The 144,179-nt window shown below is 43.7% G+C and overlaps 1 protein-coding gene across 3 annotated transcripts; it reads right to left on the bottom strand.

Moving 5' to 3' along the window:
• Nucleotides 1-57,771: 57,771 nt before the first annotated feature.
• On the bottom strand, nucleotides 57,772-120,438 carry LOC137520629 (retinol dehydrogenase 12-like). 3 transcript variants are annotated; one of them, XM_068238771.1, is made up of 6 exons: nucleotides 120,300-120,438; nucleotides 107,419-107,548; nucleotides 93,755-93,997; nucleotides 69,223-69,342; nucleotides 61,470-61,772; nucleotides 57,772-58,458 (listed from the first exon to the last, which is right to left on the bottom strand). In XM_068238771.1, exons 2-6 carry the CDS (start codon nucleotides 107,537-107,539, stop codon nucleotides 58,163-58,165), a joined length of 1,083 nt encoding a protein of 360 aa, XP_068094872.1. In that variant the 5' UTR covers nucleotides 107,540-107,548; nucleotides 120,300-120,438; the 3' UTR covers nucleotides 57,772-58,162. The 3 variants fall into 3 exon arrangements, with proteins under 3 accessions (XP_068094872.1, XP_068094883.1, XP_068094892.1); XM_068238782.1 differs by lacking the exon at nucleotides 69,223-69,342; XM_068238791.1 differs by lacking the exon at nucleotides 107,419-107,548.
• Nucleotides 120,439-144,179: the final 23,741 nt, after the last annotated feature.

The following is a 144,179-nucleotide window of genomic DNA, read 5'->3' as shown; positions in this document are numbered from 1 at the left end:
TGATTATCATGAAGTAACTGACCCAGATTGGGCAAAGGGAAAGTTTTATAGTAGCCAACAGAGGTTTTATATTGAGGCTTTTATATTTAACTAACTAATCTCTTATCATCACACACTGAAGCAATGCCGTTTGCATGCCAATATAACAACAATAGTGATTGACTCACAGCTGGCTTCCATTTTCCATGTACTGCAATAATGAAGCAATACTGCACGAATCCTTAAAATAAGGAACTAAATACCTCATGAGTTCTCAAAATAATGAATTAAATACCACATGAATCCTTTAAATAAGAAATCCATCTTTAAAATAAAGGGCAAGGTGAAAACCTTTGTGAATTTACAAAAGAATGTGTTATATGACTGTCAGTAAAATACTTCAGTGAGAAAATACAGCTTACCTGATCATTCATTTTTTTCTGAATAGAGCTACTGTATCTCTCCAGGTTTACTATCCAATCATGGCTATTCCTCCATCCATATCTCTGCTATTTCCACAGTATCATAGTCTTTACCTCTCATAAGCAATTGTATTGCTAACTATGCATTTTATGTTTTACTACATTTTACCTTTTTAGTTACACTTGCTGGAACACATGACTTTTCCTTCTTTAACATTACGCTAGCTCTGACCTATCTAACTCTTATAATCCCAGACACTATCTACTTTATCTTGACCATATATTTTATCTGTAACCTTCCTCCTCTCCCAGGTTCTAGTTTATAATCTCCAACCTTCTAATCATATTCTTCCTCAGAACAACCTCTCTGTTTAATTGCAGGCTGTCCATTCAGCTTATAGTCCAATGAAAAATCGGCCCAACTCCAAGCCTTTCTTGCTACATCAACATTCCTTGTTGAGTTTATCTCCTAATTCTCTGATATCATTTTTATGCCACCCAACTTCCATTAACATTTCCTGACACCTGGGTCCCTCCCATCCCCAACCATCAATATGTCCCTGCCATATGCCAGACCTTAGCCAGAACACAACATACTGTATGACATGCATGGCCCTTTTGACAGGCTACCATGTCTTCCCATCCATTCATAAAGACCACTTGTCTGACCGTTGCTGCACTACTATATATATTATCTGGGCAGTAGTCATTTGCCTGGTTGCTAAAGGCCATATCCTTGTAACGATCGGTGTAACACAGAGAGGGTCTGATTATTGGTGATCTGCAGTATCACCAAAAATACAGATATATACCTGATTATTGATGATCTGCAGTATCACCGATAATCAGATATATTACTAAACTCTGGACACCTGAGTAATATGAGTGTTTGGTGCAACAGTAATACTTTGAGAACAATAACAGGAGGACAGGTACGAAGGCAGTAAGGAATACTGCACTAGAGAATGAGTACCTTTCAGCAGCCTGAGAATCTCCTGCAGGGAGGAGTCAGACTGGGGGAGGAAAGGACCAGAACGTGAGTGACACCAATAGGAGGATGTCACTGACAGATCTGTGAACTATCTGTTAACTGAGGAGATAGTTCTCAAGGTCGGGCAAGCCAGGTCGGCAACACACGGACATACAAAGTACAAAGACAGGAGGCTGATTCGGTAATCCTAAGGCACGCAGGGTTTGGCAACAGAGTATCAGATATAGCGAAGTACCGAATCAGTGAACAGAAGAGTGGTCAGGAAAGCAGTAAGTCATAACAGATAATAAACAATGCCTAGTCTTGGGTGTGAGCTCCGTGATCATCAACACCCTGGAACTAGTCTGACATATAACAGAATGATAACACAAGTCCCTAATCTTGGGTGTGAGGTCCTTGATCATCAACACCCTGGAACTAGTCTGAAGTATAACAGAATGGTAACACAAGTCCCTAATCTTGGGTGCGAGGTCCGTGATCATCAACACCCTGGAACTAGTCTGAAGTATAACAGAATGATAACACAGATTCTGACAATAAGGTCTGAGTGCTTCCACGTAGTGATCGCAACGGCAGACAACCAGCGAATGACCAGCACCCGGTATATATAGCACAGCGCTCTCCAGCGCCTCCCCTAAGTGCTGGACCAATGGGAACTGGTTGAATCGTCAGCTGACCGGCTTGGTCAGCTGACTCCCTTCTGGCTGTCATAAAAGTTCTGCCTCTCAGTGCGCGCGCGCATCCTTCTGAACCTGTGTGGACTATCAGTCCCAGCCACACCAGACATGTGTAGCGTACCACCCGCCGCGCTGGATGCGGAACCAGCCGCACCGCTATCAGGGCATGCGGCGGTTTCTCCGCGTTCAACCATACTGGCAGATGTAGGCCTACGCATGCATACCGCCGCTTTGGATGCGGAATCAGCCGCCTTGTTCTGAGCACACGCGGCGGCTTTTCCGCGTTTTCTCACAATCCTGCTGCAGGGCCATTACCACAGAATCAGCATCCTTAACATAATGCAAAAGTGTTAGGATATGTAACTCAGGACTAGACTCCTTTACATTTTCTTCTACCCCTCTGTCTAACTGTGAACCAGCTAGTAACCTCTGTATCCTTGCAAGGTTGTACTCCAGCCTCATTTTTACTGATCCCAGTTGATGCATGTTTGGTCTGCACCGAGCTCTATGTCTATGTATCTCAGCACTGCAAGCTGTTCACTTAGCTCAATTACCTTGGTTTTTGATGTAGTACAATGCACATATCCAATGCAACAGTACACAACCTCAAATGGCTGCTCCAGACACACACACACACACATACACTCAGCCAGTGCAATGGTACACATCCTCATGGCTGCTCTATGAATACACATATCAAGTGCAATAGTGCATATTATCCAGTGGCTTCTCCAGGCATGCACCACATTGATCTAATTAAGAATCTGTAATAAAATATGGCTGTACATAAAACGGGTTAAAAATGTATTACATCTATTGCAGTTCTTTCTACTGCCTATGTTCTAATGCTTTGTCATTAATGTTTTCTTCATACTTATCTCAAGCCACTTAAAAGTCAATACACTAGAGATGGTCAGTGAGATACTAATATTTTTAATTGATGCTGGTGATTGGACCTATCAAAATCATCATCAGCTAATGCACTGGATTCCAATTCCAAGGTATATCCATTTGTATAAAATAAAAAAAAGCTAACAAAATATTTGCATCAACTTGAAATTGTTAGCATCTCATTGACCACCTCCACATGACACAGACTGAGTGAGCTCTGACTGAACCTTGAAACTGAAATGCTACCTGTTCCTAAAAGGTAGTACCTCCCACTAATTAGTTCCAGCTTGCGCATGAAAAAAATAAAAAAATACAGTAAGCAGGTTGCTGCCTTAAAAGGAAAAAAAAACTATATTAAATAAAAAGGCAAAAATAATCTTTTACCAATTTACAATGAGGAAGTATGCTGCTGATTTTGTTTGTTTGCCCTTTGACCAAAAAATGACTAGTCTATAATTGTAATAGGTTTATTGTAGCTGTGAGACACAGACTATTAACAAAAGAACCATCAAAAATGCAGTGTGAAATACGGTATTTGTTGGCAATCACAGAGGTCAGACGTTTCTTGTAGTTGGCACACATCTCAGGAGGGATTTTGGCCCTCTCCTCTTTGCAGATCCCCTCAGTCAGTAAGCAGTAAGGTTTAGAAGCTGATGTTTGGCAACTCGAACCTTCAGCTCCCTCAACAGATTTTCTATTGGATTAAGGTCTGAAGACTGGGTAGGCCATTCCAGGACTTTTATGTGCTTCTTCTTGAGCCACTCCTTTGTTGCCTTTTAAACTGTTTTGTGATTCTCTGACTTATTTTATTAGTCAAGTATGAAGGGATCATAATTCTGATGTGGATAAACCACAGGACTGGCAGCAGTGTTATACATAAGTCAGCTGATCATATCCAAGACACCTAGCCTTAGGGGCATAACCACAGATCATGGAATTCCAATGAGAATTTGATGGGTCCCCACTCCATATCATCAACTACCTTGACCCCCACCTTTTCTACCCCTAAAAGTGTAGAGACCATTCCTGTTATAGCTGGTGCCACCACTTGAACCTCACTGTTTCTACCCATAACAAGTCCAGCTACCGTACTTCCTTTCTTCCTGTGGCCACTATTCCCCCCTTCCCATAACAATGGTGACAACACCCATAACAAGTGCGGCCACTATTTCCCACTCCAAAATAAGTGCGGTCAAAATAATAGTACTTCCTTCATCATCACTACAAAAAAAGTGCTGCTACTCTTCCCCAGTGCATTGTAGTGCAGCAAAGGGGTTTACTTGCTGCGTCTACTTCTCCTTAAAGCCCCCGCTTACACCTCAATAACAAACTCCTGAGACTTTATGCAGACACGAAGGATGGTGAGTGCTAAAGTGGGGCCTCTCTGGCTATCTAGGTCTCAGTGGCTATCTAGGTCTCATTGGCTACCAGGTCTGCTCAAGTTGTGAATTCCCTGCCTATCCTGATGGTGCATTCCTCCATGTCTTCCTGCCGTTATATTATGTGCACTTTCACATTACACATTTTGTTAAGATAACCACTTTCACTTTTGTCGTAAACTTAATAGAGATTGTTTATTAACTTTGCTAAACCAAGGATGGGCTTTTTGTAAATATTACCTTATTGAGAGCTGTCCTTTAAAACCCAGAGTACTATTGCCATAGTTTCAAAGAAGTTCAATTTAAGCTTACTGTCAGTAAAAAATACTTGCAGCACCTACCTAGATCATTGGGAGTACATTAGTGATGCTGAAAACCTGGCCTGAATTTGTTAAATGAGCTGTTATTAGGTGCATCTTTCATAATAGTAATAACAAGTGTTTGCAGAGTTAATGATCCATTGGCGATATTTACTAGCTGGTAAACTGGAGACTAAAATAACTTGAATTATATACACTAGCCAACCACCCAGCCACCACATCAAAACCACTGATGGGTGAATTGAATATAACCAATTTCTTTAAATTTAAAATGACACCTATTAAGGTGGCCACTAACGGTCCAATTTCTAGCGAAAAATCGTTAGAGTGATCAGAAATTCTGATTGGATTGCTTGTAAATAATCTCTGTTAATGGGCAAAATCGATTATGAACGATTATAAAAATAGTTGTCCGATTGGATTTTCGTCAAACCAAAATTTGCATTTTCTTGTTGGTTGTGATAGATAGGAAGCAAAGATTGGTTCGTTGATGGTGTAGTGAATGATTTTACTTCCGATCAGAATTATCTGATCGCTCAAACGATTTTTAGCTAGAAATTGGACCGTTATTGGCCACCTTTAAACTGTGGGGTATGTTAAGTTGGCCACTAATGACCAATCTTTTTCATCCAGTTTTACCAAATCTATGCAGTATAAAGGTGGCCACTAACGGTACAATTTCTAGCGAAAAATTGTTAGAGCGATCAGAAATTCTGATCAGATTGGTTGTAAATAATCTCCATTGATGGGCACAATCAATTACAACAATTATAAAAATAGTCGTCCAATTCGATTTTAGTCAAACCATAATTTGGATATTCTTGTAGGTTGTAGTAGTTAGGAAGCAAAGCTTGGTTCATTGATGGTGTAATGAACGATTTTTCTTCTGATCAGAATTATCTGATCGCTCAAATGATTTTTCACTAGAAATTGGATCGTTAGTGGCCACCTTAAGGGTAAGTTGAGTGAATACATTGAATGGATAATTTAGGCAGCTCTCTTATATTACATATAAATGGTAAGATTGAATGAAAAAGATTAGATCATTAGTGGCCACCTTTACTGTATATTACATAGAAATGGTAAGATTGGATAAAAAAAGATTGGGTCATTAATGGCCACCAAAAGACAGCAAGCAAACCGTCAGTTCTTGAAGATGATATGTTGGAAGCAGGCACATGGGCAAACGTCAGGAGTCAGCCAGAGTCTCTGAGGGTCCAGCTAAAAAAAGTCGGATCCAGGGAGGCCCCTCCTTCAATCTGCAGTTACAGAATAAACCACAAACACAGATTGAAATCTATGCGTCAAGGAGAAAAAGACATCCGGGCACCGTCAGGTGTTGCAAAGCATTCCACCAATTTTATTGCTTCCCCATCACCAACAGATACATGCAAGATATAATGGCCTAACAGCCGTTTCGCAAACAAGTTGCTTCCTCAGAGGAAGCAACTTGTTTGCGAAACGGCTGTTAGGCCATTATATCTTGCATGTATCTGTTGGTGATGGGGAAGCAATAAAATTGGTGGAATGCTTTGCAACACCTGACGGTGCCCGGATGTCTTTTTCTCCTTGACGCATATACTATAGAATCTGGTCTGGAGGCACATCAGGTTTCCACACATACCCCCATCTGGTTTGTCAGTATAGCATCTAGTGCCGATCTGGAATCTTTTTCTCCCTGCTTGGATTATTGACAGATTGAAATCTGTTTTGGTGACACAAAAAACTCAGTATTAAGGTGGCCACACATGATACAATAAAATTATCCGATTTTACAGCAATTTGATAAAAACAATTGGTTGTACAGAAAAAAAATCGAATTTCTTTTTTTTTTTATTATAGTGAAAAATCAGATTGGATTTCCTGTTTTTTTTTTTTTTTTGACGTAAATTGATCGGGAGTGGTGGATTGTTTACATCGATTTTTATGAAATTTGAATGGTGTAGGATTGTCAATTTCTTAATGTATAGACCCAATACATTTTTTCAGCTTTTCAATCATTTTTTTCATAATTGGGGAAAAATTTAACACACCCGTGTGGTACATTGGTCATATTTTTCAAATGTTACAACCAATCAGAAAAATAGATTGTAATTCTTGAATTGAATAGAAATTTTTAAAATTGTATAGTGTGTGGCCATCTTTAAGCAGACGGATGTAAATGTTTTGGCTGATCCATGTATAGTTCTGTATCTCATTCAGCCTTGCATTGTCTAGGGTTTAAACGCTGCTTTTATTAACAGCAGCATGAGCTTTCATGACTTTTATACAGTATTTCATGCAGTGCTATTAAGGATATTATTTTAGAACACAGATCAGGGGAGATGCATGCTTTGAGGAAGATGTAATCTGCATTATTTTCTTTTATTGTATGTAAAACTGCAATGATCTACAGCTGGCTCATGATGGCAGTACTGCACCATTCACCCTCCCCTCACTGGTTTCCTTCTGAAAGTATCTTTTATGTCAGATGACATTGCTGATTGAAGTCTGACCCTTTACTGCACACTGTATTTGTACTGACAATGCATACTAAGGAACAACATCAAAGGAGATTTCTAGGCTAATAACTAAGTGCTCAGTTGAAATACATACAGTATGCATAGCTGTTTTATCTCCCAAACACCTGAAGGGACAGCTATAGTTAGGATGCAATCACTATATCCCTTTTAACAATGCTGATTGCCTTGTCAGCATGCTCACATCTTGGCTTCAGTAGTACAAAGCAGATCCGGATCATCCACAAGGCAAACCTAGGAAGTTGCCTAGGGCATGGAGAGAGCCTAGGGACCTGCTGGATGCAAGCCCCCACCATATCTTATTAAAGCAGGAGGATTAGCCATACTATGCCAGGAAAAAAAACACATATATAAGTAGATACAGGGGCGTTGCTAGTCCCAAAGATCAGTGGAACGTGCCCCCGATCTATTCTGGGGTGCCCCAGATGTCCCCCAGGCAGAGTAGAGCTACCACAGCACTCGGCATAGCACCACACAGTACCCAGCATGCCCCATAGAGGCACCGCAGCACACAGCAATGGGGAGTATGCTGGGTGACATGGTGCCTCTATGTGGGCCTATTGGGTGCTGTAATGCCTTTATGGAGGCATGCAGGGAGCTGTGGTTCTTCTATGGTAACATGCTGGGAGTTGTGGTGCCTCAATGGGAGGCCCGTGGGAGCATGGGAGGGGGTCCACTAGAAGGTCAGGGAATGCTATGGGGGAACTGCCAGACAACCTGGCAGCAGGCCAGCCCGTCCAGCAGAAAGCCAGACCAGCCAGCACAGAAGCCAGGTAACTCCGCCTAGTTATGGTTATGTGACACTGCCTATTTATGTGATATGCTGCATTTTTGTTTTGCATTAATGGAGGTGGGGCTTCATCCAACATTTTGCTGGGCAGGCCTACTTAGACCGCTATTAAGTTCATGTAATTTGTCTCCACTCATGGCCACACCCACATTTTGGAGCATGGCCACACCCATCTTTCAGTTGGAGTGACCAAATGTGCCCCGGATCTCTTAGGATCCTAGGAACGCCCCTGAGTAGGTAAATACTTGATCTACTTTACATAACACATGTATTGTACTGTCCACATTTTGATTTCAGTGAATCTTATATAGTAAATGAACAGAATTCTGTTCCTGGTGGGAACCATGTCTTTTGCCCACAGTTCGAGCCTAAATACTGATGTCATTTCTTCCCTTAACTTTTTTTTATTTTCTCCTCCACCACAGTCTCCTGAGTCACCTCAGCCTTGCTTGTAAACACAAGTGAGCAGAGGATCATGTTTCAGCTAGACAGCTAGGCAGGGAAATAAAGGGAAGAGGAGGACTATATTATAGATGAAAAGAACCCCAGCATGCAACTACTTGGCAATGGCTATTAAAAGGCCAGTGCTCCTAAGGTATGTGATAACTCCAAACCATAAAAGCAGAAAAAGTTGTATAAGTTTTGAATGCAGGATTAGCATCTTTATCACTTAATACACTCAGACCAGTTGCTGTTGAAATTTTATGGTGACAATCCCACTTTAACCTTCTTGCCGGTTATCTCGAGCTGAGCTCGGGGTAACCTGCGCAGGAGGCTTGCTCAGGCCCCGCTGGACCGATTTTCACAATTTTTTTTTATTGCACGCAGCTAGCACTAGACTAGCTACATGATTTTAAAAAAAGAAAAGAAAAAAAAAGTGCTGCGCTGCCCCCTTGCCGCAAAAATTGGAACGGCAAGGGGGTTAAAGAAAACCAGGTGATTATCAGCGGTGGGCAAAAATTGTTATCTTGCCTAGGACCTTATTTAATCTCTAATCCGTTTCTGGTGCAGAGGCGCTAGTTTTGGTGCTTTTCGTGTGGCCATGAAGCCAATGCTATTTATCAACACAGTAGTATACTGTAATTTGGTCTCAAGTTAGAGTTGCTCTCTGACTTCCTGCATTGACTGCAGGATTCACTACAGGTGCACAGGCTATAGCTGGGTACCAGCTATCAGCTATATTGACACTGGACCAACAACATTGGCATAACACGGGTGCAGCATCAGCTATATGCTTGAAGGGTTTTAGTACTGAATAGTGATAAGCTTCAATTTCACATAGTGGTAATTTTGCAGCCAAATTCTCAGTTACGGTGCAAAATCATAATGAGAAATTTCAAGTTACTGCAAAATAAATTACGAATGATCATATTTATGATGCATAATTTTGCAATGACTTGTAATTTTGTGAAAATATAACTTTCTCATAACCATAGTCTTCAATGCACGTGTTGAAAGCGCGTTTTCTCATGCCTACAGGTTAGTGGATTCCTTGAACGCAATTTTGAGGAAATTATAATCAAGGGGAAAGGCACTATTATAACAAAGAACAAAATAAGTAGTAGGATACTGATATAAAGGAGGCACTAAGAAAGTGTGCGTGCGTGCGTGCGTGCGTGCGTGCGTGCGTGCGTGCGTGCGTGTGTGTGTGTGTGTCTATAGCAGTATTTTTTAGGTATTAGATTTTTGGTCTAAGTGTTACAAAACTGTATATTATTGGTATATAATGTGTATGGTTTCTCCCACACACCACCTATTCTTTGCCCATTTGACCATTCATACCTTGTGTTTCAGTCAGTATACTATTAGCTTTTCTTACTCTTAAAGAGAAACTCCGACCAAGAATTGAACTTTATCTCAATCAGTAGCTGATACCCCCTTTTACATGAGAAATCTATTCCTTTTCACAAACAGACCATCAGGGGGCGCTGTATGACTGATATTGTGGTGAAACCCCTCCCACAAAGGAACTCTTGAGTACGTACTCTTGGCAGTTTCCTGTCTGTGAACCTTGCTGCATTGTGGGAAATAGCTGTTTACAGTTGTTTCCAACTGCCAAAACAGCAAGCAGCAGCTACGGTACATCACTTGCCAGCAGTAAAAATGTCACCATGCGATAAATGTCAGCATATAAATCAGGGATTTAAAATATTTTACAATGAGCAAACACTGACTAAATCATTTATAGATAATTATTGTAAAAATGAAGCACTTTTTTATTACATTATTTTCACTGGTGTTCCTCTTTAAGGTGGCCATACATCAGATGACTTGGCAGATTATTATAATCAAATCAGATGAAAATCAGTGCTGCCAAGAGCATGCCCAATGGACAATACAACCAATTGGTTGTATGTATCGATTGGTGCTGCAAGATGTAGGGTTGACATGCTCAAACGGGTGTGTGGCAGTAACGGTGTGAAATATCGGGACCAGTGATGATCACAAAAGAAATCCCCGGTGCTGTCCCAGGTGCTGTGGCGTCACAAGGCCGATTTCTGAGATACTTGATGCTGCATCTGTTCTTGGTTGATCTGCCCATACATCGTGTGATGTATGGGCACCTTTAGCTTTGCAGTTTACTTTCTCATCTAGAAATGTTGTAGGTTATGGTGGTTGGTAGGCTACTTTCACACTAGGTTAGGGGTGCGATGTGACACATACAGCTCATCAAAAGTTTTCTTCACCGTTACTGTAAATGTGTATGTTGTTCACTAAATTATCAGCATGCTGCACATATTCCAACGTAAAATACTGCTCCTCTTATGTGCCAATGTGAATGTACTATAGAAATAATTGCATCAGGTTTTTTCCATTGTGATGGGACGAATGCAAGCAGTGTGAAAGAAGACATTCACTTAGCTTTAATCCACTTCTTTCCTGACTTTGTTTAGGTCAGTTTTGACATGCAGATAACTGGTCACAGACTCAGATAGTACATAAGTAGGTACCGTATGTACTCGCATATAAGCTGAACCCTGTATAAGCCGAGGTACCCACTTTTCCCTCAGTGACCAGGAAAAATTGATTTCGCTCATGTATAAGCCCCCTCCCCAGTTTAGCCCCCTCTACAGTAGCCAGATGTGCCCCCAGTACAAGTCAGCCCCCCCACCCCATAGCCAGACGTGCCCCAAGGATGATACAGACAGCGATTGCCACACAGGAATAATCCCTGATTATTGCACAGCTGACACGTTGCTTGCACCCTCCTCTCCACAAGCCTTGAGCAGTGCACTCTGCCCACCATGTTGTGGGGGATGGGGGGCACAGACACAGCAGGGAGCCAGCTAGTAAGAGCAGGATCACTAGTGCACAATCCTTATGCTTCTCTGCCAGTAACAAAACCTTCTCCACCATGTGTTTTGCTCCACTGACCCGCATATAAGCCAAGGGGGTAACTTTTCAGCACGTTTTTTGTTAAAAATTAGGCTTATATGTGAGTATATAAGGTAACTCCTGGAAACTGGGTCATTTATAAAAAAGGTAAAAGAACAAAATACATTTTTTCTTTTCCACTTTCTAAAATATGATCCCCACTTCCATAATGTAATTTTGGCAAACTGGTGATTATATTTGGCCATAGGTGATCAGTACTTGATTGCCAGTACCACGGTTCTTTGTATCTCCCTGGCCATCTTTACTGATATGTCCTCAGTGATTTTTACCATTGGATCTGTAAAGCGATGTACACACGCTAGATAGTCACTAGCAATCAATGATCCAAAACCAGACCTCAGTTATTCTCAACACACTGAATTATCTATACTGGCAGATCCATTTGGGTGAATATAGTTCATGTGAGACCATGTGAACAAATATTGTTAAATCGTGAACAACTTTTGATACAAGTACACATGTACTTTGTACATACTACAATATGATCAAGTATTCAACAGTTTTGTTGTAATCACCCAACAACTGGGAGCCATTTGTACATAAAGCTGCTGGCATCCATTGTCTTCCGTAATTAGGGTAATTACATTTTCCGAGTCTCACAGGTGCATTGAGGGATTGATCTGATGTGATTAATAAAATTGATAGATTACTGTTGTCTAGCAGTTGCACGGGCCATTATTAGCTGTTAGATGTTGGTCATAAACAATAGTGTAGTATTGCTCAATGTAATAAAGGGCTTTATATTACAGTAAGCTCAGAAGAGAAATTGTAACAATGCATTCACAGTGAGTTGTGGAACTGCTGGTGATATGTGGTCAGAAAACATACAGGGGAATAATAAAGACACATAGTAGGGAAAACAAAGCACAGTGTGCTGTCGATATCTCAGCTGAATTGCCTCAGCAGACTATCACAGGAAAAGCCTCACAAACATTTTGCTGCTAGTGCTACCTTTGTTTACTTTAGTCACACTGTGCTCCACATTAAAAACTTCATAACCAGAGGGATGTTTACCATGACCACAGCAATTTTGCTTCACGGATGCTTAGCTGCTATAATATTTGATTTCTGAGGTGCCTGCTTAGGTACGGTCAACTTCAGTCTTCAATAGTTTTCTTTTTCATTTATTGCGAATACACGCTGGGCCTTATTTCACACAAAACATTATATTAACCACTTCGGGACCACAGTCTTTTCGCCCCTTAAGGACCAGAGCCTTTTTCTCCATTCAGACCACTGCAGCTTTCACGGTTTATTGCTCGGTCATACAACCTACCACCTAAATGAATTTTACCTCCTTTTCTTGTCACTAATACAGCTTTCTTTTGATGCTATTTGATTGCTGCTGCGAGTTTTACTTTTTATTATATTCATCAAAAAAGACATGAATTTTGTCAAAAAAATGACTTTTTTAACTTTCTGTGCTGACATTTTTCAAATAAAGTAAAATTTCCTATACATTTGAGCGCGAAAGTTATTCTGCTACATGTCTTTGATAAAAAAAAAAACATTCAGTGTATATTTATTGGATTGGGTAAAAGTTATAGCGTTTACAAACTATGGTGCCAAAAGTGAATTTTCCCATTTTCAAGCATCTCTGACTTTTCTGCGCACCTGTCATGTTTCATGAGGGGCTAAAATTCCAGGATAGTACAAATACCCCCCAAATGACCCCATTTTGGAAAGAAGACATCCCAAAGTATTCAGTGAGAGGCATGGTGAGTTCATAGAAGATTTTATTTTTTGTCACAAGTTAGCGGAAAATGACAGTTTGTGACAAAAAAAAAAAAAAAAAAAAGTTTCCATTTCTTCTAACTTGCGACAAAAAAAAATGAAATCTGCCACGGACTCACTATGCTCCTCTCTGAATACCTTGAAGTGTCTACTTTCCAGAATGGGGTCATTTGTGGGGTGTGTTTACTGTCCTGGCATTTGGGGGGTGCCTAATTGTAAGCACCCCTGTAAAGCCTAAAGATGCTCATTGGACTTTGGGCCCCTTAGCGCAGTTAGGCCGCAAAAAAGTGCCACACATGTGGTATTGCCGTACTCAGGAAAAGTAGTATAATGTGTTTTGGGGTGTATTTTTACACATACACATGCTGGGTGGGAGAAATATCTCCGTAAATGACAATTTTTTTATTTTTTTTACACACAATTGTCTATTTATAGAGATATTTCTCCCACTCAGCATGGGTATGTGGAAAAATACACCCCAAAACACATTATACTACTTCTCCTGAGTACGGCGATACCACATGTGTGGCACTTTTTTGCACCCTAACTGCGCTAAGGGGCCCAAAGTCCAATGAGTACCTTTAGGATTTCACAGGTCATTTTGAGAAATTTCGTTTCAAGACTACTCCTCACGGTTTAGGGCCCCTAAAATGCCAGGACAGTATAGGAACCCCACAAATTACCCCATTTTAGAAAGAAGACACCCCAAGGTATTCCGTTAGATGTATGGTGAGTTCATAGAAGATTTTTTTTTTTGTCACAAGTTAGCGGAAATTGATTGTAATTGTTTTTTTTCACAAAGTGTCATTTTCCGCTAACTTGTGACAAAAAATAAAATCTTCTATGAACTCGCCATTCTCCTAACGGAATACCTTGGGGTGTCTTCTTTCTAAAATGGAGTCATTTGTGGGGTTCCTATACTGCCCTGGCATTTTAGGGGCCCTAAACCGTGAGGAGTAGTCTTGAAACCAAATGTGGCAAAATGCCCTGTGAAATCCTAAAGGTACTCATTGGACTTTGGGCCCCTTAGCGCACTTAGGGTGCAAAAAAGTGCCACACATGTGGTACCGCCGTACTCAGGAGAAGTAGTATAATGTGTTTTGGGGTGTATTTTTACACATACCCATGCTGGGTGGGAGAAATATCTCTGTAAATGACAATTATTTGATTTTTTTTACACACAATTGTCCATTTACAGAGAGATTTCTCCCACCCAGCATGGGTATGTATAAAAATACACCCCAAAACACATTATACTACTTCTTCTGAGTACGGCGATACCACATGTGTGACACTTTTTTGCAACCTAGGTGCGCTAAGGGGCCTAACGTCCTATTCACAGGTCATTTTGAGGCATTTGGATTCTAGACTACTCCTCACGGTTTAGGGCCCCTAAAATGCCAGGGCAGTATAGGAACCCCACAAGTGACCCCATTTTAGAAAGAAGACACCCCAAGGTATTCTGTTAGGAGTATGGTGAGTTCATAGAAGATTTTTTTTTTGTCACAAGTTAGCGGAAAATGACACTTTGTGAAAAAAAAAACAATACATATCAATTTCCGCTAACTTGTGACAAAAAATAAAATCTTCTATGAACTCATCATACACCTAAAAGAATACCTTGGGGTGTCTTCTTTCTAAAATGGGGTCACTTGTGGGGTTCCTATACTGCCCTGGCATTTTAGGGGCCCTAAACCGTGAGGAGTAGTCTTGAACCCAAATGTCTCAAAATGACCTGTGAAATCCTAAAGGTACTCATTGGACTTTGGGCCCCTTAGCACAGTTAGGCTGCAAAAAAGTGTCACACATGTGGTATCGCCGTACTCAGAAGAAGTAGTATAATGTGTTTTGTGGTGTATTTTTACATATAACCATGCTGGGTGGGAGAAATATCTCTGTAAATGACACATTTTTGATTTTTTTTACACACAATTGTCCATTTACAGAGAGATTTCTCCCACCCAGCATGGGTATGTGTAAAAATACACCACAAAACACATTATACTACTTCTCCTGAGTATGGCGATACCACATGTGTGACACTTTTTTGCAGCCTAGGTGCGCTAAGGGGCCCAACGTCCTATTCACAGGTCATTTTGAGGCATTTGTTTTCTAGACTACTCCTCACGGTTTAGGGCCCCTAAAATGCCAGGGCAGTATAGGAACCCCACAAGTGACCCCATTTTAGAAAGAAGACACCCCAAGGTATTCCGTTAGGGGTATGGTGAGTTCATAGAAGATTTTATTTTTTCTCACAAGTTAGTGAAAAATGACACTTTGTGAAAAAAACAATAACAATCCAATTTCCGCTAACTTTTGACAAAAAATAAAATATTCTATGAACTCATCATACACCTAACAGAATACCTTGGGGTGTCTTCTTTCTAAAATGGGGTCACTTGTGGGGTTCCTATACTGCCCTGGCATTTTACGGGCCCAAAACTGTGAGTAGTCTGGAAACCAAATTTCTCAAAATGACTGTTCAGGGGTATAAGCATCTGCAAATTTTGATGACAGGTGGTCTATGAGGGGGCAAATTTTGTGGAATCGGTCATAAGCAGGGTGGCCTCTTAGATGACAGGATGTATTGGGCCTGATCTGATGGATAGGAGTGCTAGGGGGGTGACAGGAGGTGATTGATGGGTGTCTCAGGGGGCGGTTAGAGGGGAAAATAGATGCAATCAATGCACTGGGGAGGTGATCGGAAGGGGGTCTGAGGGGGATCTGAGGGTTTGGCCGAGTGATCAGGAGCCCACACGGGGCAAATTAGGGCCTGATCTGATGGGTAGGTGTGCTAGGGGGTGACAGGAGGTGATTGATGGGTGTCTCAAGGTGTGATTAGAGGGGGGAAATAGATGCAAGCAATGCACTGGCGAGGTGATCAGGGCTGGGGTCTGAGGGCGTTCTGAGGTGTGGGCGGGTGATTGGGTGCCCGCAAGGGGCAGATTAGGGTCTAATCTGATGGGTAACAGTGACAGGTGGTGATAGGGGGTGATTGATGGGTAATTAGTGGGTGTTTAGAGGAGAGAATAGATGTAAACAATGGATTTGGGAGGTGATCTGATGTCGGATCTGCGGGCGATCTATTGGTGTGGGTGGGTGATCAGATTGCCCGCAAGGGGCAGGTTAGGGGCTGATTGATGGGTGGCAGTGACAGGGGGTGATTGATGGGTGGCAGTGACAGGGGGTGATTGATGGGTGATTGACAGGTAATCAGTGGGTTATTACAGGGGAGAACAGATGTAAATATTGCACGGGCGAATTGATAAGGGGGGGGTCTGAGGGCAATCTGAGCGTGTGGGCAGGTGATTGGGTGCCCGCAAGGGGCAGATTAGGGTCTAATCTGATGGGTAACAGTGACAGGTGGTGATAGGGGGTGATTGATGGGTAATTAGTGGGTGTTTAGAGGAGAGAATAGATGTAAACAATGGATTTGGGAGGTGATCTGATGTCGGATCTGCGGGCGATCTATTGGTGTGGGTGGGTGATCAGATTGCCCGCAAGGGGCAGGTTAGGGGCTGATTGATGGGTGGCAGTGACAGGGGGTGATTGATGGGTGGCAGTGACAGGGGGTGATTGATGGGTGATTGACAGGTAATCAGTGGGTTATTACAGGGGAGAACAGATGTAAATATTGCACGGGCGAATTGATAAGGGGGGGGTCTGAGGGCAATCTGAGCGTGTGGGCAGGTGATTGGGTGCCCGCAAGGGGCAGATTAGGGTCTAATCTGATGGGTAACAGTGACAGGTGGTGATAGGGGGTGATTGATGGGTAATTAGTGGGTGTTTAGAGGAGAGAATAGATGTAAACAATGGATTTGGGAGGTGATCTGATGTCGGATCTGCGGGCGATCTATTGGTGTGGGGGGGTGATCAGATTGCCCGCAAGGGGCAGATCAGGGGCTGATTGATGGGTGGCAGTGACAGGGGGTGATTGACGGGTGATTGACAGGTGATTGACAGGTGATTGACAGGTGATCAGGGGGGATAGATGCATACAGTACACGGGGGGGGGGGTCTGGGGGGGGTCTGGGGAGAATCTGAGGGGTGGGGGGGTGATCAGGAGGGAGTAGGGGGCAGATTAGGGACTTAAAAAAAAAATAGCGTTGACAGATAGTGACAGGGAGTGATTGATGGGTGATTAGGAGGGTGACTGGGTGCAAACAGTGGTCTGGGGGGTGGGCAGGGGGGGGTCTGAGGGGTGCTGTGGGCGATCAGGGGGCAGGGGGGGGGGAAATCAGTGTGCTTGGGTGCAGACTAGGGTGGCTGCAGCCTGCCCTGGTGGTCCCTCGGACACTGGGACCACCAGGGCAGGAGGCAGCCAGTATAATAGGCTTTGTATACATTACAAAGCCTATTATACACTGTTGCAGCGGCGATCCGGATGCCAGTAACCCGCCGGCGCTTCCGAACGGCCGGCGGGTTACGGCGAACGGGGGGCGGAGCCAGTCCCCGGCGGCTGATCGCGTCACGAATGACGCGATCGCCGCATAGCCACTCCCGCAGCCGCCCCCGCCGATGGGCGTATTGCGGTCGTTTGGGCCCAGACTTTGCCGCCGCCCATCGGCTGGGGGCGGTCGTTATGTGGTTAAACATGTTATCTACGAAAGAGATTTTGCTATAAATGCATGGTTTCACGCTAATTATTAACAATAGTGTCCATTAATTGTGGAGGCTGAATGTCCATTTGTATAGGAATATACAGTAAATGCCATGCAATGAGATAGATGTTATAAAGCAATTGTTAGGCTTGGAGGTGTATTCTCCACAGTCAACATGCAACGCATGAGCTGACGTGAAGGAGGTACACACACTAGCACAAGGAAACAGGCTATCCCTAGTATAGTGGAGGGGAGGACTGACTCCAATAGGAGATTGTGGCGCACAGAGCCGGTGCAGATCCGAACAGCCACAAACAATGCTTTCGTGATAATGTCTCAGCGCAAAGTAGCGAATGCAGAGCATTATGTTTAGGAAGAGCTTTTCAAATCACAAGCGCTTAGAAAAGCTCTGCTGGTGGGTCCCAGGCCTTAAAGGGAACCAGAGATGAACGATTCAAACAAAATAAACATATCAATCAATAGCTTGTAAAGAATAAATGCTCTACCTGATCATTTCGCCACTCTGGTGTGCCTTTTTAGGTGTTTTTTATCCATTATTGCTCCAGGAAAAATCCAATATGGCCGCCGCCTCATATCCCTTCTTCTTCCAGGTTATGAGCTGTTCTGGATGTGCTGTCTAGGGCTCTATAAAACTATAGTCAAGCAGGGCAGCTGCTGCAGGCTTTCATCTGTGTGCTTTCAACTTTATTATTCTGGCATGCTGTCTCTCATAGGAATGAAACTGCATGCAGTAGATAATAATGATGACGGGCTGCACAGTGCCCACAGATCACACAGCCACACTTGTCTATTTCAGAGCTTCTTTCTGCAGGAGCAGCCCCTCCCATGTCATCAGCTCTGAGTATGCAAAGCAGGAAAGCTGAGCCAGGAGGGGGCAGGCTTGGGCTTGAAAAGACTCCACAGAAGACTGACTCAGCTATCATGATTCCAGGTCAAACCTAGACTGAATGCTCAGTCGGGGATTCTTATCACAGCTGATGTCATACAGATTAAGCAGAGAAGAATTAAACTAAAAGCATGGTAGGTGTTTACTGTCATGTTTCCACTGATAAATGTAATAAAATACATGCGGGTGCTTTGTCTCTGGTTTTCTTTAAGCCATTTGAATCAATTTGTTCTTCTTTCTGCTGAGTTGACTGGATGATTGTAACGATCGGTGTAACACAGAGAGGGTCTGATTACCGGTGATCTGCAGTATCACCGAGAATACAGATATATACCCAATTATTGATGATCTGCAGTATCACCGATAATCAGATATATCTCTAACCTCTGGACACCTGGGTAATAAGAGTGTTTGGTGCAACAGCAATACTTTGAGGACTGCACTTGAGGAGCAGGTGCCCAGCAGTAAGGAGCACTGCACAGTAACACATTCCTTCCGCAAGCCTGAGACTCTCCCGAGGGAGGGGTCAGGCTAGGAGTAGGAAGGACAGAATGTGAGTGACACCAGGGAAGGGTGTCACCGCCAGGTCTGTGAGCTATCTCTTGACTGAGGAGATAGCTCTCGAGGTCGGGCAAGCCGGGTCGGCAACAGACAGACAGATCAGGGACAGAGACAGGAGACAGATGCAGAATCCTAAGACAAGCAGAGTTCGGCAACAGAGTATCAGATATAGCGAAGTACCTAATCAGAGATCAGAAGAGTAGTCAGGAAGGCAGAAGGTCATAACAAATAATCAACAAGGCCTAGTCTGGGGTGTGAGCTCCTTGATCATCAACACCCAGGAACTGGTCTAGATAATAACACAGATAATATACAGTTTTCCCTAGACTAAGGTGTGAGGTCCTTGATCATCAACACCCAGGAACTGGTCTAGATAATAACACAGATAATATCACAGATACTGACAAGGTCTGAGTGCTACCACGTAGTGATCGCAACGCCAGACACCAGAGAAATGACCAGCACCCAGTATATATACACCAGCGCTCTCCAGCGCCTCCCCTAAGTGCTGGACCAATGAAACCTGATAGAATTGTCAGCTGATCGGCTAGATCAGCTGACACCCTTCTGACTGCCATAAAGGCTCTGCCTCTCAGCGCGCGCACGTCCTTCTGAACCTGTGTGGACTATCAGTCCCAGCCACACCAGACATGTGTTGTAATGCATCTGTTGGTTTGAACGCGGGGCCAGCCGCACCGCTGTCAGAGCATGCGGCGGTTTCCCCGCCCTCAGCCATACTGCTAGTGGTAAGCCCATGCGTGCAAACCGCAGCGTCAGACACGGAATCCGCCGCCTTGTTCACTGGGCATGCGGCGGTTTCTCCGCGCTCCGTCAGGCTAGTGGATGCAGGCCCATGCGCGCAAGCTGCCATGTTGAACGCGGAATCAGCCGCCTTACTCTGAATACTCGCGGCGGCTTTTCCGCGTTTTCTCACAGTACCCCCCCTCCTCCCTGAGGAGTGGACTCCGGACAGCTCCTACCCGGTTTCTCAGGATATAAAGCGTGGAACTCCCTCCTTAATTTATCCGCATGCATGCGACACTCAGGTACACATGTTCTCTCCTCAATACCATACCCTTTCCAGTGGAATAGATACTGCACTGAGTTCTGTACAACACGTGAGTCTAAAATCTTTTCTACTTCGTACTCAGGTTGGTCATCTACCATCACAGGAGGAGGAGGAGTGGAACCTACATGAACTGCTGGCTTAAGCAGGGACACATGAAAGGATCTTACACCACGCATGCTGGCAGGGAGATCAATGGCATAAGTAACATTGTTGATTTTCCTGGTCACTGGAAAAGGGCCCACAAATCTGGGTCCTAACTTGGGCGAGGGCTGTTTCAGAGTCAAATGACGTGTGGACACCCAGACCAAGTCTCCTGGCCGGAACTTCCACTCAAAGGAGCGTTTCTTGTCAGCTTGACCTTTCTGACTTTGAAAAGCCTTCTCCAAATTATTTTTCACGATCCCCCAAATGTTCTTAAATGACTTTTGCCAAGCCTCCAAAGCTGGAAACGGAGTGGAAGCTACTGGCAGTGGGGAGAACTTACGCAACTTTCTAGTTACCACCTGAAACGGAGAAAATCCAGAGGAAGAGCTTTTCAAATTATTGTGCGCAAATTCTGCAAACGGCAAGAACTTGACCCAATCATTTTGCGCATCCGCAACATAACACCTTAGAAACTGTTCCAATGACTGATTAATTCTCTCAGTCTGACCATTGGTCTGTGGGTGGTAGCCAGACGAAAATGACAGTTCCATGCCCATCTGATGACAAAATGCCCTCCAAAATTTAGAAACAAATTGGACTCCCTGATCTGACACAACGTTTTCCGGAATGCCATGTAGCCGGAAAATGTGGATGATGAAAAGATCGGCCTACTCCTGGGCCGAGGGGAGTCCTTTCAGGGGCACAAAATGGACATTTTACTGAAACGGTCGACTACCACCCAAGTGGTCAACATGCCCTCAGACCTCGGAAGCTCACCCACAAAATCCATGGTTCACTCGGGGTGGGCAAAGGCTGCAACGTTCCCACAGGTGCCAGACGGGAGGGTTTGCTTTTTGCACATACTGCACACTCTCTAACATACTCTTTGCAGTCAGTTGCCAATGAAGGCCACCAAGCACACCTAGCAACAAGGTCCTGTGATCTGGTGGCCCCAGGATGTCCAGCATTTTTGTGGGAGTGGAACATCTGCAATATCTGGAGATAAAATGGCAGTGGTACAAACATCACCCCTTCAGGCTTTCCTTCAGGGACATCCTGCTGGAAGGGACTTAAAGTCTCCATCCAGTTTTTCCAGGTCTCTGTGGCTGCCAACACCACTCTCTGTGGGATAATAGTCTCTGGGTCTAAGGGCTGTGCTGTCTCTGGCTCAAAGCATCTGGACAAAGCATCCGCTTTAACGTTTTTACTACCCGGAATGTACGTAATTACAAATCTGAATCTTGAGAAAAACAGTGACCACCGAGCCTGACGGTGACTCAATCTCTTAGCCCCCTCAATGTATTCCAAATTTTTGTGATCAGTGTAAACGGTAATCGTATGTTCTGCTCCTTCTAGCCAATGACGCCATTCTTCGAAGGCCAATTTAATGGCTAGGAGCTCCCTGTTGCCTATATCGTAGTTTTTCTCTGCTGGTGAAAACCTACGAGAGAAATAGGCACACGGGTGTAATCTTCCCTGCAACCCAGAACGCTGAGACAGCACAGCCCCTACCCCGACCTCCGAGGCGTCCACCTCCACAATAAAGGGATAGGAGGTGTCGACGTGTCTCAAAATGGGTGCAGAGCAAAACAATTCTTTCAAAGTGGAGAAAGCAGCCAGAGCTTCGGGTGACCAGTGGTTGGTATCTGCCCCTTTCTTTGTAAGACTGGTGAAGGGTGCTATGACTGTGGAGTACCCCTTTATGAACCTTCTATAGTAATTAGCGAATCCTAAAAATCTCTAGAGAGATTTTAGTCCCACTGGCTGAGGCCATTCCAGGACAGCAGAGACTTTGGCAGGATCCATAGAAAGGCCCGAGGTGGAAATTATGTACCCCAGAAAAGTGACAGATGTTACCTCAAAAATGCATTTCTCCAATTTAGCATAAAGCATGTTCTGTCTTAACTTGTGCAGCACAAATTTGACATGAGCCCTGTGCTCAGAGAGGTTATCTGAGAAGATTAGTATATCATCCAGATATACCAGAACAAATTTACCCAACACCTCCCTGAATACTTCATTAATGAGTTCCTGAAAGACGGCCGGGGCGTTACACAACCCGAAGGGCATCACCAGGTACTCGTAATGCCCATCGGGTGTGTTAACCACTTGCCGACCGCACGCTTATACCGTGCGTCGGCAAAGTGGCAGCTGCAGGACCAGCGACGCAGTACTGCGTCGCCAGCTGCAAGCTGATTAATCAGGAAGCAGCCGCTCGCGTGAGCGGCTGCTTCCTGTCAAATCACGGCGGGGGGCTCCGTGAATACTCTGCGGGCCGCCGATGGCGGCTCGCAGGCTAAATGTAAACACAAGCGGAAATAATCCGCTTTGTTTACATTGTACGGCGCTGCTGCGCAGCAGCGCCGTAAGGCAGATCGGCGATCCCCGGCCAATCAGCGGCCGGGGATCGCCTCCATGTGACAGGGGACGTCCTGTCACTGGCTGCACAGGACGGATAGCGTCCTGTGCAGCCCGGATCACCGGGAGGGAGAGGTAGGAGAGGGAGGGGGGTGAATGTTGCCGCGGAGGGGGGCTTTGAGGTGCCCCCCCCTGCAACTAGCCTGCACGCAGGAGCGATCAGACCCCCCCTGCACATCATCCCCATAGGGGGGAAAAAAGGGGGGCGATCTGATCGCTCTGCGTGCACCCTGATCTGTGCTGGGGGCTGCAGAGCCCACCCAGCACAGATCACAACAAACAGCGCTGGTCCTTAAGGGGGGGTAAAGGGTGGGTCCTCAAGTGGAGTAAAGGCCGTCTTCCACTCATCGCCCTCTCTGATCCGCACCAGGTTGTATGCACCCCGCAAATCCAATTTCGAGAAAATCTTAGCATTGGTGACCTGAGTGAATAAATCGTCTATCAAAGGCAATGGATAGCGATTTTTTACTGTGATTTTATTCAGGCCCCGGTAATCAATGCATGGCCGAAGGCCTCCGTCTTTTTTCTTTACAAAAAAGAAACCTGCTCCGGCAGACGACCGGGAAGGACGAATTAAACCCTTAGCTAAGTTTTCACGGATGTACGCTCGCATGGCCACTTTTTCTGGCCCAGACAAATTGTAGAGATGACCTCTAGGGGGCATACAACCAGATCGGAGATCGATGGGGCAATCAAAAGGGCGATGTGGAGGTAGTTTCTCTGCAGCTTTGGGACAAAACACATCTGAAAATTCAGAATATTGTTCCGGCACTCCCTCCACATGAATCCTGGTCTGACCCAAGGTTACCCTCACTAAACAATGATGAAAGCAATAGGACGACCAGCTCGTTAGCTGACCAGTGGCCCAATTAATCTGAGGGGAGTGAAGTTGTAACCAAGGCATGCCAAGAATGATTGTGGAGGTCGTCATGTGTAACAGAAAAAAATGCAAATTCTCCCTATGCAGCACCCCTATAGTGACTTCCACCTCTGGAGTCTGTGACAGAGGACTGTTACCCTGCAGAGGGGAATCATCCACTGCCGTAACTTGAATCGGTGGTTTTACTGGGGTGAGCGGAATACCCAATCTGTTTGCAAATTCGTAATCCATAAAATTAGCTGCTGAGCCTGAGTCAATGAAGGCTTCAGTGACCTCAGACTTATCCTCCCATGAAATAGTACAAGGAAGAAGCAAACGTCTCTCATCTAGGGGTAAAAATTGCCCGCCTAGGGTACTACCCCCAACTACACCTAAGGCAGCAGCGTTTCCCGATTTCTTAGGGCAATTCTGTATTCCATGACCCCCCTCCGCACAATAAAGACAAAGCTGCTCTAATATCCTGCGTCTCCGCTCCACCTGAGACAACTTTGACCGACCAATCTGCATTGGCTCAGGCGGAGGCGAGACGGGCGGAAGTGGAGTCACAGGGGGCGCATCGTGGGATACCATTCTCACATGGCTACTACCCCGGGTCTGCCTCTGATAGCGCAGCCGGCGATCTATCCTGATGGCCGATGAAATGGCCTCATCGATGGACTCAGGTTCAGGCTGACTTAACATAAGATCAGAAACCTCGTCTGACAACCCTGATAAGAAACAATCTAAAAGGGCAAAGGTGTCCCACCTGGCTGATACTGACCACTTCCTAAATTCAGCAGCATAATCTCCCACTGGACTCTTGCCTTGACGTAACCGTTTGAGCTTCCGCTCAGAAGTCGAGGCAATGTCTGGATCATCGTAAATTATAGCCATGGCTTTAAAAAATTCCTCTACAGAGGTTAGAGCCAAGTCTCCGTCAGGCAGACTGTACGCCCAGGTCTGAGAATCACCTGATAACAAAGTTTTAATAAATGTAACCCTTTGGGCCATAGTTCCTGAAGAATTAGGTCTCAACTCAAAGTATGATAACACTCTACTCCTAAAATTTCGGAAATCAGATCTGTGACCGGAAAATTTTTCAGGTACAGGCATATGTATGTTTGTGCTAGGAGGAGATCGCACTGATTGAAGTTCCTGAATAGCTCCAAATATCTGACATATCTGGGTTTGTTGGTTCAAAACTGCCGCGGAAAGTTGGTTTACTGCGGTGGTCAGGACTTCAACATGGCTATACAGTGCGTCCATTTGGGTTTGGTGTGGCGTTCTGTAACGATCGGTGTAACACAGAGAGGGTCTGATTACCGGTCATCTGCAGTATCACCAAGAATACAGATATATACCCGATTATTGATGATCTGCAGTATCACCGATAATCAGATATATCTCTAACCTCTGGACACCTGGGTAAAAAGAGTGTTTGGTGCAACAGAAATACTTTGAGGACTGCACCTGAGGAGCAGGTGCCCAGCAGTAAGGAGTACTGCACAGTAACACGTTACTTCCGCAAGCCTGAGACTCTCCCGAGGGAGGGGTCAGGCTAGGAGTAGGAAGGACAGAGTGTGAGTGACACCAAGGAAGGGTGTCACCCCCAGGTCTGTGAGCTATCTCTTGACTGAGGAGATAGCTCTCGAGGTCGGGCAAGCCGGGTCGGCAACAGGCAGACAGATCAGGGACAGAGACAGGAGACAGATGCAGAATCCTAAGACAAGCAGAGTTCGGCAACACAGTATCAGATATAGCGAAGTACCTAATCAGAGATCAGAAGAGTAGTCAGGAAGGCAGAAGGTCATAACAAATAATCAACAATGCCTAGTCTGGGGTGTGAGCTCCTTGATCATCAACACCCAGGAACTGGTCTAGATAATAACACAGATAATATACAGTTTTCCCTAGACTGAGGTGTGAGGTCCTTGATCATCAACACCCAGGAACTGGTCTAGATAATAACACAGATAATATCACAGATACTGACAAGGTCTGAGTGCTACCACGTAGTGATCGCAACACCAGACACCAGAGAAATGACCAGCACCCAGTATATATACACCAGTGCTCTCCAGCGCCTCACCTAAGTGCTGGACCAATGAAACCTGATAGAATTGTCAGCTGATCGGCTAGATCAGCTGACACCCTTCTGACTGCCATAAAGGCTCTGCCTCTCAGCGCGCGCGCACGTCCTTCTGAACCTGTGTGGACTATCAGTCCCAGCCACACCAGACATGTGTTGTAATGCATCTGTTGGTTTGAACGCGGGGCCAGCCGCACCGCTGTTAGAGCATGCGGCGGTTTCTCCGCGCTCAGCCATACTGCTAGTGGTAAGCCCATGCGTGCAAACCGCCGCGTCGGACACGGAATCCGCCGCCTTGTTCACTGGGCATGCGGCGGTTTCTCCGCGCTCCGTCAGGCTAGTGGATGCAGGCCCATGCGCGCAAGCTGCCATGTTGAACGCGGAATCAGCCTCCTTACTCTGAATACTCGCGGCGGCTTTTCCGCGTTTTCTCACAATGATGTGTGAACAGCAATAATGTTCACTGAAGGCCTCTTTTAAATGTCTGCAGCCTCTAGAGTGGCCTGTAGACCATAGAACTACTGCTATAAATACTTAATAGTAATATTGACTGTACTCTTGCCTTTCCAGCAATATGCTCAGCATTGGTCTTGAATTTTTTAACCTACTCATGAAATTAAAAATAACATTATCCGATTGTGTAGTATATGCTAATCTGGAATTGCAATACTCTGAACTACTGCTGTCACAGCTACAGGTATAAAGTGTTCTACCATACTTTACATACATCAGTATAACTGTTCACCTCAACTATGGCAACCAATCTGTGTGGTTGAAGTCTCTAACACTGAACTGCGCATGCGCAGGACTCTTACGCCAGCCGGAGTGATCATGCGCAGAAGGGGTGTGCAAGGACAACTTTAGCTGAAGTCGCCGGATTACCAGAGCTGGGACCAGGACCACAGACAAGACCAAGAGCACGCTGGGGGACCTCGGGGACCAAGGGCTGATGGAAGCCCTAGGTAAGTCCAAATTTCATTTTTATTCACAGCTCAGGGTCCCTTTAAGCCACCAGGCACCCCTCTGTGCCTCTTGCTGCCACCACTGAGATCAGCTTTAACTTTTACAAAGAACCTTGTACTGTCCTCAAAATGATTCATAGGAACGATTTTAGCTGATACATTGAGTGAAATTTAAATAGAGCACCATAACTACAACTAGAGAGACAGGTATTTCCTTCTGCGCTTTGCATTAATAGTTTTATTATTTTCTTGTTAGAGTACAATTACATTTATAAAACACTGAGAGCGGATTATTAGCATAACAGCTGCTGTCAAACCCCTGGTAGATTTTCTATAACAGGGCGGCATGTGATATCTATAGCTCTGGTAGATTTGTGTACAGCATCTAGCTCACTGCAGTAATATTCCACGCTGCAGAGCCTGGGGAATACAATGCTCAGCAGGACATATCTCTATAATGGAGGTTTGTGTTACAAAGAAAAACAGGTACTGTAACATCAGTTCATTAAGTGCATGCTAAACAGAAGCCTAGATATTTAATGAATGTAGGTGTGTTGGAATCCTTCCAGTCCGCTCATTAATGCTGCCTGAAATTCCCATATGCCTCATTTTATTAGTGGGCTTAATTGAGCATTGAAAGTTGAGGGTAAACTGAAAAAATACAAGATCAGAAGTAATTTAGGCATGAAATAGTTACTGAAGCTGACAAAATAAAGTTGGTAACACAACATTCCTCAAAAAACACATCTTTAGGAAATGAAAGTTCACATTCTAACAGCATATGCATTGCCCAGACATCTTTCTTAAGCTACATAGAGACTTGATATCACTATTGATTAAAATGGTTTTTAAAGATTGGTCTGCACAGCAATTTAAGAATGAATGCACAGACATGCAGCTTAGAGGGGAGGGGCAGTATGAGTGAGAGACACCGCACTGCGTAAACTTCTTCTTGAAGTGTAGCTGAGGCTGAATTTAGTCAGTAAATGGGGCACAGAGGCATTATACCCATAACAATCACCTTATCTCCTCTTGGCATCGCTGAATATACCCCCAGGTGGGCGCAGTACAAGCACCATGTCAGAGATCTCAAACAGGAAGGGGCATCCTTTGCAGGAATGGCACTCATGTAACACACCTACAGTATTTCATCATTAGGTATGCCCCTCCCCCGCCTGTTTCAGCTCGCGCCCAAGGCACAGAGCTCAGGTCGTCTTGTGAACTGCACTCAACTCTCAACTCACGGACGTGCCGTGGAAGTATTTCTGGGGATGCAACCATTTTGATTTGTAAAATAGCGATTTTCAAACTGATGTAGAAGATGAAAGGAGCAACGGAGAGCGGTGCATTATCATACAGGAGGTGACCTGGTGCTGGTAGTATTTTCATTTATGCTATTGTTCCGCATCAGATTAAATATCAGCAGTTACAAGAGACAAAGCCTCGTACGTACTTTTGACAACTGTTACCTGGCCGGGATTGGGACACAATGTCTTGGGTGACAATTTGGGGCCAAGGTTGTACAGATACGATCCTAGTCTGCAAGCTAGAGACATGTTCTGTCACTATGGAGGCCAGTGGACAGACGGTGGGCTGTGCATGATGCAAGGGGGCAGAGATGGGAGAGAATGATGAAGTCGGGTTGCATTTGGGTGAGATAATCTGGCTGTCTGGATCTTATGCCGTGTTGGTGCTGCCATACACACACTAGATTCTCACCCAAGGCAGCCTTTATCAACCGCCTTAGCTGAGTTTAATCAGACTGTGTATGGACCTCTAGTCTGAGAGGCCCGTCCTGCCAGATTACCTGAGGAAAGGTCAGAGACTTTTAGGGTACAAGCGTACTTTTTCATCACAATTTATCATTTCAGCTGGAAAAAAAAAAAATCGATGGTAAGTAAGAAGCTTAAGAATAAAATAATTACTTGTGTGATGTGCTGGGCAAATGTTGCAGATCTATCCACTGTATGATAAATATGCTGTCGGCTATCGATCAGCTGCAAATATCACTATGGGCCTGATGTGCTATACTGCGGTAAAGTTGCCTTGTGCAGCTTTACTGATACTAATGCCGGGCCGCACGTTAACCCTTTAGCACCACAGGCAGTATCTTGATAATGTGCATGATGCTATGCTAACAGCCGTTTCACCACGCATAGCTTGAGTAACGCCCATGGTGCTAAAGGGTTAATGTGCGGTGCTCTCCCAGCGCTACGAATTGTAAAATTGCTGTGTGCTCCATGCGGTAGAAACCCTGGATTAGAGGATGGTGGAAGGCTAGGACTAAGGAAGTGGGAATATGGGTAGGGGTGGGGCGGAGGATGAGAAAAGAAAGGGAGAGTGAAAGAGGATAATTAATAGGAGTCAAATGGAAGGAAATGGGAAAGGGCAGAGAAAGGATGAGAGTGGGAAAGGAGGAAGAGAGGAAGAGAGAGGGCAAAGGGGGGAATTAATGGAGCAGAAGGGAAGCAGGAGAAAAGAGAGGGAGAATAGAGTAGAAAGTGATGGAAGAGAAGAAAACAGGAATGGAAAGTGGTGTGTGTGTGTGTTTCTAGGAAAAAGAGGAATATTATTGTTATTTATTTCTATAATAGAAGCATTCCTTTATCAATAATTTATTACATGTTTATTAACACAGATGCCAAAGGACTGTTTTCTCCCCACTGCAGAGTGCTGACGAAAGAACATTTTCTATTCTCTCTCTGCATGTGAAAATGATACACTAGTAAAGTGGTTCAGGTAATGCTTTGACTTCAACAAAATAAAGACAGGTCTGCTCTACACAGAGGGTAACATAAGCATACTATAAATATACAGTATTTCTTATTTTCATGGCAGCACCCAGTGCCCAGATAGGTGTAGTTTAAGCAAATCTGAAGTAAAAATATCCTAATAATATAAATCTAAACAGTACAGCCCCACCACAGTTAGCACCTCTCTTTTGCTTATGGTGAGAAGGTCACCTACTTAAGGTATTTATCTGAGTTTGTGCCATAAGGTAGGGACTCCTGGATAACAAAGGGAAGAATGAATGACATGCATAGATGTGGAGGGTATAAGGTATGATCAGTTTTTCCAGAACATAAAGCATAAGAGCTCTTTGAGTTTGGGGTCTATATAAACTATATCAACCGTAGAATCCTGGGTGTGTACAAAACAACAGAATGGCCATGTGTGAAAGACCAAGCATTAGATGAAAACATGCATACTTATGCATATGCAATGTGAACCAAGAAATAAATTTGAGAGCACAGAAAAAATAGCGGTTACAGCAGTGGCTGTAATAGTTAGAACAATAAATAGCAGATACAGCACATTTGGCATTGGGAAATATGCAGCAATAAATAGCAGCCGAAACACATCTGGTACCAGGAAAGCAACTCTTGGGTACATCAAATAATTGAGGTATGCAATGCCCCCTCCTGTATTGGCTCCCATACCTCTGTGCAGGAACTAATCTTTTGCAGATGCTGATCTGTTGCATGTGTACAGCATCTTTGTGTGCAGCATCTTGCAAAGATTTTTATCTGATGGGGAGTTCAGCTCCATAGAATAGACTGTGTAGGTGTGGCTCTCATACTACATGGAAGGGGGTAAAATTGGTCTGTGATCTTTCATTTTCCAAAGACTTTTATCTGACGTGTGTACCCACATTTAGGTTCCCTTTAAGGGTGCATACACACATCAGACCATAGTCTTTGGAAAATGAAAGATCACAGACCAATTTTACCCCCTTCCATGTAGTATGAGAGCCATACCTACACAGTCTATTCTATTGAGCTGAACTCCCCATCAGATAAAAATCTTTGCAAGATGCTGCACACAAAGATGCTGTACACATTCAAAATATCAGTATCTGCAAAAGATCTGTTCCTGCAAAAGAACTATTCCTGCAAAATGCATTCATAGTCTATGATATCTTCAGATCCTCATACACACTTTGTTTAACAGACATTCATCTGCAGATCAGATCCACCAGGATGGATCTTCAGATCTGCAGATGATTGTCTGATCTGCAGATGAATGTCTGTTAAACAAGGTGTGTATGGGGATCTGCAGATATCATAGACTATGAATGCATTTTGCAGGAACAGATCTTTTGCATGTGTACAGCATCTTTGTGTTACGCATCTTGCAAATATTTCTATCTGATGGGGAGTTTAGCTCAATAGAATAGACTGTGTAGGTATGGCACTCATACTACACGGAAGGGGCAGATTGGTCTGTGATCTTTCATTTTCCAAAGACTATGGTCTGATGTGTGTATGCACCTTGAGGGCCCATTTCCACTATCGCGAATTCGCATGCGTTTTTCGCATGCAAATTTGCATAGCAATACAAGTGAATGGGACGGTTTCCACTTGTCAGGATTCCTTTGCGTTTTTCTGTACAGAAAAAATTCGCATGGCAGAGCCATCAGAATTCGCATACCGCATAGCGAATCGCATACAATGCATTTAATAGGAAATTCGCATGCGGTTTGGGTATGCGAATTTTCATGCGAATTCGCATAGAAACAATGGAAAATCACACCAGCACTGCCATGGTTAAATTCGCATACATCATCCATGCGAATTCGCATGAAAATTCGCATAGACCCGCAAGCAAAATTCGTATCCGCATGCGAATTTTTCCCGCGACGATTCCCACCGCACAAGTGGAAATGCAGCCTTAGGGGTTGGCTCTGTGGTGGCTCTCACTTTATAGCTAGAGATTGGCTTCTAGAGCCTTGCTTTGCAGTGATGTATTTTTTGGCAGAAGGACAAATTTGTGTAATCGCAAGGAGCTGTCAGAAACAATTTAAACACCATTGGATCTCTAAACAAACTACAGTGATGTGAAAAACTATTTGCCCCCTTCCTGATTTCTTATTCTTTTGCATGTTTGTCACGCTTAAATGTTTCTGCTCATCAAAAACCGTTAACTATTAGTCAAAGATAACATAATTGAACACAAAATGCAGTTTTAAATGATGGTTTTTATTATTTAGTGAGAAAAAAAAACTCCAAATCTACATGGCCCTGTGTGAAAAAGTGATTGCCCCCCTTGTTAAAAAAAAATAACTTAACTGTGGTTTATCACACCTGAGTTAAATTTCTGTAGTCACCACCAGGCCTGATTACTGCCACACCTGTTTCAATCAAGAAATCACTGAAATAGGAGCTATTTGACACAGAGAAGTAGACCAAAAGCACATCAAAAGCTAGACATCATGCCAAGATCCAAAGAAATTCAGGAACAAATGAGAACAAAAGTAATTGAGATCTATCAGTCTGGTAAAGGTTATAAAGCCATTTCTAAAGCTTTGGGACTCCAGCGAACCACAGTGAGAGCCATTATCCACAAATGGCAAAACATGGAACAGTGATGAACCTTTCCAGGAGTGGCCGGCCGACCAAAATTACCCCAAGAGCGCAGAGAAAACTCATCCGAGAGGCCACAAAAGACCCCAGGACAACATCTAAAGAACTGCAGGCCTCACTTGCCTCAATTAAGGTCAGTGTTCACGACGCCACCATAAGAAAGAGATTGGGCAAAAACGGCCTGCATGCCAGATATCCCAGGCGCAAACCACTTTTAAGCAAAAAGAACATTAAGGCTCATCTCAATTTTGCTAAAAAACATCTCAATGACTGCCAAGACTTTTGGGAAAATACCTTGTGGACCAATGAGACAAAAGTTGAACTTTTTGGAAGGTGCGTGTCCCGTTACGTGTGGCGTAGAAGTAACACAGCATTTCAGCAAAAGAACATCATAGCAACAGTAAAATATGGTGGTGGTAGTGTGATGGTCTGGGGTTGTTTTGCTGCTTCAGGACCTGGAAGGCTTGCTGTGATAGATGGAACCATGAATTCTACTGTCTACCAAAAACTCCTGAAGGAGAATGTCCGGCCATCTGTTCGTCAACTCAAGCTGAAGCGATCTTGGGTGCTGCAGCAGGACAATGACCCAAAACACACCAGCAAATCCACCTCTGAATGGCTGAAGAAAAACAAATGAAGACTTTGGAGTGGCCTAGTCAAAGTCCTGACCTGAATCCTATTGAGACGTTGTGGCATGACCTTAAAAAGGCGGTTCATGCTAGAAAACCCTCAAATAAAGCTGAATTACAACAATTCTGCAAAGATGAAGGGGGCCAAAAATCCTCCAGAGTGTTGTAAAAGACTCATTGCAAGTTATCGCATACGCTTGATTGCAGTTATTGCTGCTAAAGGTGGCTCAACCAGTTATTAGGTTCAGGGGGCAATTGCTTTTTCACACAGGGCCATGTAGGTTTTGAGGTTTTTTTTCTCATTAAATAATAAAAACCTTGAGGCTGCATTTCCACTTGTGCGGTGCGAATCGCCGCGGTAAAAATTCGCATGCGGATGCGAATTTCGCATGCGGGTCTATACGAATTTTCATGCGAATTCGCATGGATGACGATGTATGCGAATTTAACCATGGCAGTGCTGGAGTGCTTTTCCATTGTTTCTATGCGAATTCGCATGAAAATTCGCATGCCCAAACCTCATGCAAATTTCCTATTAAATACATTGTATGCGATTCGCATAGCGGTATGCGGTATGCGAATTCTGATGGCTCTGCCATGCAAATTTTTTCTGCACAAAAAAACGCAAAGGAATCCTGACAAGTGGAAACAGTCCCATTCACTTGTATTGCTATGCGAATTTTCATGCGAAAAACGCATGCGAATTCGCTACAGTGGAAATGAGCCCTCATTTAAAACTACTGCATTTTGTGTTCAATTATGTTATCTTTGACTAATAGTTAAATGTTTCTGCTCATCAAAAAACGTTAAGTGTGACAAACATGCAAAAGAATAAGAAATCAGGAAGGGGGCAAATAGTTTTTCACATCACTGTAAGTACACCTGAACTGAAGTTTAATTGAGAATTAAAAGGGACCCAAGGTGTGAGACCTATGGAAGCTGACATGTTAATTTAATGCTAAACAATAACGGTTGCCTAGCTGTCCTGCTGATCCTGCTGGTCAGTAGGATCTAAATCCCACAGCTGAAACAAGCATGCAGCTAATCTAATCTACCTGCAGTGCTCCATTGTCTGCTTTTAGTGCTGCCACTACCGCTGTCCAAACATGAGTCGACTCCAGAACAGCTTCCGAGTAGCCGCACAGTTGGACGAGTATTAGAATAGAGGGGAAAAATAGACAGGAGAAGCATGCACAGAGCGCAAAAAAATGTTTCCCGCTTCCGGACTGACAGCACAACATTCTGAAATGTTATCAAGCACCACAGACCAGGGAGGACCTGGAGGAAACCAGTGGTTGAGTGAGTGACATCACATGCCCTAAAATACATGCGTATATTTAAATGTATACCAACTAGTTCAGTTCAGGTGTACTTTAACCACCCTGGCGTTCTGATTAAATCGCCAGGGTGGCTGCGGGAGGGTTTTTTTCAAATAAAAAAAAAACTATTTCATGCAGCCAACTGAAAGTTGGCTGCATGAAAGCCCACTAGAGGGCGCTCCGGAGGCGATCTTCCGATCGTCTCCGGCGCCCAGAATAAACAAGGAAGGCCGCAATGAGCGGCCTTCCTTGTTTTGCTTATATCGTCGCCATAGCGACGAGCGGAGTGACGTCATCGACGTCAGCCGACGTCCTGACGTCAGCCGCCTCCGATCCAGCCCTTAGCGCTGGCCGGAACTTTTTGTTCCGGCTGCGCAGGGCTCAGGCGGCTAGGGGGGCCCTCTTTCGCCGCTGCTCGCGGCGAATCGCCGCAGAGCGGCGGCGATCAGGCAGCACACGCGGCTGGCAAAGTGCCGGCTGCGTGTGCTGCACTTTATTTGATTAAAATCGGCCCAGCAGGGCCTGAGCGGCGACCTCCGGCGGTGTTGGACGAGCTCAGCTCGTCCAGACCGCTCAGGTGGTTAAAAGCAACCCATATTCCACATTCTTCATTGATTTCAATACATTCTACCCTATATTCTACAAAAATACAGGTATATCATATTAAATTGTTAACATTGCACTAGATTCAAACCTGACAAAATGCCTTTTAATGGGAACTTAAACCGAGAAGGATGTGGGTTTTTCCTTTTAAAATAATACCAGTTACCTGACTCTCCTGCTGATCCTGTCTCTAATCCTTTCAGCCACAGCCCCTGAACAAGCATTTAGATCAGGTGCTCAGACTGGATTAGCTGTTTGCTTGTTTCAGGTCTGTGATTCAGCCACTACTGCAACTAAAGAGATCAGAGGATGACAGGCAACTGGTATTGTTTAAAAGGAAACATATCCCTCACAGTTTAGGTTCCCTTTAAGCCACCAGCAAGCAAGAAAAATACTCAAAATAATTTTGATAGTACTTTTTCACCTACTTTTTCGATAACAAAATGCTGAAAATCTATTTTAAAAAGATATTGAAAAATAATAGACTTTAGCCCTGGTTCAATTCACTTTCTTTCCTGAGTTTTAACCTAGGAGATACTTTTTCATCTTCAGTTTAAAATAACTTTTCAACACTGTGCAATTGAAAGTGTGCAATTCCAGTAGGTGGAAAAGTACTGTCAAAAGGATTACAAGTATTTTCTTGTTTGTTTGGTAGTTTACAAGGTATTTTATAGAAAAGGTCTGAAAATATCACCTGTGGTGTAGAAGCTTGAACAGAGGTGCCTAAATAGGATAAAACAGTGTTAAAAACCATTTAAAAGAGGAGGTAGTGGTGGACTTACCTTTCCAGTAGATCAGACACAATTCTGTTATTTCATACAAAAAAATAGCATTTAATAGGTACTCCAAATGCAATGTGTTTCTCAGGCACAATCCTGATTCATCAGGCAAATTGAGGAGAACAAACTAGTAAGATTGTGCCTGCAAAACGTGTTGAAATTTGGAGTACCTATTAAATGCTATTTTTTGTATGAAATAACAGAATTGTGTCCGTTTGGTCTACTGGGGATGTTAGTCCACCACTACCTCCTCTTTTAAATGGTTTTAACACTGTTTTATCCTATTTTGGTGCCTATGTTCAAGCTTCTACACCATAGTCTAGTCCACCCCAGGTGAAGGGATGTAACCCCTTTTTTCCTGTCTACAGAGAGACTTCTTAAACCAGAGTGGGGTCGGGTCATAATCCCCCCACCCGCCTATACTGTACAGTGGTTGCCTGTGTGGTAACCCACTCTTGTGAGTATAACTGCCCTAAGTCATATACTGTGTTTATTTGTGACTTACAAACATACTACACCATATTGGGCTTTTCTTTTTCCTGTGTGCAAGAAAATATCACCTAGGTCAAAACTTAGGGGAAAAAGTGAATTGAATTGGGGCCTTTATATGCTAAACATATGAGTTTTAATTACAGATCAATATTAACGTATGCAAAAAAGAGAGAGGCTGGCAGGCACATACAGGATAAAAAACGGACACCACTTTATTTACCATTCCATAGTGACACAGTCACAAACTAAGCAGACTGCTACCTGTGACATGTGAAAAACACAAACTGTCCATACATGGATGGTACACATCGGCACATAAAGCACTTGCGAAGCAAAAGCCCAGAAGGCATGCGGGAAGCAAGAATTTCAGCAGTGCAGACAATACTTGCGTGTCTTGTGGTGGCAGTATGGGATCAGAGTGGAGCCGCGGATGCACTACAGGTAGTCCATGGCAACTGCCCTAACAGCCGTTTCGCCTTGCCATTCGCTAGGCCTCATCAGAGGGGCGGGGTCGCTCCGGCTGGGTCGCGGGTAATCACTCCCGGCTAGTCCAGTTAGCACGTCTGGCCGCGGCGCATCGTTGGCTTCAGATATCATATCAATATTAAAATTGATCTCTAGGCTGTGATCTGTCTCACCCTGCTTGGACATTCATTGAACAGATATTAAATATCTAAACTACTAAATCTTGCATCTTATCATTGCTTCTGGAAAGTGAATGGAGGAAAATGGGGAGAGGAGCAGATCTACACACTTACAATCACAAAGCCTCCATTTAAACTTCGTTCACCTAATTTCAGTGCAACATTGCACAGTGTTAATTTAGTTTGCTGTTTGATTTGGGTTCACATCATCTAATTTATTACTATTTATCCAATTTATCAGTTGACTGAATTTATTTAAAATTTGACGTTTGACATTTCCACCTTTTATTGTGCAATCAATTATTTTCATCATAAAAAATAATTATTTTTAATATTCTTATTGCAGTGACATGCTACGTCTATTGTGAACCACTTGAGTAGTTTTCCTACCCTTTAATATTTCCATTTCACTTTACTTACGGCAAGCAACATTTCCTCTTCCACTCTTAAAGGGTACCTGGACCAAGGTAAGAGGGATATGGAGGCCGACATTTATTTAAGTGTAAACAATGCCAGTTTCCTGGCAGACCTGCTGATCCTCTGCCTCAAATACATTTAGGCCAGTTTTAAATCTGGCCATAGCATTGCGATGTTCCGCCCCATCGCAATGCTAAAAACTACATTCATATGACCCTGCGGCAGAGTGCGCCGACAGGGTCATATGTATAGTACTGCCCTTCGCACAGTGACATTCTCACTGCTGGACAGGTAGTATGTAACTGATTATTCCCATGTTTCCACATCGGTATCACGTCATTCCGAGCGTGCACACTGCACTGCGGCAAACGTATTTTCTGCATCGCCCATTGACTTGCATGCGTTCTGCTGCGTTGCCGCAGAAGTCCGATGGAAATGTGCTGTTGACTGTGGCAAATCAGTGGACAATCGGGAACTTCCGTCTTGGTGAAACGGGCTAAATGTGCTAGGACCCATAGACTTTCATTGCTATTGTGTTACCATGCATGCTGAAAGGTTAACACATCACAATGAAACAGGCCTAGTGTAAAAGGGGCCTTATCCATAGACTCTAATCAAGCATTAAGATTAGAGGTTTGTGACAAATTCTGAGATTAGCTGCATGCTTGTTTCGGGTGTGTGGTTCAGAGACTATGGATGCCAGCATGATCAGGATAGCCATGCAACTGGTATTGTTTAAAAGGAAAAAAATATTGGCAGTCTCCATATACCTCCAGCTTCAGGTGTCCATTAATAAAATAAAAAGCAATATTAAATATTTACTGGGCATGTGTGGGGAGCTCAAGACTGCTATGGGATAATAAAAAAGGGGCACTTATTACTGCTTTTTTATTAACAGTTTAGGTACCCTGTAATATTTCAATTTTGACTACCGGTAACATAAAAATTTCTGATCTTAAATGCCAATATAACTTATGAAAAATACCATTATTAAAAATAGAATAATTATGGGATGCAATAATTTCCAGTAGCTGATATAACCAATGTGTGCCCCTGCATAGATATAGATCCCTGAAAATTATTCTACCATGAAGAACCATAAAAAAAGATAACCACGTATCTGTTGTAAATTATCTTGTTGATGTTTCATATCTATATCAGCTGCATGCATTTCTTCTGATAAAGTGAACAACGGTGCTTTATCTTTTAAAATGGCTTTTATCCTTGTCTCTCATGGAAATTCACTTATGTGTTGAAGACTATCCATTTCTTAATAAATATGAAGTAACACTGAGGGCCAGTGTACACCAAAAAACGCTAGCAGATCCACAAAATCTAGCGTTTTTTTAAGCTGTTTTTCAGAGATTTTCTAAACATGCCTAGCGTTTTTTGGAGCATTTTTGTGTAGCAGATTTTATATTTTGTTACAGTAAAACTGTAACGGAACAGCTTCTGTAACAAAAACACTTGGAAAACCGCTCTGATCTAGCGTTTTTCAGAGCATTTTTCCACTTTTCTATACTTTACATTGAGGCAGAAACGCCTCCGAAATCTCAAAAATGCTGCAGGACCAGAGTTTGCATTTGGGGGGAAAACGAGCCGCTCTGGTGTGCAACCAGTTCATTGACTAACATTAGCCAATCGCTTTTCCTCCTTAGTTTTAAAAAAACGCTCAGAGCCGCTGTTTGTGTGCACCAGCCCTGATTCTTATTCAATTCTAAATGGACTGCATTAATGCCCCCCTGCTATATAATATAAAGCTCTGGTCAGACTTTCTGAATGGACAAATCACCTTCTTTCACACTGGTGGGTTGCACTGGCCAATTTGGCAGCAGGCCAACAATACGCCAGTTAAAGTTGATGGGGCATTTCATACCTAATGCGGTGTGATGCGTCCCATGGAAGTGCCCAATTCAACGCGAGAGCAACAGTGCATGGTGAACCGGAGGTGATGTAAGTCTATGGCGACGCATAATTTTAAAAAAAATGTACGGCGTTCGTGTTGCGGCGTGCATACAATTCGAATTCCGGCCACAGGAAGTGAATGCTACAGAGCCTCACTTCCTGCTTGGCTTGCAGCCAGAATGGAGATTACCGCACACTGCCTCAATCTCCATAGGCTTTTTTGGCACTGCGGATCGATCAGCCGAGATAGTATAGAGGAAAATTCAGATACGTACATCAGTAAAGGGAAGCCTCTAATGGCTCTCCTGTCCCACTCCACCTTGCCGTTCCACCCTGGGACGCTTTGAAGCTTACGGATGCGGTTTATGTGGGTGAATTAGCATAGCCGCACTACGCAGGCTGGCTTACGCCTAAGCAGTGGAACCACCGCTTGGGCTCAGCAGGAAAAAGCCAAGCCCATTCGGCTCTGTGCTACTGTGCAGGTGTGAGCCGTTTGCAACTGTGCAGTGCAACCGGGGTCTGGGACAAGTTTCAGGGGGCCCCAGCTCTGGAACAGGTAGGTGAAATAGGATTCAATTATAAGAGGTAGCGCTCTCAGAAAAAATCTCAGGATTTGTTTAAATAAAAGCCCCTTTATGCTCCACACATCACCTGTTCGCCTCCTCTTGCTCCAAAATAATATATTTCAAAGAGGCAGGCGCTCACGGTGTGACTAGAGCCCCAAGTAAAAATCAAACACAGAAAATAACAAATCCTAGTTGACATAAGTGGGTAAACAACAGGAGTCCACAATCAAAAAGTCCACAAGCTCAAGCTTCCAGAGTTGAGATATAAAAGAGTTCAATTTTCATGGGATAAACAGATTTCCTCAAAGCCGATAGAGATGGCCACCACCGCACCCTTTGTGTGCCACTCACCGCATCCACTGACCAGACCGGTCAGTATAAGCCTTGGGACAGTTCCCGTATCGTCCCCCACCTCTCAGATAAATACCCAGCAGGCCTTCTCTCAGAGCAGAATCTTCAGTACATAACCACCTCAGAGGAAAAACTCCACATAGCATAATACCGTCTTAAAAAGTAGTTTATTAAAAATCCAGTACACTCACTTGTTCCAGTAGTTTAAAAGCACTCAGAGTTTTATCAACGGGCTCTCCCCCGTAATGTTGGCCTAGGCTGGCAGGCTTCCGTCCTATTGGGCTCAGTCCCAATCACCGCCGCGCGCTCGGTGTAGTGGGGGTCCCTTCCTAGGTCCGTCTCGCCTCCACGCCACTTCGTATCACGCTAGTCCACTTCCGCATCAGGCTCCGCCCTATCGATTTAGTCACAAGTGACTCATCAGGGGCATGGAGCCCGATGCGTATAGCGGACATTTGTATGAGTCATTACGTCATGGAGCATACACTTCTCCTCCCCCAAGCGTAAGTCGTAAATCCTTACGTGGTTACTATGTGACGACACAATGCTCTTCCCCCCTCGATAGCCTGCAAGCCTGCCATCTTGTGTCCATTGTTAGTAATGCAAGTTCCATACCACTGTTTAAAAAATATTTACATCTGTATTCATCTCTACATCCTACCATCTGCCACCTAATGTTAAAAAGTGGTGTTGACATTCTAACATTTCCTCAATGTCTTAACCTTAGATGCCAGCTAAAAATAAAGATATAAAATTCAATTTTTATGCCTATGCTTGTGGAATTAATTTCCCTAAAAATTCAACCTTACTAAAATAATAACAAATTCACATGGAAACATCAGGTGTTACTAAGGTACATGGAAACCACCTCTATCCAGCTTCAGCGAGGCTCACATCCCCACCCCCTTACTCAAAAAAGACAACACATATAGTTGTAAAGTCAACCTCTCCAAAGCTGGTGAAGTGGGTTTCACATCTTACCACGTCATTTCAGGTCACCCCTATTGTGTTTTTTTCTCCTCCAGGACAAGAACATTTTAAAGGGGCTTCCCCCTCTTTTTATTAACATTCCCCCTATCCGGGTCCCGGGGTGCATATGAACACATCGCACCCCTAGTCACCCAGAAAACACACCAGGTCAATCTCTATGTTTAAACCATCAGGTCTGAGTGTACCCATCTTGTGTGTCCACCTGGTCTCCTCTTGCGAGACCCTTTTAGTCCTATTACTCCCCCTCCAGTCGGGCAAAATCTTTTGAAGTGCAGAGAATGAGAGATCTTTAGGGTTACAATTATGATGACTCCCAAAGTGTGCCGACACTCCATGATTGGGGTACCCTTTAAGGATATTACGGACATGTTCACCCATCCTTTCCTTGAGGGTCCTAGTGGTCCTTCCTATATATTGCCACCCACATTTACACCAGGCAAGGTATCCAAGGCCGATGTTCTGCACCTGTTGTCTTCCTTGAACGCCAGGAAAGCATCTGGCCCTGATGGGGTGTCACCTGCATGTCTGAAGTCCTGCTCACGTCAGCTGGCCCCCGTCCTGACCTCTATCTTTGCAAGGTCCCTCACCGAAGGGAAAGTCCCTACTTGCTTCAAGGAATCCATTATTCCTGTCCCGAAAAAGCTTGGGGCTTCTGACCTAAACAACGTCAGGCCCGTGGCCCTAACATCAGTGGTCATGAAGACCTTTGAAAGAGCGGTCCTGTCGCTGCTCAAGTACGCTACCCTGGACCGTCTGGACCCTCTCCAGTTTGCGCACAGGGCAAACAGGTCCACTGACGATGCTATTAACATCGGCCTGGAGTTTATCACTGACCACCTCGACAGGCCTAACTCATACGCTAGAATTCTTCTCCTGGACTTCAGCTCAGCCTTTAATTCAATCTGTCCCCGGATTCTGCATGAATCTCACAGAGCTAAATGTCCATCCAACCCTTGGTCTCTGGATTATAGACTTCCTCTCGAACAGGTCCCAGGTTGTTAAGCTGGGCGACATATCCTCCAGACCTAGAGTGACCAACATTGGAGCCCCTCAAGGCTGTGTCTTGTCACCATTTCTGTTCTCTTTATACACGAATAACTGCATATCCACAGAGAACTCTGTCAAAATCATCATTTGCGGACGACACCACAATTATTGGCCTTGTTAGTGAGAACGATGAGCAGGCTTACCGCAAGGAGGTGGACAGAATCTGCAATTGGTGCAGTGAGAATGGGCTGGTTCTTAACATTGCCAAAACAGTGGAGATGGTCATTGATTTCAGGAAGCACACCAGTATTCCTCCCCCGATATATATTGAGGGCACCGAGGTCGCTAGGGTTCCCAGCGTCCGCCTCCTGGGTACAACCATCTCTGATGACCTGACCTGGAGGGCAAACACTACCGCAACCCAGAGGAAGGCACAACAAAGACTTTTCTTCCTTCACCAACTAAAGAAGTTCAGTATGGCCCATGAACTTCTGAGGTCCCTGTACTCTGCTACAATCGAGTTGGTCCTCTGCTCATCCATCCTGGTCTGGTTCGCTAGCTGCTCCGCCAGCGACAGATATAAACTCCAGAGGGTCATCAGCTCAGCGGAGAGTGTCAGGAACCGGCCCGCGGCACGCCTGCGTATACGGTTCCCGACTGCAGGTTTGACCAGATCAAGTGGGGAGCAGCCTTATTCAAGCTACAAACAAGGCTGTGACCCCTCAAAAGCTCCTTACTGCCACCACTAGCGGTTTGCTAGACACTTTCACTCAGCTGTCGAGCGCTCAACACGCACTCTGTGTTTTCGTATTTGGGTCAGCTTTGCGCTTAGGCCGAATACGAGAACGCCACGCACACACACACAGTTGCAATCTTACACTGTAGTGAAGCAAAACCACTAACAGTCATTCCGAACGATACTGTTAGACTTCCTACTCGGCTGTCGAGCGCAGAAGTGCCCCATACACACAATGCAATTACAATTTCATATGGTAGTGTTGCTCAAGCATATAATTAGGCATGGACTTATGCACAGTTACACTGCAGTCTCTTCTAGGCTACGAGTGTTAGTTTAGTACAGCAGAAGTCAAGCTTATTAAATATTAATTTAATATTCCAGGGAAAAAGTGGAACAGTGCAGAAAGTAATATATACAACAGATGTACAAAAAACAAAGTAAAAAAGTACAAGGTAAAAAGTACAAGATAAAAATTACAAAAATACACAAGGATATTTGCATAAAATAAAAATGGGATATAAACGTACCAGCGTATCGATCTGGGCGTTGTTGCGGGAGTACGCACTTTCTGGTCAGGAACCAGGTTAGTTCTAGCCGTGCTATCTCCAAGAACTACGAGTTGTGGTTATCCTAGCTGCTGTTTTATACTGGGAGATACGCCTGGAGGCTGCAACTTCCTTGGGGAGGGGAGGAACTAGTTTTAATTAAATCTCAGACATAATTCAATTTCCAGAGATCTAACTTCCATGTATGAAAAGTGTATTATAGCACATACATGAAAAGACTTCCCTAGTCCAAGTTACAGGTGACAACCCCGTTGTTGACAGTATTTTCTAGTTGATCAAAGATAAGGATATGACTGCTATTGGCCTGATTAGCCATCTCCTAATAGATGTAATTTACAGGATATAGTTTGCACCTCCACCAATAATTTAATTTCCTCACAACGAAATAGTGTTTAACACACAGGATGCTCTTCCTGGCTAGTCTAGAGTTCTTCACAATGCTTTAACAGCCTTCATCAACAGAATTGTAAATGTTTCAGTTGTCAATGACTTCCAAGCTTCCACTCCAGATAAGGTAGAACAAAACCTTTCACTTCTGCCATTGTCTAATTAACCAATGTCTTTACTGGAGGCTAACACCACAGCTCTATTCACTGAAGTCCCTTTAGATGCAAATGTAGTACAGCCAGATGACCATCGCTTCAAAGCAGAATACACATGTGAGATATAGCAGACAAAGTAGACAGAAAAATGACAGAAATATGTTCCTGTATTCCCTAATATCATCAGCACCCCAATATATCACCACAGAGGATTATTGGAAAACCCCTCCCCCTCTAAATCTCATCTACAATACCAGACTGCGTAACAGAGCATTGAAAATTGTAGGTGACCCCTCTCACCCTGGTCACAGTTCTTTCAGCCGACTCAAACTGGGCCGGAGGTTCCGGTCCATCCCTGCCAAGACTACCAGGCGCATGAACACTTTTTTTCCCACAGCCGTTAGACTCTTGAACTCCTCCCATTCCTCTGTCCCCCCACCCTGCTGCCGTCTACGGACTAATACCTGACTTCGGCTGCGGCCGCTCTTGCTTACTGCTTGTACTAGAATTATCTTCTGCTACACACTGGTATTCCTGCTAGACCCGCAATTGCGCTCCTGCAAATGTTGTATTACCCCTGTTCTGCTGCATCGCTCTTGTTCTGCTGTACTACTCTGTATCATCTTGTCTGTTGTATTATTACTATCTCTGTGCCAATCAATGTGCCAAATCCAATTCCGGGCACGGTCCAACCGTGCTTGGCGAAATAAATTCTGATTCACAATAAGCCAGAGAAACGCTGCATTGCTATAGCTAAGCAGCTATGTGGTGGCTGGATGGTGTAATGGTTAAGAGCTCTGCCTCTGACACAGGAGACAAGAATCTTAGCTCTGCCTGGTCAGTAAGCCAGCACCTATTCAGCAACACTGCTACTGTCTATAGAGCGCGTCCTAGTGGCTGCAGCTCTGGCGCTTTGAGTCCGCAAGGAGAAAAGTGCGATATAAATGGTATTTGTCTTATCTAGATGCTCTCCGGCACCCGACGGAAGCCTGGGGGGCCACAGGCTTGTAAACAAAGTGAGGGGGAAAAAGTAGCAAATGGGCCAGGAGACAAAAGGAACTGGGCAATACATGGCGAATCTAATACTTCTAAGCAGAATAACTATTAGCTACAAAATAATACATGAAAGTAATACATTTTGTGTATGCTCACCCAAACCAGTCCATGTTTCTTATGACTGATGTATTATTCATGCCCTGTCATATTTGATTTTTGGCCACTATTTGCTACATTATTAATTCACTCATGTTCCCACTGCATTGTTCTTGCGTTTTGTTTTTAATTGAACTGGAAATAAAGTGATTATTATTTTTTCATATTCAATGAGGTCTGGTGCAGTATTTGATGTCTAGCGGTCTCTTTGATGTTGGACAAGACTCATGTGGGACACCATTGACATTACCTGCCTGTTATGAACTTATAAGTAGTATACAGTGTAGCTTTTGCTTGGATGTCCATCCAAAAAAAAGTTTTACCTTTTACCCTACTGTTCAAAAGCATCTTGGCAATGTTGGATAATTTTATTTATTTTTTCCACAGCAGATTTAATGATATGGCACACACAATTGCTATTGTACAACTACTTACCAACCAGCCTATCACACATTGTTAGCATAATGTTACATGTAAAATGTGTTCCTGGATTACAAGGTCAATTTTGAAGAATACCCCATGTAGCGAAGACCTCTTGTGCAGAGGTAAGACTCCCCATTTTGATATATCAGTGAATACCTGAAACTATGTTTTCCTGTTGGTAAAGGTAATATATAATAATTTATAAAACGAATGATGGACTGTCTTGCTGGAGGTATCCTCTGAAATAGAGGTTATTGCCCTTCTGTTCTACAATACATCTGAGCACAGATTAAACAAGATTGAAGAACATTCTTAACAGCTTCCTCCATAGTTTTCCCCAGTGAAATGTATTTTTCAAAGCTTTTCGATAATGTTCTCTGACCCAGATGTCTTAGGGCTTCATTATGAAATTTTGTAAATTGCACTTGCAAAGGCTTAGGAATGACAGAACGCAGAACTTCATTTTGCTCAAAAATTTGATTTTGACAAGAGAGAGAAGGGCTTCGGGTTGGCCAGAATGGTTTATGGTCTTTAGCTTGCTCATCTGAAAAAGCAGCAATCAATATTTCAGTTTTCTTTGCAGCTGCCACTGACAAATTTTAATTTTCCTTCTCTACTTCCTTTTACAGCTGTTTATTTTTTCCTTGACATCTGTCGGTATCATTTTCCATCCTTAATTCACCATTGTCTTTTTTTTCGAGCAGAAACTTTCACAACTGCATCGGCAAAAGAATTCTTTTGTGCAAGTTCAAAATTGATTGCAATGTCTTTGTAAACAAGAACTTTGTTAGAAGCCTCTATAAATCCTTCTCTTTTCCAAATTGGCACATAAATGCAGACTGAGCAAGGTCTCTAAGATTAATCAGTATAAATAACTAAAGGGCTTCTGTTCTCTACTTCATTTAAGTCTTAAACTGTTTAGAAATCCACCCCGTAAGCAGAATAGGGACTAAAAACATTAAGATGAATTGCATAACCACACTAAACATATCAGATTGTATAACTAGCTCAAGACTTTCCACCAATTTAGAGTCTAGATCCATTCACAAAAAACAGGTTCATCAGAAATCTCCCAAGGACACAAATGTTCTTTTCAAAGGATGAACAAGATGAAAATAATTTCAACTTTCATGTAACTTGTATATAGCTTGAAATTGAACCAATAAAAATAACTTCCTGTAGATTCTGATTGGTCCAATTTCAAGCGGCATGCAATTAACGAAAAAATTGTATGCAAGTCAAAGTGATCTACATCTTATTGACTTATCTGATTCTTCTCCTTGGTATTTCATTAGTTATGTAGTTGGAACTCTGTTCAACTTGAATCTGTTTCAGTACTAACCAGTGACTAGATCCCAAATTGGTGACACCAGGCAATGATTCACTGAGCAAGCGTTTTTATTGTGGAAGAAGGGTTTTCAACATGATCTAGTAAAATCCTACAATATGCTCAGTTATTTGAGCAGCATAATGAACTCACACCAAACGTCTGATACAGGCATAGAACGCCTTCTTTCCAGGCATCAGTCTATAAAAACATTCATTTACTACTTTACTATTGCAAAATGATCACAGAAATGAAATCCTAAGTTTGTAGTGCAGAGAGAGAATAAGGCCTACTGCACACCACAACCACTAAGCGATTTTAGTAGAGACTGTCACTAGCGATTCCTGGCGTTTGCCTAGCAATATTGATTTTGCGTCATGAGATTTCTGGAGCGATTGTGCTCAGCAGGAAGTAACATCTTTAACTTGGAAATGCTCAGCTTTTGGCAAAAAATGCTAGAAAATTGCTATGTGCGGGGCTTTTTAAAGTGATTTTTCAGTTTTCCTATATTTAACATGGAGGTGCAATTCGTCCCCAAAAGCTGCAGGACCCACGTTTGCGATTGGGGGGAAAAAAAATCACATCGCTGTGGTGTGCACTGGCCCATAGAAATATGGTAGCTAAGCAATTTTTGAAACCCTCAGAAGCGCTCTTTGGGCTGGTGCACACCAAAAACCGCTAGCAGATCCGCAAAATGCTAGCAGATTTTGAAACGCTTTTTCTTATTTTTCTGCAGCGTTTCAGCTAGCGTTTTGCGGTTTTGTGTAGCGGTTTTGGTATAGTAGATTTCATGTATTGTTACAGTAAAGCTGTTACTGAACAGCTACTGTAACAAAAAACGCCTGGCAAACCGCTCTGAAGTGCCGTTTTTCAGAGCGGTTTGCGTTTTTCCTATACTTAACATTGAGGCAGAAACGCATCCGCAATCCAAAATCTGCAGCAGCCCGGGAGTATGCATTTCTGCAAAACGCCTCCCGCTCTGGTGTGCACCAGCCCATTGAAATACATTACCCTAGCAGATCCGCACCTGCAAGCGGATCGCAAACTGCAGCAGAACCGCTCTGGTGTGCACTAGGCCTTTGTGTGTACTAGCCCTAACTTGTTCACTTTTACCAGGGCATGAACATACTGCAATGCCTTTTACAAAGGCAAGTTGAGGTTTATCTACCTATTGCCTAAACAAATGTCCTTGCCACTAAGCAAATGTATTAAACCTTAAACTTTTTCAGAAAAGTTTTCAGTTAGTTCTTAATAATACTTTATTAATTTCCAAGTCAAGAAATTGTCTCAGAGCTTGGTGACTGTAGAGAGGACACAGGTTGACTCCACGGCTATACCAGCTAGCATGGTGAGAAGGGGTTACCAGTAACTAAAGCTTTGGAAAGGAGGGCTGTTTTTTAATGAAAAAAAAAATGGAGAATTGATCTAAATGAGAATTTTAGAGAAAAAAAAAACATTAAGCATTTGCTTAAAAACCTACTTGGTGGTATTGACGGATATACATATCAATACAAAATATGCTGTGAACAGTATTGACATACATACACATCAATACTCTCTTGCACTGTATACTAGACCCTTGCTTGACACATTGTGGCAAGTTGTGGGGAAAAACACTTTTTGCACAGAAATCCTGGGAAAATTGAACGCCATGGAAGCGGACCTGAACTCTAGCACAGGACTGAAGAAATACACAGAGAAACACACCCTGTATGTATTTAGTGTGTTTAGCCTGTCTAATTCCCCCTCATCTGTGTCTAATCACAAGTTGTAATTTGATCTCTCCCCTGTCAGCTGACTGCCACAGCAGATAAGCTCATTTGAAAGCACAGGATGTTAACAACATGTCTGCTTCCATGAAAGCAGGAAGTAGAAAGACTGCAGATTTATTTTAGGATTTGTATCAGCTGTAACAAAGAAATATTTTTTTTTCAGGTTATTTAGCTGTTGCGTATCTTTTAGAGCAGAGAAGTTTTGAGTTCAGGTCTGCTTTAACTATTGTGCATTATTTTTTACGTTTATATTCTGCATGTTATTTTAAGATTTTGCAACTCTAACCTTGATCTCAAAAGAATCGTTATATAAGATAACTTTAATGATTTAAGTAAATCCAAAATTGAAGATAAATCACCAGTCACAAATGTTAACAACTGCCTCAATCTTCTTCTGTGATACATAATCATGCTTGTCCTAATATAATTGCTTGTGAAGGTTTTTGCCATATGAGAAGGGAACCATAATTATTTCAACATTAAATCAATCTGTGAAATCCTCAAATATAGAAATGACCTTAACTAGGTCTAGGTGTTGATTTAAAGTAGTCATACAAAAAGCTGATCATATGCTTAAAGTGAACCAGAGACGAAGCACCCTCATGTATTTTACCATGTATATCAGTGGGAACATTAGAGAAAACACCTACTTTGCTCTCTGCTTCACCCTTCACTGCTCAGCCTGCTTCTAACCAGCCCTGATAAAATCACAGACTGAGCATTCAGTCTGGCTTTGCTCAGGATTCATTATAGCCGAGTCATTATAGCAGAGCCAGAATAGGGCAGGCTTGGGCTTGAAAAGACCTCAAAGAAGACAGACTCGGCTATAAGATACCTGAGCAAAGCCAGACTGAATGCTCAGTCTGGGATTTTATCAGGGCTGATTAGAAGCAGGCTGACCAGTGAAGAATGAAACAGAAAGCAGGGTAGATGTTTTCTCCAATGTTCCCACTGATATATATGGTAAAATACATGAGGGTGCTTCGTCTATGGTACACTTTAAACCTGAGCACGTCGATTACAGCGCAGGAGATGTGGGCGCAGCCGACGCCACCATAGACCATAATAGGAATTATGGCTAAAGTAGCGTACAGTGACTAACTTCGGCGCCGTCAGAAGACAGAGCTGAAGTTACTTTTGAAACACTAATTTGGCCACCAGCAATAGCTGGAAGCCGAATTACAACATTCCCTACCATCCACGTGGATCTGGAGGGTGAATAATAATTAACGCCGCCAGGACTTGTGCAGGAGCAGTGTAAGGCCCCGTTCAAACTTAATTAGTTGGTGTGCATTAGTGCACGTTTTTTCCATAGCAGTGCATTGGGAAGAAGATTTCAGTTAAAACGCGTTAAGTGTGAAAGGTGCCATAGGAAAACATGGGCATTACTTTGAAAATCAGTTTTCTTTCAGTTATAAATGGAGAGCAACTGATTAAGTGTAAATGGGGCCTTAGCCATAAATGGGCTGTATCCTACCAAGTCTCCTGGCGGTGATTTATCTTGTATAGAAAAAAAGTGGTATTGGCGCTCCTTAACCTCCTTGCCGGTCCAAAAAATTCGGCAAGGAGGCAGCGCTGCACTTTTTTTAAATTTCTTTTTTTTAAATCATGTAGCGAGCCCAGGGCTCGCTACATGATAGCCGCTGAGCGGCGGCATCCCCCCACCCACTGCGATCAGAGTATGCAGGGAATCCCGTTGAGAACGGGATTTCCTGCAGGGCTTCCCCGGTCGCCATGGCAAACGGGCGGGATGACGTCACCGACGTCATGGACGTCGTGACGTCAGAGGGAATCCCGATCCGCCCCTTAGCGCTGCCTGGCACTGATTGGCCAGGCTGCGCAGGGGTCTGGGGTGGGGGGGCGGCTCGGCGCGGCAGGTAGCGGCGAATCGGCGGCGAGCGGCGGCGATCGCGTACTACACGCAGCTAGCAAAGTGCTAGCTGCGTGTAGGAAAAAAAAAATTATGCAAATCGGCCCAGCGGGGCCTGAGAAATCCTCCTGCGCAGGTTACCCCGAACTGTGTTCGGGATAACCGGCAAGGAGGTTAATTGTCACAGTTACCACTACCTAAAGTGTCAAAATAAATTGTACATATAAATTAATAACAAACAAAACAGGATGATCGCTATACAGCTGAGGGTAGCACTTCCCCCTAAAGTCACTATGATAGAATGTCTGTACAGCGCTCACTCCACGTAATGTACCACCAACAGCAGTTTCTGTGCAACAGTTCCACTTTTTATCGCAATCACCAGTCTTTGGTAAAAATAAACACTCTCACCGACGTTCAACTGTTGATATATCGCAGAACAGCTATTCGGCTGGTAGAGAAAAGCTTCCCACTTTGATTCCTCCAGATGATATCTCACATATGGCTCCACTTATACCTCAAAGAAAAACATACGGTATGGCATAGTGTGAACCTGTTTACAACTGTTGATTTCTACAGAAACAAGGTGTCTCTCCACCAGTGAGTAATCCCCACCGTGAAAGTCCGCACTCAGCCTTCACCAGATTAGGAGAAAAACATGCTCACCAGATGCAAATGCTGACCGATTTGACCAGCTACAAAGCGTATTGGTGTCCCAACTCTGAACTCCCGCAGCAGTCTTCTATCACTGTCAACAGCTTGTCTTAAATTTCCTCATGTAAAAGGATAATAGAGCACATAGTGTAAACCTGTCACAGCATTGATCGCTTCACACCCAGTGCTCATGTGGACACAATGTCCCCACTCCAGGCAACCCACTCCCTGTGTAATACACCACACTGTTATATTAATCGCTCACCAGATATTCTGCTGATCCTGCACAGACCAGCTACATGCGCTTTGTGGTGTCTTTAGGGATGGAGTCCTTGTTAGCAGCATTATTGTGTGCCTATAACTGATACACAGCTCCCATAGCGTAAAACTGTTTTATTCAGCAATAAAAGATTAAAATCACACTCACATTTGGTAAAAAGGTATGCGCATATAAAAGAAACCTCCTGGACGTCCTGAGCCACCGCTCTGCTAGCGTCTTCCTATCTGCCGCTTGAGGCCACACTCACCAAATGTGAGTGTGATTTTAATCTTTTATTGCTGAATAAAACAGTTTTACGCTATGGGAGCTGTGTATCAGTTATAGGCACACAATAATGCTGCTAACAAGGACTCCATCCCTAAAGACACCACAAAGCGCATGTAGCTGGTCTGTGCAGGATCAGCAGAATATCTGGTGAGCGATTAATATAACAGTGTGGTGTATTACACAGGGAGTGGGTTGCCTGGAGTGGGGACATTGTGTCCACATGAGCACTGGGTGTGAAGCGATCAATGCTGTGACAGGTTTACACTATGTGCTCTATTATCCTTTTACATGAGGAAATTTAAGACAAGCTGTTGACAGTGATAGAAGACTGCTGCGGGAGTTCAGAGTTGGGACACCAATACGTTTTGTAGCTGGTCAAATCGGTCAGCATTTGCATCTGGTGAGCATGTTTTTCTCCTAATCTGGTGAAGGCTGAGTGCGGACTTTCACGGTGGGGATTACTCACTGGTGGAGAGACACCTTGTTTCTGTAGAAATCAACAGTTGTAAACAGGTTCACACTATGCCATACCGTATGTTTTTCTTTGAGGTATAAGTGGAGCCATATGTGAGATATCATCTGGAGGAATCAAAGTGGGAAGCTTTTCTCTACCAGCCGAATAGCTGTTCTGCGATATATCAACAGTTGAACGTCGGTGAGAGTGTTTATTTTTACCAAAGACTGGTGATTACGATAAAAAGTGGAACTGTTGCACAGAAACTGCTGTTGGTGGTACATTACGTGGAGTGAGCGATGTACAGACATTCTATCATGGTGATTTATCTTGTACGCGCTTTAACCCGGTAAGGCAAACCGTATGTTTATATGTGTTCAGTTTGCCTCCCCTTCCTGCAAACAGGATGTACAGCTATGTCCTGTCATTCTGCTGCTGCATGCGATAGCGTGCGTGCGTTCCCATTGGTCCCCACACACAAGCTTAGCTCCCACAACTCAGCAGTATGTCCATTTCCCCCCTTGTGGCAGTGCTCCTTGTTCTCCTGCATTCCCAGCATGTGTGCTACCATCCAGACCACAGTACAAAGGGGTGGATTGGACATATTGCTCATGTGCAGTATGTCCAATCCACCCCCCTTGTACTAATAAGGGAGTGCATTCATCAGCAAGGAAGAGCACGGGGAGCGTGGCCACATTGGTCGGTCTGATGGGGCGTTTCACAGTGCAATGGAGAGGCACGAAAGTGATCAGGGGGAGTGGTAAGCCTCAGGACCACTGTCCACACATGACAGTAGCCTCAATTTATTTATGACTGTTTGGGTTGGGGTATTACTTTGAGGGTTCATTCACACTGTGTGTCGCTGTCATGACGCACCGCACATAGTGTGCGTTTTGCATGGTAACATGAAAGTCCTTAGACAGTACAGTGTGCGTTCCCACAAGTTGCGTTGTAACATAGCAGGAACCATTTTTGTGCATGACAAGTTTTCCTGTCATGTTCAATTGTGTCAAGGCCAGAGACATCCATGTTATAAACGCACTACGCACATTAAGTGTGTCGGAAACCCATGCACAAAATCGCATTTGTGCATGCATTGTGCAGTGTGAATTACCCATAAGTCAAACAGTCTGTATATAAAATGTTCTGTTTGTCGATCTTTTCATGCAAACAGGCTGCTTATATAAGGCCTGTCATTCCACCACTGCAGCACATGGTCATGCACACTCTCCCATGGATCCCCGTGCATGTCCGTGCTCTCTGTTCCTGTTTTCTGTGAATGATTGCTGTTACAGCCAGTAACAGTGATTATTCTTTGGCTGGGACCACACTTGCTTTGCAGAAAATAGCTGCGGTTGTCCACCGGCGATTTTGCACATGGAGTGCATGTTTTAATGCACAGTTTGCTCACCGTAGGCCTCTGGCACATGTCAACCAGTCTATGATAGGTACAGATGCTTAGCAATTTTATGCCAGGAGAGGCTCACGGGAATGGCTCACCATCAAAAACCATTACATGTGGTCCCAGCCTTAAAGCAAAACTGTAAGTAACAAAAACAAATGTTAGAGGGAAGTCTCTGGATGATCCAAAGGCTTCTCTGATCCTCCTCAACTCCACCATTGCTTGGTACAGTCTTCTTTGTGGTTGCACTCCCGACTGGGTATGAGCGTGACCGTACTGTGCAGACATGGTCAGCACCTGCACAGTAGCATAAAACCATACACAAGCTTCTTCTTGCTACTGCGCCGGCACAGGCCATACTTGCACCTCTGCAGTACAACCGTGCTTGTACATGAACAAGCGTGGCCACAAGAACATATTCAACAAGCTCTAAAAATATTCAGCGGGTCCCAGCACTGGAACGACTACGCAAACAAAGAATGGTGCTGTAACAATTAGTGCAAAAAAAGTTACACCTCAAGAATCATGGATTACTGTGCATCCAGTTTGTTACTGAATGAGGTACATGTAATCAAAATGAACTGTAGAACTAATTTTGATGCGTCTTACAGCTTGGACCCATGTCACATACAATTCACCATTTTAAAAAAAAATGTAATTTTCAAAATTAAGATCCAGTTTGGGAAAGTTTCAGCAAAACTACACGAGTCTGTAACTTACAAAACACCCACTTTTGAATAGCCCTGGTTGTTAGCTTTCTAGAATAGTGGCATGTGTGGCCTTTTTCTACTGTCCAGACTCTTCTGGGGCTATGCAAACAAAGAATGGCTCTAAAATACAAATTGGCCTGTAGAAATCCACATATTCACTTCGGAGTTAAATGTCCAGCTAGCTATCAAATGAGACATATGTGATATAATTTTAACTGTTATAAGTTGTAGAATAGATTTTAGAATGTTTTAGTGTTGAGGACAATGTCTTGTGAATTATTTTTAGTGACAAATCGAATCATAAGTAATAACATTGTTATTTTCATATATTCTGAACCAAAATAAAAACTTCTAAAAACAAATTTCTAAACAAATACGTAATTTGTTACCTTCAGAACTCAACTTTTTAAATATATGTGTCATGAGGTTATATTACTGTTATTTTACTTGTATTAATTGGTTGAGTACAATGAGAATACAAAAAAACTCAAAAAAACCAACACAAAACCAGAAAAAAATACACCTCTCTCTCCAAATAAAATATTGTCACCACACATTGTAAGAACATACTTTCAATGTTTTGATAACAGCATAAATACTCAAATAAAATGTGTGGGTTTTATATACAGTAGCAATTTTTATTTTAAAATTATAGTGGTTGAAATCTGAGAAATACTGTATGTTTTCATTTTCCCCCCTTTAAAATGCATAGAAACAGTAATTATAAAAAATAAGACTGGGATGTAGTAGTTTACTTTTTAATACATTTCTGTTTTCTAAATCTTCCTAATTTTCTTCTGCATATTTATCTATACATAAATACCAGGGTCAGTACAAGTTTTGCCAGGGGATGGCCTTGATTTCTCACATCTTGAGTAGACCAGACTAGCCGCGCACAGAGCAGAGCGTACCTTGCGGCTGGGTGAACGGTGGTAAGTCTCCGCCCACTTTAGCCGCAGAGATTTAAAAACATCGGAGAGGAGAGGCAGGAAGGGGAGCCCTAAGGTGAGGGAACACATGCCAAAGTGGACGGCGTCCACATTCTGAAAAAAGCAGGTGGATGTCGTCCACGCCCCACTCGACCCCTGTGAAAGACCAATATAAAGTGGTGTACACGTGAGAAGTGAAAAGAAAATCATACATGCTTCCAAACATTAAAACAAAAAAAACAAAAAAATAACTGCAAAGTGGGGTGTGCGTAATTATTCAGCCCCCTGAGTCAATACTTTGTAGAACCACCTTTTGCTGCAATTGCAGCTGCCAGTCTTTTAGGGTATGTCTCTACCAGCTTTGCACATCTAGAGACTGAAATCCGTGCCAATTATTCTTTGCAAAACAGCTCCAGCTCAGTCAGATTAGATGGACAGCGTTTGTGAACAGCAGTTTTCAGATCTTGCCACAGATTCTCGATTGGATTTAGATCTGGGCTTTTACTGGGCCATTATAACACATGGATATGTTTTGTTTTAAACCATTCCATTGTTGCCCTGGCTTTATATTTAGGGTCGTTGTCCTGCTGGAAGGTGAACCTCCGCCCCAGTCTCAAGTCTTTTGCAGACTCCAAGAGGTTTTTTCCCAAGATTGCCCTGTATTTGGCTCCATTAATCTTCCCATCAACTCTGACCAGCTTCCCTGTCCCTGCTAAAGAGATGCACCCCAGGAGCATGATGCTGCCACCACCATATTTGACAGTGGGGATGGTGTGTTCAGAGTGATGTGCAGTGTTAGTTTTCCGCCACACATAGCATTTTGGCCAAAAAGTTCCATTTTGGTCTCATCTGATCAGAGCACCTTCTTCCACATGGTTGCTGTGTCCCCCACATGGCTTGTGGCAAACTGCAAATGGGACTTCTTATGCTTTTCTGTTAACAATGGCTTTATTCTTGCCACGAATCCATAAAGGCCAACTTTGTGCAGTGCACGACTAATAGTTGTCCTATGGACATATTCTCCCACCTGAGCTGTAATCTCTGCAGCTCATCCAGAGTCACCATGGGCCCCTTGACTGCATTTCTGATCAGCACTCTTCTTGTTCGGCCTGTGAGTTTAGGTGGATGGCCTTGTCTTGGTAGGTTTACAGTTGTGCCATACTCCTTCCATTTCTGAATGATCACTTGAACAGTGCTCCGTGGGATGTTCAAGGCTTTGGAAATCTTTTTGTAGCCTAAGCCTGCTTTACATTTCTGAATAACTTTATCCCTGACCTGTCTGGTGTGTTCTTTGGACTTCATGATGTTGTTGCTCCCAATATTCTCTTAGACAACCTCTGAGGCCGTCACAGAGCAGCTGTATTTGTACTGACATTAGATTGCACACAGGTGCACTCTATTTAGTCATTAGCACTCATCAGGCAATGTCTATGGGCAACTGACTGCACTCAGACCAAAGGGGGCTGAATAATTACGCACACCCCACTTTGCAGTTATTTATTTGTAAAAAATGTTTGGAATCATGTATGATTTTCGTTCCACTTCGCACGTCTACACCATTTTGTATTGGTCTTTCACGTGGAATTCCAATAAAATGGATTCATGTTTGTGGCAGTAATATGACAAAATGTGAAAAACTTCAAGGGGGCCGAATACTTTTGCAAACCACTGTAAATGTTCCCCCGTGTGTGCTTTTATACATTACTGGTCCTGTGGCTCCCCATCCGTCTTCACATTCCCCTACTTTTCTATTAGTGCCACACACACACACACACTCATACTGCTAATGGAAGAGCGGGGGATTCGGAAGATGGATGGGCACCATGTGGTGGGCGACACAGTACAAGTAATGTATAAATGCACACATGGGGAGCACATTCATATATTAGGGAGAATAGCCCCAGAGGTTACGTCGCTTGTCCCAATATTGGTTGCCTTTACCGCCACGAACCCAATCAACCACGACGGCCCCACATCTTGCAGCATGTCCGATCGATACATGCTACTAATTTCTGCCTGAAATTTGTCGCATTGTCGATCAGGCATGCTCTTGGCAGCACTGATTTTCATCCAATTCAATAATTATTGAATTGGACGGTTGATCTGTCGCCAAGTCGAGAAATGTATGGCCACCTTAAATTTGAACAGTTCCTTATCTGGAGTTGGATAGTGGCACCCCCCAGCATGCAAAACTTTGGAACACATGAATTCTATCAACTAAAGCAACTCAATTATTAAAGTCTATTCATAGCTGTATAAAATGGGGGGGGGGGGGGGGGACGACACTACAGGTACAATCACAAAGTTTTTGTTCACACCCATTTCACCTAATACCACTACAAGACCGCATAGTAAAGGATTCATTAACTGATGAAGCTGTAGTGAATCTGTAACACATTGTCATTGGCATACACATTCCACCTTAGCCAGGCAGTGGGCCTTCCATTTCTGTGAACTGACCATGAAGGTGATGCGACCGGCCACCACATAAGGTAGAGAAATGGATGCTTGCCAGGAACAGGAGCAGCAATGCTTTTAAATGTATTCACTCATGCAAGTTCATTCATTTGCATATCTTTCTGTCAAACCTTACATATTACACCATCAGATCGTTTTTCATAAATCGTATAGACGATTATTCAGTTTGGATCGATTTGGGCCCACAACTAGCTGACTGAACAGAAAAAAACTAAAATTTTAACAAAAAGTTAAAGCATATTTTGTATCAGATATATTTTCTATGACAACCTAGATAACCTTAAAAATGCCAAAGCAGTCACTACATTTTGGCATGGCATGCACAAACCACATACAATGCACGGTTCATATTCAGTTCACATCTTAATATGTATAATTTCACCTTAATCATCTTTAGCAGAAAAAAGCAAGACGGTTTTCATACCTCAGGCTTTTCCAAAGACAGCCTAGTGATAATGTGAATCAGATTATTTTAATGAAAGTTCAAACTTGCTTAGAACAGACATTAAAAAGAAAATTATTCATACAATATTATACATCTGTTGAATAAATAAAATACACAATTTTATGCAAGGTTTGACATATCTCAAAGAGAGGCCTAGTAATGTCAGTTTTCTGGTGTAGGCTTTTCATGGCTTTGTTTCACACTGACTGTGCCTGAAATAAAAAGATAACCAGTCCCGGAATCAATATCTTTGTCAGTGTCATGCTGCAATCATTATAAATACAAGACAAAATCTACAACAGCTGTATCCATGGTGGGAAGTACAAAGAAAGCCCACACAACACTGTTGATAATATTGTTCCAAGATCAAAGATTTATGGAACTTTGACAAGATCAATGCTACCTTGTTCTGGAAGCCAAGTGCTCCCTGGGAGAAGATGTAAGACCAACCATTACTTCACTTGCTTCCCAAAGCTTTTTGGCTATACCAGCATCCTGTACATGAGGACTTAACTTGCATGGCTTACAGTCAGAAAAGTAACCACCATTGTGTTGGAGAATGTCATCAGATATAGCACAGAATATTACAGTCTGAGCAGCTGCCTGGCAGGAGATAAAGAACATCGATGTAAAGACATACATCACTATCCGGAACAGGATGGAAAACCGAGATGTCCAATCTCCAACAACAGGGCCTGTGACAGAGAAGGGATACAATTACTATAACAATTATGCAAAGGTCACCTCAATGTTCTCATAGATGAGGTAAGGGACAAAACTTTTTGTTACACAGATGTCTGTGAGCCTTCGAAAAAGAGCTGTTGATGCCCATAAAGCTGGAAAACAATACAAGACCATCACCTAAGTTTGGACTTCACCAATGCACAGAAAATTATGACCAAGTGGAAGAAATTCAAGATAGTTATTACCTTACCCAGAAATGGTTGACCAACAAAAGGTAGTAATGGACTTGTTCAAAAAATGTTTTATGTTTTTATATTATATTAATGTGACCTAATTATTTTCAAAGGGTTTACAAACTTTCAAGCACCACTAAACATGGCAGATGTCATAATAGAACAGTGACAAGTTCATGGTATAACATTTTAACCTTCTTGGCGGTAACCCCGAACGTAGTTCGGGGTAAGCCGCCGGAGGGTGCCGCTCAGGCCCTGCTGGGCCGATTTGTTTAATTTTTTATTTGCTGGACGCAGCTAGCACTTTGCTAGCTGCGCCAGCACCCCGATCGCCGCCGCCGCGCGCCCGATCGCCGCTATACGGTGCGGCGCGCGGCCCCCCCCAGACCCCGTGCGCTGCCTGGCCAATCAGTGCCAGGCAGCGCCGAGGGGTGGCCCGGGACTCCCAATGACGACCCGACGTCAGTGACGTCGGTGACGTCATCCCGCCCGTCGCCATGGCGATGGGGGAAGCCCTCCAGGAAATCCCGTTCTTTGAACGGGATTTCCTGATCGGAGATCGCCGAAGGCGATTGAAGAGGGCGGGGGGATGCCGCTGAGCAGCGGCTATCATGTAGCGAGCCCTGGGCTCGCTACATGATATAGAAAAAAAAAATTTAAAAAAAACTGCCGCGCTGCCTCCTGGCGTATTTTTTTATACCGCCAGGAGGGTTAAACTGCTGTAAATGAACAAATGCCCTCAAGGTCCGAGGTTAGGGGGAAGATGGGCTATTCCGCTTTAACGAGACATTACAATGTTCATAACGGCCATATGCATGGTTTACACCAGAGTGGTTTTCATGTTTTCCCCAACAAACAATGCGGTTGATTCACGAAGGTTACTTATTTTTCAACTTAACTGTATGGAGTGACAATGCATGAAATAATCAAATAAGTAAAGATAATTCTAAACCATGAGTTATGTCAAATAAGGAGAGCTAAACCATGATTTAAGTTAGATAAGGAGCAATAAACTATGAGTTAAGTTAGATAAGGAGAGGTAAATCATGAGTTAAGTCATTTAAGGAGAGAGAACTTGTGAGTTAATAGATAAGGTGAGATAATTTAACAGAAACGCTTTGCGAATCAGGTCCAATAAGAGCAGGAAAAAACAAAAAAACTTGAGAAAACTAGTGTAGTCTTTTAAAAGCAAGGTGGTCATACCCTATTCAAAGCACATGATCGAGGCTCAGCATAGCTTTTTAAAGGGAAGGTTCAGGGACTATGAAAAAAAAAAAAAAATCCTTATCCACTTACCTGGGGCTTCCTCCAGCCCGTGGCAGGCAGGAGGTGCCCTCGGCGCCGCTCCGCAGGCTCCCGGTGGCCGGGCCTCTTCTGCGCTCCATTGTGCGTTCCACGCTGGCGCGCTGACGTCATCGGACGTCCTCCGGGCTGTACTGAGCCTGCGCAGTACAGCCCGGAGGACGTCTGATGACGTCAGCGCGCCGGCGTGGAACGCACAATGGAGCGCAGAAGAGGCCCGACCTGGCCGCCGGCCTGGCCAGGTCGGGTACCGGAGACCAGCGGGAGCCTGCGGAGCGGCGCCGAGGGCACCTCCTGCCTGCCACGGGCTGGAGGAAGCCCCAGGTAAGTGGATAAGGATTTTTTTTTTTTTCATAGTCCCTGAACCTTCCCTTTAAAGAGAAACTCCAACCTAGAATTGAACTTTATCCCAATCAGTAGCAGATACCCCCTTTTACATGAGAAATATAATGCTTTTCACAAACAGACCATCAGGGGGCGCTGTATGACTGATTTTGTGCTGAAATCCTTCCCGCAAGAAGCTCTGGGACCGCGGTACTCTGGGCAAACTGCCACAATGTAACAATGTTCCCAGACAGGAATTAGCTGTTTACAGCTGTCTCTAACAGCCAAAACAGCTAGGAGCAGCTACATAACCTGCCCACAGTAAAAATGTCACCATGTAATAAATGTCAGAATGTAAATCGGGGAGAGGAAATATTTTACAACGAGCAAACACTGACTAAATCATTTATACATAATTATGGTAAAAAAAAGGAAGAACTTTTTTTACTACATTATTTTCACTGGAGTTTCTCTTTAAAGCTTGCAGAGACCAAATCAATATTTGACAAGCTCTCTGCTGAAATCTTGTCTAATATCTGCGGTTGTAGAGTGGTAGAACAGGTAAACAACACTAGCTGGAAGATATCAGTACTTTACCACATCCGCAGCCTAATGTGTGGGCAGCTTTAATTTTTACTGTGCATTTTTCTCGAGGAAAGGGGGGGGGGGTGCAGGGCCGGGCCGAGGCAGAGGCTGAAGAGGCTCCAGCCTCAGGGCGCAGTGTAGGAGGGGGGCGCACAATTCATTCAGCTGTCATTCCCAATTGTGTTTGAAGCACAAAGAAATAAGAAAAGGGCATGCATAGCAGTGACTGCAAGCCAGATAACTAGAGATTAAGGTGTTGGGGGCCCTGGGGCGCCTCTTAGTCTAATAGCAATTAGTGTGTGACGGCTGGGTGGGAGGGATGGAGGGGCGCACTTTGCTTTCTCAGCCTTGGGTGCTGAAGGACCTTGTCCCGGCTCTGGGTGTGTGTGTGTGTGTGTGTGTGTGTGTGTGTGTGTGTGTGTGTGTGTGTGTGTGTGTGTGTGTGTCATGATTTGATCATCTTATTCCCACCTGAACCAATTTGCAAGTCCATTCTTGGGATGTATAATCAAAAGCATCTGCAGATTCATAAATCACAAATGTGTACACACAAAGCATGATAGGAAGTGTTTCCTGACCTGTATTTACAGCACAGCAGGAGATTCCATTCTTCTCCCCCTGTCGGGCTAACTCTTGGGTGAAGTAGACATTTGCCAGCTTGCTTCTGCAATAAGTGAAAAGTGGTATTATGTTGTAGTTTAAATCGGTGAAGTCCAGCTTCTGATACTTGTAAACATTAGAAGTGATGTTAACGATGCGGCTTGGAGGACAACTTTTAAGGCGGTCCAACAACAGGTTGGTGAGTAGGAAAGGACCCAGGTGGTTGACTCCAAAGCACATACTGAATCCATTATCAGTCCAGTCCAGCACAGCAGGCACTCCTGTGGGATAGAATAAGTCTGTTTATATTCAGTCATGAAAAAACCCACAAATGCAAAATGTAAAAAAACAAAACACCCCAGCTCTTTCAGTACAGTTTCCATCATTTTCATTTGTTGGGTTTTAAATGTTCCGTTTACAATTGTGCTGTTGCCACTAAGCATGTAATTTATATGCGCTTCATGTGCTCCTCCTGTCACTCTGCTTATACTGAAATTATACACTATGCAAAAGTGGAAGCAGAGCTTTTTCCACGCAGACATGGAAAGAACATACAAATTTGCTGCAGAAAGTGCCCTGGTTGGGATTCGAACCCGTACCCCTAGTGCTGCAAGACAAAAGTGCTAACCACTACACCACCATGTAGGCTTTAATGTTATCACAGTATGCGGGTACACTTCTAATCACCACAAAGCACTATATGAAGCAGCAAAAAAGTAAAAGCAGAATTTGATGTAATCCTTAGCGCTGGTTCACAGTGCATGAGTTGCATTGCAGAATAATTCTACATGTCAACTCAGTGCCAATACAATTCTATGAGCCTGTTCACAGTACGACGTTGAAAGGGAAGACGCAATTCTAACTCGCTGCATGCAGGATTTGTATTTAAGTCTATGTCCAATCTCCTTTGCAGTTCACACAGATTATAACACGTGCGTTACGCAACGGACCACTGTGAATCCAGACTTAAGGTGGCCACACACACCACACAATTTTTTAAATAATAATTTAAGAATAGCAACCATTTTTTATGACCGATTGGAACAATTGACCAATGTACCACACCTATGTTCAGTTTTTCCCCAATCATGAATAAAATAATTAAAAGCTCAGAAAAAAATTGATTGGAACTGTACATCAAGTAATTGACAATCCATCACACACCATACAATTCTTAATAAAGTTGGTCTGAAATTTCCAACATGTCCAATCTCCAAAACTCTGAAAAAAAAAACACAGGAAATTCGATCGGATTTATTGATGGACAACAAAGAAAAGCTCTCGATTTTTCGGGACAACTAATCACAATTATTTAATTAGTGAAACATGGGATCTTTTGTATGATGTGTGGACACCTTTAGGCTGCTTTCACAGTGGGACGTTACAGACGCACGTTAGAGCAGCCTGTAACGCAGCCCAACTCACAGCAATGAAAAATCAATAGGCTGTTCACAGTGCCCATGTTGCGTTTGAGTATAACGCTGCACGTTCAATGAAAGTGCAGCTTGCTGTGCGTTATACTCGTTTGTGGCTGCGTTCGAATGTTTGCACATGCGCAGTACTGTTTTTTTTTCAATTTGCCGTATGCGCCGTTTTCATTCAATAGTATGCGTCAAAAAGTACACATCATGGACACATCAAGAGACGCATAACGCGGCTCTATATAAAGTCCAACTTCAATACTAACATGCGTTGCGTTAGGGGCACGTTATGAGACCTTAACGTTGCATGCAACGCAGCGTCTTAGTGTGAAAGAGCCCTTAGGGCCCTTTTACACTTAATCAGTTGCTGTCAGTTATAACAAAGAAAACTGATTTTCAAAGTAATGTCTGTTTTCCTATGGCACAGTTCCCACTTTACACGCTTTAACTGAAATCTATTTCACAATGCACTGCTATGAAAAAAAAAAAAACTGCGACCCACTGCATACTAACACACACTAACGAATACCAACGCATTAAGTGTAAAAGGGCCCCAAGTCTTTAAGATGGACCTGTTGTGCCAGAAATATGGGAGCTGAAATGACAGCATTTTCCCTTTTTTTTTTAGGTGTTGGTTCCCTGGAAGACATGTGCGGTTTATGGCTGTACTACTGCATTTAGTGAGTCATAATACTATAACAAATAGCAACTTGGTAGTGAGGCAACAGTAGGCACTGCGTGGTAAAGCCACAGCATGAGCATGCCAGACAGAGAAACTTTAGAACTCAGCAACGGAAATACCCATGTTCTTAAGATTACTGGTACTGTTCGTTCCATCTTATAAACAATGCTGTCAGCTCTATTCAGTTTATTTTTAGTATTCCATCATTTTTTAGCAATTTGTCTTCAGTGGCCATGGAACAGAGCTCGAAAAAAAGACAGTTTAAAACTGAATAAAGATCAAGCCCGGTTTTCATCTTTCCTGTGACAATGCAACATGGCCTTATGAAGCAAGAGAAAAGCCACAAATAACAGAGGATGTAAAGCTTGTGTTCAAAGGGCCTTCACTCTGCTGCAGTTTCTTTCCCACCTTTGACAGAAAAGAAGAAAATGGATGAAAGTACAAGCCATCATGTGTACTTACCCAGAGCATGTTCATGATTACAATAGAAATGCCACGCGTCTGCAAATACATTTCCACATCAGTGTCATAAAGCTGTCTGTTTCTGTTCCACTCAATTTCATTTTGTCAACCTGTATCCTGATTTAATGGCACTTGTAATCGCAAGTACATTATAGCAAAAAGGCTCCAGGTTCTTAATAAATAACAACTTTGATGGGAGTAATTAATAACATGCAAAGAGAAGTGGTGTGCATTATCCCATACTAACCAACTAGGTACCATTGGCTCTGAGCAGCAAAAACTGATTCCTTCCTACTACAACATAGGGCTAAGACGGAATTTCATTGGTTTCTTGTATGGGCAAGACACATCATCTGACGTAATTTGGTAGCAAAATGTAATTTTGCTGTTCACATACATTAGTATGCATTATAGGCATGGACAGCACAGTGTAGTGGTTAGCACTCTCCATCTTGCAGCGCTGGGTCCCTGGTATGAATCCCAGCCAGGGCACATAAAGATAATTTGCTTTCCCCTAAAATTGGCCCTAGAATACAATACATACATAGACATATGACTATGGTATTATTATTATTTAGTATTTAATAGCGCCGACATATTACGCAGCACTGTACAGTATATATATATATATATATATATATATATATATATATATATATATATATATATATATATATATATATATATATATATATATATATATATATATACATATACATATACATATATATACATATACATATATATATATATATATATATATATATATATATACATATACATATACATATATATATTTATATATTTATATATATATATACACATATACATATACATATATATATATATACATACATACATACATACATACATATATATATATACATACATACATACATACATATACATATATATATCTTGTCACTAACTGTCCCTCAAAGGAGCTCACAATCTAATCCCTACCATTGCCATATGTCTATATTATGTAGTGTAAGTACTGTAGTCTAGGGCCAATATTTTAGGGGGAGCCAATTAACTTATCCGTATGTTTTTGGAATGTGGGAGGAAACCAGAGTGCCTGGAGGAAACCCACGCAGACACGGAGAGAACATACAAACTCTTTGCAGATAGTGCCCTGGCTGGGATTTGAACCAGGGACCCAGCGCTGCAAGGCGAGAGAGCTAACCACTACGCCACCGTGCTGCCCAGGTAGGGATTAGATTGTGAGCCCCTCTGATGGGACAGTTAGTGACAAGACAATATACGCTGTACAGCACTGCAAAAATGCTGGCACTATATAAATACTAAATAATAATATTAGTGGATATTAGGCATTTGTATTACCTGTATAACCCTTGTTTGCATTCCTTGAATAGCGCTGTCATGGATGACCCGTGAAGAAACGCAATCGATTTGGGAAGAAACGCAATCAATCGGTTTTCTGTTTCCAATTTTGACTGCATATCTGGGGACAGGAGGAGGCAATCTTGGGGTCTAGCAGGTAAAAGACCTTAATTATGTGATTACATTTGTTCTCCAGGGAGGCCAAAGTTTGTGTTTAATAATGGGTACAAAATAAGTCCTACTTCTTAGTTAGGTGTGACTACCATCTGCAAGTAGCATTTGGCTTGTACTGCTATAGAGGTCTCTGGACTCAGCAGGGGAGAGAGACAGCAAGGCTCCACTAGGAGCAGATCTAAAATAAATGTATTGTTTGTTTTTTGCCAGTTTAAAAGATACAGTACATATGATAGGTATGAAAATTATATCATTTTGTTGGTCAGGATCCGCTGAGTATTCTAATATCAAAGTTATGCCGCGGACATACCCAGCAACCACGTTATTCAGCTTTTCAGTACCAGAACATCTTACAATCTTACCAATTCGATGTATATTTTTTGAGGATTAATCATTTGTTATTATTTGTGTGCGAAAAACGCGGGCTGAAAATTGGAAAATGTCATTTTTTGGGCTTAAGCTTCCAGCCCAAAGTGTAATAACGCCCAGTCCAGCCCCGGGGCTGACTCTGAGATCCCACCCTAAAAGCTGGATCATTCATAAGCCAAGGACTGAAATCTGAGTTCAGTCCTCCATTTTACCATCATAAGGATTGCAAGCAGCTAGCATGAGGACTTAACCTGCTGAGCGGTCTGGACGAGCTCAGCTCGTCCAACACCGCCAGAGGCTGCCGCTCAGGCCCTGCTGGGCCGATTTGCACGAAATAAAAAGCAGCACACGCAGCCGGCACTTTGCCAGCCGCGTGTGCTGCCTGATCGCCGCTGCAGCGCGGCGATCCGCCGCGTGCAGCGGCGAAAGAGGGTCCCCCCAGCCGCCCGAGCCCAGCGTAGCCGGAACAAACAGTTCCGGCCAGCGCTAAGGGCTGGATCGGAGGCGGCTGACGTCAAGACGTCGGCTGACGTCCATGACGTCACTCCGCTCGTCGCCATGGCGACGAGGGAAGCGAAACACGGAGGGCCGCTCATTGCGGCCTTCCGTGTTATCTCTTGCCGCCGGAGGCGATCGGAAGATCGCCTCCGGAGCGCCCTCTAGTGGGCTTTCATGCAGCCAACTTTCAGTTGGCTGCATGAAATAGTTTTTTTTTTATTTAAAAAAAACCCTCCCGCAGCCACCCTGGCGATTTAATCAGAACGCCAGGGTGGTTAAAGGACTTACGAGGCGAATTGCTTAAAAAATGTTATGTACCTCATTGCTAAAGCAGACCTCAGGGCAGACGAACAGCACCTTCCTTTTCACGATCAGGTGCTTTATCAGGCTAATCCAGGTTACATTGCAGCTCCCGACCCTCCACAGGGTCGCCCTAGCAGAATCGCCGCTTTAAAAATCCAACTCCTGCGCAGCTCGCATAGCCGTGGCCGCGCAGGATTACAGCCCCGCTCGTGTCCGCCCTCACTCCGTGCGCTCTACTATACGTCATGTGGGCGGCTCCACATGACCACCCACATGACGAACTACACTGCCAGCCAGCCGCGCCCCCTCAGCAGAGAATACAAGCGCTGAACGAGTGAGTACCTGCTCGTTCAGAGCTTGTATTCTCTGCTGAGGGGGCGCGGCTGGCTGGCAGTGTAGTTCGTCATGTGGGTGGTCATGTGGAGCCGCCCACATGACGTATAGTAGAGCGCACGGAGTGAGGGCGGACACGAGCGGGGCTGTAATCCTGCGCGGCCACGGCTATGCGAGCTGCGCAGGAGTTGGATTTTTAAAGCGGCGATTCTGCTAGGGCGACCCTGTGGAGGGTCGGGAGCTGCAATGTAACCTGGATTAGCCTGATAAAGCACCTGATCGTGAAAAGGAAGGTGCTGTTCGTCTGCCCTGAGGTCTGCTTTAGCAATGAGGTACATAACTTTTTTTAAGCATTTCGCCTCGTAAGTCCTTTAAGCTGGCAGCCATCTTGTTTGAACTTTTATTCTGAAACAAAGGACTTTTCCCATTTTGTTTGGAGTTTCCACAAAGGACATATTTCTTTCAACTTTAAGTATTCATTTCTCTTTTGTTTTCCCTTTTTTATTTCATCTGGGTTATCATTGTTTCTATAATTGTTACTTTTGATGATTTTCTGTACATATTATTTATATTGCATTTACAATAGAAAAAAAAAAAGACCTTAAGTCATTTTGTCTCAGCTGCAGTCCTGCTTTTCAGCCAACCAAAAAGAATCCTAGCCTTTCTGAAGATTCGCTACCCGGAAGTATTGTATTGTTATAGCCATAGTAGAGTGTTTTAACCAGGACTGTGGAGTCGGAGTCGGGCAATTTTGGGTGCCTGGAGTCGGAAAAAAAATGCACCGACTCCGACTCCTAATGAATTTGTAACTGTAATTAAAATAGAAAATATGATAAAATGTTCTATTTCTCAGATAATAGTCATTAAAAATAATGTATATATACAGTAATAGCTGTGCTTAGTCCACAAAAATGAAATAAACCAATAAAAATTAGTTACTTGTGCTGCTTCAATAAAGCAGTCCCCGTATTTTTAAGGTCAGATATACATATCTGATTGTGACTGTATATATGATGTGTACACAGGAATCTCTTATATATACTAAATAACATCTATGCTGTAAGAATAAAGCCTGATGTGTAGCTGTGTCACTAATAGAGATGGTCAATGAGATGGAAATAATTCTGCATTGATGCTGATTTATGCAAATGTATGCACTCCCTTTGCTGATGAAATCAAATAATGTGATATGTTATTAAAATTTGGTTTGGTGACTACAAATTAAAGGGTAACTGAGACGGATGAAAAGTAAAGTTTTATACATACCTGGGGCTTCCTCCAGCCCCCTTCAGGCTAATCAGTCCCTCGCTGTCCTCCACCACCCGGATCTTCTGCTATGAGTCCTGGTAATTCAGCCAGTCAGCGCTGTCCGGCCGCATGCCGCTCCCACAGCCAGGAACATTCTGCACCTGCGCAATAGTGCTGCACAGGTGTAGTATGCTCCTGGCGGCGGAGTGTGTGCATGCGCACTACGCCTGACTGGCTCAAGTACCTGGACTCATAGCAGAAGATCCAGGTGGTGGAGGAGGACAACGAGGGACTGATTATCCTGAAGGCGGCTGGAGGAAGCCCCAGGTATGTATAAAACTTTAATTTCATCTGTCTCAGGTTTACTTTGTTACACAGTAGTACTATACTCTACATATGCACTCCCCACAGAGCTGCAGGGAATCCACTGAGAATGCTGTGCACATTGAACACAGAGGTGTTGTCTGTTTACAATCTCCTCATTCCCCTGCAGAGTACCTGCACATCATTCTTACATGTACCCACACTTACATTGCCTAGGGCCTGATAGATGTTCTTTGTTCCGGTTTGTACCTTTTACAAGTACTCTTACCAAGGACTAGTTTTAGTCTAAAGGGAATAAATATAGTAGTCTACATATCCTTCTCACTTCAGTTGTCTTGTAAAATTCCTAAGCGTTGGCAGTTAAGAGACGAATTTCATGTTACATACTTTTAATCAACAAAATTGTAATATGCAAATTAGAGGAGTCGGAGTCGGTGGAATCCTAAACTGAGGAGTCGGAGTCGGTGGATTTTTGGACCGACTCCACAGCCCTGGTTTTAACAATTTTTATTTGCAGGTTTAGAATAGTCAGACGGTTCCTCTCAGTCAGTACATAAGAGTGGTGGCAGATACCTGAAATATTGTGTAGTTTTGTATTACCGTAGCTCATGCACTTCCTTCTAGCCTGTCTGCTGCCGAATTCCAGTGGTTTCAGCGCACGGATTGCATCCACGAGGTTGGATAGTCTGTGTGCTGAAATAAGATTGGAAGGCATTGAGCGGTCTGGCCACTAGTGGGCGTGTGGTAAGCGTCTTCAGAGTCTCCAAAGGATTGGCACCACACCAACTATTGATAGCTCTTATACTTTATTCAAAAGTCATGTTAAAATGACAATAACAGCCCGCTGTTTCAGCCCCTATGGCCTTTGTCAAATTGCCATCAAGTTGGCATTTGACACTGGCATCTTGACAAAGGACATAGGAGCTGAAATAGTGGGCTGCTGTTGCTGTCATTTTAACATGACTTTTAAATAAAGTGTAAGAGCTAACAATACTTGGTGTGGTGTCGATCCTTTGGAGAATCTGCAGTCTGTGATACCTTGGTACAGGGGTGAGGATCTGGGCACACACTTTAAACCTTTGGCCTAGTGTGGGTGCTCCTGGGCACACATTGCTATACTTATGGACCATAACAGTACTTCTGAGTCTCCTCACAGTATAGTGACTTTAAAGGACACCTGAAGTGAGAGGGTTATGGAAGCTGCCATATTTTAATTTTATTTATTTTTTACACAATACCAGTTGCCTGGCATCCTGTTGACTTTTGCATCAGAAGTGTCTGAATTACCCACCTGTAACAAGCATGCAGCAAACTTCAGTCTAGCATCTGACCTTCATGCTTGTTCAGGGTCTGTCGCAGGACATCTAGGCAATTTGCATGGTTTAAAAGGAAATAAATATGGTAGACTCCGTAGCACTCTCATTTCAGGTGTCCTTTAAAGTGAGAGCACCACATTCATCACCAACTGAAGGGCCTGCACTAGAATAAGCCCAGCACACACTTAGTCATGCTTATTTAAGTAACAGCACCCACTGTGAAGACTTTTGTAGCATTCGTCTGTTCAGCTGGGTGTTTCTGAAAACCAATCAGCTACTTTCTCCCTCTGTTTCTCCCTCAATGTTTTCAGTCAGCTGATCATGGGAGTATTCTCGAAACTGCAGTAGTCCGTTTTCCTCACAGAAGGGAGAGGAGTCAGTTGTTAGGTTTGTGTTAGATATGCCAGAGCTCACTGATGCATTACAAATACTGATATCAAAGTTGTAAGAAATGGTTGTGGTCTTCAAGATCCGCTCTATGTTAAAACTGGGGCAGGGCATAGGCAGACTAGGTTGGGGGGAGGACGGCACTGACTGGCAGCACCAAGGTAGGGACTGCCATTTACTTCTAGACAAAAAAACATGGGCTTAGAATAGGGTTGCCGCAGTATACCGGTATGATGATATAGCGCGGTTTGAATACGCATGGTAATGGTACCATGCACAATCACATTTTGCCGGCTTTGAGGGCTCGTTTCCACTATCGCGAATCTGCATGCGTCCAACGCATGCAGATCCGCACATGTAATACAAGTGGATGGGCCTGTTTCCACTGTAGCGTTGTTGAGGTGCGTTTTTTTCAGCGTGAAAAAAACGCACAAAAGAGCCAACGATTTCGCCTGCGTCGGGAATCCGTGCGAATCGCCGCTAATGTATTTAATAGTAAAAACGCATGCGTTTGTTACATGCGTTTTTACCCGCGATTTCGCGTGCGATTTCGCACCTTTTTCAATTTTATTTAGCCCTGGCAGTGTCATGGTTAATTTCGCATGGCACCCTGCCATGCGAAATCGCATGCGAAATCGCGGGTAAAAACGCACGTGGAAACGCATCCGCATGCGTTTTTACAAGCGTCGGAATGCGGCCGAAATCGCGTCGCAACAGTGGAAACAAGCCCTTAGGGGGGGGGGCACGTAGTGGCGGGGATGTGACGCAGCGACAAGCACACGTACAGCAGCGGGGATAAGTAAATACTCACTTGCTGGCAGCCTGGTCCTCCACACTGTACTGACTTTATTCTACTTCCTGTTCTTGCATCAGGGGCACTACTACAAGGAGATGATGCAAGAACAGGAAGCATAATGAGGCCAGTACACACGAGGACCAGGCTGCCAGCAAGTGAGTATTTATCCCTGCGCTGCGTTCCCCCTCACTGCCCCCTGGCTCTCTATGCTGCGGCCAACTACTACTGGCTACACCTATCCCTGGCTACCTATGCTGCCGCCACCTACTACTGGCTACACCTATCCCTGGCTACCTATGCTGCGGCCACCTACTACTAGCTAAACCTATCCCTGTCTACCTATGCTGCGGCCACCTACTACTGGCTACACCTATCCCTGTCTACCTATGCTGCGGCCACCTACTACTGGCTACACCTATCCCTGCCTACCTATGCTGCGGCCACCTACTACTGGCTACCTATGCTGCAGCCACCTACTACTGGCTACACCCATCTCTGGCTACTTATGCTGCGGCAATCTACTACTGGCTACACCTATTCCTGGCTACCTAAGCTGCGGCCACCTAGTACTGGGGTGGGGGGGGGGGGGGGCACATTATTCAATGTAAGCGGGGGAGGGGGGCTGGGTCCAAATAATTGTATAATACCGTATACCATAATATGGTCATACCGTGGTATTTCTTTTTTACCGTTATCTTACCGTGGAATTTCATACCATTGCAACCTTAGCTTAGAATAACGGAACTGCACTCTACACATTAAGTTACCTTTTAACATTGTGCTAACCATTAAGAACAACCAATGTTATAGACCGAAAAATGATTATTTACATATCGCTTTTCCAGCCCTACTAGAATCAGCAAGTGATGGGCAGAATCACACCTGCAAATCATTACTCTTTTGAAACTCTGCCTCTTACTTTGCAAAACTGCCGTGGTGTGTGTGTTCAGAAGCTTTGTGGCCACTCCCTTGGACAGCCCCCAGCTCAGGAGCTAAGGCTTGGTAGGTGGCTGCCAAGCTGGAGGTGGGCCGCAGCAACACAGGTGGGGGTGGCCACAGATCTTTGGAATACTTTGAAAAAAATAGCCGTGAAAGGGAGCAAAGTTTCTAGAGAGGAATGATTTACACTGCATAAATATTTGCTTTAAAACATTCATTTATCGAGAATATGCAGTGTAATAAACTAGTGTAACCATGGTGACCTCCTCACATACCTCTAAAGAAACCATGGAACTCATGAACAGTTTTGGAATACTCTCCACAGCATTGTAATATTCAAGAATAACCTTAAAAACACAGTTTTCAGAAAATCAAATAATCTGTACTTGTTACTCCCCTGACATTCTTCTACACTTACTATGAAAAGACCAGCTGCCTCCTCATCTATAGTCTAGTCATCACTTTACATGGAGTTTCCAACCCAAAGTTCAATAAGTAGCAAGTTCATAAGGGCTCCACCCATACAGTTTTGTGTACTGGTTCTACCTGAACAACATGTACTTGCATTGGTGTATGCCCTTACTCTTCTATAGTTGGCTAAATATATTTATATGCATACATTGATGTGCTTGTTACCGTATATACGCGCGTATAAGCCGAGGTACCCACTTTTCCCTCAGAAACCAGAAAAAGGTGATTGACTTGCGTATAAGCCCCCTACCCAGTATAGCCCCCTCCACAGTAGCCTGATGTCCCCTCTGTGCAAGTCAGCCCCTCTCCCCATAGCCAGATGTGCCCCAAGGATGATACAGCTGTGTCTTAAGACGCCATAGATATGAGAGACAGAGATTGCCACAGAAGAAGAATCCCGGATCATTGCACCACTGACACATTGCTTGCACACTCCAATTCACAAGCCAGGGACACAGGTAGTCTTGAGGCTTGATTCACTAACTGGCGCTAAGTGTTAGCGCCGGAGTGAAAAGCCACTTAGTGCACGGAAAGTATTTTTGCGTGCACTAATAATCGTGCAAAACTACATCACGCATAAAAGGTTGCACCTCGAGTTAACTCAGTGCGCCAAGCGTCGCATGCGGTGTGACTAAAATGGAGCATATGGTGCCCCTGAAACGGCGACGGTGTGACTGTTTCAGGGACACCATATGCGCAGTTTTTGTTGCACCGCATGCAACGTTTTAGCACGCACCGGTGCGACTTTTCGGCGCACTGAGTTAACGCGCGAAGTGCAACGATTTATGCGCGCTAAGTCCTTAGCGCTGTAGTTTGGACGTCTTAACCTTTAACCACCTTAGCGGTATGGACGAGCTCAGCTCGTCCAGTACCGCCAGAGGGTGCCGCTCAGGCCCTGCTGGGCCGATTTTGTTCAAATAAAGTGCAGCACACGCAGCCGGCACTTTGCCAGCCGCGTGTGCTGCCTGATCGCCGCCGCTCTGCGGCGATCCGCCGCGAGCAGCGGCGAAAGAGGGTCCCCCCAGCCGCCTGAGCCCTGCGCAGCCGGAACAAATAGTTCCGGCCAGCGCTAAGGGCTGGATCGGAGGCGGCTGACGTCAGGACGTCGGCTGACGTCCATGACGTCACTCCGCTCATCGCCATGGCGACGAAGTAAGCAAAACACGGAAGGCCGCTCATTGCGGCCTTCCGTGTTACTTTTGGCCGCCGGAGGCGATCAGAAGAACGCCTCCGGAGCGCCATCTAGTGGGCTTTCATGCAGCCAACTTTCAGTTGGCTGCATGAAATAGTTTATTTTAGTTTAAAAAAAACCCTCCCGCAGCCGCCCTGGCAATCTTAATAGAACGCCAGGGTGGTTAAGACGTCCAAACTCACCGCCAGTTAGTGAATCAAGCCCTTGAGCAGTAGACTCTACACACCATGTTGCAGGCGATGGGGGCACAGACACAGCTAACAAGAGCAGAATTGCTAGTGCACAATCCTTAAGGCTGCCAGTAACAAAACCTGCTCCACCATCCTTTCTGCTCCGAGGGGGTAACTTTTCAGCACATTTTTTGTTTAGCTGTTATGGACAACAAAGGGATAATATGCATATTCAGCAGTGATGCACTGTGGGACACCTCATACGCTCACTCCAGCCTGAGTAAACGCAAATACCTTGTTTTACAAGAAAAATAACCACTGATAATACAAATTATCTAATAGTGTAAGATAAGGAAAGGCAATGCTAATATCCTTAGAGGCAACACTGTATTTGGAACAAGAAAAGCTTAATTTTGCTCTATTCTGCTCCAGATTTCTCTGTGCATGTTTAGCATGACAGCCTCATGTTCTGTCTATAAAAAGTTCAGTCTATAAAAAGTTCTGACAGAAAGATTTATACTTCAACAGATGCACAGTCAGCTGCTTAAAATGGACAAAACAGACTTTCAAAGCAGAGATAATTTGGTTTCATCATGATGCTGTTAATACTGAACTGCAGTCTGTTTTTCAGGCTCTGTAGAGCAAGTCCTTTGAAGCAAAATATATATTGCCACCTAGTGGACATTTGTATAAATGCTGCAATAATTAATACAACATAAGCATTTTAAAATGAATACAAATTATTTTTACATGAGGCATAATTAAAATCCTATCCAATCACCTAAGTACAGATAAAATGATCTGCTTGGTTTAATATCTACAAGCCCGTTCAAAACTATTCTAAGAGATTGTATCAGACATTACTACTACAAGGTAAAGATTCTCTGACAAGTCACCTGCACAGGGAACAAACACTCATGTGAATGAATTCGTGATAAAAGGTACTACCATGTGACGTTATGCAATTAAGAAGTTCATATATGGTATGATGATATTTTGTGTATATAGAACATATTTCTATGTGCTGAGACTGCTTTAGGAATACTTAAAGCGGACCTAAACCCAGGACTTCCTCTCTGCTCTAAAAGATAAGCAAATTTATAATATCCTTTACAGAAAAAAAAAGTTACTGCTTACATTTCTCCACAAAAATGCTGCAGTGTAGTTACTTCCTGATATCATGGAAGCACATACAGGGTTAAAGTGGATCTGAGCTGAGAAACTAACTATAGGAAGTAACTTGTGTATATATAGCTTATCTAAAATTTAGATAGTTTTCACAAAACAAATCTATCTGCAAACAACTCAACAGTATATTATTATTTCTTCCTGTGATCAAATGAGAGCAGCCATATTCTGCTTGACATCATTACACACGCAAGCGGCTCTGTATCTCCTCCCCTCAGCCTGTGAAAACTCCACTCCCCTCTCTGCCCCCTTGCCTCTGAAATCTCAGCAGCGCCCGGCTGTTATAGCCTCCTCACTTAGGAAAAGCCTCCTCCTCCCCAGACTGAGCTCTCACGAGCACTTGCTACGAGACTCAGAATGCCTAGGCGCTGGAGGAGCTGTGGGTGAGGCTTGTTTAGTTTATAGGGAATTAGGGCATTAAAACAAACTAAGAAAAAAGTATTTGGCTTGAGGAATGCCCTATAAAATATATGTAAGGGGCACAATTATGAAATGTGTAAAAGTTTATCTCGGATCCACTTTACCCTCCTGTATTTACATATAGCCTGTCTGAACTCAGCTGCTGTGGCACAGATCAGACAGAGGTGACAGCTGATATATAACTTCCAGATAAGGGAGAATTAGCCTGTTATCTCTGAATACAAACAGCTTGGGTTATTCTGTTTTACTTTTCTCCTGTAGAAAAGTTCAAGTCCTCTTTAAAAGATATTCCATGTCTATGACCAGACTTAAAAATTCATATTTAAAGTTTTGGAAATAAAAATTGTTATGTTTCAGCGTAATACATGACATTGTTATTTAAAGAGACTCTGAAGCTAAATAAATTTGCTACATTTACCTTATCATTCGCTTCAGAAGTCTCATCTGCGCTAAACTGCTGCATTCCCCCCCCCCCCCGAAAAACAAGGGCTGCAGACCCCCCAAACCCCCGGGCAAACATCCACGACCAACTTGGTTGTGGATTGTGCTGCCCTGAGAGGCAGAGCTATGAGCTGTAGCTCTGCCTCTCCTGTCGTCAATCGCTGCCTCTCCCCGCCCCTCTCTGTGAAGGAAGAGTGAGAGGGGCTGGGAGAGGCAGCGATGCGCGGCGATTGACGGCAGGAGAGGCAGAGCTACAGCAGAGAGCTCTGCCCCTTCTAGGAAGCACTGGTCTTAGTCCCCCCGGGGATTTGGGGGGTCTGCAGCCCTCATTTTTCAGGGGAGAATGCGGTGGTTTTGCGCAGATGAGACTTCTGAAGCGAATTATAAGGTAAATGTAGCAAATTTATTTCGCTTCAGAGTCTCTTTAATGTTCCTTAAATCTTTACAGGTCTAAAAAGGCCTGAGTAAGCAAATACAGTGGGTTGCAAAAGTATTCGGCCCCCTTGACGGTTTCCACATTTTGTCATAGTACTGCCACAAACATGAATCAATTTTATTGGAATTCCACATGAAAGACCAACACAAAGTGGTGTACACATGAGAAGTGGAACGAAAATCATACAGGATTCCAAACATTTTTTACAAATCAATAACTGCAAAGTGGTGTGTGCATAATTATTCGGCCCCCTTTGATCTGAGTGCAGTCAGTTGCCTATAGACATTGCCTGATGAGTGCTAATGATTAAACAGAGTGCACCTGTGTGTAATCTAATGTCAGTACAAATACAGCTGCTCTGTGAGGGCCTCAGAGGTTGTCTAAGAGAATATTGGGAGCAACAACACCGTGAAGTCCAAAGAACACACAAGACAGGTCAGGGATCAAGTTATTGAGAAACTTAAAGCAGGCTTAGGCTACAAAAAGATTTGAACATCCCACGGAGCACTGTTCAAGCGATCATTCAGAAATGGAAGGAGTATGGCACAACTGTACACCTACCAAGACAAGGCCATCCACCTAAACTCACAGGCCTAACTAGGAGAGCGCTGATCAGAAATGAAGTCAAGAGGCCCATGGTGACTTTGGACGAGCTGCAGAGATCTACAGCTCAGGTGGGTGACTCTGTCCATAGGACAACTATTAGTCATGCACTGTACAAAGTTGGCCTTTATGGAAGAGTGGCAAGAAGAAATGCATTGTTAACAGAAAGCATAAGAAGTCCAGTTTGCAGTTTGCCACAAGCCATGTGGGGGACACAGCACACATGTGGAAGAAGGTGCTCTGGTCAGATGAGACCAAAATGGAACTTTTTGTCCAAAATGCAAAACTCTATGTGTGGCGGAAAACTAACACTGCCCATCACTCTGAATACACCATCCCCACTGTCAAATATGGTGGTGGCAGCATCATGCTCAGGGGGTGCATCTCTTCAGCAGGGACAGGGAAGCTGGTCAGAGTTGATGGGAAGGTGGATGGAGCAAAATACAGGGCAAACTTGGAAGAAAACCTCTTGGAGACTGCAAAAGACATGAGACTGGGGCGGAGGTTCACCTTCCAGCAGGACAATGCCCCTAAACATAAAGCCAGGGCAACAATGGAATGGTTTAAAACAAAACATATCTATGTGTTAGAATGGCCCAGTCAAAGTCCAGATCTAAATCCAATCGAGAATCTGTGGCAAGATCTGAAAAACTGCTGTTCACAAACGCTGTCCATCTAATCTGACTGAGCTGGAGCTGTTTTGCAAAGAAGAATGGGCAAGGATTTCAGTCTCTAGATGTGCAAAGCTGGTAGAGACATACCCTAAAAAGACTGGCAGCTGTAATTGCAGCAAAAGGTGGTTCTACAAAGTATTGACTCAGGGGGCCGAATAATTACGCACACCCCACTTTGCAGTTATTCATTTGTAAAAAAATGTTTGGAATGATGTAGGATTTTCGATCCACTTCTCACGTGTACACCACTTTGTATTGGTCTTTCACGTGGAATTCCAATAAAATTGATGCAGGTTTGTGGCAGTAATGTGATAAAATGTGGAAAACTTCAAGGGGGCCGAATACTTTTGCAACCCGCTGTAGTGGTTTCTGCAAAAATAATAGTATGTTTTGGTGCACTTTCTAAGATCAGTTACTCCTCTATTTCAGCATATGTACTTAGCTGTACAGAGCAAGTAGGCAATGTTAATCAGCAAACTGACTCTTCATTCAGCAGCTCAGCCCAGCAGGTCAGAATGTTCTGGCTTTCATAGGTCCCTAATCTGAGCACCATTGGCATCAATGGGAAAGAATCCTGGCAGGTTGTTCAGCTCTCCGGAAAGTGTCTACACCAGACAGTTAAATAAAAATACCACGGAATAGGCAACAAATGCCTGAGAAAGACTGCAATATAAAAAAACACACACACACACAAAAAAAAACAGAAAAATGTGAAGTGGTGGTAGGGTCCATTTTTTTTTAGACTTCAACAGCAACAAGTAAGGCCCGGTTCACATTAGCGGTCGCCGTCCGGAATCGCCGTGCCGGAGCCGGACCGCATGCGGAACGGACGCACGGCATAGCAATGAAAGTCTATGCGTCCGTTCACATGCGTCCGTTTCGTCCGGACCGGAGCCGGACCGGATCCGGACTCCGGCATAAGATCCAACATGCGCTATTTTTTGGTCCGGCTCCTCCGGCAGACGTATCCGGAGCGGAGCCGGACTGTTGCATCCGGCCAATACAAAGCAATGAGAACCGGAGAGCGCACAACACACTGGCTATAAAAACCGGACGTTCTACCCCACTTCCTATGCTTTTTCTAGTGGCCATTTTGGATGGGGACCACATGGGCCCAGCGTTCACAGAGTGGAGCAGCAGGGATTTCATGCTGGAGCTCTTTGGCAGCAACATGTCTGATGATATGTCTGATAACGAGGAGGTGAGGCCTTCTCCCCACATAGTAGTAGGTGAACAACAGGAAGGAGAGAATTCCCAGGTACGAGTAAAAAATGACTGGATCCATGGTCCCAACTGCAGTCTCTGTATCCACGGATGGTCTCCACACGTCCACCTGTCTCCAACAATGACCCCAGAGCTTCTGCTGACCTCCCAGACCCCAGGTATTTACAGGTTGTTATCTCTGTAAGAAACCGGATCCGGACCGCAACCGTGTTCATACCGCACAGAAAACGGATGCAAACGGACCGGATCCGGACCTGATCCGGATAGGAACCGTACGGATTAGGTCCGGATCCGGTGCGGTCCCGACATCCGTTACGGTTTTTACAAAACCGCAAGTGTGAACCGGGCCTAAGCGTTCGTTTCCACTGTAGCCAGTGTGCAGCTCTGAAACACAAGCTGGCACTTGCTGTGATGCGAAAATGCATCCGAATCCCTCTAGCTGTGCCATGCACGGCTATAGGGATTTGAATGCATGACACGATTTGTTACTGCAGGCTTTCCTTTTAATGTTGCAGCATAAGAATCAGATGGCAGGCTATTGATTCCAATAGGCTGCGTTCCCCTATCTGAATTCACATGTGGGGAAACGCATCGTATTGCCCCTAGTGGAAATGAGCCTTAAAATGAACCTCCAGACTAAAAATCTACTCAGCAGCACTGAAAAGGCTTGGTGTTTCTTTAACAGTTTCACAGCATCAGAACTATCTTTTTCTTATCCAAGCCTCATTTTTGGCTGCACAGAAGCTAAGCTCTGCCCCATCAAAGAAAACTGCCCAGGCATTTTTCCCCTGATACTGAGCAAAGCATGATGGGAATTGTGCTGTTCTTGTTGCCTAGCAACTGGGAGGGGTGATCAGGACACAGGACAGTTAGAACTGTGTCTCATGCTCCCTGTCACCTACTTTCAACCAAAAAGATGGCTGCCCCTATGAAATCACAAACATTTTCCTGTTCTTTTAAAACAGGGTGGGTAAGAGATTATATTACCTATCTATTTTAATTAACATAACTAATGTAACTTAATGACAGTATGTTTGTTTAAGCTGAAGTTCCTCTTTAAGAGATGTGGTCCCCAATGCTGTACATGCTGGTACAGTATTATTAGCACCTAATGACACATAGCAGACCATGAATAAATTGTCTAAGACAGCCATTTATACTTTGGTTATCCTGGTTTTGCCAACAGAAGCACTTTGGCTGATTGATGGGTGGCAGTGACGGGGTGATTGACGGGTGATTGACAGGTGATCAGGGGGGATAGATGCATACAGTACACGGGGGGGGGGGGGGGGGGGGTCTGGGGAGAATCTGAGGGGTGGGGGGGTGATCAGGAGGGAGTAGGGGGCAGATTAGGGACTAAAAAAAAAAATAGCGTTGACAGATAGTGACAGGGAGTGATTGATGGGTGATTAGGGGGGTGACTGGGTGCAAACAGTGGTCTGGGGGGTGGGCAGGGGGGGGTCTGAGGGGTGCTGTGGGCGATCAGAGGGCAGGGGGGGGGGAAATCAGTGTGCTTGGGTGCAGACTAGGGTGGCTGCAGCCTGCCCTGGTGGTCCCTCGGACACTGGGACCACCAGGGCAGGAGGCAGCCAGTATAATAGGCTTTGTATACATTACAAAGCCTATTATACACAGTACACGCGGCGATCCGGGTGCTAGTAACCCGCCGGCGCTTCCGAACGGCCGGCGGGTTACAGCGAACGGGGGGCGGAGCCAGTCCCCGGCGGCTGATCGCGTCACGAATGACGCGATCGCCGCATAGCCACTCCCGCAGCCGCCCCCGCCGATGGGCGTATTGCGGTCGTTTGGGCCCGGACTTTGCCGCCGCCCATCGGCTGGGGGCGGTCGTGAAGTGGATAATGGGCAAACACTGAATAAACATTTATAAATGAATACTGTAAAAATAAGCCATTTGTTTTCATTAAGTTATATTATATAAAATACAAAGTAGAATTCAGTTGTCTAAATTAAAAGGTTTTTCTCTCTCGGGCCTCATTCACACTTTGTGCGCTTCTGTCTACTTTTTTTCAGCACATAATGTTAACAGATACATGTTGCTGAAAAAAAGCGCACAGAAGTAAACAGAAGCGCATTGGTGTGAATGAGCCCTTAGTATGAATGTAATCTGGTTTCAGTTTAGCATGCGGTATTAGCCATACATTAGTTGGCTCCCCAGAAGCCTATTATTTCTGAATTGGCAGTGTACTAAAAGGTTGTTTTCTTAGTAGCTGTAAGGGAAAAAGTAAGCTAGAAGCCGAAATAGATTTCACAGCAGATATAGGTCACTGTAAGGAAAAAAATGAAGAGCTTCAGCGCTTTAAATTTGCTGGTAAAAAATATGATGCGGGACTCCATTAGCATAGCATGGCAAAGCAAAAATCACTTCCTTAGGGACACAAAATTACAGGTATACATTTTCAAATAGCCTGTGCTACCAAATCTAGTTAGCAGCACTAACAACCCTTAAAGGTCAAGCAAAAGCCTCTTGGAGGAAGCTTTCTAAAAATTTAGCCTGGCCTTAGAACAGAGGTTACTTTTGTTTTCTATTCAAGTGTGTGTGTGTGCCCTCTTGTGCACTGGTACTGCTTGGCCCAGGCAAGCCAAGCAGTCGCTTTGGGCCTCACCTACAGCAGGGCCCTCTCATACTGCCAGGGCAGGGCCGGATTACCGACCAGGCAACAAAAGCAGTCGCTTGGGGCCCCATTCAGAGTCAAAGGGGCCCCATTAGCACATAAACCAGCCCTTGCCATCCTGTCAGCGGTGGCGATTGAAATCGCGGCCACAGGACGACTTTTCTCCAAAGTCAGCGGTGGCTGGATGGTATAATGGTTAAAGGGACTCTGAGCAGTGCAGTAACTATGGAAAGATTCATATCATTTTAAAGCTCTCTTTCTCCTCTCTCCAATGATATATAAACAGCTGCTCTATGCCTTTTAGTTTTCGATATTTTCGCGATTGAAATCGCGGCCACAGGATGACTTTTCTCCAAAGTCAGCGGTGGCTGGATGGTATAATGGTTAAAGGGACTCTGAGCAGTGCAGTAACTATGGAAAGATTCATATCATTTTAAAGCTCTCTTTCTCCTCTCTCCAATGATATATAAACAGCTGCTCTATGCCTTTTAGTTTTCAATATTTTCGCAATCGAAATCGCGGCCACAGGACGACTTTTCTCCAAAGTCAGCGGTGGCTGGATGGTATAATGGTTAAAGGGACTCTGAGCAGTGCAGTAAGTATGGAAAGATGCATATCATTTTAAAGCTCTTTTTCTCCTCTTTCCAATGATATATAAATGGCTGCTCTATGCCTTTTAGTTTTTGATATTTTCACGATCGAAATCACGGCCACAGGACGACTTTTCTCCAAAGTTGGCAGCTCGATTCAGCACAATGCAATGAAATATAAGGAACCCAGGGGGATATAATTACAAACATCATGCTGGTAGGTGTGAGGATGTAATGAATTAGTTGTGGGTATGCTTAAAGGCATATCCACAGGCACTGCTTGGAGTCCCTTTAAGGGCTCTGCCGCTGACACAGGAGACCAGGGTTCGAATCTCAGCTCTGCCTGTTCAGTAAGCCAGCACCTATTCAGTAGGAGACCGTAGGCAAGTCTCTCTAACACTGCTACTGCCTATAGGGCGCGTCCTAGTGGCTTCAGCTCTGGCGCTTTTAGTCCACCAGGAGAAAAGCGCGATATAAATGTTATTTGTCTTGTCTTGTCAAATGATGCCGTGCGCTGCTGATTGTCTTCAGAGCCAGGCTCTCCTCCTAGGTCCCCCTCCTGCTACTATGCGCTCTGCCGCTGCCCACTCCACCCTCCCTTCCCACAGAGAACCACAGCTGCAGCAAGAATGATAGCAGCAGATGGCAAACGCTCACTCACCTATCCATGATCCAAGCAATAGAGATCCCGTCATCTGAAACCCATCTGTCTCTTCTACAGTGCAGCCGCTCGCTCTGAACTTCCTGATTCTCAGATCAGACATGAAGTAGGAAGTAGTAATAGTAGTAGTAACAGAGCGGCAGCACTCTAGAGGAGACAGATGGGCTCCGGATGACGGGACCTCTATTGCTTGGATCGCAATAGGTGAATGTGATTCATCTGGTGCTGTCATTCTCCCCCACTGCGGCTGCCTTCTCTGCTGGACTATCGTATTCACTGGGATGGAGGCTGCATGGTGGCTGTCTAGTTTGGGAGGAAAAATGGTTGTTCGGTGGTGGGAGTGGTTATGTAATTCTGTCTGGGGAACGGCTTCCGGTTTGGCGGTGTCCAGAGCTTTCTGCTATTGCCAGGCTGGAGATGCAGGGGGAAAGTGCTGCTGCTGTGATATCTGGCGCCCTCTTCACAGGGGTGCCCCAGCCCCTGCAAAAGTCCCAGCCATTCATCTCTCACTCTGCATTTTGCCGCTGCTATTCCCTGCATTGTGCACCCACAGAGGAAAGCGTGCTGTTGCCCATAGCAACCAGTAGCTCGGCTGCCCGGTGTGTGCGACATATTGCTGTGCAGCTGCATCTTCTGATTCTATTACGACATGATGGGGGGGCCCAAATCAGTTACTTTGCTTAGGGCCCCATTTAGCCTTAATCCGGCTCTGTGCCAGGGGCACGGCCTGACTTGTACAGCTACAGCTGCCTCCCCGCCACACAAACACAGACCTCAGATTAGTGGCAACATGAACAGGGGAGAGCATTGCAGTGATTGTAGAGTGCAAATCAGATGCGGAAGTGAGGTCATTGCTCATTTCCTGTATTAGAAGTCTGCCACACGGTTACTGTGTGCTGCTCTCCTCTCTTCTGGTCACCGCTGATCTGCAGGTCTGTGAGTGTTTGGGATGAGGAGGCAGCGGGAAGCTTCATATCCCTACTGACACCAATGCCATATACGGGAGAGGACACTTTTGGCTACCTATGCGGAGGGTGGGGGCCACCTATACTGGGGTGACTACCTATACATGGGGTGAACCTCTGACTACTTGCCTATACTGGAGGGCCACCTATTTTTTTTTTTTGTGCAACCTATTATTTTGGGAGTAGGGGCTTCTGACAGAGTGGCTCTGGGGCCACAAAAACTTTAGCAGCACCCCTGCAACTGTATGTTATGAGAAGGAAGAGGGCATGCCACAATTTGGCTGGCTTGGCACTTTGATTACTGGTTGGTACAGCAGATTTATTATTACACATAAGCTGTAGTTAGAGGCCATAGAGCCAGCAGAAACAACACCACCACATGGAGGGGACAGTGTGCCTACCACTGTGGATGCAAAATTATGTGGGCCATCTAGCACCACCATGTTCTTTCGTTACTCCCCATCATCAATTACAAAAGCAAAGACCTGTACTTATAGCTTACATGTTTCAAAGGCATTGGCTGTGAGTGGACATCCTTTGGTTTGACTGACCTCCACAACAACAGCACATTGTTAATAACCAAATTATGACTTTTTCTTGGAACATCTACAGCAAAGACTTGCTGCCTTTCCCACATGTCAAGGTTTAGGCGGGTGCAAGCTGAAGCACAGGGTACTCCCACTGAGGCAGGGCTGTGGAGTCGGAGTCGTGGAGTCGGGCAATTTTGGGTGCCTGGAGTCGGAGTCGAAGTCGGGAAAAAATGCACCGACTCCGACTCCTAATGAATTTGTAACTGTAATTAAAATAGAAAATATGATAAAATGTTCTATTTCTCAGATAATAGTCATTAAAAATAATGTATATATACAGTATATATACAGTAATAGCTGTGCTTAGTCCACAAAAATGAAATAAACCAATCAAAATTAGTTACTTGTGCTGCTTCAATAAAGCAGTCCCCGTATTTTTAAGGTCAGATATACATATCTGATTGTGACTGTATATATGTGTACACAGGAATCTCTTATATATACTAAATAACATCTATGCTGTAAGAATAAAGCCTGATGTGTAGCTGTGTCACTAATAGAGATGGTCAACGAGATGGAAATAATTCTGCATTGATGCTGATTTATGCAAATGTATGCACTCCCTTTGCTGATGAAATAAAATAATTTGATATGTTGTTAAAATTTGGTTTGGTGACTACAAATTAAAGGGTAACTGAGACGGATGAAAAGTAAAGTTTTATACATACCTGGGGCTTCCTCCAGCCCCCTTCAGGCTAATCAGTCCCTCGCTGTCCTTCACCACCCGGATCTTCTGCTATGAGTCCTGGTAATTCAGCCAGTCAGCGCTGTCCGGCCGCATACCGCTCCCACAGCCAGGAACATTCTGCACCTGCGCAATAGTGCTGCACAGGTGTAGTATGCTCCTGGCGGCGGAGTGTGTGCATGCGCACTACGCCTGACTGGCTCAAGTACCTGGACTCATAGCAGAAGATCCAGGTGGCGGAGGAGGACAACGAGGGACTGATTATCCTGAAGGCGGCTGGAGGAAGCCCCAGGTATGTATAAAACTTTAATTTCATCTGTCTCAGGTTTACTTTGTTACACAGTAGTACTATACTCTACATATGCACTCCCCACAGAGCTGCAGGGAATCCACTGAGAATGCTGTGCACATTGAACACAGAGGTGTTGTCTGTTTACAATCTCCTCATTCCCCTGCAGAGTACCTGCACATCATTCTTACATGTACCCACACTTACACTGCCTAGAGCCTGATAGATGTTCTTTGTTCCGGTTTGTACCTTTTACAAGTACTCTTACCAAGGACTAGTTTTAGTCTAAAGGGAATAAATATAGTAGTCTACATATCCTTCTCACTTCAGTTGTCTTGTAAAATTCCTAAGCGTTGGCAGTTAAGAGACGAATTTCATGTTACATACTTTTAATCAACACAATTGTAATATGCAAATTAGAGTAGTCGGAGTCGCGGAGTCGGAGTCCGAGTCGGTGGAATCCTAAACTGAGGAGTCGGAGTCGGTGGATTTTTGGACCGACTCCACAGCCCTGCACTGAGGTCCGACAAATTTGCCTGAATGGCTTGCCCATTAACAGAAAACAATTTCAGTTTAACTCTACTAAATTGTGATACAATGAGAATGGAATTCTTAGAAAAAGAAAACAAAATCCCAATACCACGTGACTACGTTTAAAATAAATTCTGCAATTATACTGACAGACAGGGTCCCTCCAACTCAAAACCAAGAAGGACTTTCAGGACATCTTGAGTATTTAATGTAAGAAGGGAGAGATGAAATATATAGATGAGCATCTTACCCAGGAAGAGGAGTGCCGCCGGTTTTCCACCCTTCACACATGTTCCACGACCCAGTTGCTTCCTTGGGGACGTGCATGAGAAGGTGCTCATCTATTTATTACGACACCATTAGGTTCATTGTGTGGGCAGGACTTGGCACCTGCCCACACTGCCAAAAGTACCAAAACCTGGTTCAATGACCATGAGACTACTGTGCTCGATTGGCCATCAAACTTACCTGACCTGAACCCCATAGAGAATCTATGGGGCAGTGCCAAAAGAAAGATGGGACACGAGACAGAACAATGCAGAAATGATGAAGGCTGCTGTTAAAGCATCCTGGTCTTCTATAATGCCTCAGCAGTGCCACAGGCTGTGATAGCATCCATTCCACGTCGCATTGAGGCAGTAAATGATGCAAAGGGTCCCAAATCAAGTACATATGCATGATTAGATTTTTCAAAGGTTGGACATTTGCCAATTTAAAAACCCTGTTTAACTAATTTCAACTAATTCTAATTTTCTGAGATTTTAATTTTGGGGTTTTCATAAACAGTATGCCAAAAGCATCACAATTATAACAAATAAAGGCTTGAAATATCTCCCTTTGCATGTAATCAATCCATTTCATATATTAGTTTCACCTTTTAAGTTGAATTACTGAACTAAATGAAATTTTGCTTGATATTCTAATTTTTCGAGTTTCCCCTGTACTATTTTTATCTTTGCACATGCTATGGATAGTTTTGTTGTTTATGGAGTTTTCTTCCCCTTCTGAGTTCGGTCAAGTCTGAGGACTCTGTGTACATGATAGTAGATGGACGGCTGAAAGGCACTTCGTTGTCAAAACTGCATCATCCTGCTCATCTTTCTCAACTTCAAAATTCTTTAAAGTGATGTTAAAATGTTTGTCCTATGCCTGAACTAAAATATTCACCCTCTCTGCAATCCTCCGAATCCCTTTGAAACTTGCTTCCTTTAGTTTCATTAAAATTGTTTTCAGAATTTTTCAATCTAATCTTTAAGATTTTCATTGAAGTGATTGAACTCCCCATGGTCCTTTAAACTATTTAATGCTTCAGTACATTTGCTAATTTATACAGACAATTTCTGTAGTTGAATCTTTTCCTCCTCTAGGATCATCTGCAAAATTACTAAAGTTCTTAAAATACAATCTTGCTTTCATTTCTTTATGAACCTTTCTGCAAAAAAGATTTTGGACTGGAATAACCCTTCCCCTTAATTCATTAGGAATAACTCCTGCCTGGACATAAGAATCCAGTGGGATGTGTTCCATTTGTGTTTAATAAGTAGATTTTTGTGTGTCCTGAAAAAAATCTGCCTAATAAGGCATCTCTTTCCCCCTTCCCCAGTACATTTATACCACCTTTATGCACCTCTAAAAACCCTGCCTGTAAAAAGAAATAATTCCCAATTGCTTTTTATTCAACCTTTTGATCACGTCAGTGGGGAAGGGTGCAGAGATAGTTAATTGCTTTTTTACATCAGGAATCAGGAACAGGGAAATGGATTCAGCTGTAGCGTCACCCACAGAGTTTACCTCTCAGCAGTCAGATCTCTGCACGCACACTGGTGGCTCCTTCATGCTCTCCAACTATGAGGGGGGGGGGGGGGGTGTTGGACAGTTGTCTATCCAATAAAATTGCAACCGGAAAACAGATTTGAAGGAAAAAAAGAAAGATACTTAAAAGGAACTGTTGCGAAAATCTTAACATTTAAAACACATGCAAATAAGAAGTACATTTCTCCCAGAGTAAAATGAGCCATAAATTACTTTTCACCTATGTTGCCGTCACTTACAGTAGGCAGTAGAAATCTGACATTACCGACTGGTTTTGGGCTAGTCCATCACTTCATGGGGAATTCTAAGCATTGCCTTTATTCTTTATAAAGACATGCTCTGAAAATTATGAATACAAACATGCTGGCCAGCTTCCCTGCTCGCTGCACACTATGTTGGCAGTTGGACGGAGCAACTGCCATTCACCAAGTGCTTTTAAAAATAAAGAAAACACTGAGAACCCCCCCTATGAGAAAATAGGCTAGTCCAAAATCTGTCGGTAATGTCAGATTTCTACTACCCACTGTAAGTGACAGCGACATAGGAGAAAAGTAATTTATGGCTCATTTTACTCTTGGAGAAAATGTACTTTTTATTTGTATGTGTTTTAAATTGTAAGATTTTCGTGACAGCTCCTCTAAGTCAATTTGTCAGGGGATCCAAATTCGAATGTCACTTCATGCTTTTGAGAAGTAGACAGAAGATCAGCAGCACTATGAAAGGGGCACTATGGCGAAAAATTTTAAAATTTTATATATGTGCAAACGTAAACAAATAAGTAATATGTTTTTTTCCCAGAGTAAAATGAGCCATAAATTACTTTTCTCCTATACTGCCGTCACTTACAGTAGGCAGTAGAAATCTGACAGAAGTGACTGGTTTTGGACTAGTCCATCTCTTCAAAGAGGATTCTCAGCAAGGCTTTTATTCTTTATAAAGATATTCCTTAAAAAGGATTTAAACAATGATGCTGGCTAGCTTCCCTGCTCGCAACACAGTTTTTGGCAGTTGGACAGAGCAAATGCCATTCACTAAGTGCTTTTGAAAATAAATAAATCCCTGAGAATCCCCTATGAAGAGATGAACTAGTCCAAAACCTGTCACTTCTGTCAGATTTCTACTACCTACTGTAAGTGACAGCAACATAGGAGAAAAGTAATTTATGGCTCATTTTACTCTGGAAAAATGTACTTTTTATTTGTATATGTTTGCACATATTTAAAATTTTATGATTTTTCGCCATAGTGCCCTTTTAAGTTCTAACAGTAGTGTGTCCTTCAGCTCTCCACCCTTTTTATCTCAAACAGCAAAAAAAACCATGGGTTAACAAACACAGAAGACAAAGGAAGGGGAGGAGGAAAAACATCAATGGAGAGATCCTAAAAATGTACAGACAAAAGCCTCAGACTCAAAATAAATGAAAAGGGGGTAGAGTAAGAGCAAACAGAGTCAGATATAGAGGTGACAGAGAGGAGCCCTGGTTTTGATAAGAAGGTGTCTCAGCATTCATCATCAATGAATGCCACATTAGTAGCCACTACATATTTTGGAGATTTTGTCTGACCCAGTTGTCTAGCTTTCACAGTTGAGAACCTATGAGATGTTTATTACAGAAATACTGGTCCTTTCCATACCTTTCCCCTGATACTGCAAAATTAGCAAGTGCTCATTCCTATTCAAACTAAATTGAGCCTCAGTCCTGGACGCCGATTGTAAATGGTTAACTGTATCCATTATTACAGTGGTTTGCAAAAGTATTCGGCCCTGTTGAAGTTTTCAACATTTTGTCATATTACTGCCAAACACAAAATTTTATCGGAATTCCGCGAAAAAGACCAATACAAAGTAGTGTACACGTGAGAAGTGGAACGAAAATCATACAGGATTCCAAACATTTAAAAAAATAAATGCAAAGTGGGATGTGTGTAATTATTCAGCCCCCTTTGGTTGGAGTGCAGTCAGTTGCCCATAGACATTGCCTGATGAGTGCTAATGATTAAATAGAGTGCACCTGTGTGTAATCTAATGTCAGTACAAATACAGCTGCTCTGTTACGCCCTCATAGGTCGATTAAGAGAATATTGGGAGCAACACCACCATGAAGTCCAAGGAACACACCAGACAGTTCAGGGACGAAGTTATTGAGAAATTTAAAGCAGGCTTAGGCTACAAAAAGATTTCCAAAGCCTTGAACATCCCACGAAGCACTGTTCAAGCGATCATTCAGAAATGAAAGGAGTATGGCACAACTGTAAACCTACCAAGACAAGGCCGTCCACCTAAACTTACAGGCTGAATAAGGAGAGCGCTGATCAGAAATGCAGTCAAGAGACCCATAGTGACTCTGAACGAGCTGCAGAGATCTACAGCTCAGGTGGAGGAATCTGTCCATAGGGCAACTATTAGTCGTGCACTGCACAAAGTTGGCCTTTATGGAAGAGTGGCAAGAAGAAAGCAATTGTTAACAGAAAAGCATAAGAAGTCCAGTTTACAGTTTGCCACAAGCCATGTGGGGGACACAGCAAACATGTGGAAGAAGGTGCTCTGGTCAGATGAGACCAAAATGGAACTTTTTGGCCAAAATGCAAAATGCTATGTGCACATCACTCTGAACACACCATCCCCACTGTCAAATATGGTGGTGGCAGCATCATGCTCTGGGGGTGCTTCTCTTCAGCAGGGACAGGGAAGCCGGACAGAGTTGATGGGAAAATGGATGGAGCCAAATACAGGGCAATCTAGGAAGAAAACCTCTTGGGAGTCTGCAAAAGACTTGAGACTGGGGCGGAGGTTTACCTTCCAGCACAGTGTTCTCCCCAGAGCCTTTTAACTGGGCGGAGCGCCCGGCTGGTGGTCAGTCCCCGCCCGGCTGCTGTGATCACTACTCCCTGTCTGCAGCAGCGTATTTGCCGTTCTCCACATTCGTCCAGCACAGTGCGCAGCGTCTGTGGCATTGGAGCTGGCCCGCTGTCACTCTGACACAATCTTCGCCCTCCTCCTCAGCTCCTGACATTGAAAGCCGCCAGACCGCGGAGCTTTGAAGGAGTCAGAGCACTCAGAGAAAGAACTGAGAGAACGTGGGCTTGCTGTGTTCCCTCTGATGAGTCACTCACTGATCTGCCTGAGTAGTGCAGAGAACGGCTCTCCTCCTCCTGTCTTCCCATCATGCAGGACATTTCCCAGCACGTGCCCCAGCCTTCCCACCCCGATCAGAGGTCACAGCACATAGAGAACAGCGTGGAGCAACGCTCGTTCATGCCGGGGAGAGCAGCAGCAGGGCAGATGGTTATCTGATAGCAGTAATGGTCCCTAAGCAATGGAATCCTTGTGATGACTGTCACCTGCCATCTCTGTGCTACGGAGACAGGTATTAAACAACTTTATAGGCACTACTGCTTCCCTTCCCCCACTGCTCTGCCGGAGACATTACATAGCTAGCTGTCCTGGACATCAGTCTGCAGACTTCCTGCAGTGTGCTGTGCACCTCACACAAACATTTTATTTTCTGCATTAGTCTGTATCCCTCTTACACATTTCTCTCTCACACACTTTCTCCCTCTTTTTCTTTCCCCTTTCCCAGTCCTTTTCACACACTCTCTCTGTCCCTCAAAGAATCTATCTCCCTCCCAGACACTCACACCTATTCCTCTTCCCTTCAGTTTGCATTCACTTCTTCTACTCAACCCCCCTCTGTCCTCTATATACTGTATTTCCTGTATACAGTATATATATATATATATATATATATATATATATATATATATATATATATATATATATATATATATTTACCAGTGCTTGATTTTTTTTAAGGGGAGAAGCCACAGCAGAAACCCCCAAGCACTTTTATTTTCCTTTGTAGTGCATGCTGTTTAGCATAGACAAGCAACAAGCATGTCTACACTGGGTTTACTACTGCTATGACAGCCAACACTATTGTGAGACTTTTTGAATTAGATAACAAAATAGTCTGTGGGGATGTGTAGTTTTGGGCCTAAATTAGTCACCCTGTCTACAGCCCCTTTCTGGTATTAATCCGGCTTTGGCAGCACTTTATCGGATTGCACATCAAAACGGCACCATTCAGTGCAAGATGCCTTTCTCCATTAGCATCACTTAGTGTAATCCTCTCTCCCTATCGGAAATGCCTAGCATGATTACCTCACCAGGTAACAACCAGTGTGCTCCACCTACTCTTCTCCCCAGCATGATCCTCCCTGTCCATTCTCACCTAGTAGTAGCAGACATCATCACCCTCTTTCCCCACCCATCGTGACCATAATTTCCCACCCGGCTACTTTTTCATGCCACCCGGCTGGAAAAAAATTCTGGGGAGAACACTGCAGCAGGACAACGACCCTAAACATAAAGCCAGGGCAACAATGGAATGGTTTAAAACAAAAACATATCCATGTGTTAGAATGACCCAGTTAAAGTCCAGATCTAAATCCAATCGAGAATCTGTGGCAAGATCTGAAAACTGCTGTCCATATAATCTGACTGAGCTGGAGCTGTTTTGCAAAGAATAATGGGCAAGGATTTCAGTCTCTAGATGTGCAAAGCTGGTAGAGACATACCCTAAAACACTGGCAGCTGTAATTGCAGCAAAAGGTGGTTCTACAAAGTATTGACTCAGGGGGCTGAATAATTACGCACACCCCACTTTGCAGTTTTTTTTTTTTTAAATGTTTGGAATCATGTATGATTTTTGTTCCACTTCTCACGTGTACACCACTTTGTATTGGTCTTTCACGTGGAATTCCAATAAAATTGATGCATGTTTGTGGCAGTAATATGACAAAATGTGGAAAACTTCAAGGGGGCCGAATACTTTTGCAAACCACTGTATGTTTATGTTTCCTTGAGGGTCTTGCAACTTTGCTGACAATGAATGCAGCAGGGTCAAAGTAATATATAAATTAAAACTTCTGCTTACTGTAAAACTACAAATATATTAGATTTTGTGTTCCTGCGGTCAACTGTGCATCGCAAAACCCAAAGCACTAAAGATCTGAATGCTGGAATGCTATTGAGACATCCAATCTGGGAAATCAGATATCTCCACCAGGACATCATTACCATGCCTTCCACAATACAGCTTGAAAGAGAACTACATTTAAAGGTCTAATTGCAATTAAATCATCCTCTAGACCAGACAATAACAATACATTGTCAAACTGTGAATCCAGATGGGTTTACTAGTTCGTTTCTTGTAAATTTACGTGCATTTGTGTTGATGCCTGATGGTGCATTTCCAGACCTTTCATCATGTAACACGTCAGATTAAATATGGTATTTATTACTTTAGTCAACTATGTATATTTAAAAATGCAGAAGACTCATTTAACACTTTAAAAGCAGAATTACCCTTGTTTTTCAGGCAAAGTCGGCCAAAAATGAGAAGAAAAGCTAAATTTCTACAGCTAAAGCAGGGGTGACAGATAGAGGACAATGGTTTTGTCATAAATCAAGGTATCCACGCATACTCAGACAGTACCACTCCTGTGACTAGACTTAGTGGTGGACTCTGAAGAAAGGCAAGTATGCTGAACTAATGCAACTCCTGATGGCCACTGTAGACCCCATTTTTGACCAGCCTGCTTATTCTCCCAGGATGTTACTGTTGCGCTACTCATCTGCAGCACATCTGCCCCATGCCTTTACTCCATGTTGAGGGGGTCACCTTATCTACATCACCACCTCCTCCTGACAGTTGTGTAATTGCAGCCACATGACCTTAGCAACAACCTAAATAAACCCATGCTGTTCTCGATTTATAAAAAAAACAACAACAACAAAAACCTCTTGCTGTGAATACTGCATGCACCTGAAATCACACAGCCACTACTTCACAAACTTCTTAGTAATCCAGACTAAGAACTGACATGACCTAATTTTGAATGGCAAATCCTTACCACTTAAAAACATTTTAACTAACTACGGTAGCTGATTAATCACTTTTGAGAGAAGCACAGGAGAGGTTTGAAACTATTTGGACGCGACATTAAGCGGAGCTCACTGAGTAACGGTCAACAACAACCCTGCTACAGTATATAGGCAGTGCTGTATATAGCTTGAAGCAGAATACTCACCATCATTGTTGATGAGAATATCGAGCCGCTTTTCACTCTTCAGGAAGTCCCTGCAGAAGTTGCGAATACTTTGCAGGTTTGCCAAGTTTAGATGCCAGAATCGAACATTCATACTAGAACTCTCTCTCTTAATTTCTTGGAGAGCTGCCTCCCCTTTCTGTTCATCATGGCTTGTGACACACACACGGGCACCACGTCTTGCCAGAGCAATGGCTGTCTCCTTTCCAACGCCTGCAGCCCCACCTAGGATTTTAAAACATAACACATACTCAAAAACACAGAGAAAAATCAGCAGAACTTTTTGTTTCAGCATACATCACAAAACAAAAAAGAAAAAAAAAAAAGAAAAGAAAAAAAAATATAGTATAATTTAATTTCAGTAAACTCAGCTCTGATAAGCATACAAGTATAGTAAACTACTTCTCTAGGTCCTGGCCGATCTCCATTATAAGTCTATGGGAGTAACACCTGGTATAGTAAACTCAGATATAAAAACTTCAGGTATAGTAAACTTGTTTTTTGGCCCCTACACGACACTGTCTTTGGATATAGTAGAAATCAGGTTGGCTGCTATCTTGATGCTGCTAAAAGGTGAGCCTAAGCCTAAGCCGCTCTGCTCCCACCATTACAGCCTCTTTTACCCCTAAAGGTGGCCACACACGATACAATAAAATGATCCGATTTTACGGCAATTCGATAAAAACGATCGTATCTCCCGAAAAAAAATCAGTAACTTTTTTTTTCATTAGACTGAAAAATCTGATCGGATTTCCCGTTTTCTTCGATTTTTATCGATCCGGAATGCCAGATATTTTTCTTCAATCTTTCTAAAGATTGTATGGTGTGTGTTAGATTGTCAGTTTATCAATATGCATACCCTAGCAATTTTCTCAGAGTTTCCAATCATTTCTATCATAATTGGGAAAAAATTTAACATAGGTGTGTGGTACATTGGTCATATTTTTGAAATGTTACAATCAGTCAGAAAGGCCGTCCTACTTACCGGTAGTAGTGTTTCGGCGAATACTCCAGGACAGCTCACCTGAGATTACCATTGAGTCCCTCCCCTATGGAAACAAATGCAAATTAAATCAATCAATCGATCCGCCCTTGGTCTCACCCTATATAGCCAGTCCCCTCCTTCCCATCATCAGTTCAATAGAAGAGTATCTAGCTCAACCCATTCTGTCTTTAATTATTTATTTCTCTGACATACGCAAAATTAGGGCTGGGTACTAAGGCAGCTGTCCTGGAGTATTCGCCGAAACACTACTACCGGTAAGTAGGACGGCCTTTCTCTCATCATACTCCAGGACAGCTCACCTGAGACCAGCGAGAACTCTTTACCTTAGGGTGGGATGACTGCCTGAAGCACCTTGCGTCCAAATGCCTGATCCTGGCTGGATAACAACTCCACACGATAGTGCTTCACAAATGTCGAATGTCCCGACCATGTAGCTGCCTTGCATATCTGGTCTAATGTTGCTCCTGATCTTTCTGCCCAGGAGGCTGCCAAGGACCTCGTAGAGTGTGCTCTTATGTTTGTGGGTATATCGCTACCTGACTCTTTATAAGCTAAAGCTATAACTTCCCTGATCCATCTGGCTATGGAACTTCTTGAAGCCTGTAACCCCTTACGGCTACCTGAAAATAAAACAAACAGATGGCTGGACCTTCTCCACTGCCGTGTCCTCTGTAAGTAGGTAATAATCGCCTGTCTTACGTCTAGATTTGCCAACCTCCTTTCCTTATCATTCTTAGGATCTGTGGAAAAAGATGGTAAAATAATTTCCTGAGCTCTATGGAACCCTGTGACTACCTTTGGTAGGTATGTTGGGTCTGGCCGGAAGACTATTCTGTCTGGGTGAATTATCATATAAGGATCTTTTATCGATAAGGACTGTATGTCTCCCACTCTCCTTGCTGTTGTAATGGCGACTAAGAAGGCTACCTTTAATGTTAGCAGCTTAATAGGGATTGTATCTGCTGGTTGAAAAACATCTGACATCAGGAAATCAAGAACCAGTGATAGGCTCCAGGGAGGTACCACTTTTACTGGTATAGGTTGTGATCTGGCCACCGCCTTTAGAAAGTTCTTTATATGCAACTCAGTGGACAACTGCCTGTCCAAAAAAACTGATAATGCTGACACCTGGACTCTGAGGGTGCTGACTGCCAACCCCATGTCCACGCCATCCTGTAAAAATTCTAAAATAAACCTCGTGTCATTTGATCTGACACTGTTTTTCTCCTTCCAAGAACAAAAAACCTTCCATACCTTGGAATAAATTCTTCGTGTGTTTTCTTTTCTACATCTTAACAGAGTGTTAATAACCCTCTGTGAAAATCCTAAACCACTCAAAGTCTGCCTTTCAGGATCCAGGCTGTGAGCTGGAAAAATCCCGGGTCTGGATGTAGCTGACTGTTCTGCATCAATAAGTCTGGCCTGGCTCCTAAGTCCCAAGGGCCCCTTATCCTTAGAGTCTGTAGAAAACGGGAACCAGGCCCTTCTCGGCCACCAGGGTGCTATGAATATCACCTCTGAACGTGAGTGTCTCAACTTGTTGAGGGCTCTTGGGATCAGGTTGAACGGAGGAAAGGCGTACAATAGGCCTGTCGGCCATTCTACTGTTAGTGCGTCCAACCGGTCTGTTGAAGAGGAAGGATGTAGGGAACAGAAATCTGTTGTCTTTGTGTTCTGTGGAGTGGCAAACAGATCCAATATTGGTCTGCCCCACTGGGCTACTATCTGATCGAACACTTCCTGATTCAGTTGCCACTCTGCCTCCGTCAGGGTTGACCTGCTGAGCGCATCCACCCAACGGTTCTGGGTCCCCTGTATGTGAGTTGCCGTCAGTGACGTCACCTGTTCCTCTGCCCAGACTAAGATCTCCATGGTTAACTCTCTGAGACTCTGTACTCTGGTTCCCCCCTGCTTTCTGATATAGGAAACTGTGACCATATTGTCTGAAAACAACGTTACTTCTCTGTTGTGTAACTGAGGTTAAAACGACTGTAGTGCCAATTTGACAGCCATCAGCTCTCTGAAATTTGATGACTTCTGACTGAGATGCGGAGACCACTGCCCCTGCACCTGATGCCCCTGACAGTGGGCTCCCCAACCCCATGCGCTGGCATCCGTATAAACTTTTACCGGATCTCTTTGCATCCAGGGACGACCCCTGGCTAGCCGGTCTGCATCCAACCACCAATGGAGTGATTGTAATACTGGCTGTGGGGGGACAAAGTGATTGTCCAAGGAGGCCTTCTGTTTGTCCCATGTCTGTAGTAGCCATGACTGTAATTCCCGCATATGAGCTTGCGCCCATTCTACCGCCGGGATTACTGCCGTCATGTGACCTAACAGGGTCATTGTCTGTCATAAGGAAACTGTCGGGGCTAATTCGTAGTCTCTCACCATTGTCATCAACTTGTCTACCTTTGACTCTGGTAGCAGAATTTTTTCTTGTCTTGAGTCCCATATTAACCCCAGGAATAGAGCTGTTTGAGTGGGTTGTAAGCATGACTTCTTTCTGCTGACTATCCATCCTAGCGTCTCCAGGGTTTGGATGCAGAGCTGTAAACTTTCTTTTAACGCTTGTTCTGTATTTGCCAGAACTAAAAAGTCGTCTAGGTATGGCAGGACCCTTACATTCTGGAGATGGAGATGACCGACGGCTTCCGCTACCACCTTCGTAAATATCCTCGGAGCGGAGGATATTCCGAATGGTAGGGCGCGATATTGATAATGGCATACCGCGTCCCCTATAATTACCGCAAATCTCAGAAACTTCTGAAATTGCGGATGGATAGGGATGTGGAGGTAAGCGTCCTCCAAATCCAAGGTGGCCATGAACGCTTCTGGCCAAATCAAATTGCGGATCGATGCGACGCTCTCCATCCGAATTTTTTTCTCCAGAATGTAAGGGTTCAGGGGTTTCAAGTTGAGGATCATTCTGTACTTCCCTGACGGTTTTTGAATTACAAATACTCGGGAATAAAACCCCTTGCAATATTCCTGAACGGAACCCTCTGAATTACCCTCTGTTGTAACAACTTTATCACAGAGGATTGAATAGCTACCGCCCTTTCTGGGTCCCTGGGAGTTCCTGTAATTACAAAATTTCTGGGGGGCTGGGCCCGGAATTCTATTTTGTATCCATTCCTTATTAACTCTAAAATAAAACTGTTCCCTGTTATCTTCTGCCAGGCTTGAAAAAAATAAAGAAGCCTTCCCCCCACCTGTAAGTCTCCGTCATTTGTCAGGCTTTGCAGAGGCTGGCTGTGGCTTATTGAACAAGAAGGTAGACTTTCCCCTGCCTGCATTATAAGTCCATCTCCTTGTTCTTTGGTGCTGTGGTTGCTGCAAGCTCTGTCTGCCTCCATCTCGTCTGGGAAAATAACGTTTCCCCTGAAAGGACCTATTTGTACCTCTTTTCCTTTTGTCTGGGAACTTTTTGGCTTTATCTGAGGACCTCCTGCTTAAAGGGAAACCTTCTCTTAAATGACTTTGGTATGAATAATCTTTTTTCAGGCTGTTTCCACTGAGCTGATATCACACTTTTAATAGATTTGTGCACCGGAAACGTTCTGGTACCAGTTTCCTCCAGTCCTCTGTAAATATCATCCTGAACCGATGTGGCTGGAGTAGAGTCCTGGATATTCTCGGACTCGTATACAGCCTTTAAAAGCTCTGCTGTATTCTCCACACTAAACAGATACCTGGCCATTTTAGATGTGGAGGCTGTCTGGCCCTCTGAATCTCTAGCCTCCCCATCCTCAAACGATTCCCCCGAACCCTCCTCAAAAGATTCATTGGGAGAGTCAGGCTCAACTAGCCCAAAAACCGTAGGCAACACCTGTGACGGTTGCTGCGGACCGTGTACCAGTGGTTGCTGCTCAGCCTGTGTCCGACCCTGTATTGGTACTGAATCAGTGCTGACCACTACTGCCTGGGGTGGGGGGGAGGGCCTGGGGCTGTACCTGCACCTGAGGCAGGGGCTGTGGCTGCGTAGGGAAAGCAGCTCTGAAGGCTGCAAATGTGGTTGTCAATCCTCATTAAATCTATCATTACCACATTAGTATCTGTGCTAGAATCCCCCTTATGCCTACACTTGTCACATGAGGATCTAGAACAAGTAGGTGGTAAAACATCTCCACATTTAGAGCACTTGTTTGTTTTCTGAGCTGACTTTGCATGCTTCTGTAAGAGAAAAAACACAAACAATCTCTGTCAGTTCCACCCTGCCAAACCATTCATTGTAACCTGTGCAGGGATCAGAACTGTCTTGTACCTGAGTCTGCTGAGTTGTCTCATCCGCAGCTGGTACTCTGCTGTCTGTGGTGGCCTCCGCTTGTTCCATGTCCGCACCGACAGCGTGTCAGCGTCCACGTGTACCCCGCAGCTTAAAAGCTGATCTCCGCTCTCAGCCCCGCCTCCCGAGGTCAAAGAAAACCTTCCGGCTGAACCACCACTCGTACTGCGGTGGGCGGAGCTTCCACGCGTCTCATTCCGCTTTCCTTCCGGATTACGGAACGCGCCCACGTGACCTCCAGCCTCGGCCAGGAAGACGCCGCACCTAAACTTTTGAACAGGCGGCCATGAGAGAGGACACCCCCGGCTCTCCTCCAGAGCTTTCAGCGCCGACAGGTAGTGTTTTTCTGCCTCCCCATGCGTTCCAACACCTCCATCCGTCCTGCCCACACAAGCATAGACTGCTCTCTCATGGGGAAAAAAAAGCCCTATCTCCACCATAGGTGCTATAGCACGCTCCCCTACGGTGTCCAAAACAATAAAACACTGCACTAGTCCATGGGTGAGTGGAAACAAATGAAGAACTGATGATGGGAAGGAGGGGACTGGCTATATAGGGTGAGACCAAGGGCGGATCGATTGATTGATTTAATTTGCATTTGTTTCCATAGGGGAGGGACTCAATGGTAATCTCAGGTGAGCTGTCCTGGAGTATGATGAGAGAAAAATTGATTGCAATTCTTAAATTGAACAGATATTTAAAAAATTGTATGGTGTGTGGCCACCTTATAACTGATTCTTCAAGTTTACTTGCTGAAAGCAAAGTTATTATTGTTGTTATGCCTCTATCACTGCTAAATGATTGGAGTTTCAGAACCAATGAAATCAGAGCTGGGCTGACACTGACATCACATCTATTCTCCATGTGTATCCGTAATAGTAGTGCCCCTGTCGTGTCAGCTATTGCAGCCTCTCATATTTTGCAGCCCCGCATGCGCAGTAGGAGCCTGCGTCCCATTCAATTGTGCAGCCACGGTAAAACGTCATAAATATCGCCGCTTCCGGACCAGGTACACCCCCAAAATTTTCAGGGGAGGAAGGGGACCCCCAGATCTAGCACTGTGCCGAATTGCAGCCCCCGAGCCCCGCTGGTTCCCGACACTGATTGCAGCAAACCTATCTCGGGAACTAGCGGGGCTAGGGGCCTGCAATTCGTCACAGAGCTAGATCTGGGGGTCCCCTCCCTCCCCTGAGAATTTCGTGAGTGTAGGTGGTGCGGAAGCGGAGATATTTCAGCTAAATAATGTCTAACTTCCCACTGAGCATGCGCCATACTCAGTGAGGAAGGCTGCTTCCGGGCTGCAATATCTGACATTACACCCCCTCTCCAATACCAGCCTGTTTTCACTGCAGCACTGTACTTTCTGCTTCTCAGATCACTAGTGGGGAGTGCTGCTTGTGCCCAGTTATGCTGTGAGGGGAGTGTGTGTGTGTGTGTGTGTGTGTGTGTGTGTGTGTGTGTGTGTGTGTGTGTGTGTGTGTGTGTGTGTGTGTGTGTGTGTGTGTGTGTGTGTGTGTGTGTGTGTGTGTGTGTGTGTGTGTGTGTGTGTGTGTGTGTGTGTGTGTGTGTGTGTGTGTGTGTGTGTGTGTGTGTGTGTGTGTGTGTGTGTGTGTGTGTGTGTTGGGGGGGGGGGGTGCTAACGTTACTGCAACACAGGGAGAGAGGATACATGCAATTCTCGGCCTAGCCGTGATCTCATTGGTGCTGAAACCCTACATGAGACGCCCCCCGCTCCACTATAGACTAGGCACTTATCTGTATTAGAGGCGTCACTAGTTTTTTTCCCTGTGTAGTGACTGGTAACATCAGTTAATGTCCTAAAGTACTCTGGGACAGAAGGCTGTGCAACATCATTGAAAAGGCAATATATAGTTATAATAAGCATGTCTGATACTGAAACCAGGATTATAAAATGTAAAAATAGGTATCTTGAATAATTTACTACATTCTGATATGAGTCATTATAGGTGTTATTTTAAATGTGTGTGCGCAATAATAATAAAAAAAAAAACACACACAAAACAAAAAAAAAAAAAAAACTGAACCTTGTAATAAAGGTTGTCCTTTGTCAACATGTTTTTCTAGTGATTTTGACCAAAGACTAAATGTTAGTGCGTGAATTCAACATAGTCGATTTGTGACACCCAAATACTCCCACCCACTGATGTTGTTCAGCACCAAACAAGTGGACAGGGTCAGGAGGAGTCCAGTAAGGAAACCCAATTGTGCCCTTGCCAGATCATAAAACGATGTGGGGCCGGAGAGCAATCATTAGAGGGGGGTTGACTAGCGATATAGTCCAAGCAAAGTTTCATCTGAATTACTCATTTGGAAGCAAAGTGGAACCATCAGTTTCACTGTTGAGTTCACTACAAGAGTAGTGTAAATATTTTGCTTGGTGATGCATCTAAAAATATCTGCTAGCCAGCTTATTTGATATCACTAGAAAGATCAATTTCTTGAGCAGGAAAATCTTTATTTTACATATGTGGGCAAATATGTTGGTTCCTTGCTAGAAGAAAAACTTGAAATTAACAAAAGTAATTGGAACCCATCAACATTTATTCATATAAAAAAAAACAAAAAAACCTTTTCGTTTAATTGAACAGAATATTTCACAAAATAATGCAAATGTGATGGACATATGTAATGGGACCCAGAAAGGGTACATGAACTGGCATGTAACATGACGTCTACGTGGAGTTCTGATCCTGCTATGGACTAAGCAGTCTGCTTTTCTCCTTAAGGCCTCATTCAAACCTAAAATCTAAAATGCAAGCGTAAACGTTTTGCGTTTTTTGTGCGCTTCCATGCCCCCCCCTCCCCCGGCGCTCCACTGGGCGCTGTGTTTCTGGTAAAAGAGCTTTTCTAAGCGCTTTTCCAGAGCGGTTTTGTAATTCACTTCCTGAATCTTTTGCTAAGTACTGTACATATTCTTCTGATGGAGACAAAACAAAGAAATTTCACTTAGCACTGCACAACTACTCTATTCTGCTCTTCTTTAAATTCCAACTAAAGAACAAATGAAAAAAAAAAAAACTTAAAAAGCTTCCTACAGTGCCATCACAAAAGTAATGAAAACCCAACACACACTTAATGAACTAGCAGCCCGTGGAGAAGCAAGGCCAGGAGATGCCACTTCCTCTGTGGGGTGGACAGGATTGACACAGCCTTGAAGGAATGCCAGGAGTCACACAGAGAACAGGTGGCACAGTGAAAGCTTCCTTCTGAAAACGTAGCTTCTTATGACTCCGTCAGTAGTAATTCATTTACAGGCATCTGAACATTCGGCTGGACAACCGCACCTCTTGGATAAAAGTTGGTCATCTGGCATTGCTGGGAGATGTGTTAGCCAAAGCACAGCATGGCCTTCTGTAAATATACACTGCTAGTAGCACTTGCCAAGCCATTCGTGGCATCAAGTGAGAACGCTTAACGAGACATGAACATTTCTCCATATAAAGATAAAAAATGCCGGGTCACTCATAATAAACTGATAATTTATGTTCATTCTCTCTAAGTGGATTAAAGTCAAATTAATACTTTCTTAATAAAAAGGAGAAGCAGCGCACAGTCTTGGCAAGACTGAGATCTAATTCAAACACTTCATGAAGTCTAATAGGAAAAACACATATTACCACTGGCACATTAAATAATAATTATTATTATTAAACCTTTCCCTTTGGGCAGAAACCTATCATTCATTAACAGCATGATCCAAAATAGCTAAAAATATAATAGCTTAGCATTTACAGACAGTGACAGACAGAAAAAGATTAAAATTTGTCTTCCAGTTTCTTGAAATGGACGGTTAATTTACCGGTATTTCACAAGTAGTCAATGTTGTGAGTGAACATGTAAACGTATCTTGAAGCTCGTTATAATCCCCACCTATGTGAAGTAAAAGGTGCACAAACTATATTTGGCTGTTCAGGTACATCAATATAGAAAAGGTCCAGTGGGTGTTGTATTGATGCACTCATTTTAAAAACAGCGGAGTATTGGGATTGAGTCTAGCTTCTTCCCTTAGTGTGGATCACAGAGGTTTATATAAGTTTCAATTATTCGATTTGATTAGTTTCAATTCGATTTGCCATTGTTTTGCAACGGCAAATTGAATCGAATCTCGATAGGACATGTCGGATTTAATCGGATTGTAAATAGAATCGTAATCAAGTCGCACAAAGAATTGTATCGTGTAGATGGGGCTTTAGAATCACTGCAGATTATGCAACAGTGAATCCCCTTTGCCAGCAGGCACTGTAATGCAGGGAATGAAGCATGCATTACTTTGGCTGCTGCCCATTCACTTGTCTCTACATTCTGTCACTGCATTATGGTAATGAGGCTGAATATCAACATTGGAGACTGGATCCCAAAAAGAGTCTGGATGATGGCGGTAGTCTAGTAACACAGGAGCCTCTATTTTTCATACTTAGCCTAACCTTATATTTGTTTCAAATAATGACATAAAAAATGCAAAGTGTATCAGGTGTGAAAATGGCAGTTCCAAATATATATAGACTGATGTTATGTGCAAATTCTGAGTTTCTTTCAAGAAAAAGAGAGTCATCAGTTTCTCATGATAGATATAAAAGCAATGCTATAGACGTAAATATCGGTCTAATGATCTGCCAGGTGGATTTGAATGGTCGTAGATCTTATTTAAAACAAAAGTGTACCGTTGCGATAGCCAACATCCTCTATATGGTTTGAAGTGACCACACCCGGGGGTGGAGCTTTAGGGTATGCACTGCAAGTCCGAGCCCACCGCTTTCACCAGCTTTTTCAAGGTTATGACAACTTTGAGTGTTGTTCTTATAAGGCATTCATTGGTAGTTGCAGTTATTTGTATGTTTGTCGCAAAATGACTCTGATAGAGCCTGAAGTCAGGTTTCTCTTAGCTGGGTCTATTTAACAAGTGATTTTTATATAATACAGTGTAGGTCAGCTTTAAGGTACACTTCTCAGAAACTTAACATTATCTGCATCTCGCAGGAACAGATATGCTTACTATAGTGCAACACCCGCTGTCAGGGCGGCTGCGGACACGCAGGGTGTTTCCACAGCCGCCTCGCCTGTATACTCGGGAATTTCACCCGTGCATCTGGCGTCTAGTTCACCGAGGACGGGTCTGTCATTGGCACATAGAACTGCTGTATCGCGCGGGCAGAGACAGGACTTTATGCGGGGAGGAGGCGCGTCAGCTGACCAGCTGGTCGGCTGACATCAAAGATGACTCACGGCGTTCCGGATTGGCTGATTGGAGTGGGCGCGGCCGTGGGGTCTCCTCTGCTTCAAAAGCCTTCGCTGCTCACTCGCAACTTGTCTGCTGTTGCGAATACTTATGTGCTAGCGCTCAGACCTTTGATAGTATCCGGTGTGCTTTGATCTGGGAGGAAACCAGGGATTTCACACAAGACTAGGATATTATTATACTGTATATTGATATATTGTGTATGACTCTTGCTACTGTCTGATTCTGCTCCTTGATTACCGTTTCTGTACTTTTGCCTATCTGACTCTGTTACTGAACCCTGCCTGATACCTTACCATTCTCTTCCCTGTCGATTCTGTACTGTGCCTGCTCGCTCCTTGCTGACCTTTGCCTGTCTGACTTCTCTACTCACCAGTGAGCCCTTGTCACTGGTGAGGTGTTCTTCCTGACAGAACCCACCAGCTCCTCTGGTGAGGTAAAGCCAAAACTGTCAGTTATTGTGTACTGATAATACTCACCAGCTCCTCTGGTGAGGTGAAGCCAAATTATCAGTTATTGTGTATGGTTAGTTCTCGCCAGCTCCTCTGGTGAGGTAAAGTCTAACTAATCAGTTACTGTGTTCTAATCATACCCACCAGCTCCTCTGGTGGGGATTTGCTAACTATCACTTATTATACTCAATACCCACCAGCTCCTCTGGTGAGGTTTTGCTACTCAGTCTGTTATTGTTGCACCAAGCACTACATATCTTGTTGGTCTTTTGCTATACTTATATTATTGGTGATACTGCAGATCACCACATAATTAGGTATAACGTCTGTATTATTGGTGATTCTGCAGATCACAAATAATCAGACATCTGTGTGCTACACCAATCGTTACATATAGTATGATTCCACTGATTCTTCTTTACCATAGCTGGTGTATGCGTTTGTGATTTTTTTTGCCTGCATGAAGCCTGGCATGTTACAGTGGAAGTCAGCACTGTACACAACAGGAAAACTTCACGGCATTCTTACATTTATACAGTGTTATCTGAAATAGAAGTCAGACAGAGGTCCATTTTAATAAACCATTTGTAGAAAGGGACTTATCCTGCCCTGCGCATCTTTTTTTAATCAGGAAGTGGCCAAAATAAATTGTACATATTATACTTTAGTAATGCTAATCTGGAGTTGTGTATTCAGTCTTTTTATAAACGTTGGCCTCGATTCATAGAGCTATGTGAGGTAAATGTAAAATGTTCATTAAATCACCGCATTCGGTATTTTAGACTTTGGTATGCTGATTCATAAAAACGTTCAGGTGTGGTTGAAGTTTGGTAATTTACCGCTTCAATAGACAAATCTCTGTGCAGTGAGGGCATTACAATGCATCCCGACATCCCTTTAGATGTGCATGCTGTGCTATGCGATTTGTTATACTGCCTCTGCTTGGCTCTGAATCTGTCTATTAGTCTCTCTTAAAGAGAACCCGAGGTGGGTTTGAAGAATCTTATCTGCATACAGAGGCTGGATCTGCCTATACAGCCCAGCATCTGTTGCTATCCCAAACCTCACTAAGGTCCCCCTGCACTCTGCAATCCCTCATAAATCACAGCCACGCTGCTGACAAACAGCTTGTCAGAGCTGGCTGTGTTTATCTCTATAGTGTCAGTCTGCTGCTCTCCCCGCCTCCTGCAGAACTCCGGTCCCCGCCTGCATCCCTTCCCTTCCTGCTGATTGGAGGGAAGGGATGGGGGCAGGGACTGGAGCTATGCAGGAGGCGGGGGAGCAGCTGAGACTGACACTACAGATGTAAACACTTCCTCACAGCGTGGCTGTGATTTATGAGGGATTGCAGAGTGCAGGGGGACCTTAGTGGGGTTTGGGATAGCAACAGAGGCTGGGCTGTATAGGCAGATCCAGCCTCTGTATGCAGATAACATTCTTTAAACACACCTCGGGTTCTCTTTAACATTTTATTTAATTGCCACAGCTTAAATGAACTTCTGGGAGACGTTACACATGCCCTGCTTTGAAGATAAGTAGCTAGTATAGGGAAAGCATCTAAAAGGAATGGAAGAGGTTAAACACTGCCGAAGGGCTGCAAGGGAAACTTTATTTGTACCTTTCTCTCTGCTCACTATCTGGGTGGTAGAAACTTTTGTTCCACCCTCAAAGCCTGCGCTTCCTAACAGAATCCCTCAGCAGGACCTGAAGCAGGCAGGAGCTGTTTTTATTGGCTCTGTTCCAGTCAGTCACCGCTTGTCCCCTCTGCTTCTGGCTTTCACATTGTTACCACTCTCCTATCACTCTCCTATCGCCAGCACAGAGCAGCCGGTAATTTTTCGGCTTGTTATCGCATGTTATAACTTTTATGAATAGAAATTTACTAACATTTACTGACATGTGTGGAGGCATTTCCCGCACAAGTTGGTAATTTACATCACTGCTCGATAACAGCTTTTCATGCGGTGACTGCTTTTATGAATTTACACTTTGCTAAGTGCTCAGTAAAGTCAGCTCAGCTGTATTCAGCATTACCACATGCGGTAATGCTTTATGAATCTAGGCCTTTGTTTTTACTGCAAAAAAGAAACCAGAATGAAGTAGTAAGTAAGTTATAAGCTAATGTAGGCAGTTCCTTTCTCTGTTCAAGTCAGCTTTAAGTCAATGTACTAGCTAGTTGAAGGAATAATCTTCAAAACACACCATATAGTTTTGTGGTTAGAGTTCAAACTAGCATAGAGAATAATTAGGCTTGCTCTATCAAAGTTTCTGAGAGAAAGACTGACCCATATAGCTTCTATACGTCACAGAAACCAGTGTCTTTTCTCCCATTCTGATAGAGGAAGGTGAAGGGGACAATTTGACTGTGATAAGAAACACTGACTGCATGACACAACACTTCCCTCAGGCACTAGTATAAATGAGGCTATTTTTGTCTATTGTAACTACCCGCTGAGCAAACCTCATACCTACAGCACCACAGATAACTGGGAACTATTAGGATTAGAAAGCAATCTCTAACAAGCAATTGCATATAATACTCTGCACACCCTGAAGCACAGTCTATTCACCATATGTAGCCACAATATGGCTCAGCCTTATGTATGCTTAGGAAAGCTTGCATATCCAAAACAAACTCACCGGTAATGAGGACAGTTTTGCCATCCAACCTTTTTGCATCAAGACATATACGTCTGCTTTTGAACCACTTTAGAAAAAGGGTAAAAAATAGTGCCACCAGCACGGTGACTAGCACATACATGGTGTCCTCCTGTAACATAAAGCCAAATTCATATTACACCAGGCATCACAGAATGTGACCGTTTTATAAAATGATATAGCATTGACATTTTCAGCAGCCCTTTAGAGAGTATGTTGAACAATCCATGTCACTATCTATCCCCTCAGCGAGTCTCACAGCATAAAATCCCTACCACAGTCTAGAGCCGATTTTGAGTGGAAGACAGTTAACCTGGCAGTATGTTTTTTGGGGGGCTTTAAAGGAATATTTAAGTGAAAATATTTTTTTTAACTTACCTGGGGCTTCCTGCAGCCCGCTGGAGTCCTCCTGTGCCCAGGACGTCCTCCTGATCCCCTCCAGCTAGCAGTGGCAACCCCCGCAAAGCTGGCCCATCGCCGCGAGTTGCCGGCTACTGTGCATGCGTGCCCCTCGAGCAGTATGTGTAAAATCGCTACTGAGCATGCTCAGGGCTCTCCCAGCAGCGAAAGCGCGATCAGGGAGCATGCGGCTCGGGCCACGTATGTGCAGCAGCCATTAACTCGCGGTGACAGGCCAGCTTTGTGGGGGTCACCTCTGCTGGCTGGAGGGGATCAGGACGACGTCCTGGGCACAGGAGGACTGCCAGGGGGCTGCAGGAAGCCCCAGGTAAGTTAAAATCATTTTTTTCACTTAAATATTCCTTTGAAGGACCATTATTGCAAGAAAAATGTAAAATTGAAAATACATGAAAACACATTAATAAAAAGTAAATGTAAAAAAAAAAAAAAAAAGTGCATAAAATACTTTTTCTCCTATGTTGCTGTCAATTACAATAGGTAGTAGAAATCTGACAGAATTGGCAGGTTTGGACTAATCCATCTCCTCATGGGGGATTTTCAGGGTTTTATTTTCAAAAGCATTTAGTGAATGGCAGTTCCTCAGTCCAACTGCCAGAATAGTGTGCAAACCGGTGGGGTGGAGGCGGCCTGCGTCTTTGTAGAGATCCTTTGCAGGGATTGCTTTTGTAAGGAATGCGTGAAATACTGAGAATCTCCCATGAAGATATAGACTTGTCAGTTCCATCAGATTTCTAGTAACTACTGTAAGTGATAGCAACATAGGAGAAAAGTAATCCATAGCTCACTTTATTCTGAAAGAAACATACCTTTTATTTGTACGTGTTTGCATGTATTTTTAAATTTTTCGCGATGGTGATCCTTTAAGAAGGAAGGACTGATAACTCATGCAAACAATTTAGCTTTGCCTAAATATTTATCATAATATGAAAGACTGTACACTTATTGTTAATGTCAGGTGTCCTCTAGTGAGTTCCTTATATGGAGAATGCCCTCCTAAGACAAGGCTCAAATAAGTCAGATAGAGTTCAAGCTGTCTTTGTAGTAGATTCTGTCTTATGTTTTACATACACATACTGTAAATGCATCACTTAATTCACATAAAAATTACTGAACAGATACCCATTTCATGGGACTTAAAAATTATCCCAAAATTATCCCAATACAGTATATTCAGTTGGTCAAATCTATATGTGCTGAAATAAAGTTCAATATTTTTAGACAAGATAAAATATGAAATACTGTAGTATAATTTCTATCAGGTTGTCACTGACCTATATATGTTAATGATTTTCCTCCCCGTCGTATCCCTGGGACCTTCATAGCTGGAGGCAAGCAGGTAATTTGGGTGCCAGTGGCGCCATGATGAAATGGGCTTTGCATCAACCCCAATGTTAATTGTGGCTATTGTGGTGCCCATGGGGTAATCTGTGTGCAGACAGCCCTCAATAAATATCAGGATTAGGCTGCCTGCACTCTCTATTTTGCATAAGGGAGGGAGTTTTTAGCGGTTATATCGGCTGGTGGGTGGTAGGTAACTTTTAGTAATCGGTAGAGAGAGTTAGTGTGTTTATAGGGTTAGGTTTAGTTGTAATTATAAGTCACTATTGGGGCTCAGGAGTGGGTGGGTCAGTTAGGCATCAGCAGGGTGGTCAGTTAGAGTTAGGCATCAGTAACGGGAGGGCTTGTATGATAAGGTTAGGTTATAGTTAAATGTTGGTAAAAATTGCAGTTATTTCTACTATCAAAAATTACCCTGTGATTCATAGTAGAATATTGGTAATTTACCGATATTCTGCTTGTCGCTATCCCTGGCATACAAATTACTGTATAAGATTTAGAGGACAAAAACCAGAGGAAAAAAAAAAAAAGATACTAACCAACATAGAGTAAAAGACCAGGCGCCAGCCACTCAGGGAATTAATTTAAATATAGAAATAACCTTTATTTGTACTAAAAAAAAAACCTTAATTGCTCATATATACCAATACAAAAACACATTAAAAACTTTTTGGACGTTTCAGGGGTCGACCTCCTGCACGCATACATACCAGTCCTCTCACGCCCACCAAGCATACACGTCCATATACCACAAGCTATAATACCAAAATAGTCCTCTTGAAGTGCATAGCAACTAATCCTATAGCTTAAATAGGTCTATAGGTTTTGCAAGCGTTTCCATGCAATGTTAGTAAAGCAAGCTTAGGGTGAGTCTTAATAAATGGCTGTCGTTGGCTTCAAAAGCACATAGATGTCAACGGCAAGTAGCTGGCCACTTTAAAGGATACCCGAGGTGAGAGGTATGTATAGGCTGCCATATTTTTTTTCTTTTAAAACAAAACCAGTTGCCTGGCAGCGCTGGTGATCTTCTCCTAATGTTTACTGTTTTTGTCACAATATTTGTGCTGCTTGGAACTCTGTTTTACAATTTGTTAGTATATCTATGTTCCCCTTGTCGTCTTATTGTGCTTTGTAAAGCGCTGCGGAATATGTTGGCGCTATATAAATAAAAAAATAATAATAATAATCTTCTGGCATAAGTAGTGTCTAAGGCCCCGTTCAGACTGCAGAACGCAGACCGCAACGCATGCGGACCGCAACGCGTACGAACGCACGCCATCCGCGTTCGTATGCGTTGCGTGGCTGATCCCATCACTGAAAAGTGAATGGGACAGCCATGCGTTTTTACAAAAAATGCGTGCAGCATGCGTTCCCGGACCGCACAGGTCCGGAACGCATGCAGTGTGAACATCAGACATTGCACTCTATGCAATGTCTGATGTCGTGCGTGTCGGCCACCTGCACGCGTTTCCAAAACGCATATGGAAACGCGTGCAGTGTGAACGGGGCCTTAATCAAAACACTGGAACAAGCATATAGCTAATCCAGTAAAACCTGAGTCAGAGTACCTGATCTGCCGCATGCCTGTTCAGCGTTTATGGGTAAAAGTATTAGAGACACAGGGTCAGGAGGACTGCCAGGCAAGTGGTTTTGTTTAAAAGGAAATATGGCAGCCTCCAGATACCTCTTACCACAGGTATCCTTTAAAGAGAGCAGAAAGATATTGCCGGTTCTACACATCATGCATATGAAAACCATATGTCTCTGGGGCTGAGCTTAGTTAATGCAGACGGGGCTGTGGCGTCTGATAGCTCCCACGTGTTTGTTCGGCATCACATGCTCCTGCTCCTCACTTGGTTTGGAGCATTAAAGGACAACTGAAATGAGAAAAATATGGAGGCTGCCATATTTATTTCCTGTTAAACAATACCAGTTGCCTGGCAGCCATGCTGGTCTGCAGTAGTGGCTGAATAACAACAAAAAACAAGCATGCAGCTAATCTTGTCAGATCTGACAATTGTGTCAGAAACACCTGACCTGCTGCATGCTTGTTCAGGGTTTTTGGCTAAAAGTATAAGAGGCAGAGGATCAGCAGGACAGCCAGGCAACTGATATTGCTTAAACGGAAATCAATATGGTAGCCTCCATATCCCTCTCACTTCAGTTGTCCTTTAAAGAGAATCTGTATTTAAAAAATGTAGCATAAAAAAATAAAAAAAAACCTATGTGTTCGGGGACATCTATTACCCTCTGTCATAATTTTGCCGCTCCCCGCTACATCAAGCATAATTAAAAACAGTTTTATAAACTTTGTTTATAAACAAAAGAAATGGCCGCCAAAACCGGAAGTACGTCAGCAGAGCTTCTTTTCCCCTGCAGCTCTAATCCACTGAAGTGTGACAGGCTATTTGTTTCTTGAGAGCCTGCAGACTCCAGCACTCTGCCTGTTACTGGGATTGCTCAGCATGTCACATTTCACAGACTCACAGAGGACGATTTATCCTGGTTACAGTTTGTTTTTATAAGCTTTAAAAAGCCTGCTCGAGTCTGCAGGCTCAGAAGAAACAACCAGCCTGTCACTCTATATGCAGCTCTCTCCCTGGTCAGCCTCAGAGGCAGCTCACACTGATATCAGAGAGCAGAGAGGCTGCCTAATGTAAATAACACACACACACGGGAGTGTGCATAAAGGGGTCTGGAAGGGGGGGGGGGGAGGCGGGGCGTGCATAACAGATCAACAACACTGAAACGTTGGCAGCCTTCCAGACCCAGGGCGACAAATCCGACAGGGAAAAGATACGTTGATCTATTACAGAGATGGTGATAGTAGAAAGTGCTGCAGTAAGCCAGAACACATTAGGTAAATAGGTTTAGGAACTTGTAGGATAGTAGAAAAAAGGATGACATTTTTGTTACAGAGTCTCTTTAAGCAGGGTGCTGGTAAGCTGCTCATCTTGTCCGTGATCTACCTGCTTCCTTCCTTAACACCTGACTTCAGTCAGTGGGGATCAACAAGACCTAGCTCCACCCACCTATGCATTTCACCCAATCAGGGTGGGCCACATGCTCAATAGGATTCCCATTTATCCATTCTGCAGAGGATTACATGATGCTCTTTCATAGCAGAAGCACCATCTTAATCGATAGCAACATTTCCCAAACTTCTCTGGAGATTCTTGCTGCCTAGCCTATGTCCCCTTAGTGAACCCCCCCTTGTGCCTTATGTGTCCTCCTGGTGTCATCCTCTGTCCCCGTGTCGTTCTCTGTCCCCATTTCCTCCTCTGTCCCAGTGTCCGCCCCCTTTGTCCTCCTCTGTCCTATTTTTGTCCCTTTGTGCACTCCTTGTGTGTCCTCCTCCTGTGTCCCAGTCACTGTAGGCGTCCCAAAACATGGACAGTCGGAGGAGAGAGGATTCTGCTGAGCAGTGTCTTTTAAGCTTAGCAGACAGAGTGGCAGTCTCAGTCGGACAGATTGAATTTCCTTAACACTGAGAGCCGGAGAAGAGAGGATCCCGACGTGGCTGCAGCTGAGTAGTATGCAACCTTGCCAATCATGGCTGCCCACTTAGTTAATGGCACCGATGGTCTTCTGAGTGGAACCACAGCGTCATCATTAAGCCAATCACTGAATTCACTTAGGAACAGTGTAACAGCTTTGTAAAGCTCTCAACTGGCTCCCTATCTGCTTCAGGATCAAATTCTGTGCTTGGCCTAAAAAAATTGGTGAACAGGACCTGCATCTCTGATCTTGTCTACACCATGTGCCATACCGGTTCGCCCCTCCAAACCTCCAACGACCTGTGCCTGTTTGCACTGCGCATATCTCACTCCCATGCATAACTGCAGAACCTCACTAGGGCTGCCCCTACTCTCTGGAACTCGCTCCCACCAGCCATCAGACTCATCCCCACCTTTAAAACCTTCAAACGAGCCCTTTAAGACTCAAACTTTTAACGCTCGACTTCCCCTCACACATCAGTACCATAATACATTCTGCTGGGCACCCTCTTAACAGAAGCACCTAGTGTCTCTACTCCCACCCTTTAGATTATAAGCCTCTAGCTGGGCCTTTCCCCATAGTGTTTCCATTTTGATTATGCACTCACTGTCTGACAACCTCTAGTGGACTAGGACAGACTATTTTGAACAAAGACACTGAACTACTGTTGTCAAAGACATTTGCATGCTCTTGTTTTGTTGTGAGTTCCTTGTATGTCATACCTTGTATGTTAACCCATTTATCTATTGTGCAGTGCTACGTAATATGTTGGTGCTTAACCATTTCGGGACCGGCCGCCTAACCCTCCTTAACCTATTTTGGTTCCTGGACGTAGTTTCTACGTCCAGAAACCATGCGCGCTACCGCGGCCGATCGCGCGCGTGCACGCGCACTCCCGGCCGCGGATTCAGTAGCCAAGGAATCAATGTATCGGGCTATGGAGCCCGATCACTGATTTCTCTCCCCCGCTGAAAAAGCGACAGCTTCTCTCAGAAGCTGCGCCTTTTCTGGCCGTTCCCTTCCCGATGTTTAATTATGGAGGCATGTATTATTTTAAAACTATAATGGCTGAAAACTGAGAAATAATGAATTTTTCCATTTTTTTCTTATTCTTCCTGTTTAAATGCATTTACAGTAAAGTGGCTCTTAGCAAAATGTACCCCCCAAAGAAAGCCTAATTGGTGGCGGAAAAAACAAGATATAGATCAGTGCATTGTGATAAGTAGTGATAAAGTTATAGGCTAATGAATGGGAGGTGAACATTTCTCACGTGAAAACGACGGAACCTGAATGGGTTAAGGACCAGGCATTTTGCGGCGGGAGGTGGGTGCGCGTGGGGGGGTCAAGCGGCCGGATCCCCTCTGTGGCTGGCTGTACAGTGTCACTCAATGGTGACAGGTGTCCCCGCTTTCGCCAGCAGCCCTCACTCACCTTCCAGGCTCCAGTGATGAGCCGTAGCAGCCCCCTCTTCTCTGGCCTGGATTTCTGCTCCTAATGCCGCTCAGTTCCGGGTCCCGGCTTGATGACGTCATCAAGCCGGGAGCAAGAACTGAGCGGCATTAGGAGCAGAGATGCCGGTCAGAGCAGAGGGGGCGCCAATCGCTGCTGGAACGGCAGGGAGGTGAGTGGATCCTCTTCTTTCCCCACCCCCTGCCGCTGTCAAAGTGATCACTACCATCTGCCGGTGATCGTAGTGATCACGTGATCAGCAGCCATACGCGATGGCTGCTGATCACTGAGGGGAGATGTCAGCTGTCATATGCCAGCTTAATCTCCCCTCTCCGGTGCGCACGATCGAGTCAGCATGGATGTTGAATCAACGTCCAGTCAGGGCGGCAGCACCACCTGCTGGACATAGATTCAACCTATGTCGGTCCCCAAAAGGTTAATAAATTCAATTAATAGTAATAATAATAAATGACCATATTATCCTAACAGCTGTCTACAGTCCACTTCTGGACAATGGGTGCGATAACGTGCACGTTACATAGCAATTCATCCTGCTATGAAAAATAATATACATATAATAGAAAGCAGAGTTGTGTTGTTCTGTGCTTGCAGTGGCGTAGCTAAAGAGCTGTGGGCCCCGGTGCATGTTTTACATGGGGCCCCCCCAAGCGCTCTATACATAACAATTGATACGGCACACCAAAACCTGCCAAGGACAACCCCAGTGTCAGAGGTGCAAGAAGGGGTTGGGGAACAGTGTGTTAAGGATTACTACTATTCAAAGCATCTATAGAAGTGATTATTACCAGCACAGGACCAATAGAGAGCTAATACTGTGATAGAGGGTGGACCCTTCGGGGCCCCTCTGGCCCACGGGCCCCGATGCGGTCGCTACCTCTGCACCCCCTATTGCTACGCCCCTGTGTGCTTGCATTATAGCATGGCCCATATGAAATTCACTTTATCTCCTGATTTTTCTCTTAGGAGATCTTTTTTCATCTTCGCTTTAAAATAACTTTATCACTTTGCAATTTGAAAAGTACCATAAAGTAGTTGAAAACGTACTATCAAAATTATTTTGAGTATTTTCTTGCTTTCTGGCAGTTAAGTGGACCTGAACTCTTGCATTGGACAGAAGGAAAAGATATAGAAATGCACCCTGCATGTACTTAGAAAGTTTAGCCTGTCTAATTACCCCTCATCTAAGCACAAGTTGTAATTTTATCCCTAAACTGTGTCAGCTGACTGCCATGGCAGAAAACTTATTTGTAAACACCGGACGGTAACAATATGTCTGCAGGAAGTAGACAAACTGCAGATTTATTTCAGGATGTGTATCAGCTGTAACAAAAATGTTTTTCTTTAACCACTTCAGCCTACAGTGTCGAAAATCGTATGCATCCGAGCAACGTTCACCTCTTATTCATTCGCCAATAACTTTATCGCTACTTATCACAATTAATTGATCTATAGCTTGTTTTTTCCACCATTAATTAGGCTTTCTTTGGGTAGTACATTTTGCAAAGAATACTTTTTTCTAAATCCATTTTAACAGGAAGTTTAAGAAAGAAATGGAAAAAAAAATCATTATTTCTCAGTTTTTGCCTATTATAGTTTAAAATGAATACATGCTACCATAATTAAAACTCATGTATTTTATTTGCCCATTTGACCCAGTTATTACACCATTTCAATTATGTCCCTATCACAATTTATGGCACCGATCTTTTATTTAGAAATAAAGGTGCATTTTTTCAATTTGCATCTATCACTATTTACAAGCTTATACTTTTAAAAAATATAATAAGATACTCTCTTGACATGTATATTTACAAAGTTCAGACCCTTAGGTAACTATGAATTTTTTTTTTTTTTTTTTTTTTTATTTAATTGTAATTTTTTTTAATTAAAAAATGTATTTGGGTAATTTTTGGTGTGGGAGTAAAACAGATAATTTAAATGTAAAATAATGTAATACTTTATTAAAAAAATGTATGTGGGTGTAGTTTACTATTTGGCCACAAGACAGCCACAGTCAAAAAAGTCCTGGACACGTACGATCACACTTCCAGGAACTACAAAGAGGACGGGAAACTTTTTTTTTTTTTTGCGGAAATACCGCGGTCTCCAATAAGGGACCGTCGGTTTTTCTGCAGGGGACTTAGATCGGTGAATGGGAATTATATATTCCCATTCACTGATCGGGGGGGGGGGGGGGGGGGGGGAAGGGGTAACCGCAGGCAGCAGAGAGCGCGTGGGAGCTCACGCGATCGCGCACCTCAGGCAGCAGCACAGTCTATCTGGACGGATATATCCATCCAGATAGACTGAAGTGGTTAAAGGGTATGATGCTACAACTTATCTTTTAGAGCTGAGATGAGGTTCTGAGTTCAGGTCCGCTTTAAGGGCTCGTTTCCACTATTGCGGTGCAGAATCGCCTGGATTCCACCGCTGATGAAATCGCATGCGGATGCGATTCCCCATGCAGTTTTTGCCGCGAATTCGCATGCGAATTCGCATAGGTGAGGGTATATGCGATTTTAACCATGTCACTGCCTGTGTGAATTTACATTTGTACCTATGCAAATTCGCGGCAAAAAACGCATGACAAAGCCGCATGCGATTTCCCTATTAAATACATTGCATGCAATTCGCATGCATTCCACTCGCAGGCGAATTCTGCGGCTCTTTTGTGCGTTTTTTCACCACTGAAAAAACGCACCTCAACAACGCTACAGTGTAAACAGGCCCATCCACTTGCATTACATGTGCGAATCCGCATGATTCGCGATAGTGGAAACGAGCCCTAAAGAGCATTTTATTGATAAGGTGAGAAAATATCACCTAGGAGAAAACTTGGAGAAAAAGTGAATTGCACGTGGACCATAGTGTGAACTTAGCCATAATATTTTGATTAGCTCTCTGCAGATTTCCAGTTCAACTTCGGTCTCTTTGGAGCTAGCATTGTTGAGGTGAACCAGTGAAAAAGTCCATAGGGAGCAGTTCTCCGAACACAGCAACATCCACAACTTTAAGCATTCTAATTGGCCGAATAGTGTGAGCATACTCATAATATTACTACAAACCTATCTTAAAGCGGAATATAACCCTGCATTTCAACTTTGCTCTAAAACATTATTTACAGTATATTATATGCAACCAGCATTTTTTTTTTTTACTAGACCAGCATTGGAAGGGTTACACAGAGCTTTAAAGTTCCTGGAGATTTCTGCAGACGCATCCGAAGCTTACATAGATACATTTTGTTTACATAAATGTATCTAAGTGTTGAATGTGACTCACTCTCTCTGACTGAGAAGGAGCTGGAGGACAGCCAAAGAGTGTGTAACATTTCTCAATAGATACATTTAGGGCTCTTTCACATTAGGGCAGATTTTCTGTGTTTCAACGCAAAGGGTAAAGTTTGCGTTACCCAAGGTGAAATGAAAGTCCATAGACTTTCATTTTAGCTTTCACATATAACGCAGCCTTTTTGTGCGTTGCGTTACACTGCACTGTTAGTCAATGTAAAACGCACACTATGCGCGTTTTCAATCCGTTAACGCAGGCAATCAGTCCCAGAATGCAACAGAGGAACAATGTAGAAAGTTGAAAACTAAAAGAAAAAAAAATTACCTGCGTTTTTCTATGTGCTGTAACGGATTGAAAACGGATTAAAAACGCACACTCACTGCAGTGCAACGCATATCAAAACGCATTAAAAGGCATACAACAAAACGCATGCTTTGAGCGTTCTCCAACGCAAGCTCTGATGTGAAAGAGCCCTTAACTAAATAGAATGTAACAATCTGAACTTCTGCATATCTCTCCACGGAACTTTAAACCTCTGTGTTTAACCCTTCCAATGCTGGTCTAGTAAAAAAAAAAATGCCTTTTGCATATAATATGCTGTAAATAATGTTTTAGAGCAAAGTTGAAATGCAGGGTTATATTCCGCTTTAAACCTAGGAGTTCAAGAGGGTGCTGCCTATGCAATTACGTTAGCGCATTCTCCCTATGGACTTTCTTGCTGGGTCACCTCAGCTATACTAGCATTTGGTTCTGTGGTGATAAAATTGTGCTAAATATACACTGCCCTCTCTCGTCAAATGTTACGGGGTATGTTCACCATGCTAGTCAGATCCCATTCACATGGCACTAGCAGTTACCAAAAGCAAAGTTCCAAATTTGTAAGCACCTACAGGGGCGTAACTACAAATCACAGCCCCCCAGCAAAACTTTGATGGCAACCCCTAAAGTTTACACCCTTTCCCTTGCCTAACCCGATTGACCCTCACAGCCTGGTGGTGCATCTTGCAAGGTTTATAAAACAAGTGTGGGCATTGTAATCATCACACCCATATAGGCTACTTCATCCCTTTAAATACCAGAATATATGAATTATACATGGCTTGAGGCTAGATAGATGCAGTTTAGGCACTGATTATGTGTGAGTAGCCCCAGAACCTGTATAACTCAGATGTGCCAGTATTTAAAGGGATGAGGTGGCAACCCTGCACCCATAACAGGTAAAGGCACAAAAACACAGATCTGTAGGATGAGCTCCTTTATTAGTGGGAGTGATATAGTAGTTGAGGCCCCCTTATAGCTCCGGGCCCCCCTGGAGTCACAGGGGCTGCTCTCCTGTAGTTACGCCCCTCCACCTGCCTCTTGTGGGAACAGTAAGGGGCCTGCTCATTTCACCATCACCAAAGGCTTTTCTGCTACCATGCAGAAAAAGCATTTGAAATAGTTTGCCATCAATTTGTCGTCGCATCACATCTGAGCCCTGGGGGGGGGGGGGGGGGGGGGGGGGGACACAGACCATAAGGCCAACTCCAGAATCTACATGTAGCGTTCAGGGAAACTATCAATCGTGGCGCTTGACTAAATGACAATAATTGATGTGAGATGAAGACTTTCATTTATTTCAATCACAATGCACTGGATCACGAGCGGTATACGTGGGGATTGAGCCAGTAGCTGCCTGCATGCAAACTATATGCAACTTGCAAATGCATACCTCCCAACTTTTTGAGATGAGAAAGAGGGATAATTAAGACGTGCACATGCCCCTGCCACACCCCTAGTCACGCATACCATAAAGATTTTATAAGAAAAATTTGTTAACTCAAACTACACTGGTCCATTCTATCCTGGTTCATTCATTTTCCCTCATATTAACATTTGATAATACTATATCAATTTAAAGGGATACTTAAGTCAAAAATTAAAAATGATTTTTACTGACCTGGGGCATCCCTCAGCCCACTGACGCTGTATGGTGCCCTCGCAGCCTCGCTCCGATCCTCCTGTCCCCGCCGGCGGCTACTTCCGGGTTTGGCGACAGCGGCCGACAGGCTGGGAACGCGAGTGATTCTCCGCATTCCCAGCCGATATATCACCCTCTATGCTGCTATAGCGTATGTTATACGCTATAGCAGCATAGAGGGTGATATAGCGGCTGGGAATGCGGAGAATCACTCGCGTTCCCAGCCTGTCGGCGGCTGTCGCCAAACCCGGAAGTAGCCGCCGGCAGGGACAGGAGGATCGGAGCAAGGCTGCGAGGGCACGATACAGCTTCAGGGGGCTGAGGGATGCCCCAGGTGAGTAAAAATCATTTTTTATTTTTGACTTAAGTATCCCTTTAAAGGATGGGAATACAGTTTACAGTCAAACACATTTTTCAATAGAGAAATACAAATATTTACATAGAACGAGGGACTAAGTCCTGAAAGAGGGACAGGGGGACAGGGCTCCCAAAGAGGGACAAGGGGACAGGGCTCCCAAAGAGGGACAGTTGGGAGCTATGCAAATGGACCAATCAAAATAATCCAGAAGTGCATCTGATTGGCCCAATCCAAAACTGAATGTCATTCACACGCACGCTGGGATTAACCATCTCTAGCCTCATGCCCTTGGTTGTTAAGAACATCATAAACTAATGACCAATGTAAAAATGGAGCATTAATATACACTGACTGATTGGCTCTAGAATAATTGTATTATTAAGTGGTCCATATAGGCACAGAAAGAAACTGCAAAAACGCTGGAGTTCTGTACTTACTAAAAGAAACCGGAGAGCCAGTGATTATTAGGTAAACACTTGTGCAAAGACTTGCAGTCAGGCCCATGACAAACTAGTTATAAAAGAATACCTATTTCTGCTTATCAATCATCAGTGGTCAGCGGTGTTCACAGACTAGTGGCGACTGTTGGGTTGCCTCCGACACTTCAGTACAGCCATTCAGCTCATTGCCTGGAACGGAGCAATTCATTCAGGGTTAGCCGCTCTACTTCCGCCCTTACTCTCCTGTTATTGGGCGAGCTGCAGTACAAGCCCTGCGCTTCAGTGACATAGCTAAGCTCTCCTAAAAACAAGTCTGCGATTGCAGCAGCACCGGTGGCCATATTTCCGGAGCTCAGAGTGCCTGAGAAGTCGCCATATTCCCGGAGCCCGGAGTACCTAGGAGCCTCTCTAGTGGGAGACGGAAATACGAAACCTGGGGCGCAAAGACACTGCTGTTAGCTTAATACACTCAGTCTAGCCATGTTGTTCCAGAAGCTCATAAATTAGAAGTCACATGACAATGGTTTATAGCTGCTGATAACAGTTGGCTATGAAGCTCTTTTGTACATGTCCTTGTTAAAAGGAACCTGAAGCAAGAAGTACATGGAGATTGCATACCACACACATTTTTGAGATGAGAAAGATGGACACTTAAGCCACGCCCCTGCCACACCCCTGGTCACGCACCAGAACAACTCTAATCAGGCGTACCATAAGGCCCCATTCACACTTCAGCGTTTTGCTGGCGATTTCGGCAAAACTCTCAAACGCTAGCGCTTTTGAACGCGCTAGTGTAATAAAACCCTATGGGCCCGTTCTTACTTGGACGATTTACGCTAATCGCCGCAAATCTCCCAAAATGGTGAAACGCAAACGCATTGCCTGCACCATTTTCAGTCGATTTTCCGGCGATCGCGTTTCAGTGCTATAGACGCGCTAAACGCGATTGCGGAGAAATCGCTGCACTGTCCAGTGATTTTTCCATGTGAAATCGTGAAAAAATCCTGCAAAACGCCGGCAAAAATCGCTGGTGTTTTGCACTTCTAAGTGTGAATGGGGCCTAAAGATTTCATAAGAAAAATATGTTGTTTTATAATTCAAACCACACTGGTCCTTTCTATACTGGTTCATTTTCCTTCATATTAACATTTTAAAATTAGTAATATATCAATTTAAAGGATGGGAATAAAGTTTTGAGTTAATCAAACACATTTTTTAGTTGAGAAAGATATATATTTACATAGAAAGAGGGACAAAGTCCTGAAAGAGAGACAGAGGGACAGGGCTCCCAAAGAGGGACTGTTGGGAGCTATGATACTGACATATTTATTTCCTTTTAAACAATGCCAGTTTCCTGGCTGTCCTGCTGATCCTCTACCTCTAATACCTTTAGCCATAGACCCTGAACAAGCATGCAGCAGATCAGGTGTTTCTGACATTATTGTCAGCTCTGACAAGATTAGCCGCATGCTTGTTTCTGATGTGATTCATACATACGGTGACCATACGTCCCGCTTTACCCGGGACGCGTCCCGCCTTCGGGGGGGCGCTGTCCCAGGCTGCATGAGGTCCCGGGAAACGTCCCGCTTTTAGCAGCGGGACGTCCCGGCCTCGGGACTCTGGCCACCGTACAATGAACTAGCCGCAGCGTCTACTAGACGCTGCGCTAGTTCATTCCCCGCAGCCCCACTCCAGCCTGCAATGTTCTCCTCCGGCAGGCACAGGCAGAGCAGGGCTATGGGAAGATGGCGTCCGGAGGCGGAGCCCTGTATTGGAGACTATTTGTCTCCAGTACAGGGCTCCGCCTCCGGACGCCATCTTGCTGTATCCCTGCTCTGCCTGTGAGAGGCTGAGCGGGAGATTGAAGATCGTCCAGGCCAGGGGGAGCTGCACCTGAGGCACCAGAGGCCGGCTGCGTGAGGGGACGTCTTCTGCCAGGTGAGTAAATGCTTTTTCTTGCAGGTGAAGTGTTTGCCCACATTGTGTTCATTTTGTACTGACATGTTTGCCCGCAGTGCATTTATCTTGTACTGACATGTTTGGCCGCATTGCGTGTATTTTGTACTGACATGTTTGCCCGCAGTGCGTTTATCTTGTACTGACATGTTTGCCCGCAGTGCGTTTATCTTGTACTGACATGTTTGGCCGCATTGCGTGTATTTTGTACTGACATGTTTGCCCGCAGTGCGTTTATCTTGTACTGACATGTTTGCCCGCAGTGCGTTTATCTTGTACTGACATGTTTGCCCGCAGTGCGTTTATCTTGTACTGACATGTTTGCCCGCAGTGCGTTTATCTTGTACTGACATGTTTGCCCGCAGTGCGTTTATCTTGTACTGACATGTTTGCCCGCAGTGCGTTTATCTTATACTGACATGTTTGCCCGCAGTGCGTTTATTTTGTACTGACATGTTTGCCCGCAGTGCGTTTATTTTGTACTGACATGTTTGCCCGCAGTGCGTTTATTTTGTACTGACATGTTTGCCCGCAGTGCGTTCATTTTGTACTGACATGTTTGCCCCCATTGCGTTTATTTTGTACTGACATGTTTGCCCCCATTGCGTTTATTTTATGCTGACATGTTGCCCGCAATGCGATTATTTTGTGCTGAAATGTTGCCCGCAATGTGTTTATTTTGTGCTGAAATGTTGCCCATTGCGTTTATTTTGTGGTGTCTGGGGTAACTGTTGCTGCATTTATTATTTAATGGTCATAGTTGGCTGTGTTTGCTGCTTTGGGGTTATGGCATACTATTAAATAGCATCACACAGTTTCTGCACACCTATGATGTGAATCCACGTTTGACCACATCACGGCGTAAACACTGCTTTCTTATGCCTCGCTGTTGCATCATTCTGTTAGCTCCGCCCATAGAATGTCATGACCACGCCCATTTTTCGCGCGCGCTGCAGACACCAAATTTTTCGGCGCGCGCCGCACCCCCTATTTTTCGATGCGGCGGCCCCCCTCCCCCCCCCCCAATTCCCCCCGTCCCAGGTTGAGCCTACAAAAATCTGGTCACTCTATTCATACACTACTGCAACCAAATAGATCAGCAGGGCTGCCAGGCAAATGGTATTGTTTAAAAGGAAATAAATATGGAAGCCTCCATATACGTCTCACTTTAGGTTCCCTTTAAATTGGACCTGGACTCTGAACTTCCTCTCTGCTCTAAAAGATATAACAGCATAAATCCTTTAAAGAAAAACATTTCTGTTACAGCTGATACAAATCCTGCAAATAAATATGCAGTGTATCTACTTCCTGCTTTCATGGAAGCAGACATATTGTTAACAATGGCTATCATTCATAAAGCATTTCCGCATGCGGAAATGCTTAAAACAGCTGACTTTACCGACCACTCGGCAAAGTCAGCATCATAAAGCCTCTTTCCGCATGGAAAAATGACACTACCGAGCAGAGTGATAAATCACCGCCTTGTGCGGTGATTATCGGTACAAATGTAGCAAAATGTTCATTCATGAAGATCACCGCAAGCGGTGTGAGGTCGGGAAGTACCGCTCCCTCTGATGTGGCGATAACAATGTAAGTGAATGGAGACACACAGACCTCCCAGGCAGCTGCAGCAGAGCGGAACACGGAGAAATGTATCAACTCTGCAGCTTCCGTGTCTCCGCAAGCCTACCGCCTGCCTACCGCCAGCTTAGCTCGGGGATCTCCGCACTGCTTCCGCACATGGATACTTTTTTTATGAATGCCCACCCAGAAGTCTAAAAATCCGCCAGCGGTGTTTTCCCGCACTGATTCTCTTTACCGACAGCCTGTTCATGAATGATAGCCATTGTGTGCTTTCAAATCAGCCCCTCTGCCGTGGCAGTCAGCTGACACAGATGAGGGAGAATTAATAAACTCTCTAAATTCATACATGGTGCATTTCTCTCTATATTCCTTATGTCCTGTGCAAGAGTTCAGATCCAGTTTAAATATAAATGGATTTGAAAGCTGAGCATTACATATAGTCAATGAGATACAAATTACTTTTAAAGGAAACCAGAGCTGGAATAAAGTAGACGTTTTATACATACCTGGGGCTTCCTTCAGCCCCATGCGCATGGATCACTCCCATGCCTCTGTCCTCAGTCTTCTCTGTCTTCTGTACTGGGTCCCGAAACTTCCTCAGTCTGACGCAAGTGAAGTGCGCTATTTACGTATCTCTCCAGCAGCCACCGGAGAGATAGGTAGAGGGCGCACTTCTCTTGCGCAGACTGGCCGCGACTGGAGGAAGTAACAGGACCTGGTACAGAAGACGGAGAAGACTGAGGACAGAGGCATGGGAGTGATCCATGCGCATGGGGCTGAAGGAAGCCCCAGGTATGTATAAAATGTCTACTTTATTCCAGCTCTGGTTCACTTTAAAGAAAGTTTAAACATACAAATTAGTTTTAAAGAAAGTTTAAAGAAAATTGTACAGAAAGTTTAAAGAAAATTGTACACAGCTTGAAAATTAAAAAGCAAATACACTTCCTAATGATTTTGATTGGCCCATTGTAAAGCTGATTAACGTTTTTGTTATGTGCATTTCTTCGACTCTCATACCATAAAGCCCTCTGTGTGTGCCCATAAGTAGTGTAATGCCAGGCAGATCTCCTGCTTTCTTTTCAGCTGCTATGCCCCAATCTACCACCACCTTCTTCACCCTATGTGGTGCGTCCCCGCTTGAACAGGAGGTTAAGACCAACACCTACCTGACTTCGGTTACACCCAGGCCTTTAAGGTGCAAGGTATAGCAGCAGAGGGCAAGAAAGCCAGAGTACCACCAGACAACAAGGATATGTAGCTGGGTGATGGAAGAGGCTACACAGGTTGTCACAGGATTAATAAACAAAGGAGCGAGATTGTCCAGAGCAACCGCTGCTCTGGGCTTTCGATACCGCCACAAATATCAAGACACAATGGCTGCTTAGTGTGACGCCGAACCAAGCCTCAGGCTGAGTAACAAGACAAACAACAGACAGACAGATGGAATTCTTTGCCAATCTAGTCGCTGCCCTAGCGACGGCAAACATTCACACTGACATAGACAAGACAAACAGGTAGGAGCGTAACTAATGGCAACCGCTGCTTCAGTTACATCCTCAGGAACAAGGCAAGAAGGATAACTACCAGTCACCAGCGTGGTGAAGGCAGTCTCCAATTAGCAGGATAGTGGACTTCACTGACCCCCACTGGTTCAGCAAGCATCCAGCAGACAGGGTAATACAAAGCAAGGCAATACACAATACTTTCACAGCATGGACCCAGCAACAACTCAGGGAGCTGTACGCTATGTCGGGTCTGGAAGGGGAGGTAACCCTTCATGTGGACATCAGCCAATGGATACAGATATGCAAATTCCCACACAGCTGAATGGTGATCATGCAATCCTGAGCTAGTCTGATTACAAGCTGCTAGCTGACTGTGAATGAAAAGGACTCTCACAACAAATACATGCAATATTATGCAACAACATGCATGTAGGAAATCCAGGGATATCTGGCTGCAGTTCAACGGCACCAAGCGTTAGGTGGAATCATGACAGCATCCTGAGCTGCTCTGAACTGCCGAGTGAATGAAAATGACAATGAGACTTATTGCAAATGCAATCCAAACTGAGCAACTGAATGCAAGCAGATAAGTCAGAACTGACCGACAGAACATGCTCCAGGAGAGATCCTGACACGTAGGAAGTAAATTACTGTTACTTAAGATTTTCTTGTTATATCCAAATTAAACATGAGGTAGCTTCAAGTGTATGTCTTTTTTGTATTCTAGAATTTAATGAATTCCTCTCAAGCTAGCTGCTAACCAATGTTGAGATAATACCATATACAGTATATGGTATGTATTGTAAAGACCAAAATAAATACGTACATTTTGAACACATGGTTCAGATAACTTGTCAAACTACATCAAAGTGGTAAGAATACCTGTAATCAAAATTGTATGGTTAGTGGTTAGCCTTAAGGGGCCCATACACTCAGCCGATTTTCTGGCCGACCGATCGATCCCGATCGATCGATCGATTGATCGTTTGCAAATCGGTTGGCCAATCGACCGATCGATGGCCGATTTCTATCGATTTCGATGGATTTCCATCGAACTGGCAGGGTGGAAAATTTAGGTAGATCTGATGAGATTGCTTATCAGTGTGCATTGGCCTTAATGGAAATCTGATGGCAAAAAAATGCCATAAGATCGAATTTCAATAGATTTCAAACTGAAATCTATTGAAATTCTATCCTGGTAAAAAATGTTCTAAAAACGCATCAGATAGATCATCAGATGCATTTCTTATCTATCTGCTGCCAATCTGACGAGTGTATGAGCACCTTTACAAAATAAGGAATGAGGGAGAAACCTACTTAGTGAAAGTATTACACTAAGGCCTGGAGCCCATGGCTTGTCAAAAGGAAAGAAAGTGTGGCACTCCTACTAGAGGTAAACGGAGGAATATAGTGGGCAGAAGTGGTATAGGCCAAATATTTCCCGCACATAGATGTCCCCTTGCACATATATCTTTTTAACAGCTACTGACATGTGCCCCGTATAAATAAATAAGGGAAGGAAGAACGTCATGAAATCTTGTCACAAGAAGCAGATACGGGCACCATTTATCATTCAGCTTTTTTATTGTGCAGATAGACACTTGTGCATCAACAGGACATCAAGCAGACATCACCTTTACAAGATGTGGGTACCTGTGCGGGGTGGAGGTGGGTGTTCAGGGCTGCAGATGCAGGGCCGATCCTTCTGCAGCCCTGAACACCCACCTCCACCCCGCACACCCTTGTGAAGGTGATGTCTGCTTGATGTCCTGTTGATGCACAAGTGTCTATCTGCACAATAAACCAGCTGAATGATGGATGGTGCCCGTATCTGCTTCTTGTGACAAGATTTCTGGAGCCCATAGCTCCCAACTGTCTCTATTTTGGAGGGACAGTCCCTCTTTGGGAACCAAATACCCCTGTCCATCTTTTCTCCCTAATTTGTCCCTCTTTCAGGACTGATTTCCAGATTTATGTAAATTTATGTATTTTTTTCTCCTGAAAGATGTGTTTAATTGACTCTAAATGTTGTTCCCATCCTTTAAATTGATATATTTCTTATTTTCAAATGTTAATATGAAGGAAAATGAACCAGGATAGAAAGGCCCAGTGTGGTTAGAATTACAAAACAACATATTTTTTTCAGAATCAGAAATTCTTTATTTGCTGAGTACTGTGGTTGTTGTATCCAGAATTGATTGTGGTACACATGGCATTGGCAATAGAACAAGCAAGAAAAAGACAAAACACAGAGACAGGACAACAAGACAAAAGACAAGATTTCTTCTGAAATCTTTATAGTATGCGTGACTAGTGCTGTGTTGGGGGTGTGATTAGGGGAGTAGCTTAAGTGTCCCTCTTTCTGGATATTAAAAAAGTTGCGTGGTATGCTGTTGCCTTCTAAAACGCTACCTTCAGTACTCTATGACCGCCGGTGATCGAAAAAGCTACTCTTGTGGACCGACCAGCTACTTCCTGGTCCTCAACACGGGTGTTGGAGTTACATGTGAGCGTGTCTGTGCTCAGATGCGGCAAGTCATGTTTTTTGCCACGGGGCAAATATCATTTGAGCTACTTTGGTGTTAGCAAACACAGCCATCTTGCTGCATGAAATTGCAGCTGAAAGGCTATCGTGGCTGGCAGCTTGGAGATTGAAGTGCCTGACAAGCATGTAGTCCATGTACCTCTGGGAAACATGCCTTATGGTTAAATGTTACAGTGGAGTCAAGCGGTACTCTGCAACTTCTGTTCCATGTAATGTATTCAAAACTGTGAAAAGCATTCTGCTTACTGTACGAGCCGTATTGTTTTTCATTGTATAGCTACCAGTGCCATGTATGGTAAAGTAACTGCCCCCCATGAGGTAATACAGAGGCACTAGTGTGCTAGGTCAGCAGGTGGGTATCTCATTGCTCACAGTATCACCTTTATGCTGTGTACAATGAGATAGACTGACTGCCACATGGAACTGTGAAGGGAGGAGCAGAATGAAGACTGGCTGGCAAACAAAAAAATGCCAATTAGGATATGGAGCAAGCTGAAAGCTTAAAAGGACTCTGAGCTCTGAATAAAAAACAAAATTGGTACTCACCTGGGGCTTTCTGCAGCCCACCGTAGGTCGGGCGGTCCCACGGCGTCCATCCGGCTCTTCTTCCAGGGCCTGGTCAGAAATGGCTGCCCGGCGGCTCCCGGCAACACTTGGCCCGAGTGTCGTGCTCCTTAGTATAGATGAGAGCAGTTCAGCGGGGGCGGTGTGTGTGGCGGTGGTCGGCGGAGATCTTCAATCAACGTCAAGATCGCAAGATAGAGGATATTGGCATGGGATATTTCCAAGGATATTGGCGTGGGAATATTTTTTTTAAAGGAACAGGTAAGTATTTCTGGTGAATTAAGAATATTAAAATACTTTACTCGCTGTTGTATTTTTATTTCATTTAACCCTTTGTGGAAATGGGTAAGGAGTACTTTGTACCACTATACTCATTTCTCCTGGGAGGGGCGCAGACATCTGCGGTCCCCTTCTTAAAGAGAAACTCTGACCAAGAATTGAACTTTATCCCAATCAGTAGCTGATACCCCCTTTTACATGAGAAATCAATTCCTTTTCACAAACAGACGATCAGGGGGCGCTGTATGGCTGATATTGTGGTGAAACCTCTCCCACAAAGAAATTCTGAGTACGTACTCTTGGCAGTTTCCTGTCTGTGAACCCTGTTGCATTGTGGGAAATAGCTGTTTACAGCTGTTTCCAACTGCCAAAACAGCAAGCAGCCGCTACATCACTTGTGTGTCACCATGTGATAAATGTCAGAATAAAAATTTATGGATTTAAAATATTTTACAATGGACAAATACTGACTAAATCATTTATACATAATTATTGTAAAAATGAAGCATTTTTTTAATTACATTATTTTCACTGGAGTTTCTCTTTAAAGGGGACCACCCTTTAAAGATGCCACCATGAACCCCCCACGGAGTCGTCACCCCATCTCCTCCTGGGGCATTGGAGGTGGGGAAAAGCCCCTTGTCCATGGATTGGACAGGGCTCCGGGGAGGAGGGGGAGGCTTGGCCGCCCCTCCCCCCAGAGCCGCCCCATACCATGGACCATGTGGGTTTGTATAGCTCAGGGTGCGAATCCCCAATCAGCCGGGGCTCCGCATTCTAGCTATACCAGCCTGCATGGGGGACAAGGGGTTAAATATGCTCGGTTTAGATGCATAAATGTGCATAAAATTGAACATCCCTGTTAGCAATATGACTGATATAGTCTTTGTAGAGTGCTGCAAAAAGATGCCAGTGCTAATTAAATACACCATAGTACACTATAAACAGCATGCATACAAAAAAATTGAGGTTTTTCTGACCTTGTACAAAACACCTGCACAGTTTTCATTTTGGATTTAAATTGCTCTCTACATATCTATTTTACCCTTTAAATTAGTTTAAAAACATGCATGAATCATAGCTAGAATTTATAAAATATTATCAACCAAGGTAAAATATTTTACCTTAAGAAATCGGATGCAAATATTCATTAGTTTTCCTCATTATGTGAATTATATTTAGTCAGGCCTATATTTATACAGCTTGCAGATTGTCAGCTGCGTTTGAATGCAAAATTTTGTAGATGATTCATCCAACACATATGTGCACCGATATTTTCAAAATATTTTTGTTTTTTCTAATCACGTAACTGTCATTCACAGGCATTTTTAGTTCTAGCCTATTAACAATAAAAACAGTGCGATTCAATGAGTCATCAGCTTAATTTGAGCACCACTTTGGAAATGATACCTTGTCTATATATACAAAATAACGTAGGAATAAATGTGAGCAAAACTAAAGTAAATAACCAGCTCATATTAATATAATCAGGCTTTATATTTTGTTCCCTCAGGTATTTGTTTAAAGTAAGGGAAATTGGGTTAGAGAGCCTGGTGTGTGCAATGTGTCTGATATCAACACTGCAGATTATTTTATTAGTTAATTTCCTAATTTACATAGGAATGTGCGACATGCTACAAAGTTAAAGTATAAGTCCATATTCTTTAAAAAAAATGATATTACCAATGTCTCTGATATGCTAACCTTTTTGTAACTAAATTACCTTTCCAGTTGAGTCTAGCCAGCTATGATTTTTGAGACATGCTAGCATATTAAAATGATGCCGTTTTGCATTAAAATTATGCCATACAGTATATGCTTTCAGTGTACAGCAGGGCTGTGCCGAGGCAGAGGCGAAAGAGGCTCCAGCCTCAGGGTGCAGTGTAGGAGGGGGCGCACAACTCACTCCGCTATCATTCCCCTAGTGTGTTTAAAGCAAAGTGAGATAAGAAAAGGGGATACATGCCAGTGACTGCAAGCCAGATAACTAGAGATTAAGGTGTTTGCGGCCTTGGGGCGCCTCTTATTCTAATAGCAATCAGTGTGTGACGGCTGGGTTGGGAGGGATGGAGGGGCACACTTTGGTCAGCCTTGGGTGCTGGAGGACATTGTCCTTGCTCTGGCGTACAGTACTCATACACATTCATTTTTTAGGTGGTTAGGCATCAGTGTTTTTTTTTTAAGGTTAGGCATTAGCAGGGGGTTAGATAGAGTTAGACTTCTGCAGGGTGGATCATTAGGGTTAGGCCTTAAAGGGAGGGCTCTGTGTGAGAATAAGGTTTGGTTTAGTGAAAGTAAAACATTGGTAAGATTTACCAACATGTTACTATTGGCATTAGCACTGCACAGTTGTAGAATATTTATAGTTAAAATAAAGTAAAAAAAATCCTGGAGTTGGACTTCAAAGGATTTAAAGAAATTGACTGCATCATTCCCAATATCACGTCTTTGATCTGCGAACTGTGCATTAAGTCTGACAAGTGCAATGTTTAATTGAATTCCTTCACTAATTATTGGACCACCTGTGTTTGTAAACATTTGACAGTCAGGGGTTCTCAGATCTCTTCAAAAGAGGGAAATCTGTAATAGATAGTCAGTGCATTATTAATTAGGAGGGAAATTTGTCTTGCTTTGGCAAAGGTGTAGAAATTTTGCTTTAAGTTTTCTTTTTTAAAAGTTTTTGAAAAACATTTTTGATTTTGATGGTACAAAAGGACCCAAAAAACGCAACTAACTATACATAAGATAAGTAGATTTCTTGTTAGATCTGTCACTTAACCCCCTTGGCAGCATGATTCTTTCTGGATTTTAGGGTCTATAAGCGGTAAAAAAAATTTTTGCATGTTTTTAGACCCTAAAACTGGGAAAAAATCGTGCTGCTAGGGAGATCTGCAGCAGCTCAGCACTCACTCACCTCCCTGGGATCCAGCGCTGCAGTTTTCCCTCTGTCTCCCGGGTGGCGCTGTAACCCTATAGTGAGATTGCCAGCTGTCATCATAACGAGAGGCTGTGCTCTCACCAGGGGTAAGCAGAGCCTTGGAGGAGAGGAAGAAGAATGGTGGACGATGTCGGGATCCCCGAGGAGGGGAGTGAAAAACGCAGCTGCACACATGCTCTGCATAGACCTCCGGCGGCTACCACGAGTTCAGCATGTTTTTTCCACCCCAAGCTGTACTCACGATTACTGCTAAGGAGGTTAAATAGGCACTGTAGGGAAATAAATAACAATGTAGGAAACTACCAGTATTCAGGATATCCACTTTTACAGTCATTTTCCTGGTTTCAGCATCAGAAACACTTCCTATATGTATTATATATATAATATCTGTATATTGAATATAGCCCTGCCCGCCTAGTGATGTTTAACTTTAGCCTAGTCTGAATAGCTATGTGTAATTCTCTCACCCAGAGCATTCTGGGAAACCAGGTATATTTTGGACCAGGTATATTTTGGTATATTCCACCGAGATCACCTGACAGGACTAAAGATGTTGCCACCTTTGATACATTTCAGAATTTAATTCAGGTATAGGAAACATTTTACAATGGGAAAACACTGACTAAATAATTCATAAATGCATATTGCAAAAATATAAGCAATTTTATTTTCACTCATTTTCTTTTAATGTGAATATACACGTGCGAAGATATTGGATTAGCCCCTGATGGGTTTTTAGGTTTTGCCAAATAATTTGAATGTAATATTAATAAAGAATACCGGTAATTAGCAGCAGCAGCTCTGATTGGTTGCTTGGGACAACTCATCCACTTTCCTTTGGCAGTTCTTATAAATGACCCTTCAGTTGTACATTTTATTCAGGCTGCTGAAAGAATATAAGCAATGTTCAAGGATTGTTAGACAAACAACACGAGAATACATATATCTGCTATACATACAGGGCTCAGAAGAAAAATGAAATCATTTGAAACCCTTGACCATGAGCTGTCTGCAAAAGTGTGGTAGTGTCATAAATATTGCTAATGAAACGTGGCACCATCTCACAGGAGCACAAATATTATTTCTAATTAGGATTTAACTCCTAAATAACAGGCTTCTGATTAAACCTAGTACATTGGGCTGTCATAAAGATAAACGACTCAATGATAATGAATTTATTAAGAATGGTAAGTGCTGCTTAGGTAACAACGCTTTTGTCATTTAAACGCAGAGGCTTTGACTAGTTTGTTAGAGCCTGTCAAGAAAACCATTGAGCTATAGGTCAGTTTTAAAATATAACATCAGCATGCAGCCTGATTACATGCCATAAAAGAAAAATAAGGCGGAGATGGAGAAAATAAGAACTGTTAGCCTTAATCACTTCTTGCACAAGGCAAGGGGATACTGGGTGCTATTTGCAGATAACTTACCCGTTGAAAGCACCATCAACAATAGCACTGGCTGATGATCAGGCGATTTGCATATGATTGGAAAGCACAAACATCGCCTGCCATCCAGCCATCAATCATGCAGCAGATGTCCAGCTAATGATATGTGCTGTCCTTATGAAGCTACTTACTGCTGTACAATTTGTTGTAATCTAATTATTCTGTGAAACATGGCTCTGGGGGTGGCAGTAGGAGGAAGGCTCATTAGGATTTTTCTTACATTCCTGGTTTCCTCTGCTACAGGGAAACTGTTTTCATGCACTTCTATCTCCTTCCTTTCTCTGCGTTCAGTGGGTGTTTGTTAATTGTTATGACAAGTTATTTCTTTTCTGCATTCTAAACAAGAAAGATAGATAGAGATAGATAGATAGATAGATAGATAGATAGATAGATAGATAGATAGATAGATACATACATACATACATACATACATACATACATACATACATACATACATACATACATACATACATAGACAGAAAGACAGACAGACTATAATATGTACATATACGGTCATGATAATATTATAATATGTTGTATTTTTTTTATTTTAGGCAGAAAATATGGAGGGATAATACAGCATATGTTAATGTCTTCAGCATTCTGCACTAGCATATGTCATTTTTCACATTTAGAACACAGTTGTGCTATGTGGTAGTAGGATGGTCTATTAGACCGTTAGCATCCTTTGCGCTGGTGGTAGGTAGACCTTGGTGATAAGGACTCTATGCAGTGGCTTTCTGTTATGTTATGCTCTGCAAACCAATCGTTTGCCAGCTGTGGCTACTGAAGACCTCTGACTGGTCATTGCAAGCTTATTAACCTCCCTGGCGGTAAGCCCGAGCTGAGCTCGGGCTATGCCGCCGGGAGGCACCGCTCAGGCCCCGCTGGGCCGATTTGCATGATTTTTTTTTTTACACGCAGCTAGCACTTTGCTAGCTGCGTGTAACCTCCGATCGCCGCCGCTGCCCGCCGATCCGCCGCTATACCCGTCGCCGCAGCCGCCCCCCCCCCAGACCCCGTGCGCTGCCTGGCCAATCAGTGCCAGGCAGCGCCGTGGGGTGGATCGGATTCCCCTTTGACGTCACGACGTCGATGACGTCATCCCGCCCCGTCGCCATGGCGATCTCCGTTCGCCGGCGGCGATCGGAGGGGCTGGGGGAATGCCGCTCAGCAGCGGCTATCATGTAGCGAGACATTGTCTCGCTACATGAAAAAAAAAAAAAAAAAAAAAAAAGGTATTTGCTGCCCCCTGGCGGATTTTAACAAACCGCCAGGGAGGTTAAAGGGAACCTAAACTGAGAAGGATATGGATTTTTCCTTTTAAAATAATACCAGTTGCCAGACTCTCCTGCTTATCCTGTGTCTCTAATAATTTTCGCCACAGCCCCTCAACAAGCATGCAGATCAGGTGCTCTGACTGAAGTCAGACTGGATTAACTGCATGCTTGTTTCAGGTGTGTGATTCAGCCACTACTTCAGCCAAAGAGATCAGCAGGACTGCCAGGCAACTGGTATTGTTTAATAGGAAACACTCATATCCCTCTCAGTTTAGGTTCCCTTTATCTATGCCCACTACTAATGATCTAGCACTGCATGGTAGTGTTTTGGGCTCCACTAGTTTAGATTAGTAGGCTTCCGAAATTATTTTCTTTTTCTGCAGTGTTACTATGAAGTATGGTAGCAATAATGAAAATATTTACAATATAAACTATGTTGGCTTTTCTTGAAGCATAAAATTGGTTATGGATTTATTTCAGCCAGTTGAGTAATCTAACTAAACATAGGGTGTCATGTGCGTACATACAGTGGCTTGCAAAAGTATTCGGCCCCCTTGAAGTTTTCCACATTTTGTCACATTACTGCCACAAACATGAATCAATTTTATTAGAATTCCATGTGACAGATCAATACAAAGTGGTGTACATGTAAAAAAGTGCAACGAAAATCATACATGATTCCAAACATTTTTAAAAAATAAATAACTGCAAAGAGTGGTGTGCATAATTATTCAGCCCCCTGAGTCAATACTGTGCAATTACAGGTGCCAGTCTTTTAGGGTATGTCTCTACCAGCTTTGCACATCTAGAGACTGAAATCCTTGCCAATTCTTCTTTGTAAAACAGCTCCAGCTCAGTCAGATTAGATGGACAGCGTTTGTGAACAGCAGTTTTCAAATCTTGCCACAGATTCTCGATTGGATTTAGATCTGGACTTTGACTGGGCCATTCTAACACATAGATATGTTTTGTTTTAAACCATTCCATTGTTGCCCTGGCTTTATGTTTAGGGTCGTTGTCCTGCTGGAAGGTGAACCTCCGCCTCAGTATCAAGTCTTTTGCAGACTCCAAGAGGTTTTCTTCCAAGATTGCCCTGTATTTGGCTCCATCCATCTTTCCATCAACTCTGACCAGCTTCCCTGTCCCTGCTGAAGAGAAGCACCCCCATGCATGATGCTGCCACCACCATATTTGACAGTGGGGATGGTGTGTTCAGAGTGATGTACAGAGTTAGTTTTCCACCACACATAGGGTTTTGCATTTTGGCCAAAAAGTTCCATTTTGGTCTCATCTGACCAGAGCACCTTCTTCCACATATTTGGTGTGTCCCCCACATAGCTTGTGGCAAACTGCAAACAGGACTTCTTATGCTTTTCTGTTAACAATGGCTTTCTTCTTGCCACTCTTCCATAAAGGCCAACTTTGTGCAGTGCATGACTAATAGTTGTCCTATGGACAGATTCCCCCATCTGAGCTGTAGATCTCTGCAGCTCGTCCAGAGTCACCATGGGCCTCTTGACTGCATTTCTGATCAGCGCTCTCCTTGTTCGGCCTGTGAGTTTAGGTGGATGGCCTTGTCTTGGTAGGTTTACAGTTGTGCCATGCTCCTTCCATTTCTGAATGATCGCTTGAACAGTGCTCCGTGGGATGTTCAAGGCTTTGGAAATCTTTTTGTAGCCTAAGCCTGCTTTACATTTCTCAATAACTTGATGCCTGACCTGTCTGGTGTGTTCTTTGGACTTCATGGTGTTGTTGATCCCAATATTCTCTTAGACAACCTCTGAGGCCGTCACAGAGCAGCTGTATTTGTACTGACATTAGATTACACACAGGTGCACTCTGTTTAGTCATTAGCACTCATCAGGCAATGTCTATGGGCAACTGACTGCACTCAGACTAAAGGGGGCTGAATAATTACGCACATCCCACTTTGCAGTTATTGATTTGTAAAAAAATGTTTGGAATCATGTATGATTTTCGTTCAACTTCTCACGTGTATACCACTTTGTATTGTCTTTCACGTGGAATTCCAATAAAATTGATTCATGTTTGTGGCAGTAATATGACAAATTGTGGAAAATGTCAAGGGGGCCGAATACTTTTGCAAGCCACTGTATATGTATGCTGCCGGTGAGCCAGGGATTTGAGCTGCAGCAGGGTAAGCCAATATTCGGCTAACCCTGCTACCGCTCAAATCCCCAGCGGAGTGAAATATTATTCCCCCTCCAAGGTGTCGCAGCTCGGACGGAGATGTAATTCCATGTCTGGTGATCGACAGAACCCAAATTACCCTCACACATGTAAATGTGCATAAGCCGATCTCTGAGATTTGTTTGGTGCCTTTTAAAGCAAACCTGAAATGAAAATAAACATATGAGATAAAATAAGTAATTGTATTGTTTGAAGTAGTGTATTATTGAAGTACAAATCTTAAATATAACTTTTCTGCAGTCAAGATAAGACACAGAGCATTTATATTGCACTTTTCTCCTGGAGGATTTAAAGCAACATAGCTGCAGCCACAGGGACACGCTCAGTAGTCAGTAGCAGTTTTAGGTCACTTACTGAAGAGGTGCTGGCTTACTGTACAGAAAGAGCCAAGATTATAACCCATAACAGAGCCCTTAACCAGTACACTACCCAGACAGTCCCATAGTCTTATTTACTTTAAGGCTGCTTTCACAGTAAGATGTTACAGGCGCACGTTAGTGCAGCCTGTAATGCAGCCCCACCGCACAGTAATGAAAAATCAATGGGCTGTTCACAGTGCCCACGTTGCGTTACATTGTAACGCAGCACATCCGTTGAGAGTGCTGCATGCTGTGCGTTATGTGGGGCTATACCGCGTTAGACTGTGCGCACATGCTCAGTAGTGTTGGGGAGGAGTAGAGGCGGCCAGGCACATTGCTAATTAATATTCACTGCACGGTGTGACGTGCAGTGTTTACTTCCTGGAGCGGCCGCTCTGTGTGGCGATTGGCCGGGCGGGACTACGTGATGCCGCATGCGTCCAAGAGTACGCATCACGGCATCACGGACGCCAGAGTGAGCTGCACAACGCGGCTCACTCTGACGTCCACATCAGAGAGAACCAGGCGTTGTGTTAGGGGCACGTTATGTGCCCTATAACATCCCCTAAACGCAACGTCCTGGTGTGTAAGTACCGGTAGCCTTAAGGATGAAAATCTAAAAAAGTCAGAGCCATCCATAACATCATCTTAAAGGAGTTATCAGGCTAATCGCTCAAAATGAGCTTTACTCACCTGGTACTTTCTCCAGCCCTTTGCTGCCGACTGTCCCATGCCGACCGCTCCGCTCCCTGCCTCTGTCCCAGTATCCATTCTTAGTCTTCAGGCCAACCGCGGGGTCAATCAATCAATCAATCAATCAATCAATCAATCATGGCCACGTGGGCCACGGCAAACTGCGCAGGCGTAGTAGTTCTGCGCCTGCGCAGTGCGCCGTGGCCCGCATGACCGCAGTAAGCTGAAGACTGAGAACGGAGACTGGGACAGCGACGAAGAGCGGAGCGGTCGGCGTGGGACAGTTGCCATCAAGGGGCTGGAGAAAGCCCCAGGTGAGTAAAGCTCATTTTGAGAGATTAGCCTGATAACTCCTTTAAAGAGGAACTCCAGTGAAAATAATGTAATAAGAAAAGTTCTTTATTTTTACAATATTTATGTATAAATGATTTAGTCAGTTTTTGCCCATTGTAAAATATTTCCTCTCCCTGATGTATAATCTGACATTTATCACATGGTGACATTTTTGCTGCTGGCAAGTGATGTCAGTGGAAGGAGATGCTGCTTGCTTTTTTTTGACAGTTGAAATAAACTGCTTTTAATTCCCACAATGCAACAAGGTTCCCACAGTGTGATGTCAGAACCATGGTCCTGACATCACACTGTGGGAGGAGTTTCACCAAAATATCAGCCATACAGATCCCCCTGATGATCTGTTTATAAAAAGTAAAATATTTCTCATGGGGAAGGGGGTATCAGCTACTGATTGGGATGAAGTTGTATTCTTAGTTATGGTTTCTCTTTAATATTCCTGCTGTTCATTCATCTCCTACACAGAGACACTATCCTGCTATCAAAAGTCTTCGAACAGCCACACAAAAAGTTCATAATTTCTAACTAGTTCAAGAGGACTACTGCTGCAGGTAAAGCACTGCTTCATTAACCCTTGCAATGATAAAACACTAGCTCTACATAGGGTTAATACTGTGGCCCAATTAACTTTTTCTCCCAAGAGAAAGTTTTTCATCTTATCTAAAAAATAACTTTTTAGCACTTAGCAATTCAAAAAGCTCCAACAAGAAGGTTAACCACTTCAGGACCATAGGCTTACACCCCCCTAAAGACCAGGCTATTTTTTACAATTTAGTGCTCTGCAGCTTTAAAAGCTTGCTGCAGAGCCATACTATGTAGCACACAAGTGATCCCCCCCTTTTCTGCCGCCAACAGAGCTTTCTGTTGGTGGGCTCTGATCACTGCTGTGATGTTTGTTTAATTTTTTTTTTATTTGTACTTTATTTTTAAATAAATTTGTGTATTTTTTTATTTTATTTTCATTACTCCCCTCCCTCCCCCGGACAGCCAATCACAGCGATCAACTCTCATAGGCATCAGTCTATGAGAGCCGATCGCTCTCTGAGCCTCTCCAGGGGACAGCCGAGTGACACGGCTGTCCACAGTACAGTGCTACCGTAGATCGCAGCGCAGTACAATGTAAATAGACAGCAGTTTTGCCGGCTAACAGTCTCCTAGTGGTGATCGCCGCTGGTAGACTGATGACGGAGCGGAGCTAGGTGGTCTTAGGGGTTTAAAAGAAGTACGGCAATATCAAACTTAATTTGTGCACTTTTTTCATGGACAGAGGTTCATAGGATATGGCCCTATATGTTCCTGTGTTAATCTTATTCTGCCACATAACACTTCAGGTATTTTTAAAATGTTAACCCTAATTTTTGAAAAGTAACTGATCCTGACCTAGCCTGACTCTACCTTAAAGAGAACCCGAGGTGGGTTTGAAGTATGTTATCTGCATACAGAGGCTGGATCTGCCTATACAGCCCAGCCTCTGTTGCTATCCCAAACCCCCCTAAGGTCCCCTGCACTCTGCAATCCCTCATAAATCACAGCCACGCTGCTGACAAACAGCTTGTCAGAGCTGGCTGTGTTTATCTCTATAGTGTCAGTCTGCTGCTCTCCCCGCCTCCTGCAGAACTCCAGTCCCCGTCTGCATCCCTTACCTCCCTGCTGATTGGAGGGAAGGGACGGGGCAGGGACCGGAGCTATGCAGGAGGCGGGGGAGCAGCCGAGACTGACACTACAGATGTAAACACAGCCTCACAGCACGGCTGTGATTTATGGGGGATTTCAGAGTGCAGGGGGACCTTAGGGATAGCAACAGAGGCTGGGCTGTATAGGCAGATCCAGCTTCTGTATGCAGATAACATTCTTTAAACACACCTCGGGTTCTCTTTAACAAACATTAACTTTATAACCCAACCCCCCCCCCCCACCACCACCACCAAAACAAACAAACAAACAAAAAAAAAAAAAAAAACACACCCAAAATCCTAGCGTTTAAGGCAGAGCTGACTTTGTTAAGAACATATTTCTGTAAAGAAAGATGCTAGGATGCTAGGTAGCCTTACATATCAGTCTTTACAGTAACTTTCGTGATTTAAAAAAAATGGCAGGAATGTTTCATGTTGCAATACTTACTGCTTCACATATTCACTATGCTGGCATAAATTATAGAACCTTATGTAGTAATCTGAAAATAATGGCTGTGAAGCTGCAAAGTGAGAAATAGCTCAGTGGTGTGTATGTGAAGAGTAACTGAAATGGTGTGAATTTAGAATGTGCAAGTACAAGTACAGAAATGCTGCTTCCCTGGCTACTGTGCTGATTATCTGCCTCTGATACTTTCTAATCACTTATTCAGAAACAACTCATGTTTTTTGACTGAGACTTTACATACTTGATCCAAGTATGCAAATTAGAACTTACTGAAACCAAAAATCAACACGACAGCCAAGTAGCTGTTCAAACCCCAGCCAGGGCACTATCTGCATAGAGTTTGTATGTTCTCCCCATGTCTGCGTGGGTTTCCTCCTCCATCCCAAAAACATAGTTATAAGTTAATTGGCATCCTCCTAAAATAGGCCCTAGACTACGATACATACACTACACAATACATGCATAGACATATGACTATGGTAGGGATTAGATTGTGAGCCCCTCCGAGGGACAGTTAAGTGACAAGACAGTATATGCTTTGTACAGCACTGCGGAAGATGTTGACGCTATATAAATACTGAATAACAAATATATATATATATATATATATATATATATATATATACCGTATATATATATATATATATGAGTCCATGAGAAAGAACAGCTAATGCTGCCTGCAGTTCTGGGCTACATAGTTTTCCTGGGTCAGTGAATCACTAAGTACTGGAATTACAGGGTGAACATGATAGCCAGAGAGTTAGTACCTCTGAAAATCATTTTCTCCTTTATTTTTATTGTCAAGGCCCAGGGTTCACTGTAAATTATAGATTTAGACTGTATAATAATTAGAGTGCAGCCACTACACAGGAACATCAAATCAAGTGCATGGTTTCATTGAATAAGCCTTCTCTTAAGCGTATGCTTGCTTTTTAATAATGGATAATAGAGCCCTTAGAGGTCTAATTAAAATTTAAGTCTAATGGAAAAGCAAGATACTTATTTAAGATGAGTAGCTGTTGAGTTCAATAAGTATAACCATTTGACATGTAACCTCCTTTCCCTTCAAAGAAATGGGTGACAGTATGAGGATAGGAAAGAGGAAGCACAACCTGTACAGAGGAAAATATAGGAAGATTGTGTTTTACCTTGTGGTGGGGGTGTACTAATTCATGGTCACATGAAGGTTGTGTTTTGATCTTTCATGACTTCTTGAATGTTTTTTTTTTTTCTTTTTAATGTGGAACTTTGGGCAGCATTTGAAGTGTGTGTGCACATAATCAAATTCCGCAGCGTCAAAAACGTTTGGGCATTAAAATGTGTATTTATATTTGTTATTAACTTAAGAAATTTGAGTCACGTTATTGTGGATTTTTTTCTGAATAGAAAGATTCAATCGGCGGACCAACTTCAAAGGAATACTATCAGTTAACATGTTTGTTTGTTTTTAACCTGGGATTGAGAGAGTTCCTGAAGTGCTGGTAAATAAGGATGTATACAATTCACTTGCTTATCTCTTTTGTTTACTGAATCAAATTCCTTTCACTTTAAACTGATTGCAGTCTGCTGTAATCTGATGGCAGAGTGAGCCATAAGGGGCGGGGGAATTCCCTCAGGGCTCGTTTCCACTATCGCGATTTCCGCCGCGATTCCGCAGAGTTTCCCCGCACATGAATCGCACGGGGAAACTCTGCCATAGGGGATAACGACGCCGCGGCCGAATCGCTTGTGGGAGCGATTCGGACGGAACCCCCCGCAGAATTTGCGGCAGGGGCTGCGTATCCCATAGCCGTGCATGGCATGGCTCATGGGATTTGCCTGCGATCCCGCCCACCCACGCACCCTGCACTAGTGGAAACGGGCCCTTACAGTGCATCTGCTAATCCTTTGTGTATGAGAGAAAGTCCTGTGTCCTGTGTCTCTGACTGAAGTGTCTGAAAAGATCAGATGAAATTAACCACTTAAGCCCACAGGGTTGAATTTTTTTTTACATCCGAGCAACTTTCACCTCCCATTCATTTGCCAATAACTTTATCACTACTCATCACAATGAATTGATCTATATCTTGTTTTTTACGCCACCAATTAGGCTTTCTGTGGGTGGTACATTTTGCTAAGAGCCACTTTACTGTAAATGCATTTTAACAGGAAGAATAAGAAAAAAACAGAAAAAATTCATTATTTCTCAGTTTTCAGCCATTATAGTTTTAAAATAATACATGCCTCCATAATTAAAACTAACGTATTGTATTTGCCCATATGCCCCGGGTATTAAACCATTAAAATTATGTCCCTATCACAATGTATGGTGACAATATTTTATTTGGAAATAAAGGTGCATTTTTTCAATTTGCGTCCATCACTATTTAGAAGCCCATAATGTATTAAATCATATTGATATACTCCTTTGACATGCATATTTAAAAAGTTTAGACCCTTAGGTAACTATTTATGTTTTTTTTTTTTTCTTATTATTGTAATTTTTTTTTTCATTTAAACTTGTATGTGGGTATTTTTTGGTGTGGGAGGTAAACAGGTTTTTTTTTAACGTATTTAAATGTGTTTATTTGCTATTTGGCCACACGATGGCCACAATCAAAAAGTCCTGGGAGCGATCGATCTCGCTCCCAGGCAGAAGAAAGGAGACTAGAGCTCAGAAAAGCCGCAGCGTCTGAAGAGACGCTGTCGGCTTTTCTCCGGGGGGGTCCGATCAGCGAAAGGGATTTATAATCCCTTTCACTGATCGGTGGGCTAGCGGCCAGCAGCAGGGGCACGCACGGGGGGGCCCGCGGGAGCGCGCGACCCGCGGGAGTGCGCGCAGCCTAACTGGACGAAAATTTTCGTCCAGTTAGGCTTAAGTGGTTAAACGTGTTATAAACATTTGTAATTGTCTGTGACACCACAGCTTTTCATACTTTTTTTTTGCTTTCAGAGAAAAATACTCTGTAGTCTGAACAACAACAACAACGCTGGCTGTGCATTGAAGCTGACACCCCTTTTGAGAATGATTTGTCCCAATAGAGCTAAATCCTACACACAATGAATTAAAGCTTATGCCTCTGATATTTAACATAAAAAGTAGGAAAATGTTTACACAGCTACTTAGACATTATTTTTACATTGTCATTTTAGAACACTAAACTACACTACATTGTCATAACCGAACAACAGCTGTCCCTGCGGCACATGCGCAGTAGGGAAAACACAGGGGGGGCACACACACAAACACACACACACACACACACACACGTGACTGCTGGGGTACACACACACACACACACACACACACACGCACACACGCACACACACACACACACACACACACACACACACGCACACACGCACACACACACACACACACACACGCACACACACACACAGACATGGGACACAGAGACACAGGGACACAGGTTTTATTAGGTTGGATAAGAGCTTATCAAAACAATCTTTTCAAAGTATTCCCAATTTGTTGGCCTTTGTACTATATAAATTTGGTGAATCTGTACCATCCAGACTATGTGCACGATCCAATTCACTTTTTCTCCTATGTTTTCTCCTGTGAGATAATATTCATCTTATGTTTAAAATCATTTTTCAGCACTCTGCAATTGAAAAAGTACCAAATAGTAGGTAAAAAGTACTATCAAAATGTTTAGTATTTTCTTACTTACTGGTGGTTTAAAAGGCATTTTATAGACTAGTTTGAAAATATCACATAGGAGAAAACTCAGCAGAAAAGTTGAATAGCATATGGCCCATGTAGTGTAGACAATTCCATTTTGGGGGTTATTTTTTGACCAGAAAAATACTATCAATTTCTCCCCTTGATTGAATGTTTTGAAAATTGAACCAACATACTATACTCATACACTTGATTTTTACAAAACGTAAAGAAATAAATAGAAAAGAACAATACATTTTTGTATTTTTCTATGTTGAGTTTTTTTAACACATCCAATGAGATATTTATAAAACAATTTGGAAAAATAAATAGTCTTTTCTCAATTGGTATGTTGGACTTTTCTATATAGTCAATATTTTTATCAAAAAATGGGCAGATCATTCGATTTAGTTTAATTGTGTATGGCCACCTTTACAAAGACCGGTATTGATTCA

This window comes from Hyperolius riggenbachi, chromosome 1 (assembly GCF_040937935.1).
Source record: "Hyperolius riggenbachi isolate aHypRig1 chromosome 1, aHypRig1.pri, whole genome shotgun sequence".
NCBI classification, from domain to species: domain Eukaryota; kingdom Metazoa; phylum Chordata; class Amphibia; order Anura; family Hyperoliidae; genus Hyperolius; species Hyperolius riggenbachi.
Note: the sequence above shows the minus strand (reverse complement) of the source record. Positions and strands in the feature narration are given on the sequence as shown.

What these genes read in the sequence shown, in the direction of transcription:
- LOC137520629 (XM_068238771.1), bottom strand. Translation starts at nt 107,539, where the DNA reads ATGTATGTGCTAGTCACCGTGCTGGTGGCACTATTTTTTACCCTTTTT. An exon ending in CAAAACTGTCCTCATTACCG is followed by an intron (nt 93,998 to 107,418) that starts GTGAGTTTGTTT and finishes TTAAAATCCTAG; the next exon opens with GTGGGGCTGCAGGCGTTGGA. An exon ending in AAAACTACACAATATTTCAG is followed by an intron (nt 61,773 to 69,222) that starts GTATCTGCCACC and finishes TCTATCCCACAG; the next exon opens with GAGTGCCTGCTGTGCTGGAC.